Source organism: Neofelis nebulosa, chromosome 5, assembly GCF_028018385.1.
Source record: "Neofelis nebulosa isolate mNeoNeb1 chromosome 5, mNeoNeb1.pri, whole genome shotgun sequence".
Lineage (NCBI taxonomy): Eukaryota > Metazoa > Chordata > Mammalia > Carnivora > Felidae > Neofelis > Neofelis nebulosa.
In genome coordinates this window covers 34,940,303-35,078,610 of record NC_080786.1, presented here as the reverse complement: position 1 = coordinate 35,078,610, position 138,308 = coordinate 34,940,303, and the positions used below count along the sequence as shown (strand labels likewise).

General features: G+C 41.4%; 2 protein-coding genes across 3 annotated transcripts; one reads left to right on the top strand and one right to left on the bottom strand.

The window, feature by feature from the left end:
* Positions 1 to 52,762: 52,762 nt before the first annotated feature.
* On the top strand, positions 52,763 to 83,906 carry COPB2 (COPI coat complex subunit beta 2). The gene is made up of 22 exons (XM_058730032.1): positions 52,763 to 52,898; positions 59,312 to 59,449; positions 62,910 to 62,996; positions 63,195 to 63,321; positions 64,164 to 64,312; positions 66,644 to 66,790; positions 67,649 to 67,748; positions 68,366 to 68,508; positions 69,009 to 69,208; positions 71,098 to 71,208; positions 72,919 to 73,007; positions 73,092 to 73,198; positions 74,352 to 74,495; positions 75,120 to 75,250; positions 75,554 to 75,761; positions 79,593 to 79,703; positions 80,883 to 81,097; positions 82,503 to 82,595; positions 82,689 to 82,869; positions 83,017 to 83,085; positions 83,237 to 83,308; positions 83,532 to 83,906. Exons 1-22 carry the CDS (start codon positions 52,896 to 52,898, stop codon positions 83,625 to 83,627), a joined length of 2,721 nt encoding a protein of 906 aa, XP_058586015.1. The 5' UTR covers positions 52,763 to 52,895; the 3' UTR covers positions 83,628 to 83,906.
* Positions 83,907 to 84,322: 416 nt separating this feature from the next.
* MRPS22 (mitochondrial ribosomal protein S22) lies at positions 84,323 to 105,639 on the bottom strand. Of its 2 annotated transcripts, none has more exons than XM_058730033.1 (8): positions 105,438 to 105,639; positions 94,768 to 94,931; positions 93,535 to 93,699; positions 91,548 to 91,691; positions 90,543 to 90,626; positions 89,143 to 89,288; positions 85,510 to 85,618; positions 84,323 to 84,551 (listed from the first exon to the last, which is right to left on the bottom strand). In XM_058730033.1, the coding sequence occupies exons 1-8, from the start codon at positions 105,607 to 105,609 to the stop codon at positions 84,456 to 84,458; spliced, it is 1,080 nt and encodes a 359-aa protein (XP_058586016.1). In that variant the 5' UTR covers positions 105,610 to 105,639; the 3' UTR covers positions 84,323 to 84,455. The 2 variants fall into 2 exon arrangements, with proteins under 2 accessions (XP_058586016.1, XP_058586017.1); XM_058730034.1 differs by lacking the exon at positions 105,438 to 105,639 and adding an exon at positions 95,036 to 95,057.
* Between the last annotated feature and the right edge of the window lie 32,669 nt (positions 105,640 to 138,308).

Genomic DNA, 138,308 nt, shown 5'->3' with positions numbered 1-138,308 from the left:
AGGCATTATAACAGTACCCCCATTCGGAAAGGAGCCCATGAGATGGTTAGTCCGATTGCCAGTGAGACCTTTCTAGAATACTTAGGGTCATTTACTTGAGGGGTTTTTTTAATTTCATTTTTTGGTTTTGGAAGTTTTCTACAGAATATCTGCTCGTTACCTCAGTCTAGTGTTGCCAGATTGAAATAATAATAACACTAACAACAATAATAATAATAATACAAAGACTCCCAGTTAAATTTGAATTCCAGATAAACAACAAATAATTTTTAGTATAGGTATGTCCTCCATACTGCATGGGGCATACACTAAAGAATTATTCACTGTTATCTGAAATTCACACTTAACTATGTATCCTGTAGTTAATCTGAGAGCCCTGCTTTAGTCCCTCTTGCTCCAATTTGGGGCATAGTTGTGTGAATTCTCAGAATTTTTTTCGCTCACCTTTTTCCATCTGAGTGGCTTACAGGGAAAGTTTACAAGTCATGGCAAGTCAAGCCAGACTGCTCTCCTTCCCTGACAGTACGTCGTGGACAGTGTGGGATGAAGTTGTACCCCTTTCCTTGACTGGCTGCCGCTGTGGATGTCTGATTGCTTGCTTTTTGCTTTTGTTTTGGTGGGGGAAGCTAGTTTTAATCTTATGATTCTTTCACTAAGTATTGCAGGAAGGTGAGTTTGCGATCCGACTTTATTTTCTGTCTACAGCCCAGGAATTACATTCTTCACTAGAAGTTTTCGAAAAACACAAAGGTGGTGAGGCTCTTGGGTGGCTTAGTCTGTTAGGCGCCTGACTCTTGATTTCAGCTCAGGTCACGATCTCACGGTTCATGGGTTCAAGCCCTGCGTAGGCTCTACACTGGCAGCATGGAGCCTGCTGTGGATTCTCTCTCTTCCTCTCTCTCTGCCCCTCCCCTGCTCTCTCTCTCAAAATAAACAAACAAACAAATAAACATTAAAAAAAGAAAAAATGAAAAGAAAAACATAAAGGTGGATCCAATCTATACCCCTAGCAAATCTCCTTGGAAATCTCTTTCCTGATTCCCTTGCACTGTACTTGCTCTGAAGCCCCTCACTAGCCAAACGACCCTCAAAATTACGTCTCTCTGCCTCTAGCCTTCTCAAATTTTCTTTTTCTCATCTTCTCTCTTCTTTCTTTCACTGCTTTGTTCTGCAGAGGGCCAAGTTCTCCCTCTCTACCTTCTCTCCCCTCTACTGTCTTGTCTTGTCCTTCTCCACCCAGTTAGTTCTGCAGAAACAACCTCAAACTCTCCTGGAGTGGAGGTGGGGTGGAGGAGGATTGAGGTAAGGACAGAATGGAACCAGGTAGAAAATTAAGGGGTGGGGTCTCCTCTTTGGTGGACTGGGAAAGGGGAATGTCTTCGAGAATATCCGTGCCAACAGTGGATATCCCATCTCACCAATCAGTGGTGGGCTTTAGAGTTTAGTGGTTCGGAGAGCTCAGGTGGTTTGCCAAGGTCACATAGCTAGTCAGAGATACAGTTTAAACCCAGATTTTTGTATCCCAAAGCCTGGGCACTTTCTATCTCATGATACTGCTCATCTCACACTTTAGGTGTATGGTGTAGGAGATATATTAGTATAACGATAACAGGTGTAGTGGTCATGGCAATTGACTCCCCAACATCTGGTCCACCTATATGTTTGCTAGGGCTACCATGACAAAGCACCACAAAGTGGGTGGCTTAAACAAAAGAAATTTATCCTCTCACAGTTCTGGAGGGTAAGAGTCCCAAATCAAGGTGTTTGCCGGGTTAGCCCTTCTAAGGAAGAATCTGTTCCCTGCCATCCCCCTAAATTCTGGTTGTTTGCTGGTGGTTTTTTGGCATCCTTTGGCTTCTACTGCATCACTCCAATCTCTGCTTTCAGCTTCACATGGCATTCACCCTGTGTACAGGTCTATGTCCAAGCTTCCCCTTTTTGTAAGGACACCAGTCACGTTGGACTAGGGGCCCACCCTACTCCATTATGACCTCATCTTAACTGATAACATCTGTGGTGACCCTATTTCCAAGTAAAGTCACATTCTGAGGTACTGGAGATTAGGACTTCAACAAGTAAACTTAGTGGGAGGGGAATAGGGACACAACTCAACCCATAACAACACTCAAAGACTGCTATAAACTAACTTGTTCTTCCCATCTTGTGGGCATAGGTTTAGAGGTGGATATACAGTTTATGAACAGCCAATGGGATGAGGGGAAGCTTTCCAGGATCTTGTAGGAAAGGCTTCATGGTTCCATAAGAAAGGTCACAAAAATAGGCTTCTTCCTTGCAGTGTTGACAAGTCTGGATGTGACATCTAGGATTCCTGCCTCCATTACATCCCAATCTTGGAGGTAAGCCAACACACAAAAGCATGCAGAACAGAATCACAGAGGAGCCAAGTGCCCCTGATGAACTGTTCCCAGGTGTACCCACCTGTGGAATTCTTGTCACGTGAGCTAAGACATTTTCCTATCTCTTAAATCCATTTTAGTCTGAATTTTCTGTTATCTGCTGCTGAGGGCAACTCAACTGATACCAACTAAAAAGGCACCACCAAGTCTATATAGTGTAAATGCTGTTCATAACTCATTCACTTTCCAGCTTTGAAATGATGCAAATCGTGATGTTATATTTTGGGGGGAGATTTGTATTATTTCCAATTCAGCGCATGAAGTGAGACCAATTAATATATTACATGACACCATTTTAAATTCTCTCCTCTCGAATTTGCAAAAGAAAAAAAAAAGTACAATTGTTCTCAAACTTGAACATGCATCAGAATCACCTAGAGGGCTTATTACAACAGCTGAGCCTTATTCAGGAACTTAAACAGAGTTACTGATTCAGACGAGCTGAGGTGAAGACTGGGAATTTGCATTTCTAACCAGGATCTTGGATCTTGCTGGTCTGAGAGTTAGGGGTCTAGTGAAATAAACCTTGTTGCATCCAAAACAGTCTGGGGTATGTGCCCCTTTCCTGTGCAGGAGGTCCTAAAACCAACTGTAAAAATAAGCCTCACTTATGGAGTCTCCACCACATACGGAGCACGGCACTGGACGTTTTGCATTCATTTTTATTCCTTCTCCCCATGACTGTTCAAGGTAGGTTTGCCAATCTCATTATATAGATAAGAAAGTAAGACACACAGAAGCTAAGTCACTTTTCTGAACCCAGGCCTGTGTGACTACATGGTTCTTGTTTTTTTAACAAAGTATGTGCCCATCAGAGACAAAATACTGCCCTACCTAGAGCTCAGGGCTGGTGCAGCAGGCCAGTTGGGAAGTTACTGTGCAGCATGGATTGAAGACAAGGAACTTGTCTGGGTGGGATCCATCACCCTCACCCCAGGGAGGTTAATGGGTCTTGTCTGGCCCTTTTATCTGAGGCTGCTCAGCATCCTAGTTGGAAAATCCTCTCGGAGGCCAAGGCCACAAGTTCGATGATGGTGTTCTGCCATTTCCTCTCCATGCAGTGGATGCTGCTGAACATCAGTGGGGGGGGGGGGGGGCTGGGCACAACAGTGGCACCCCCAAGTATTCTAAGCTTGCCTCGCCCCTCATTGCCATGGGAGTAAGGGCAGTGACCAGGCACCATGTCCTGGGGCCCAGCAGAGGGGGCCGGAGGACACCAGGGAAGGCAGACCCTGTCTGTGTCCGGTGAGTCCCAGGATCTGAGCACACCGTGAATGACAGTTTATTTCTGTATGAGGAAAAAAGATGAAGAAGGAACCAGGTCCACTCTGGATTCCCTGCTCAGCAAAAACCTACCAAAATGTGCAGTCCCCTTCTCCAAAAGTAGACAGCTGAGAAGTTAGATTTTTTCCCCCACTGTTTTGATAGCTAAGCCTGATGGAAAACTAGAAATTCGAGAAGATGGGATGCTGCCAAGTACCCCTGTTCGCTGGAAGCTCCTGATGAGTCTGCTGTGCTGGGAAAGCGATCAGGCCAGCATTTCTGATGTAGGACATGCAGGGACCCCGTCCTGAGAAATGGTTTCCTTCCACGAAAGAACAGGTGCCTCCACCCACCTCACAACACTTTTCTGGGCCGGGCGCCGTGCAGGAGTTAAAATAGGAACCTCTCTGAACTTACTATCCTTCTCCTCTAGACTCTAGACTGACTCTTCCCAAAGGTCCCCTTTCGACTCACGACTAGACCACAGGCCCAGGCCCAGCGCCCAGAGGCTGTAGCTCTCCTTAGACTTTCATAAGCAACTGCTCCTTGAGCTTGGCCATTTCTTCATTCCTGGACTGGAATCCTAGAGCGAAAGATCTGGAATTGGAGCCCAGAGCGATCATCTGGCCCAAGCCCTTCATTCTGGAGAATATGTCCAGAGAAGGAAGGTGACTTGTGGGCCCAGGTCACATAGGATGTCACTGGCCAAGTTATGCTGAAGAAAGACCCAACTAAGGGTGATACTGGGGTGAAACTGGCCAGGAAACACATTTTGACCTAGCTTAGACACATTTGTGGCTTATGTTTCTTACATAAAAGAAGCAGAGAGAATGGGCAAGATACATATCAATGAGGGGCAAAGTGGAAGAAACCAACAGGGAAGGAAAATAATCTTCAGAGAGATATACTTCTGTCGGGGTGTGAGACACTTTACCTATAGCTCTAACTAACCTCTAACTTTCCTTGGGGGCAGATTTTCAATCCCTGTTTTACTGATGAGAAAGCTGAGGCCCCAGAGCAGTTAAATGACTTGCCCAGGGGCACACAGTTCATCCCTAGCAGAGCCTAGATGAGAAGCTAAGTCTCTATATTATGCCTCTGATGTTCATACTTTCTAATCTCCCTAGCCCAGGCTCCCACAAGGTCAGGTCAAGGTTATAGCACCCACCTTCTAGCAATGTACAGCCCCCTGGGAACCTCTGCAAGTCAAATCACCTCCACATCACCACTAGGTTATTCTTCCCAGAACACCTCTGTTTAAGGTTGCCCGAATGCCATATAAGCAAAATTATACAATTATGTGTCCCACCTTCTTTCACCTAATATGCTTTTGAGATTCATTCATGTTGTACACATTCATTCCTTTTTCAATTGCTGCAGAGCATTGCATTATGTGGTCATACCATAGTTTTTCATCCATTACCAGCTGATGGGCATCTGGATAGCTACCAGTTTGGGGTTATTATGAATAAGGCTCTGTGTACAGTCACATACAAGCCTCTGTGTAAACATATGCTTTCATTTCTCTCGGGTAAATACTAAGGAGTAGAATTTCCAGGAATTCTATTAAGTGTGCATTTAACTTTATAGGAAACCGCCCAATCGTTTTCCAAAGTGACCTTACTGTTTTGCATTTACACCAGCAGTGTATGAACGCTTTCATTGCGCCTTATCCTCACCAACCAGTCCTTGGCACCTATCTTTTTCATTTTGGTCATCTAGCGGCATCTCACTGTGTTTTTGACTAATGATATTGAGCATCTTTTCATGTGCTTATTTACTGCCTTCATATGTTCTTTTCTTTGTTTTAATGTTTATTTTTGTCACAGAGAGAGAGAGAGAGAGAGAGAACACGCACGCGCGTGCGCGCGCGCGCGCGCAGGTGGGGGAGGGGTAGAGAGAGGTAGACACAGAATCCGAAGCAGGCTCCAGGCTCCGAGCTGTCAGCACAGAGACTGAGGCAGGGCTCGAACTCGTGAATGGTGAGATCACGACCTGAGCTGAAGTCAGACGCTTAAATGACTGAGCCACCCTGGCGCCCCCATCTGCATACGTTCTTTAGTGAAGTCTCCATTCAAGTCTTCTGCCCACTTTTTAATTGAGTTGTTTATCCTCTCACTGAGTTGTAAGAAATCTGTCATGTATTCCAGACACAAGTCTTTTGTTAGATACATGTTTTGTGAACATTTTCTACCAGTGAAGGGCTTGCTATTTCACTTCCTTACTGGTGGCTTTTGATGACACTGTCTTTTGATGAAGTCCAATTTAATCCTTTTTCTTTTATGACTCATGCTTTTTGTGTCCTTTTTAAGAAATCTTTGCCTAAGCCAAGATCACTAAGGTTTTATTCTGCATTTCTTCTGGAAGTTTTTGAGTTGGCGATTACATTTAAGTCTCTGATGTACTCCATGTTAATTTTTTTCACGTAGTGTCACATAACAGCCAAGGATCATGTTTTTGCATAAAGATATCCAATTGTCGACCCTCCTATTATTGAGGCTTCTGTATTTAAAACAAACAAAAAAAGAAGTAAGGGCGCCTGGGTGGCTTAGTCAGTTAAGCGTCTGACTTTGGCTCAGGTCATGATCCCGATTTGTGGGTTTGAGCCCCGCATCCGGCTCTATGCTAACAGCCCGCAACCTGGAGCCTGCTTGGGATTCTGTGTCTCCCTCTCTCTGTGCCCCTCCCCTGCTCACACTCTCTCTTTCAAAAATAAATAAACATTAAAAATTAAATACATAAATATGAAGAAGATGCAGCCATGCCAAACCAGAACTTTAAAATATTGTCGGGTATTTCAAATGTTCACATTTAATAAGCTAATGATCCTGACCCAAAAGCTTTGAAGGCACAGTGAAATCTCATTTGTGCAAATGATCTCGAGGTCCCTGAGGACAGACCCCATCCCCATTCCGCCTCACTCCTGCTTGTCAGCCAACTTCTAGCTCCTGGGGCCTGGGATTTCATCTTCGCATTCCCTGCACACCCCAGAAGGACTGGATGGCCCTTATACCTAACATAACAGCTACTGTTTTTGGTGGGTCTGTCACTGTCTACTATTGGTGATGATTCTCATATCCAAACTAGACGGCATGTCCAGATAGAACCCTTGATGTTCGAAACAAATAACATGTTACCATCCTCATTTTACAGTTGTGGAAACTGAGGCACAGAAGTGCCATGTTGCATAGCCAAGGTCACTGATCGAACAGCAGAGTCGCTGGGATTTAACACTAGATATGCAGAGACCAGAGTTCTCCTCATCCCAACCATTTCTCTTCTCCACAGATCTGGGCTTGATTCTTAATGCTGTCACTGTGAGTTCCCGAGCCCCCGGTCATACGATTGCTTCAGTAGGATGGAACTGATTTTTTTGTCATTTTAATGAGAATAAAAGTAAGGGGGTGTTTTCTTAATAAGTAGAAGATATAAAACAAGATTGTAAGAGTAATTTTTCTTCAGACTTTATTTTGAAAAATTTCAAGCATACAGAATACTGAGAGGAACACTGTTCTATTATACACCTACGTTTAACAACTGTTAACTTTTCGCCACATTTGCTTCACTCTATGGACTTTGGTTTTTTTTCAGAAATATCTGAAGGTAGGTTATAGACATCAAAAGACTTCACCCCTAATACTTCAACATATATATCCCAAGAATAAGAATGTTCTCCTACAGAATGATAATACCATTATCACATCAGAGAAAGTTAATAATTTCCTAGTGTGTAATATCCAGTCCAAATTCAAATTTCAAATGTCTCCAAATGACTTTCACAACCTTTTAAAAATCAGGCTCCCATCCCAGATTGACACATTGTATATGATTGTTATGTCTCGTTAACTTCTTTCAATTTACAAAACCCCTACCACTTTTGTGTTATGGCACTGACTTTGTAAAGAGTCCAGGCCAATTTTCTTGTAGAGCTCACCACATTCTAGATATGTTTTGATGTTTCCTAGTGATATCCTTTCATTTATTCCTCTCTCTCTGTAGAGGAAACAGTTTTCTACTTAACTGTCCTGGCTCCTTTAACAAGCTTCATTTGCATTCAGTCACTACTGCGGGAATGAGAAATAAGTTGTACCTACACTTTTTTTTTTAAAGTTCTGGGTGACCACACTAGCTGAAAAGTGAGATGCTCTACGTTTACAGTAGTATAACAACAACAGTAATGATAACCTAACGATTTACCTTCCCAAAATAATCCTGACTGTCTCTGAGGGTGTTGGCGACAAAGAGGTGACAAAGAGGGCCAGCCCTCCATGACACATGACAGAAGTGGAGAGAGAGCCTGGCCTCCTGCTCTTCCAGCCTCTCAGTGACCGGCTGAACCCTAGTTACTGGGGGTAGGGGGGTGGGGGATGTGTGCAGTTATGTGGATTTCATGGTAAACAAAGACTATGAAGTATGGAGAGTGTTGGCAGAGCAGGACAGACATCCAGGAGACCTGGCTTCTAAGTCCCACCACCCTTAACAGCAGTGTGCCTCCTTGGACCTGATCCCCCAGTGTATAATGGGGGATATGCCCAGGTGCTGTCTATCATAACCAAATGTGACTTCACAGAAGGGCTCAAACAAGGATGGGGCACATGACAAGACACAAGGCCAAAACAAGTGCCACACTGGCCGAAGCCAATGTTAAGCCAACAAACTGATAAACAAATATTGGATTATTATACAAAAAATAAAATAAATATCCATGATTCCATACTGATATACATTTTTTAAAAATTTTTTTAACGTTTATTTATTTTTGAGACAGAGAGAGACAGAGCATGAACGGGGGAGGGGCAGAGAGAGAGGGAGACACAGAATTGGAAACAGGCTCCAGGCTCTGAGCCATCAGCGCAGAGCCCGACGCGGGGCTCGAACTCACGGACCTCGAGATCGTGACCTGAGCTGAAGTCGGACGCTTAACCGACTGAGCCACCCAGGCATCCCCTGATATACATTTTAAATTGCATAAATAAATAAACAAACAGGGAAGAAGGGACAGCTTTTCCTTACAGAAGGATTTCAATAATTAAGTGCAAAAAAGAGAGAGAGAGAGAGAGAGAGAGAGAGAGAGAGAGAAATAAAAAAATCACCAGTAGGCAAACACTACAGGGATAATTGTTACGGGCATAATCTACCGATAGGTGCTCAAATTACTATGGGAAAGTTTGAGGACACACAGAATAGTTGCATAGTCTCAGAGTATCTTCTTCAAGACATTTATTAATTTTAAAGGGAGAAATAGCAATTTTACAGTGGAGAAACTCAGCAGACACCACCTCAACCAAGTGATCAAGGTTAATTATCACCAGTAATAAGACATATTGACATCGTGTACCCCCTGATATATATGCCAAGAAGGTCACATCACTCTGTGGTGTTCCTGCCGAAAATCCATAACCTCAATCTAATAGTGAAAAACATCCAACAAACCCCAACTGACAGATATCCTACAATATAACTGACTGGTACTTTTTTAAAGTGGCAAGGTCTCCAAAGACAAGGAAAGACTGAGGAACTGTCACAGATTGGAGGAGACTAAGGAGACATAACAACGAATGCAGTGTGAGAGCCATATGAGAGGGAAGAACTGGTGAAATTCAAATTAGGCCTATAGTTTAATTAATGATGATTAATAGCACAAATAGTAACATTAATAGTACTGATGTTAATTTCATGGTTTTGGTCACTGCACTATGTAAGATGTTAACACTGACATTCAGGGAAGCTGAGAGATGGGTACTCTTTTTGCAGCTTCTCTTTAAGTCAAAACTCATTTCAGAATAAAAAAATAAAACAAAAAAAGATATAGCTGTATTTGTAAGTGAAGTAGAAGGTCTTCCAGCCACTGTGGCTTCAGGGACACAGGTCGGAGTCCCTGCCTTCAACATTTTCCTCTTCAGTTGTCGAGATGTCTGAAATCCCACCATTCAAGATGCATTACTTTCAACGAAGGTTTATCTTCCCACAGGTCCAAATAGTCATGCACCAGATATTTATAGAGTACTTCCTATGTTCAGGCACCTCTTAGGTGCTAGGGATAAGTACTGGATAAAACAGACAAGACTTCTGTCCCCCTGGAGCTTATATTCAGCCATTAGCATCTTAGTATGAATTAATTGGGTTGCTCCATTTCCTGCAGCAGCCACAAATTAGGGTACTAAGGAGGGGTGAATTTGAATGAGGAAAAGAGGGGATATATCTAGACTTAGAGCATGGAGCAGGTGCCACTTGGAGAAGGCCAGCCTGCAGAGGGGCTTCTAGAAGGTCCAGTATGGCACTGAGACAAACAGGATAGGACACTGGGAGGCGGTACAGCCCCTACTCTGGGTGTGAAGGTCAGCTGTGATCTAGACACAGGTGAGGTCTCGACTGAGCCAGAAATGATAATAACAGCCGACACCTGAAAGGCACTAACTATGCGGCAAGTTCTGTTCTCGTAACTTTCTCTGTGGTGACTCATTCGACCCTCACAACAACCCTATCAGGTAAGGTACTGTTATTATCTCCTTTTACAGATGAAGAAACGGAGGCACTGAGAGTTTAAGAAACTTGCACAGCTGGTATGGGTAGAGCTGGGCCATGGACCAGGGCAGTTTGGCTCCCGAGTCTGGACGCCTAACACCCACGCTCTCAAGCTTCTCCCAGAGCTAAGGGAGAGCACCCTGGCACAGAGAAGGAAGAACAGTGTCACAGAGCCGGGACCAAGGCCATCTCTGGGTCTAAGGAAGCAAAAACAAACTCTAAATCTTGCTTTATATGCATGCCTACTATGTGTTAGGCACAATTCCTAGGGCTTTCATGTATTAACCACATAAAATTTATACTTCTGAGGCACGATAATTCCCTTTTAAAGATGAGTAAGACTGGGGTGTTTGGATGGCTCAGTCAGTTAAGCGTACAACTCTTGGTTTTGGTTCAGGTCACAATTTCTCACTTTGTGAGCTCAAGCCCCATGTCGGGAATCTGTGCTAACAGTGTAGAGCCTGCTTGGGATTCTCTCTTTCTCTTTCTCCATAAATAAACATTAAAAAAATAAAGATGAGGAAGCTGAGACTTCGAGGTATTTTGCCCAAGGTCACATAATTATAGTAATAGCAGAGCCAGGATTGAGTTGATTTGTGGAAAGCTTTAGACTTGGCTGCTGTCAGTGTCACCCCTGGCCTAGCACTAAATAAGGTCTCTCCCTCTCTTCCTGTCTCCCTTTCTCTCACACACTAAAGTTAATTATTTAATGCCCATAATATATATCTTGAGCATGGCATTTTGCAGCACTGAGCTTTAAACAGTGCATGTTTAAATACATTTAATCCAATGAATATTTCAAGGTAATTAATCTCCACAGGGTGAGAGAATGCTCAGGTTTCCCAGCACATCATAATACATCTGAATCAGCTGAGGAAATGATTTGCACACGCTGCAGTAGGTTGAAAAGAAAGATTCACTTAAAGACTTAGAGCCGACTCCCTGGTGATAATTAGCCAACATGCTGCACGGGGAAGAGTTAAGGCACCGCCTAGTGGCTGAAAGTATTTATGCAAGCAGAGAATATGGCTAACAACGCAAGACACCTGTTGGTTTTGGGTTTTTTGGAAGGGGTGTCCTGCAAATGTCTTGTGTATTCACAACATACATATACATATATACACATATATGATTCTGTGTATAAAACATACATCACTACTTTAATGGGGATGAGAGTAGGGTAGGGATAAGAATGGGTGACAATTATGGGAACATACCCACATGCCCCTGCATGGATCCTGTAACCCTTCTGTGAGGTGTTGAAATGACTGTTGAAGGATTAAGTTAAGGCCATAGAACTCCATGAAGTTAATAGCCCTTCAGTGATTTCCAACCCGTGACATGACATTAGTCATAGTAATAGCCGCCATCAACTGAAGGTTTATGGTTGTGACCATGTATCTATATAAGTATGTTATATGCCAGAGAGAGAGAGAGAGAGAGATTGATTTAATCCTCTTGTTGGTCCTATGAGAATTAGTATCATTATTCCATGTTGCAGATAAAAAAAAGAAAACTGAAGCAACTTGCCCAAGTTCACACAACTGGCCAAAGCCAGGCCTACTGACTCTTGAATCCATAATTAGCCTTATATCACACTCCTTTGAGTCTCAGAGCCCACTGCATTGAGCTTGTGCTAGCAGCATCAGATCAACCAATGCTTATTATGTATCCACTTGCTGCACGCTGCTGCGCTGGGACCGTTGCAGGAACACCTACACACAAAATACAAAGCCTATGCTCAAGCATAAAATAGTTTTATCACACAAGCTAATGCAAAAAGGCTTAAAAAGTTAAGTAACAGCAAAAAAACTCAACCCATATATTTAAGCTGACAGAACAACCTTAGAAGATAAAGCATTAAGATAATGCTTGTTTAATTGCCAACTACTAATATTGATAAGACTTATCAGGTCAGTTCATGGCATATAAGAGGTGGGTTTTGAAAGCTAGATAGGGTTTAGGTGGGCTGGAGGGGCAGGTAGTGCTTTCCTGGGAGGAGGCTACCCCAGGGTGTCATGAAACATTGTAAATTAACCACAAAACACTGGGCTGGGCGCCTGGAGCACAAAGGTTCAGCCACTGTGTTGCTGGACATGCTTATACAAGCTACACTTCCCTCTTTGTACCTCAGTCTCTTCGTTTGCAAATTGAGGGTGCTGAACCCCTAAGAATCTCATTGGTCTAAATTCCTGTAATTCCGTAAGTCTGGAAATGTGAACTGAGTTAGTCCCTAAGGGACTACAGAATGTTGGGGGATTTAGTTGGTGGTGAAGAGACTGAGCTGTCCACTTCACCTGCTCGTCACCTGGAAGAAGAGGCAAGCCTCTCACCCACACTCATAAACATGCCAAGGGCTCCCCTTCATGGTCAATGGTAGCACACCCTCTGTGGTGGTCTGGAGAACCAAAGACCTGCAGCACCATTACCTACATGGTGGTTATGGCATTTCATAAAAAGATATTTTTCTGGCATCACAACTTGGTGCCATACATACATCACTGTGTAATAGGAGGAATACAACACAGTATGGATGGGAGCCCCCCACCCTGACAAGTAGAGCTAATTGGTTATTTTTCCATGAATGATCTGAAGTTCCCAAAGCACACATGCCAACTTCTATTTCCACACCTTTGAACATGCTGCTCTTTCTGCTAGGAACAAACACACTCATACTCATCCACACACGTCTGTGCATATATATCTTTATTTACAAAATTCACTGTCATTTATTCAGTTCTTTTTAAAATTGAAATTCAAGTTAGTTAACATACAGTGTAGTATTGGTTTCTGGAGTAGAATTTAGTGATTCATCACTTACGTATAACACCTAGTGCATATCCCAACAAGTGCTCTCCTTAATATCCATCACCCATTTAGCCCATTCCTCCACTCACCTTCCCTTCAGCAACCCTCAGTTTGCTTTCTGTATTTAAGAGTCTTTTATGGTTTGCCTCCCTCTCTGTTTTTATATTAAGACATGAAACCATTAAAATCCTAGAGGAGAACACAGGCAGCAATGTTTTTGACATCAGCCACAACAACTTCTTACTAGACATGTCTCCAGAGGTAAGGGAAACAAAAGCAAAAATGAACCATTGGGACCTCATCAAGATTAAAAACTTCTGAACAGCAAAGGAAACAATCAACAAAACTAAAAGGCAACTGATGGAATGGGAGAAGATATTTGCAAATAACATATCAGATAAAGGGTTAGTATCCAAGATCTATAGAGAACTTATCAAATTCAACACCCAAAACACAAATAATTCAGTGGGAAATGGAGAGACATGAATAGACACTTCTCCAAAGAAGACATCCAGATGGCTAACAGACACATGAAAAGATGCTCAACATCAATCATCATCAGAGAAATACAAATCAAAACCACACTGAGATACCACCTCACACCTGTCAGAATGGCTAACATTAACAACTCAGGAAACAACAGATGTTGGTGAGGATGCAGAGAAAGAGGATCTCTTTTGCACTGCTGGTGGGAATGCAAACTGGTGCAGCCACTCTGGAAAACAGTATGGAGGTTCCTCAAAAAGTTAAAAATAGAACTACCCTACGACCGAGCAATTACACTACTAGTTATTTTTTCAATACAAAAATGCTGATTCAAAAGGGGCACATGCACCCAGTGTTTATAGCAGCACTATCAACAATAGCCAAATTATGGAAAGAGCCCAAACGTATGTGTGTGTATATATCTATATCTATATCTATATCTATATCTATATCTATATCTATATCTATATATATATCTCCATATAACCATAAGAGACTATTCAGTTCTTACCAATGGGCGGGCACACACACACACACACACACACACACACACACAATGGAATACTACTCAGCAATCAAAAATAATGAAATCTTACCATTTGCAATAATGTGGATGGAACTAGAGTGTATTATGCTAAGCGAAATAAGTCAGTCAGAGAAAGACATATGTGGAATTTACGGAACAAAACAGATGAACATAGGGGAAGGGAAGGAAAAATAAAATAAGATAAAAACAGAGAGGGAGGCAGACCATAAGAGACTATTCAGTTCTTACCAATGGGTAAAAATCCCAGACCACAGCTCAGAAGCATAAGAAATGTAACATTGATTTTTCCAAAATTCAAAACAGATTCTAGTCTGAGCCCCTATTCTGCTAAGTGAATAGCCACTTTGGAGGGTCTGTCCAACCTACTGATTACATTTAGATATGGTGGCAGAATGAGAGGGACTGATGTAATACCTTTGACATTTCCTGTCCATGCTGGCTTGAGAAGTCTCCAAACCCATCTGTCCAGCAAGGCGACATGGCAATTGAGTTGCACAAGTCTACTTGGCAATTCTGTGATCTTTCTCTCAGGGATACATCCAAAAGTTCAGAAGAGGAGTACCTTTTTCTATAGGACCCAGGAGTAGCTGTGAATTACCGCCCTGCCTGCCCCTTCCCCTGAATCCTTCCTAATTTTAAAAGCTAGAAGCCTTCAGATGGCTTCATAGCATAAGAACTTAGTCCAGTCACAAGAAGACACCAGACAGGTTGGTAATGAGAAACATTAAGCAAAACAGCGGATCTTTGGCAATATCAAGGTCATGAAAGACAAGGAAGGACTGAGGAACAATTGGGGCTGGTCACAGAGCAGGGAGAAATGACAACTAAATGCAATGTAGGATCCTGAATGGGACCCTGGAACAACAAAAAAACAATGTTACTGGCAAAACTAGCAAAACGTGAATGGAGTCTTGAATTTGGTTAATAGTATTGTACCACTGTGAATTTCCTAGTTCTGATATTTTACTATGTTTACACATGATTTTAACATTTGGGAGTGTATATGTGAAGAATATATGGGAACTACTTTTTTTGCAGTTTTTCTATAAGTCTAAAGTAGTTCAAAATAAAAAGCTCAATAAAAAACTACTTGTTTAGGGCGCCTGGGTGGCGCAGTCGGTTAAGCGTCCGACTTCAGCCAGGTCACGATCTCGCGGTCCGTGAGTTCGAGCCCCGCGTCAGGCTCTGGGCTGATGGCTCAGAGCCTGGAGCCTGTTTCCAATTCTGTGTCTCCCTCTCTCTCTGTCCCTCCCCCGTTCATGCTCTGTCTCTCTCTGTCCCAAAAAAATAAAATACACGTTGAAAAAAAAAATTAAAAAAAAAAAAAAAACTACTTGTTTAAAGTTCTAGGCCAGTAGTTCACAATTAATATAAGTTGTTTTATAAATGATGAAATACATGGTTTGAACAATACTTTTCATTTTTGAGCAATACTTTTAAAAAGTATTACTTTTAAAAATTGAATTTTTAATTATGAGATCATTGTAAATTCACATGCAGCTGTAAGAAAGAATGCAGAGATCTCATGTACAGTTTTCCAGTTTTCCTAATGGTAACATCTTTTCAAAAAAATTTTTTTAATATTTATTTATTTTTGAGAGAGACAGAGCGTGAGCAGAGGAGGGGCAGAGAGAGGGAGACACAGAATCCGAAGCAGGCTCCAGGCTCCGAGCTGTCAGCACAGAGCCCGACACGGGGCTCGAAGTCATGAACCGTGAGATCATGAGCTGAAGTCGGATGCTTAACTGACTGAGCCACCCAGGCGTGCCCTTAATGGTAACATCTTATAAAACTATGGTGTAATATCACAATTAGGATATTAGCACTGATACAGTCAAGATACAGAACTTTACTGTACCCAAGCATTCCTAATGCTGTCCTTTTAGCCACACCTACTTCCCTCTTACCCTTGGGATCCTTAACCCCTACTAGTCTGTTCTCCATTTCTATAATCTTGTCATTTCATCCATACATGCTGTATGAAATCATACAGTATGTAACCTTTTGGAGTTGGCTTTTTTCACTCAGCATTATTCTCTAGAGATTCATTCAGGTTGTCACATGTATCAGTTGTTCATTCTTTTGCACTGCTGAATAATGTTCTATGGTGTAGGTGTGCTACAGATTGTTTAGGCATTCACTTGTTGAGGGACAGCTGGATTGTTTCCAGTTTGGGCTGTTACAAATAAAGCCGCTATAAACATTTGTGTGCAGGTTGTTGTCCGAACATAAGTTTCATTCTCTTATAGAAGCTGAATACAATGGCTAAGCTGTAGAGTAGATGCTTGTTTAGCTTTTTTTTTTTTAATGTTTATTTTTATTTTTGAGAGAGAGAGATGAAGAGAGAAAAGGGGAACAGAGGATCTGAAGCAGGCTCTGCACTGACAACAGAGAGCCCAATGCAGGGATCTAATGCACAAACCACAAGAGCTGATGTTGGATGCCTACCTGAGCCACCCAGGTGCCCCTGTTTAGTTTTTTTTTTTAAGAAACTGCCATGGGGTGCCTGGATGGCTCAGACCATTAAGCATCCGACTTCAGTTCAGGTCATGATCTTGCCATCTGTGAGTTCAAGCCCCGCATCAGGCTCTGTGCTGACAGTTTAGAGCTTGGAGCCTGTTTCAGATTCTGTCTCCCTCTTTCTGCCCCTCCCCCACTCCCACTGTGTCTCAAAAATGAATAAACGTTAAAAAATCTTTTTAAAAAAAAAGAAACTGCCAAACTGTTTTCCTGAGTGCTCTTTCTATTTTACATTCCACCAGCAACGTATGAGTGGTCCATTTGCTCTGCATCCTAATCAGCGTTTTAGCCATGCTGATTAGTGTGTAGTGATCTCATGTTTTAATTTGCATTTTCCTAATGGATAATGATGAACATCTTTTCATGTGTTTATTGCCTTCTGCATATACTTTTTGGTGAAATCTCTCTTCTTGTGGTTTGCCATCTTATAATTGGATTATTTGTTTGTTTTACAGTTAACTTTTGAGCATTCTTTATATATTCTAGATACTAGTCCTTTGTCAGATACGTGGTATATACATATTTCTCCCAGTCTGTACCTTGTCTTTTTTATTCTCTTACAAGGTCTTTCACAGAGCAAAAGTTTTCAGTTTTGATGAAGTCAAATTTGTCAATTTTTTTCTTTTATGGATTGAGTTTTTGGTGTCAAATCTAAGAACTCTTTGCATAGTTCTAGATTTAAAGATTTTCTCCTATTTTTCCTTTTCTGTAAAAGCTCTACAGTTTTATGTTTTACATTTAAGTCTGTGATCCACTTGAAATTTATTTTTATAGAAAGAATGAGACTTAGACTGAGTTCCTCTTTTTTTTTCTCCCATAAATATCCAACTGCTCTAGTACCATTTGTTGAAAGAGCTGAAGTTCTACAAATTGAATTGTTTTTGCACTTTTGTTAAAATCAGTCAGGCATATTTGTGTGCATCTATTTCTGGGTTCTCTATTCTGTCCCACTGATCTATGTGGATATCCCTCCTCCAATACCATGTAACCTTGATTACTGTAGATATATAACAAGGCTTCATGGTCTTATATATGACTGAATTATATATGCCATAATATATCATTGTAATGAGGTTTTTTTGTGTCTTTAAGTTCATGAGTGATATTAGTCTGTAAGGTGGGATTTTTTGTATTGTTTTCGCCTAGTTTTGGTATTAGGGTAATACTAGCTTTATAAAGTGAAGTAGAAAGTCATCTTGTTTCCTTTTCCTAGAAAAGATTGTGCAGAATTAGTGTTAATTCTTTAAACATTTGGTAGGAGGGCACCTGGGTGGCTCAGTCAGTTGAGCATCTGACTCTTGATTTTGGCTCAGGTCATGATCCTAGGGTCATGAGATGGAGACCTGTGTTCTCTGTGCTGAGTGTAGACCTTGCTTAAGACTCTCTCCCTCTCTCTCTCTCTCTCTCTCTCTCTCCCTCCCTCTCTCCCACCCCCCTCCCTCTGCCCCTCTCCCCTGCTTGCATGTGCTTTCTCTCAAATAATAATAATAATAATAATAATAATAATAATAATAAACATTTGGTAGAATTCTCCAGTGAAACTATTTGGGCCAGAAGCTTTTATTTTGGGGAGTTTTATGTTATTTTTAATTTTTAAAAAATTTTTTAATGTTCATTTATTTTTGATAGAGAGAGAGAGCGTGAAGGGGGAGGGGCAGAGAGAGAGGGAGACACAGAATCCAAAGCAGGCTCCAGGCTCTGATCTGTCAGCACAGAGCCTGACGTGGGGCTCGAACTCATGGACTGTGAGATCATGACCTGAGCCGAAGTCAGACACTCAACCGACTGAGCCACCCAGGCACCCCTGTGTTTTTTAAATTTTTTAATGTTTATTTATTTTTGAGAGAGAGAGAGAGAGAGAGAGAGAGAGAGTAGGGGAAGGGCAAAGAGAAAGGAAGACACAGACTCCAAAGCAGGCTCCAGGCTCTGAGCTGTCAGTGCAGAGCCCAACATGGGGCTCGAACTCATGAACTATGAGATCATGACCTGAGCCAAAGTTGGACACTTAACCAACTGAGCCACCCAGGCGCCCCATCTTTTTGGGAGTTATAAAATTATGACTCAATTTCTTTAGTAGTCACAAAGCTATTCAAATTGTCTGTTTTATATTAGTTACAAGTTGTGATCACTTCTGTTTCTTGTAGAAATTAGTCCATTTTGTGTAAGTGTTCATATTTATGTAGAGTTGTTTTTAGTATTCCTTTATTATCCTTTTGATGACTGAAAAGTCTGTAATGATAGCCCCTGGTCATTGCCAATATTGGTAATTTGTATCCCTTCTTTTTTTCTGTCAGTCTTGCTAGAGATTTATCTATTTTATTGATCTTTTCAAAGATTAGCTCTTTATTACATTGATTTTTCTCTATTATTTTCTGTTTCAATGTCATTGATTTCTATTCTTACAGAACAGAATTCTTTTTCCTTCTTGTCTTAGGTTTATTTTGCTCTTCTTTTTCTAGGTACTTGAGGTGAAAGCTTATATTACTGATTTGAGACTTTTCCCCTTTGCTAATGTAAGCATTTAGTGCTATAAATTTCCCTGTCAGCAATGCTTCCAAAATGTTGGTACATTTCATTTTTATTTTTATTTTAATTCCATTCATTGGATTTCTTTTCCCTTGACACTTCTGTGACTAATGATTATTTAGATGTGTATTGTTTAGTTTTCAAGTGTTTGGAGAGTTTCCTGTTATCTTTCAGTTATGATTTCTAGTTTGACTCAATTGTCAAAGCATACACTGTATCATTTCAAATTCTTTCAATTTTTTTTCAAAAAATTGTTCTATGGCTCAAGATATGGTCCATCTTGGTACATATCCTGTGGGTTTGGAAAGAATGTGTATTCTGGAATTGTTTGGTAGCCCGGTCTGTATATGTTGATTAGATCATATTTGTTGATGGTGGTGTTGAGTTCATAGCTCTTCTGTGTCCTTGATGACTTCCTGTCTATTGCTTCATCAGTTGTTGAGAAAGGAGTGTTGAAATCTCCAATTATAATTGTGGGTTTGTATCATTCTCTTTTTAGTTCTACCACTTTTTGGCTCACATACTTTGTGGCTCTAATGTTTGGTGTACACCTATTTAGGATTGCTGTGTCTTTTTAGTGGATTGATCCTGTTATCATTATATGTCTCTGTCTCTGGCAATTTTCTGTGCTCTGAAGTATATTTTACCTGAAATAATATAACTACTTCTGCTTTCTTTTGACTAATGTGTGTATGATATATCTTATTCCATCCTTTTACTTTCAATCTGCCTATGTCATATTTGAAATGAACTTCTTGCAGATAACATATAGCTGGGTCAGTTTTTAATCCTTGTCCTTTAATTAGTGTATTTAGAAAATTTATATTTAATGTAATTATTGATCTGTCAAAACTTAAGTTTTCATTTTATTTTTTGTTTCCTTTTTGCTCTGCTTTTCACTTTTCTGTTCCCTTTTTCCTGCCTTCCTGTGGGTTACTTGAACTTTTTTAAGAATTCCATTTTGGGAGAACCTGGCTGCCTCAGTCAGTAGAGCATGCAACACTTGATTTCAAGGTCATGAGTTTAAGTCCCCTATTGGGCATAGAGCTTACTTTAAAAAAAAATCCATTTGGGTTTTTCAAGATGGTGGAGCAGCATAGAAGTTCTCAGCTTGTCTCGTTTCTGAAAGACAGCTTGATCAACACCAAACCATTTTGCACATGTAGGGAATTGATCTGAGGATTAACACAACAATCTGAATGACTTGAGTCACAGAACTCAGCAGGTATACAGTACAGAGAGGTGATCTGAGGGAAAGAAAAGCTGTGGAGGGAGCTGTTTTTGCAGAGAGAGGACAGTGAGAAGGCAGGAAGAGTGCAGTGCACCTGAAGAGTACAGGAAAAGTACTCCCCCCAAAAGTAACTGTAGAGAAAGAGTGAAAATTCACAAGGGACCGAACAAGAAATATGTTCCCCAAAACCATTGACAGGGAGAACGGAGAGGGTTTCAATACCATAAGGCTTCTATAAAACAGAGTTGCAAATTCTGGAGCTCAATACCTGGCAGTGCTTTGGTGAGGAAGCAGGGTGAGTCCCCAGGAGTGGGTAGCAGTGTCTGAAGGGTCCATGGGCCACATGGGAGGAAGCAGTTCAACTCCCTGGAGGGTATTTGGTAGTGGCCATACAGCTTGTCCACAGGCAAATGTCCCAGAAGACCCCAGGGAGCAACCATGTTTGCTGGTATTGGGACAAAGACATCAGAATGTGGTGAAACCTGGCGCTGTGTGTTGTGGTTTGCTGTAATCTTTGAACCTCTGCTGCTAGGGGATTGCACAAACGTTTTCTGGAGCAAGCCGGCACCTGACCATTGCTCAGCGAGGCCCTCCCCTAGAGGGTTAGAGTGAATACAAGCCACAGGGTTCTCTGAAGTGAGGGGTTTGGAAACACAGCCACATCTGAGATAAAACTCTGGAGGGAGGTGCCACCTGGCAGGCTGACAGCTTGGACATGGACGGGGTAGAATTGAGGACATGGACAGGGTAGAATTGAGAATGAGAAAAAGGAGGAGTGCTTGATTGTGGGTTGGTGAAAGCACATAGTTCCAGCGTCAGAGACTAGGAACCTGGGTGAAGCCATTTCCACCTTCCTGCCCATGCACATACACACGAAACTGATGCACCCCAGTAAACTAAGCCAGGACACCTAGTGGAGAATGGAGCCATTACACCAAGCTCCACCCAGCTGCGCTCTGCAAGCACATGCCCTAGATCAGCACAACCCTCTCCAGCAGCTTACTGTATGGACTATAGAGTGCTTCATAGTTTGAGTTCTAGGGGAAACTGGATGTAACAATTTGGGTTTTGTTCTGTTTGTTGGCTCATCTGTTTGGTTTTGTCTGTTTGCTTGTTGCTTCTGTCTTTGTTTAAATTGTTTTTTTTTTCCCCTTTTTCTTGGATACAGAAAGAGAAAATTTTATTTTTTATTTTCTTTAAGATTTTTTCTTTCTTTTTACTATATTTTTAATTTTTTATAATTTTTTTATTATATTTTGCTTCATTCCATTTTATTCTATACATTTTTAAAATTTTTCTTACCTTTTATATTTTTTTCTTTTCTTTTCTTTTTTTCTTTCCCTTTTTTCTCCATTCTATCAAGCTTCTTTCAACAACCAGACCATAACACACATAGCATATAGCTTCCTTTATTTGATTTTTTGTGTTGTTTTTAATTCTTGATTTTATTCTTTTTCTTCCTCCAAAATGGTAAAATGAAGGAATTCACCCCAAAAGAAAGAACAGGAAGAAATGATAGCCAAGAGCTTAATCAACACAGATATAAGCAAGATGTCTGAACTAGAATTTAGAACCACAATAAGAATACTAGCTGGGATTGAAAAAAACATAGAATCCCTTTATGTGGAGATAAAAGAAGTAAAATATAGTCAGGATGAAATTTAAGATGCTTTAAGTGTGGGGCTCCTGGATGGCTCGATCGGTTGAGTGTCCAACTCCGGCTCAGATCATGATCTCTCAATCCATGAGTTTGGGCCCCAAGTCGGGCTCTGTGCTGACAACTCAGAGCCTGGAGCCTGCTTTGAATTCTGGGTCTCCCTCTCTCTCTGCCACCCCCCACTCATGCTTTCTCTCTCTCTCTCTCTCTCTCTCTCTCTCTGTCAAAAATAAATAAACATCAAAAAAATAGTAAAATAAAATGTTATAAGCAAAATGCAATCTCAAATGGATGCTACGGCAGCAAGCATGGATGAAGCATAGCAGCGAATGAGCAATACAAAAGACAAAATTATAGAGAATAATGAAGCAGAAAAAAAGTGGGAAACTAAGGCAAAAGAGCACAATACAAGAATTAGAGAACTCAGTGACTTGTTAAAAAGGAATAACATCTAAATCATAGGTGTCCCAGAAGATGAAGAGATAGAATAAATGGGCAGAAGGTTTATGTGAACAAATTATATCAGAAAACTTTCCTAATTTGAGGAAAGTCACAGACATCAAAATCCAAGAAGCACAGAGAACTCCCATTAGATTCAACAAAAACTGACCATCAACAAATCATGTCATAGTCAAATTCACAAAATATACAGACAAAGAAAGAATTATGAAAGCAGCAAGGGAAAAAAAGTCCTTAATCTATAAGGGAAGACAGATCAGGTTTGCAGCAAACTTATCCACAGAAACTTGGCAGAAAGGAGTGGCAGGATATATTCAATGTGCTGAATCAGAAAAATATGCAGCCAGGGATTCTTTATCTAGCAAGGCTGTCATTCAAAATAGAAGGAGAGAGGGGCGCCTGGGTGGCTCAGTTGGTTGGGTGTCCGACTTCAGCTCAGGTCATGATCTCACAGTCCATGAATTCAAGTCCCGCATCAGGCTCTGTGCTGACAGCTCAGAGCCTGGAGTCTGTTTCAGATTCTATGTCTCCCTCTCTCTCTCTGCCCCTCCCCTACTCATGCTCTGTCTCTCTCTGTCTCAAAAATAAATTTAAAAAAACATTTAAAAAATGGAGAGATAAAAAGTTTACCAGACAAACAAAAATTATAGGAGTTTGTGACCACTAAACCAGCCCTGCAAGAAATTTTAAGGAGGACTCTCTGAGTGGAGAAAAGATGGAATAAAACAAAAAATACCAAAAGCAACAAAGATTAGACAGGACCAGAGAACATCACCAAAAATTCCAACTCTACAGGCAACACAATGGCACTAAATTCATATCTTTCAGTAATCACTCTAAATGTCAATGGACTAAACACTCCAATCAAAATACATAGGGTATCAGAATGGATAAGAAAACAAGACCCATCTATATTCTGCTTCCAAGAGACACACTTTAGACCTAAAGACACCTTTAGATTGAAAGTAAGGGGATGGAAAACCATCTATCACACTGATGGTCACCAAAAGAAAGCTGGAGTAGCCATACTTATAACAGACAAACTACATTTTATTTATTTATTTTTAATGTTTATTTATTTTGAGGGAGAGAGAGACAGAGTGTGAGCAGGAGAGGGGCAGAGACAGAGGGAGACACAGCATCTGAAGAAACCTCCAGCCTCTGAGCTGCCAGCACAGAGCCAAATTCACAAACTGTGAGATCATGACCTAAGCCGAAGTAGGGCACTTAACCGACTGAGACACTCAGGCACCCCAAGACAAACTACATTTTAAAATAAAGACTGAAAAATGAACAGATCAAGAGACCATAGATGCTAGAGAGGATGTGGAGAAATGGGAACACTCTTGCACTGTTGGTGGGAATGCAAACTGGTATAGCCACTCTGGAAAACAGTGTGGAGGTTCCTCAAAAAATTAAAAATAGATCTACCTATGACCCAGCAATAGCACTGCTAGGAATTTACTCAAGGGATACAGGAGTACTGATGCATAGGGGCACTTTGTACCCCAATGTCTATAGCAGCACTCTCAACAATAGCCAAATTATGGAAAGAGCCTAAATGTCCATCAACTGATGAATGGATAAAGAAGTTGTGGTTTATATATACAATGAAATACTACTTGGCAGTGAGAAAGAATGAAATATGGCCTTTTGTAGCAACATGGATGGAACTGGAGGGTATTATGCTAAGTGAAATAAGTCATACAGAGAAAGACAGATACCATATGTTTTCACTCTTATGTGGATCCTGAGGAACTTAACAGAAGACCATGGGGAAGGGGAAGGGAAGAAAAAAAAAAAGTTAGACAGGGAGGGAGCCAAACCATAAGAGACTCTTAAAAACTGAGAATAAACTGAGGGTTGATGGGGGGATGGGAGGGAGGGGAAAGTGGGTGATGGGCATTGAGGAGGGCATCTGTTCGGATGAGCACTGGGTGTTGTATGGAAACCAATTTGACAATAAATTTCATATTAAAAATAATAAAATAAAATAAAGACTGTAAAATAGGGGAATAAGGGCATTATATCATAAGTAAGGGCTCTATCCACCAAGAAGATCTAACGATTGTAAACATTTATGCCTCCAAAGTGAAAGCACACAAATATATAAATCAATTAGTCACAAACATAAAGACACTCATTGATAATAATATCATAATAGTAGGGGAATTCAACACCCCACTTACAGCAATGGACACATCATCTGAGCAGAAAATCAACAAGGAAACAATGGCTTTGAATGACACACTGGACCAGATAGACTTAACAGATATATTCAGAACATTTCATCCTAAAGCAGCAGAATACACTTCTTCTCGAGTGCACGTGGAACATACTCCAGAATAGATCACATACTTGGACATAAATCAGCCCTAAACAAGTACAAAAAGATAGAGATCATACCATGCATATTTTCAAACCACAATGCTATGAAACTTGAAATCAACCACAAGAAAAAGTTTGGAAAGACCATGAATACTTGGAGATTAAAGAACGTCATACAAAAAAAAAAAGAATGGGTGAACCAAGAAATTAAAGAGGACATTAAAAAGTACATGGAAGCCAATGAAAATGAAAATATGACAGCCCCAAACCTCTGGGATGCAGCAAAGGCTGTCATAAGAGGGAAATAATAGCAATTCAGTCCTTCCTAAAGAAGGAAGAAAGATTTCAGATACACAACCTAACCTTACACTTTAAAGAGCTAGAAAAAGAACAGCAACTAAAACCCATAACCAGTAGAAGACAGGAAATAATAAAGATTAGAGTAGAAATCAATGATACCAAAAACAAAACAAACCATTAGAACAGATCAATGAAATCAGGAACTGGTTCTTTGACAGAATTAACAAAATTGATAAATCTCTAGCCAGACTTCTCAAAAAGGAAAGAGGAACCAAATAAATAAAATCATGAATGAAAGAGGAGAGATCATAACCAACATTGCAGAAATAGAAACAATAAGAAGGGAATATTATGAGCAATTATATGCCAACAAATTGGGCAATCTGGAAGAAATGGGCAAACTCTTAGAAACATATAAACTACCAAAACTGAAACAGGAAGAAATAGAAAATTTGAACAGACCCATAACCAGTAAAGATATTGAATTAGTAATCAAAAATCTCCCAACAAACAAGAGTCCAGGGCCAGATGGATTTCCAGGGGAATTCTACCAAACATTTAGAGAAGAATTAACCCTATTCCTTTGAAGCTGTTCCAAAAAAAAAAAAAAAATAGAAATGGGAGGTAAACTTCCAAACTCATTCTATGAGGCCAGCATTACCTTGATTCCAAAACCAAAGACCCCACTAAAAAGGAGAACTACAGACCAATTTCCCTGATGACCATGGATGCAAAAATTCTCAACAAGATACTAGCCAACCAGATCCAACAATACATTAAAAGAATTATTCACCAAGTGGGATTTATCCCTAAGACGCAGGGCTGGTTCAATATCCACAAATCAATCAATTGCCAAAGGAATTCTGAAAAAGAAAACCAAAGCTGCAGGCAGCACAATTCCGGACTTCAAGCTGTATTACAAAGCTGTAATCATCAAGACAGTATGGTGCTGTCACAAAAACAGACACATAGACCAATGGAACAGGATAGAGAACCCAGAAACTTGTTTTCTGTTTGTTCCTTTGTTTTATTTTTTAGATTCTACATGTAAGTGAAATGATATGGTGTTTGTCTTTCTCTGTCTGACTTATTTCACTTAGCACAATACCCTCTAGGTCCATCCATGTTGTTGCAAATGGCAAAATCTCATTCTTTTCATGGCGGAGTAATATTTTGTTGTATATATGTCACATCTTCTTTATTCAATCATCTATTTGTAGACACTTGTGTTGCTTCCACATCTTGGCTATTATAAATATTACTGCAACAAACATAGGGGTGCATATATCTTTTCAAATTAGTGTTTTCGTGGGGTGCCTGGGTGGCTCAGTTGGTTAAACACCCAACTCTTGGTTTTGGCTCAGGTCATGATTTTCCAGTTCATGAGTTTGAGCTCCATGTCAGGCTCTGTGCTGACAGTGCAGAGCCTGCTTGGGATTCTCTCTCTCCTTCTCTCTCTGCCCCTCCCCCCCCAAATAAATAAATAAACTTAAAAAAAATAGTGTTTTTGTTTTCTTTGGGTAAATACCCTGTAGTGGAATTACTGGGTCATGTGGTATTTCCATTTTTAATTTTATAGGAAACTCCATACTGGTTTGTATAGTGGTTGCATCAATTTACATTCCTGTCAACAGTACATAAGTTGTCCTTTTTCACCACATCCTCACCAGCACTTGTTATTTTTTGTCCTTTTGATATGAGCCATTCTGACAGGTATGAGGTAATAGCTTACTGTAGTTTTGATTTGTATTTCCCTGATGACTGTAATGTTGAGTGTCTTTTCACATGTCTGTTGCTCATCTGTATGTCTTCAAAAAAAAGGTCTATTTAGGTCCTCTGCCAATTTTTTTTTTTAATTTTTTTTTCAACGTTTTTTATTTATTTTTGGGACAGAGAGAGACAGAGCATGAACGGGGGAGGGGCAGAGAGAGAGGGAGACACAGAATCGGAAACAGGCTCCAGGCTCTGAGCCATCAGCCCAGAGCCTGACGCGGGGCTTGAACTCACGGACCGCGAGATCGTGACCTGGCTGAAGTTGGACGCTTAACCGACTGCGCCACCCAGGCGCCCTGGTCCTCTGCCAATTTTTAATCAGACTATTTGTTTCCTTGGTGTTGAATTGTACAAGTTCTTTATGCATTTTTGATATTAACCTCTCATCAGATATATCATTTGCAAATATCTTCTCCCATTGAGTAGGTTGCTTTTTCACCTTGTTAATGGTTTTCTTCTCTGTAGAAAAGCTTTTTTTTTTTAATTTTGTTGTAGTCCCAATAGTTTCTTTTTACTTTTATTTCCCTTGTGTGAGGAGACATATCTAGAAAAATGTTGCTATGGTTGATGTCAAAGGCATTACTGCTTATGTTTTCTTCTAGGAGTTTTATGTTTTCACATTTAGGTCTTTAATCCATTTTGAGTTTATTTTTGTGTGTGGAATAAAAAGGGGTCCACTTTCATTCTTTTGTATGTGGCTGTCCAGTTTTCCCAGCACCATTCATTGAAGACACGATTTTCCCCTATTGTATATTCTCACCTTCTTTGTCATAGATTAATTGACAAAATAAGTATGGCTCTCTATTCTGTTCTACCACTCTATGTGTCTATTTTTGTGCAAGCATCATTACATAGTAATCAAAGTAGTATACCTTGAAATCTAGTGGTGTGACACCTCCAGCTTTGTTTTTCTTTCTCAAGATTGCTGTGGCTTCCATTATGGTTGGGGTTTTTTTGTTTGTTTGTTTGTTTTGTTTTTTGGGTTTTTTTTTTTTTACTATATCTCCTTGTATAGCTTTTTTAGTGGTTAGTCTAGGTGTTACACTACGTATGTATAACATCACAATCTACTGATATCTTTTATCACTTCAAGTGAAGTGTAGAAACTTTATCTCCCTTCACATATTTTTACCCTCTCCCACCTATGATATAATTGTCTTAAATAGCTCCTCCACATGCATTTAGAACAATAGAAGAAAGTGGTAAAAGTTTTGCTTTAATTATCAAACATAATATAGAAAAATGAAAAAAGAAAAGTCTATTGTGTTGACCCATATTTTTGTTTGCTGTGGGTTTTTTTTTCTTTCCTGATGTTTCACCGTTCTTTTGCTTATCATTTCATTTCTGTTGTGAGAAATTCCTTTGGCCATTCTTTTAGAGTAGGCCTGCTGGTGACAAATTTTCTTAATTTTCCTTCATCTGAGAATGTCTTGATTTTTCCCTTCAATCCTGAAGGCTATTTTTGCTGGATACAGGATTCTGGGTTTATAGTTTTTTCTTTTAGCATATGAAAAATGTGCTACTTTCTTTTTTTATATTAAATATAATTTAATGTCAAATTGGTTTCCATATAACACCCAGTGCTCATCCCAACAGTGCCGTCCTCAATGCCCATCACCCACTTTCCCCTCTCTCCTACCCCCCATCAACCCTCAGTTTGTTCTCAGTATTTAAGAGTCTCTTATAGTTTGCTTCCTTCTCTGTCTGTAATTTTTCCCCCCTTCCCCTCCCCTATGGTCTTCTGTTAAGTTTTTCAGGATCCACATAAGAGTGAAAACATATGGTATCTGTCTTTCTCTGTATGACTTATTTCACTTAGCATAAAACCCTCCAGTTTCATCCACATTGCTAAAAATGGCCAGACTTCATTCTTTCTCACTGCCAAGTAGTATTTCATTGTATATATAAACCACATCTCTTTTATACATTTGTCAGTTGATGGGCATTTAGGCTCTTTCCATAATTTGGCTCTTGTTGAAAGTGCTGCTATAAACATTGGGATACAAGTGCCCCTATGCATCAGCACTCCTGTATCCCTTGGGTAAATTCCTAGCAGTGCTATTGCTGGGTCATAGGGTAGATCTATTTTCATTGCCTCCATGGTTTCTGATGAGAAAACTGTCATTCAAATTGTCTTTTCCCTATAAGTGTCGTTTCTCTCTTACTGCTTTCAAGATTTTTTTTCTTTGTCTTTAATTTTCCAAAATTTGACTATGATGTACTCTTGATATGGATTTCTTTGGGTCTATCATGTTTGGAGTTCTCAGTATCTGGAATCTGTTGGTTTATGTCTTTTGGCAAATTGGTAAGTTTCCAGATATTATTTCTTTGAATACTTTATCAGCCTCATTCTGTTTTTCCTCTCCTTCCAGGATTCTAATGATACAAATATTCTTCTTTGTTTCTTTACTGAGACTTTGTCTCCTTTTCATTTGTTTCAAGCATGTTCATAATTGCTCATGAAGCATTTTTATCATGGCTGCTTTAAACTCTTTGTCACATAATTCTACCATTTCAGACATCTTGGTGTTGACATCTATTGATTGTCTTTTTCCATTCACTTTGAAATGTTCCTAGTTCATGTTATGGTGTATGATTTTCAGTTGAAATCTGGACATTTTGAGTATTATGTTTGACTCTTATTTTAACTTTCTATTATGTTTGACTCTTATTTTAACCTTCTATTTTAGCCGACATCCTCTGATACTACTCTAGTGGCTGGGGGTCAAAGGAAAGAAGGGGATCTCATTATTGCCAGTTACAGGTGGAAGTCCAGGGTCACCACTTAACCTCCATTGATATCTGAGAGTAGGGTAGGCGGGAGCTCCTTGTTACTGTTAGATGGAGGTAAGAGTTCTAGATTGCCACTAGGCCCTACTGATACCTATCTAGCTTGGAGGGGTAGGAACATCTCATTATTGTCCCACATGGCCTCCACTAATAACATGGGGATGGAGGAGAGGGTGGCCTCCTTATGGCTAACTCTCCACTAGGCCTCCTCTTTTACCACCCCACTGGGAAGGAAGAGTACCTCATTAATGACAGGTAGATGTGGAAGTCAATGCTCCTGTATGGTCTCTGCTGACCCTGTGGTGAGGTGGGCCTCCTTATCATCCAGTGAAGATAAACTTTCCAGCTCTCTTCTGATATCACTACAGCAAGAGGGTTGGGACATCTCATTGCAGCTTGGTGAAGGTGGAAGTCTAGGCTCACTACTTAGTCTTTACTGACATAGTAGTTTTTCTGTGGTGTTTGGCTAGAGTGAAGGAGTTATCATCAAAAAGCTTGCTTTCTTTCTAGGCCGTCCCTTTCCTGGTCCATTGGTTAGTGAGAACAAACTTTTATTAGGGCTTTTTTTGTTTGTGCCCATTGGTGTTTACAGGTTGCTGGCTTCTTCAGCTCCAAGTATGGGATATATAGTACAAAAAAAAAAAAAATGGAGGAACTCACCATTGTGTCATTATTTGGGTCCCGAGGTGCCTAGCTGGTCTGTTATACTTAGAAAGAGGCATAGGGAAAAGTACATCTACTTCATTTTCCTGGAAGTGGAAGTCAAGTACTAATATTTACAAATTTTAAAACATCTTGAATTGTTGAATTCTCTAGTCTATGTCCTGAGTCCTTTCTTTTCTCACCTCTACCTACTCAGTGACTAGAAGGGACTCCTTGTATATCTGTTTTCACCAGGACATCTCATCCCTAGGGTAGTAATCATAGAGTAGTTGACCATGAATAAGGGTATTGGGGGATGGGAAAGTTGTAGCACAAAGGGTAAAAGGAAACATGAGGTGCAAAAAATGGGTTAATGTTTTTTGAAAGTTATCCTCATTTATAATATGTTTGTAACTCTTGCAGAAATTTATGAATTAGGTGCTATTATCATTTTACGTTAAAAAGACGTTGCTAGAGGTGGCAAACTTCCCCAAGGTAAGGAGACATGAAGAGATGGAGTCAGCTGTGTCTGTCCCTTTGTTAGGAAAGCAAAACAGAAGAAGTCCACTTACCTGCCACTGCTGTGATAACATGTCATAGGGCTGTTTCTCCTTGAAGGGAAATCTGGAAAGGCTGCTTGGTATTTAAAGTGGATGGCAATGGGGGCGCCTGGGTGGTTCAGCTGATTGAGCGTCCCACTTCAGCTCAGGTCGTGATCTCACGGTTTGTGGGTTTGAGCCCCGCATTGGGCTCTGTGCTGATGGCTCAGAGCCTGGATTCTGCTTTGGATTTTGTGTCTCCCTCTCTCCCTGCCCCTACCCTGCTCACGCTCTTTCTCTCAAAAACAAAAAAAAATAAACATAAAAAATATTTAAAGTGGATGGCAATAAGAAAGTTGGGATGCTGTTGGGCTGACCCATTATGTTTTTCTTCATCCATGACTGCTAACCAGGGGCCTCCTCCCTATAGAGGCTGGCAGAAATCTCTAGGGAATCTACTTCATTTTTAAAAGACACGTTCAACATGCTTCCATATTTGGAGACTTTAAAAATGAATAAGTTTAATGAAAATTAAACTTAACACCTACTTGTGAAAAATGTAATGTTCAACATAGGGGGTGAAAGAATATTTTATATTTACCCAAAGGGGGTATGCATGAATTTAAACAGATTAAAAAGCATGGTATCAGGAAGGAGCACCATAGGCACTATTAAGAGACACTATCTGTATCAGACGGAGTTCTTCAGCGAAACAGAGCCAACAGAATATATATAAAAAGAGCTTTATTGTGGGGAATTGGCTCACTTGACTGTGGAGGCTGAGAAGTCCCATGATCTGCTGTCTGCAAGTGAGAGACCCAGGAAAGCCAGTGGTGTAATTTAATCCAAGTCCGAAGGCCTAAGAACCAAGGAAGTTGATGGTATAAGTCTCAGCCTGAGGGCAGGAGAAGATGGATGTCTCTGCTCAAGCAGTCAGGCAGGGAGCAAATTTTCTTTTCCTCCATTTTTCTGTTCTATTCAGACCCTCAACAGATTGGATGATGCCGGCCCATGTTGAGGAGGGAAATCTGCTTTACTCGGCCCAATCCAAATGCTAATCTTATCTGGAAACACCCTCACGGACTCTCCCAGAAATAATATTTAGCCAAAAGGCTGAGCACCCTGTGATCTCATCAAGTTGACAAAATTAATCATCACACTACCTAATACTCTGAAAGTTATGGGAATGCTAATGGCCACATACAGAGATGGGCTGACCATCCTTTTTGTCAGCTTCAGTTCCTCTGTGGATAAAGTCTGGTTTGTTCTCTGGATCTGTCTAGAGTCAGGTTGCAAGGGGTCAGAAATAGTTTGGTGACAGTGTTATCTTGTCCTAAAGTGCAAGGAAGAGCCATAGGGGTAGGGGAAAAGGGAGACAAATGCTGCCAACCACAGTCGGGGTGAGATGCCTTGTTTGGGCATGTTTTTCTTCAGGTCACTTGGCATACAGAGCAGTCAAGCTTAGGTAATTTGAGGAAAAGATCTTCCAGTCTACATGATTGCTAATTACCCAAGGAGCAAAGCAGGGTAGAAATAACAAGGAGATATGAAACTCCAAATGTTAGTGATAACTGCTTTTAACCTTTCCTAAAGGAACATTAAGGAGGCTTTAATACTTTGGTAGGGGGAACACCAATGTGTGAAAAACGAAATAGCAGTTGCTGACAGAGTCACTTTCCACCTGAAGGAACTGTGCCAGAATCAATTTCTAATAGGAGGGAAGGGTAATGAGAGTGCATTGTGGATTACAGTCACATTCTACATCACATTCTACATCTCTAAAAGCTTCTCTGGACAGATTGTAAATTACACTGACCTTAAAGAAAATGTTCACACTAAGGTTTCGGCTTTTATGAACATTCCACCCGGACAATCTGACCTGGCTTTGGATAAAATAAGGAATGAGCCAAGAAACCAACTGAACCACATAGAGCCAAGGGTCAGGCCTGGTTTTATGATTGACTCTGATTGTTTTCTTGCCACCCATATATCTAGGGAGAAAGAAGTATTATTTCCATAAATGGTAACCTAACCCAAGGCCAATTTGGAATGGTTACTAGCCATCCCAAACTCGCTTTGGCTATTGTTAAAATCAATGTGATATTTGGGGCTTTCCTTCAGGTTTCAAAATTACTGTCGAGACCATCAGACCATCTTTTGTTTGTGAGCAGGCTATTGGATACCACACTAAGCAGGACTCTTGATTAAAAACAACATAGACTGACTCTAGACATGTATCAGAAGCATAATGGCTGAGGAAGAAGGCCTAACCATTATCCCACCACAGGATCTGTTTGCTCAACACAGCACTGTGGCCTCTGCAGGCACCATGGGTATCGCTGCCTCTGTATCTTCTCCATGGGCACTGCTGTACTTCATGGCTTGGTCATGCCCTCCATGCTGCTGGACTCCCTCTGTAAATTACCACCAGCTGACCAGCCTCTCAAGGTTCAGCACAGATAGAAGCACCATATATAAGTTGTAATGAGGCTACATGGCCATGTTTGAGCTCAAGCTGCCAGGGAATGGGGATTTCCTCAAAAAGGAAGGGTATACAGGCAGCTAAAACAACAATGCTCACTGTATATGAGTTAGAAAAAGATAAAATAGAAATAACTACTCCCATGTAATATCCAATTTAAATATATATATATATATATACTCATTAATATACACTATATCATGTATATACCACGTGTGTGTATAAGTGTTTTTTAGAAATCAATCAACAAGTATATATATAGTAGGTTTGGATGTCCCAGTGAAGGCCTTATTTTCAACTCTTCAGTAATAGTAATAGAAGACCAGCTGGAAATCTTTTTTTCAAGTTTTCATTCCTTTTTATTGAGATATAATCGACATACAACATTATATTAGTTTCAGGTGTACAATATAATGATTCAATATTTGTATATATTGTGAAGTGATCACCACGGTAAATCTAGTTAACATCCATCACCATACGTGGCTATAGAATTTTTTTTCTTGTGATGAGAACTTTTAAGATCTACTTTCTTAGCAACTTTCAAATATGCAGTACAGTGTTATTAACTATAGTCACCATGATGCACATTACATCCCTATGAGTCAATGATTTTATAACTATGAGTTTGTACTTTTGACCCCTTTTACCCACACTCCTCATCCCCTGCCTCTGGCCACTACAGACACTTCTCTGTATCTATGAGGTTGAGCTTTTTTTTTTTTTTTTTTTAAGATTCCATATAAGTGAGATCACATGATATTTGTCTTTCTCTGACTTATTTCACTTAAGCAAAATGCTTTCAAGGTGCATCCACGCATCCATGTTATCACAAATGGCAAGACTTCATTCTTTTTTATGGCTGAATAATATTCCACTGCGCACATGCGTGCACACACACACACACACCACAATCTCTTTATCTATTAATTCGTTTTTGAACAATTGGGTTGATTCCATATCTTGGCTATTGTAAATAATGCTGCAATGAACATGGGGGTGCAGATATCCTTTTGAATTAGTGTTTTCATTTTCTTTGGATAAATACTCAACAGTGGTGCTGGATCATATGGTAATTCTATTTTTAATTTTTTGAGAAACCTTCACGCTGTTTTCTATAGTGGTTGCAACAAATCACATTCCCACCAACAGTTCACAAAGATTTCTTTTTCTCTACATCCTCACCAACATGTGATAATAGTTTAATAAGAGCCATTCTAACAAGTATGAGGTGGTATCTCATAGTTTTGATTTATGATGATTAGTGATGCTGAGCATCTTTTCATGTTGGTCATTTGCATGTCATCTTTGGAAAAATGGCTATTCAGGTCTTCTGTCCATTTTTTAATTGGATTGGTTTTATGTTTGTTTGGTTTTTGTTTTGCTATTAAGTTGTACGGCTCCTTTATATATTTTGGATATTAACCTCTTAGCAGATACCTGATTTGCAAATGTTTTCTCCCATTTTGTAGGTTGCCTTTTAGTGTGTTGTGGTGTCCTTTGCTGTGCAGAAGCTTTTTAGAATGATAGTCCCACTTGTTTACTTTTGCTTTTGTTGCCTTTGCTTTGAGGCTCAAATCCAAAAAATTATCACCAAGATCAATGTCATAGAGCTTACAGCCTACGTTTTCTTGTAGGAGTTTCACGGTTTCAGATCTTAGATTCAAGTCTTGAACCCATATTAAGTCATTTTTTGTGTGTAGTGTAAGATAGTGGTCCAGTTTCATTCTTTTGTATTTGGCCTTCCAGTTTGCCTAACGCCATTTATTAGAGGACATTGTATGTTCTTGGCTTCTTTTCATAAATTAATTGACCGTATATGTGTGGGTTTATTTCTGGGCTCTCTGATCTGCTCCATTGATCTACGTGTCTGTTTTTATGCCAGTACCACACTATTTTGATTACTACAGCTTTGTAATATAGTTTGAAATTAAGAAATGTGATGTCTCAGCTTCATCCTTCTTTCTCAGTATTGCTTTGGCTACTCGGAGTCTTTTGTGGTTCCATACAAATTTTAGGATTGTTTGTTCTATTTCTGTGAAAAACGCCGCTGGAATTTTGGCCAGGATTGCAGTGAACCTGCAGACTGTTATGGATAGTATGGACATTTGACAATATTAATTCTTCCAAACCATGGGTACAGAATATCTTTCCATTTATTTGTGTTATCTTCAATTTCTTTTGACAATGTCTTATAGTTTTCAGTGTATAGGTCTTCCACCTTCTCGATTAAATTTATTAAATTTATTAAATAATTAAATTTATTCCTAGGTATTTGTTATTTTTGATGCAATTGTAAATGGGATTTTTTCTTAATTTTCCTTTTGATAATTAGTTGTTAGTGTTCAGAAATGCAATAGATTTCTATATATTGATTTTATGTCCTGAGAAATCTTTACATGGGATCTGCACTGAGGCCACTGGCAAGCCCCACTGATTTGTACCACTTTCCTGCCCTATACAATTCAACCCATCCTCCACTCCACTTTCTCTTGACCTTTATATTGAACATATGCTTCTGACCTAGGTGCTGTAGAGGGATGACATAGGGGCAAAAGGGAAGATAATTAATATTTACTGAGTGCTCATTTATTATTAAGTGTTCTAAGAACCTAGTTAACTTAACATTATCCTTGTAAGAGGTAGGAATGTTACCTTACGGTATCCGCCTGGTTTGAAGCCCAGCTCTAGCACATATTGTGTGAACTTAGGCAAGTTACTTAATCTTTGTGACCATGAGATTTTTCATCTGTAAAATGCAGATGGTCTCGGAGTTGTTGGCTGAAAAGCACCAACCTCTGTGACACATGGTCAACTGTGAAATAATCTGGCCCATTCTAAAGCGTGTCCTCCTCCAAGAAGGTATTTTAATCTCCTCAGGCTGATGGATGCCAGCCTCCTTCTTTTGTCTTGGGTGCTCCTTTTGTCTTTGGTTTTCACCTTCTTCATGGAGCTCAATACAGGCAGTGAAGCCTACTGGATAGCAGGGATCTTCATTGTATCTGTAGTGGCACCTAATAATCTAACATAGCAGTTTTTCCCTTTGATGATTGTTTCCTTAGTTCTAGATAACAGGTGGATCACACTTAGAAGCATGTGATAAGAAAATCACCTAGACTCTCATTCATTGAGGAAACAGTTCTTATTGTGGAAGATACAGAAGAACTGAGGTGTTTTGAAAAAATAATAGATTCCCTTCTTCTAGTTTGTGTTCATTCCAGGAGAAAGAGAGAGGTACTGCTAATATTATTTAAGCTATCTTTATTTCTGAGCTCAAATAGCTGAATTTGCATAAATGTAAATGTATGATGCAATTCCACCATGTAGTTACAGGCTAAGGAACTTACCTCATCTTATCCCACTGGTGAATCTCACTCAGGGTGGAACTTTATACCCAACTTTTTTTTTTTAATTTTTTTTAACGTTTATTTATTTTTGAGACAGAGAGAGACAGAGAATGAACGGGGGAGGGTCAGAGAGAGGGAGACACAGAATCTGAAACAGGCTCCAGGCTCCCAGCTGTCAGCACAGGGCCCGACGCGGGGCTCGAACTCACGGACCGCGAGATCGTGACCTGAGCCAAAGTCGGCCGCTCAACCGACTGAGCCGCCCAGGCGCCCCATACCCAACTTTTCAGTGAATTGCAAAGGAGAGTGTTGGGGGATGAGACAAGGAGAACATATCTGATCTGTGGGAAATGTTCTTAAGACATTAAGAGCCCTATTCACAGTAATCTTGACTGTTGGAAGATGTGGCTAAATTTCTGGTGTTTCTGCCTACTCCGCTAATGCTGAAAGCAAAATGTATGTTTCTTCTTATCCAGGCCGTGTGCCTGATGGCAACATACAGTTTGCATTTCTCTTTGGTTTCCCATGGATGCTTTCTTACCACTGCCATTGGTTCCAATTTCCTGTGGGAACGTGGCCTTCCCTGCCGAGAGTACAGAGGGAGGTGGCTCTGTGTAAGTGCTGCTGACACCTGCAGAGTGGTCATTATATTCTTCACTTGTTTGACCATGTGGATATAGGCCACTAAAATCTATAGCTAGGCCCTTGCTCTTTTCGCTGCAAATGGAATTGACAGTGCATCCAAACTTCCTGTTTTTTGTTTTTTTTTTAAGCATGGAAAATAATTTTACAAAGTCCCTTGAAGAGTAATCCCCCTGGATATATTTAGGAGGACAATGTTTTTATTATATTATCATAATAAGATCAGGAGCCTTTAGGATATGGATGGTGTCTTTTTTATCTCACTCTTCATGATTCCTAGCCTAAAATAGGTCATCAGGAAATGTTTGTTGAATTTAAATGCGATGTCTACATCATAGACTTGGTGTTTGGGTTTTTAACATGGATTCCACAAAGTGTTGAAATTGTTTGGAAAAGTATATGTGTGTGTATTTTTTGTGTGTGCTTGGGGGAAAACCCTACTCTACTCTGGGAATACTGGTGACCACTTCCCTCATATCTTGATCCAGATGAGGGAGGGAGCAGTGGTGGAGAGAATGGAGGGAGAGTTTGAGACAGATGATTCAACAGAGGCTGTGAGAGGGTCAAAGCTGAGAGATGCTGAGAGAAAATAGGCATATGAAGAAATGTGGGGAAAATTCTTGCCAAATATGTCAAAGTGTTACACTGCCACATCTCCCATAGATGAGGTCAATTTTCAGGGGCACTGGGAAGGTTTCTGTCTCATCTCCCTTTAAAATGTAGCTTTGGTGTTAACACCTCCTTGCCAGTTCAGCCTAGACATCTTTCCTTTATTCTAAATCAGAATAACTTATCATCATTGTCTTTTCTGCTCAAAATGCTTTTATTAAAACTAAATTATAAACTCTCTAGAGGTTTCTGGTTTCAGGTAATAGTGACCTAGGTTGTTCAGATCAACACTCTTGCTGAAAACACCAACAAAAAATACACTACTACCTTAAAATAACCAAAGTTCTGAAAACACAATAAAGAATTTTTAGGTCAGGGCACTTGGGTGGTTCAGTCAGTTGAACGACCCACTCTTGATTTTGGCTCAGGTCATGATCTCATGGTTCGTGAGTTCAAGCCCCATGTCAGGCTCCATGTTGACAGCTTAGAGCCTGCTTGGGATTCTCTCTCTCTCCCTTTCTCTTTGCCCCTCCCCTGTTCGTGCATGTGTGCGTGCACTCTCTCTCTCTCTCAAAATAAATAAATAGACTTGGGGAAAGAAAGAATTTTCAGGCCAATATCTGGATGCTACCAAAATGGTAAGAAGATTACTGATGATCAAAACCCTTAAGGGTGTCTGTCAACACTGCTATGGCCACTAGAGACTGGATGGATCCAGGTAAGACCAGGAGCCCAAAGAACCTGAAGAGTATTATAGGACAACTTCCCCCAGATTAGTACACATTGGATTAAGCATAAACCAGATCTCAATCTGCTGCCACTGCCTCTCAATCTCAGCGGGCTGCCAGAAAGCTCTCCTTGGCAATTAGCAAGGCAGGAGAATTGAAAAGGAACAAAAAAATCTTCAAGAAGTTGTGGCCACAGACCACCCTCTTGTGGGTTTGTACTGCGTATACACTTACCCTGGGTGAGTCAGAGACTTCTGAGCCATGAATTTGGTGTAAAGAGATCTCAGTTGTTATTGGTCCCAGATGCCTGGCAAAACCAAAATAAAGGCTCTAGGGGCATGGGGGGCACATCCAAACTAGACTTTGGTGTACCCCCATAAATAATTTAAGGACAGTGACCAGTTACTTCTCCAATCAAAGATAACCAAGCATCAAGGGAATAAGAACCAGCAAAACAAGACAGAAAAAATAGACCCATACAGACTTTAACTATAAGACCCAGGTTTAAAAACAATTATGCCTATGTTTTTGGAAATAAATCACAACCTTGAAATTAACTATAATATGGAGGCTATAAAAAGTTACATCCCATATCTGAAAAAGAACCAAACTAGAAATAAAAATGACAGTAACTGAAATTAAAAACTCGATGATCATATTTGCAACATTTTGACAATGTGAGGGAGAAATAATGAATGGGAAGGTGGGGCAGAAGACCTTATACAGAATGTAGTACTGAGAGAAGAGAATGGCAAAGAAACACACAAAAGTGTATAGGAGATGTGGAAAATACAGTACAAAGTTCTAACATTGCCATGCCAGGAAGAGACGAAAGAGAGACTAGCATAGTGATTGACAATTTATCAGAATTAAGAGACTCAGTGGATTCCAAGCAGAATAGAACAAAACCCATACCTAGAAAGGCAAAAGTACCAGCACTCATCAGTCAGAAAAGATTCCCAAGTCTCAGACCAGATGCTGGCTGTTGCATAAGACCAGCGGCCTGGGTGCCCCTTGTGGTATGAGTTGTTACCCTTTTAGTGGCTAGAATATGGAGAAGCCTGGGAGAGGGACCTGATCAACTAGGGATCAAAGTAGCAGCTCTCTAGCAACAGACATTTAAATTTTTTTTTTTACGTTTATTCATTTTTGAGAGAGACAGAGTATGAGCAGGGGAGGGGCAAAGAGAGAGAGGTAGACACAGAATCCGAAAGAGGCTTCAGGCTCCGAGCTGTCAGCACAGAGCCTGACGCAGGGCTCGAACTCACAAACCGTGAGATCATGACCTGAGCTGACATCAGGAGGCTCAACCAACTGTGCCACCCAGGCGCCCCTAGCAACTGACATGTTAAACACGTGTTGGCAATATTAATACATACCAGCTGACCACAAGCGCTACTTACAGCCCTTCCACTGGGCTCCTTAGCAGGACTCATCCTTCCTCCCTCCCGATCACTGCCTCACCTACCTTACCCCCTTGCACATTGTAATCTTCTGACACAGCTGCTTCTTTGTCTAGTTCTTCCAGGAATACACCTCAATGAAAAATCCATCCACTAACTTCCTTTTGCAAAACCCAGATCTTACTCCCCCTGGAACACTCAGCGATTGCATATTCTCTTTTGGCAAACTGTTCATTCTTGATATGACTATATCATTTTGTTGCACCTTAAATGGGCTTTATAAAATGAAAATCCAGATTTATTCAGAAAACAGGAGGTATTTCTTTGCTTTATGGTCAGATTCAAAATAGGCTTCCCTCAAATGACAAGCTCCTTTGCTATATATTTACAGAAAATTTTATTTTCTTTATTACACAATATGTTTGTAATAGAAAAGTTAGAAAATACAAATAAAACACCTGTAATCTCCTTTCACCTCCCTCAGATATTGACCCTGCCTATATATGTATGTATGTGTGTGTAAGTAGTACCCATATATGATCCAGTTAGCTAACACTTTATATATAAACCTTTGCAAGATAAAGTTATATCTGCATTCATTGTCAATGGAAGATACGCCAAGGTATAGCCATATTTAGCAAAAGAAATACTTTCTTCTTCCTAGCGACAGTACCTTTATTTGGATTTTAGTGATGGATCAAGCACTGTCAATGTGAAGTTGCTTTGACATCAAATGAAAAGTCCTGGAGTCGGGCGACTCAATATGATTTGGATTATCATCTTCAGGTACAAAAACCTATCAGGAGCTCAGAGCCCAAGGACTTCAGTTTTTAAAGCTTGGGGCTTGAACTACATTTGAATTCAAATTCAGTAATGCCCTTAGATCAACTTGAGCTGACAAATTCTTTAGAAGAAAGTGGAATAAGGCAATTTGATGGAAATTATACTGTGCACTGCCTTGTCACTCCAGATATTTCACTTTAACATTAAATTTTTTTTTCAATTAATTTAAAGGTAACTGCTACATGCCAGATATCCAGGCTATTTGTCATTATTATTCATTTATTTATATGCAGCACTGTCATTTACAAGGACATAATTCTTAAGGAAACATAATTGCTCTAAACCTATCAACTTGCTTATGTAAAACTTTGTAAAATCTTTTCTCAGGAAAGAAAGCTAAGCATTTGTTGCTACAAAATGTTCACCAAGGACCTCTGCATACCATGCACACTTGGGCCTCTGCTCCTGGTCCCCTCACATCCATCAGGCTCCTTGCTCTAAGCCCTAGGACTCTCGGGTTTATACAGTATTGTTCAAAGGATAATGAACCCTCACCAAAAATGTGCTGATTAAAGGTGGCTTCCAGAGAAAAAGAGCAATATGTGCTGTGAAATATGTGGGAAGAACTACTGCCTTGACACATGAAGTAAAAACAAATATCTATTAGCACATCCTGCAACCCTTTGCCCTCTTCATTTGACAAGAACACAGAATCACGCTCAAAAGTCTAAAGAGGCTTGGAGCAGGAAGGGATTTCAGAGTTCATTTTGTCCAACGTTATTTCACACGTAATGAAACTAAGACCAGGATAGTTCTCCGCACAAGACAACCCTAAGACAGAGGAAGTTTCCAGAGTCTGTTGCCCATGATTTAACATTGGTGGTCTTAGCCTTCCACAGGAGAAGAGTGGGGTATAGAATGTCCTCACATATGAAAACACTATGGAGGTCACCAGACAACAAATTCCTCCAATTCTGCTACCATACTTACAATGTCTGGCAACTCCAATCTGTGTAATCACTTCCTTCATTTCCTTCAAAGCTCATTTTGAACTGCCTCCTCTAAAATTTTTTTATTAAGGAAATATGAGGTTAATACAATCTTTTTTAAAAGGTAAAATTTATATCCACACCAAAAACGTTACTAAAAATTTAGATTTTTATGCTTTCAGGTAAACAAAAGTGAACATTCCCTCATCCCCCGTCCCACATCACATGGAGTAAATTTAACAACTTTTAAATGTTTAGAAGGTAATCAGATGAAATGCACAGCACGCTATAATCAATGCTTTTGCGATCAAAGCTTTTGCCTCTAGTGTAGGGCGTCCACAAGCTTCTTTCTTGGAAGACAGCTCAGTGGTTCTTCAACTCAATTTAGTCTGCTGATGGTTGGTATGTGATTATGTGGTCAAACTCTTCTTACTCACATCATGCAGAAATCCAGCTGATAACCTTAACATTTCCTTTAATAGGAAAAGTAACTGACACGCAATGATGAATCAGTAATGGAGCATGAAGATTATCCTACTTAACATTCTTCAATGGTTCCCTGGGGCCTTCCCAATAAAGTCCAGACTCCTTAAACTGGCAATCATGGACCTTCAAGATCTGAGCTTCATCTGTCTTTCCAGTCCCATTTCTCGATTCTTCCCCCTTCTTACTATCTGGCCCAGACATGCTAAACCACTTTTAGTTCTCTGGGAAAACCGAACTCTCACTTCCCTCCACTTAAAATGCTCTGCATATAACCTTCTTGACATTTTTCTGGCTAATTCCTACTCACACTGCAAAGGTTTGTTTAGTTGTGTACATCCCTTTGGAGTGTTATTATGAAGTAATGTCACCTACACCCTAAATACAGAAACAATCGATTCACTTTCAGTGAGACATCAATATTTGCCTTTTCATACCACTCTTTTGCTAAAATAGTGTGTACTCACTACTTCCATTTCCTTATCATCCAATCATTTCTTAATCCCTTGAAAACCTGCTTCCCTTAGCATTACTTAACTGAAAATGCTTTTTTGAAGGCAACTTGTATCCTCGCAATCATTTAATTCAATGGCAATAGTTTTTTTCTAAATATCAAACCTCCTTAAATTCTCTAAAGCCATCTAGACTGCTGGTCACCCTATTATGTTCTCCCTGTCTTTTCCTTTTGTGGCATAGTTTTCCTAGATGTATCTGGCATACAGTTTTCCTGTGTTTCTTACCTGCATCATTTACTGGCTTCACTTCTTACTCTAATTAAAGGTGTTCCTCCAGGTTCTTTAGGTTCAAAACATTAACATTAGGATCCCTCCCAACCCCAGATTGGAGGAGGGAAGATGGCGGCGTAGGAGGACGCTGGGCTCACCGTGTCCTGCTGATCACTTAGATTCCACCTACACCTGCCTAAATAACCCAGAAAACTGCCATAAGACTAGCAGAATGGATTCTCTGGAGCCAAGCGCAGACGAGAGGCCCACGGAAGAGGGTAGGAAGGGCAGAGAGGCGGTGCGCGCTACATGGACTGGTGGGAGGAAGCCGGAGTGGAGGGGCAGCCCGCCGGCAAAGCAGAGTCCCCGAGTCTGGCTGGCAAAAGCAGAGGGGCCGGACGGAGTGTGTTTCCACAGCAAGTGGGACTTGACATCTGGAAGGTTATAAGCTAACAGCTCTGCTCAGAGAGCAGGAAGGCTGGAGGACAACGGGAGGGAGAGTTGTTGAGCCCCGGACAACAGAGCACAGTTTGGCGGGGAACAAAGGCGCTCAGCAGCGCCATCTCCCTAGCCCATCCCCATCTCCCTCACCCATCCCCCAGCCAAAATCCCAAAGGGAACCAGTTCCTGCTAGGGAACTTGCTTGCACCACGCAAACACCCAACGCTGTGCTTCTGCGGATCTATCCCTCTGGCGGCGGGTCTGACTCCCTCCTGGTACCGCAGGGCCCCCCCGCCCCAGGCGGATCACCGAAGGATAAGTGAGCTGAGCCTCTCCCTCCCGCCCCTGTGCACCTTGCCGATCCACCCGAGCTAATACGCCAGATCCCAGCACCACAAGCCTGGCAGTGTGCAAATAGCCCAGACAGGCCACGCCACCCCACAGTGAATCCCGCCCCTAGGAGAGGGGAAGAGAAGGCACACACCAGTCTGATTGTTGCCCCAGCGGTGGGCTAGGGGCAGACATCAGGTCTGACTGCGGCCCCACCCACCAACACAAGTTATTCAAGACAGCACAGGGGAAGTGCCCTGCAGTTCCGCACCACTCCAGGGACTATCCAAAATGACCAAACAGAAGAATTCCCCTCAAAAGAATCTCTAGGAAATAACAACAGCTAACAAACTGATCAAAAAGGATTTAAACAATATAACAGAAAGTGAATTTAGAATAATAGTCATAAAATTAATCGCTGGGCTTGAAAGCCATATAGAGGACAGCAGAGAATCTATTGCTACAGAGATCAAGGGACTAAGGAACAGTCAGGAGGAGCTAAAAAATGCTATAAATGAGCTGCAAAATAAAATGGAAACAACCATTTGAAGAGGCAGAGGAGAGAATAGGTGAACTAGAAGATAAAATTATGGAAAAAGAGGAAGCTGAGAAAAAGAGAGAAAAAAATCCAGGAGTATGAGGGGAAAATTAGAGAACTAAGTAAGTGATGCACTAAAGAGAAATAATCTACGCATAATTGGTATTCCAGAGGAGGAAGAGAGAGGGAAAGGTGCTGAAGGTGTACTTGAAGAAATAATAGCTGAGAACTTCCCTGATTTGGGGAAGGAAAAAGGCATTGAAATCCAAGAGGCACAGAGAACTCCCTTCAGACGTAACTTGAATCGATCTTCTGTACGACATATCATAGTGAAACTGGAAAAATAAAAGGATAAAGAGAAAATTCTGAAAGCAGCTAGGGATAAACGTGCTCTAACATATAAAGGGAGACCTATAAGACTTGTGACCAATCTCTCTACTGAAACTTGGCAGGTCAGAAAGGAATGGCAGGAGATCTTCAATGTATTGAACAGAAAAAAATATGCAGCCGAGAATCCTTTATCCAGCAAGTCTGTCATTTAGAATAGAAGGAGAGATAAAGGTCTTACCAAACAAACAAAAACTGAAGGAATTCGTCACCACTCAACAGCCCTACAAGAGATCCTAAGGGGGATCCTGTGAGACAAAGTACCAGAGACATCGCTACAAGCATGAAACCTACAGACATCACAATGACTCTAAACCCATCTCTTTCTATAATAACACTGAACGTAAATGGACTAAATGTGCCAACCAAAAGACATAGGGTATCAGAATGGATAAAAAAACAAGACCCATCCATTTGCTGTCTACAAGAGACTCATTTTATTTTATTTATTTTTTTTAATATATGAAATTTATTGTCAAATTGGTTTCCATACAACACCCAGTGCTCATCCCAAAAGGTGCCTTCCTCAATACCCAACACCCACCCTCCCCTCCCTCCCACCCCCTCATCAACCCTCAGTTTGTTCTCAGTTTTTAACAGTCTCTTATGCTTTGGCTCTCTCCCACTCTAACCTCTTTTTTTTTTTTTCCTTCCCCTCCCCCATGGGTTTCTGTTAAGTTTAAGAGACTCATTTTAGACATGAGGACACCTTCAGATTGAAAGTGAGGGGATGGAGAACTATTTATCATGCTACTGGAAGTCAAAAGAAAGCTGGAGTAGCCATACTTATATCAGACAAACTAGACTTTAAATTAAAGGCTGTAACAAGAGATGAAGAAGGACATTATATAATAATCACAGGGTCTATCCATCAGGAAGAGCTAACAATTATAAATGTCTATGCACCAAATATGGGAGCCCCCAAATATATAAAACAATTGCTCATAAACATAAGCAACTTTATTGATAAGAATGTGGTCATTGCAGGGGACTTTAACACTCCACTTACAGAAATGGATAGATCATCTAGACACACGGTCAATAAAGAAACAAGGGCCCTGAATGATACATTGGATCAGATGGACTTGACAGATATATTTAGAACTCTGCATCCCAAAACAACAGAATATTCTTTCTTCTCGAGTGCACATGGAACATTCTCCAAGATAGATCACATACTGGGTCACAAAACAGCCCTTCATAAGTATACAAGAATTGAGATAATACCATGCATACTTTCAGACCACAATGCTATGAAGCTTGAAATCAAACACAGGAAAAAGTCTGGAAAACCTCCAAAAGCATGGAGGTTAAAGAACACCCTACTAAAGAATGAGTGGGTCAACCAGGCAATTAGAGAAGAAATTTAAAAATATATGTAAACAAATGAAAATGAAAATACAACAATCCAAACGCTTTGGGACGCAGCGAAGGCAGTCCTGAGAGGAAAACACATTGCAATCCAGGCCTATCTCAAGAAACAAGAAAAATCCCAAATACAAGATCTAACAACATACCTAAAGGAAATAGAAGCAGAACAGCAAAGACACCCCAAACCCAGCAGAAGAAGAGAAATAATAAAGATCAGAGCAGAAATAAACAATATAGAATCTAAAAAAACTGTAGAACAGATCAACGAAACCAAGAGTTGGTTTTTTGAAAAAGTAAACAAAATTGATAAACCTTTAGCCAGTCTTCTCAAAAAGAAAAGGGAGATGACCCAAATAGATAAAATCATTAATGAAAATGGAGTTATTACAACCAATCCCTCAGAAATACAAACAATTATCAGGGAATACTATGAAAAATTATATGCCAACAAATGGGACAACCTGGAAGAAATGGACAAATTCCTAAACACCCACACACTTCCAAAACTCAATCAGGAGGAAATAGGAAGCTTGAACAGACCCATAATCAGTGAATAAATTGAATCAGTTATCAAAAATCTCCCAACAAATAAGAGTCCAGGACCAGATGGCTTCCCAGGGGAGTTCTACCAGACGTTTAAAGCAGAGATAATACCTATCCTTCTCAAGCTATTCCAAAAAATAGAAAGGGAAGGAAAACTTCTAGACTCACAGTATAACTTTGATTCCTAAACCAGACAGAGACCCAGTAAAAAAAGAGAACTACAGGCCAATATCCCTGATGAATATGGATGCAAAAATTCTCAGTAAGATACTAGCAAATCGAATTCAACAGCATATAAAAAGAATTCTTCACCATGATCAAGTGGCATTCATTCCTGGGCAGCAGGGCTGGTTCAACATTCGCAAATGCATCAACATGATACATCACCTTAATAAAAAAAAAGATAAGAACCATATGATCCTGTCAATCGATGCAGAAAAGGCATTTGACAAAATTCAGCACCCTTTCTTAATAAAAACACTTGAGAAAGTCGGATAGAAGGAACATACTTGAACATCATAAAAGCCATTTATGAAAAGCCCACAGCTAACATCATTCTCAATGGGGAAAAACTGAGAGCTTTTTCCCTGAGATCAGGAACACGACAGGGATGTCCACTCTCACCGCTGTTGTTTAACATAGTGTTGGAAGTTCTAGCATCAGCAATCAGACAACAAAAGGAAATCAAAGGCATCAAAATCGACAAAGATGAAGTCAAGCTTTCACTTTTTGCAGATGACATGATATTATACATGGAAAATCCGATAGACTCCACCAAAAGCCTGCTAGAACTGATACATGAATTTAGCAAAGTCGCAGGATACAAAATCAATGTACACAAATCAGTTGCATTCTTATACACTAATAATGAAGCAACAGAAAGACAAATAAAGAAACTGATCCCATTCACAATTGCACCAAGAAGCATAAAATACCTACGGATAAATCTAACCAAAGATGTAAAAGATCTGTATGCTGAAAACTATAGAAAGCTTATGAAGGAAATTGAAGATGATATAAAGAAATGGAAAAACATTCCGTGCTCGTGGATTGGAAGAATAAATATTGTCAAAATGTCAATACTACCCAAAGCTATCTACACATTCAATGCAATCCCAATCAAAATTGCACCAGCATTCTTCTCGAAACTAGAACAAGCAATCCTAAAATTCATATGGAACCACAAAAGGCCCTGAATAGCCAACGTAATTTTGAAGAAGACCAAAGCAGGAGGCATCACAATCCCAGACTTTAGCCTCTACTACAAAGCTGTAATCATCAAGACAGCATGGTATTGGTACAAAAACAGACACATAGACCAATGGAATCGAATAGAAACCCCAGAACTAGACCCACAAACATATGGCCAACTAATCTTTGACAAAGCAGGAAAGAACATCCAATGGAAAAAAGACAGTCTCTTTAACAAATGGTGCTGGGAGAACTGGACAGCAACATGCAGAAGATTGAAACTAGACCACTTTCTCACACCATTCACAAAAATAAACTCAAAACTGATAAAGGACCTGAATGTGAGACAGGAAACCATCAAAACCCTAGAGGAGAAAGCAGGAAAAGACCTCTCTGACCTCAGTCATAGCAATTTCTTACTTGACACATCCCCAAAGGCAAGGGAATTAAAAGCAAAAATGAACTGCTGGGACCTTATGAAGATAAAAAGCTCCTGCACAGCAAAGGAAACAACCAACAAAACTAAAAGGCAACCAACGGAATGGGAAAAGATATTTGCAAATGACATATCGGACAAAGGGCTAGTATCCAAAATCTATAAAGAGCTCACCAAACTCCACACCTGAAAAACAAATAACCCAGTGAAGAAATGGGCAGAAAACATGAATAGACACTTCTTTAAAGAAGACATCAGGATGGCCAACAGGCACATGAAAAGATGCTCAACGTCACTACTCATCAGGGAAATACAAATCAAAACCACACTCAGATATTACCTCACGTCAGTCAGAGTGGCCAAAATGAACAAATCAGGAGACTATAGATGCTCGAGAGGATGTGGAGAAATGGGAACCCTCTTGCACTGTTGGTGGGAATGCAAATTGGTGCAGCCACTTTGGAAACAGTGTGGAGGTTCCTCAAAAAATTAAAAATAGACTTACCCTATGACCCAGGAGCAGCACTGCTAGGAATTTACCCAAGGGATACAGGAGTACTGATGCATAGGGGCACTTGTACCCCAATGTTTATAGCAGCACTCTCAACAATAGCCAAATTATGGAAAGAGCCTAAATGTCCATCAACTGATGAATGGATAAAGAAATTGTGGTTTATATACACAATGGAGTACTACGTGGCAATGAGAAAGAATGAAATATGGCCCTTTGTAGCAACATGGATGGAACTGGATAGTGTGATGCTAAGTGAAATAAGCCATATAGAGAAAGACAGATACCGTATGTTTTCACTCTTATGTGGATCCTGAGAAACTTAACAGAAACCCATGGGGGAGGGGAAGGAAAAAAAAAGAGGTTAGAGTGGGAGAGAGCCAAAGCATAAGAGACTCTTAAAAACTGAGAACAAACTGAGGGTTGATGAGGGGGTGAGAGGGAGGGGAGGGTGGGTGATGGGTATTGAGGAGGGCACCTTTTGGGATGAACACTGGGTGTTGTATGGAAACCAATATGACAATAAACTTCATATATTGAAAAAAAAAAAAAGGATACCTCCCAACCCCTTAATTCACAACAAACTCAAATCATTTGTGTATCTTGTTGATTTTAGCTTCTTAGTGAAAAAGGAAGAAATGTCAGTCTAGTAAAAACAGCATTTGTTGGGGCACCTAGGTGGCTCAGTCAGTTGGGCGTCCAACTCTTGATTTCAGCTCAGGTCATGATCTTGTGGTTCATGAGTTTGAGTCCCGCGTCAGACCCTGCACTGATGCGTAGGGCCTGGTTGGGATTCTCTCTCTCTTCCTCTCTCTCTGCCCCTCCCCTGCTCATGCTGTCGGTATCTTTCTCAAAATATATAAACTTTAAAAGATGCTATTGAAAAAAACAAACAGCACTTGTTTTGGAGATAAACTTGGATTCATATCTCAAGGCTGTCACTCATTCTTGAGCAGTGTGGCATGGAGCATATCACTGCACCAAGCAGATCTCAGTTTCTCATCTAGAAGTTGGAGAAAATAAAGTCTTTTAGTACTACTGTATGAATCCCAATATGCAAAGTGCATATTCTCATGCTGAGTACATAGTGGACACTCAATAAAATTCATTCATAACCATTATTTCCACACTTACTTCCCTTAAACTTGTGTAGTATTTCACTGTCCCAATCCATTTGTTCATACACATCAACAAATGGTAAATCTTACAGAGTGCAGGTATGAACAGGTTTCTTTTCTGGTTTAATGGTTCCAAATTGCTTACTGGATTAAAGTCCAATTCCTCCCTATTTAAGAATCTTCAGGCTCTAGCTCTGTCCTTCCTCTCCATGCTTTTCCCTCAGTGTCCTAAACAAATACCAGGCAAACTGGACTTTTGTGGTTCTCAAATATACCACGTTCTCTTTAACTCAAAGTCCTGCTCACATTATTCCTCCTTTATCAAACTGATATCCCTGGCTGGATATTTTATCCTTTGAGTACTTTATTGGTACTTCTCAGGGTACTCATATTTGGTATAGTATTTCATTATTTGTACATAACTCACCTCCCTTTGAAGAGAGAAACTAGGCTATTGTTCATGTACCTACTCACCACTTTGCTAAATGATCACACACACACACACACATTCATACACAGAGTTTTATTTTTTGAAAATGCCAACTAGACTTTTCCAGGAATTATTTTCACTTCCTCAACTTCTGATGAAGGGGTGGGAATAGAATGGGGAGAGCAAGGTGTATACAGAGTACTGATAGAGGCATTGCTGACTGAACTTCCATTTGGATTTCTCACAGCAGCGGAAAAAAGGAAGGGGTGAAACAGTCATCCTAGAAATTGACCAGGTAAGACTTTAAGATCTGTTGATCAATTGCAATCAACCTCTTGGGAAATCCTTTACCAATTTGCTAAGCTTGTCCATATTTATTTTCTTCCCCAGAGCTACTTTCCTAACCTTCCAGTCTCCTCTAAACCACAGAGTAAACAAAAGATTTTAAACCCACCATTGAAAACTTAGGAATATACACACATGTAGTTAGTTATTTTATCTATTAGTTCATATTTGAGAATCTTATTTAAAATGGAATTTCTTTTAACCAAATCCAAGACTAAATTTTTATAGGTCTAAAATTTTTATAGGCAGCACCTAGTATAGTGCTTTGGATATAGTACAAATTCAGTATGTAATGGTTGAAAGAAGAATGAATTTATAGTATACAACTGCAGAACTTAATGTTGGTTAACTGCAGTGGGAAAAATGAGAAAAGGTAGAGTCACAGTGAGTGTGACACGGGGGGCTCAGCTCTCATCAATACTAACTAAATAAATCCTTGGGTGCCTAGTGTATTTAAGGATTTAAGTATCCCCAACTGAGTGCCTTGAGGATAGAGATGATATGTTATTTTGTATTGCTTGGTAATGTGCCAAGTCTTAAGATACTTTCTCAAGTGCAAGAGTATCCAGGAATCAGAAATATTAGAAGCTCCACTATTCAAGCAAATTACATATAGTTTGAATTCATAAAATTTTCAACAAACTCTTCTCAATTTATATTTCATAAGATAAAACTGCTGGCATTAAAATCCAGTTCCAGACCCACTCTTCTATTAAATACTGCAAAAACACAGAATAGTAGAAATGGAAAGATCTTTAGAGATTATCCAGCCTATTTTTTTTAAATGTTTATTTTTCAGAGAGAGACAGAGAGAGAGCATGAGCAGGTGAAGGTCAGAGAGAGAGGGAGACACAGAATCAGAAGCAGGCTCCAGGCTCTGAGCCCTCAGCACAGATCCCTACCTGGGGCTCAAACCCACCAACAGGGAGATCGTGACCTGAGCCGAGGTCCTCTGGCTTAACCAACTGAGCCACCCAGGCGGCCACAACCTATTTTTAATATCAGGAAAACTGAGGCCCACAAAGAGATCACATTAGCAGCAAAGCTCTCATTAAAAGACACGCAGAGTCCATGTCTCTCTCTGAATGTTTCTACACACACACACACACACACACACACACTTTTTGCCTTTCTGAAAATACAGAGGTCTTAAAAAGCCAAGGCTTCTGTCAGGCCAGAGGTACTCATTTAAACGTAACAAGTTTTTATTTGGCCCACGGTGTTTAAAACAAAATAAAAGCAGGAATATAGGAAGATGGTGACAGGCAAATGCTCTCGCAGTTTTTGCAACCTGTGGCTCATGTCCTTTCTACAGTTACCTCTATGAAGAGATACTCTGATGTAGTAGAAAGATCACGGGACTCTGAGGACACATGAATCTGGGATGAAATCCCGACTCCACCACTTACTATGTGGCCTTGGTCAGGACACTTCTTTGAACTTTAGTTTCCTCATTAGTCAAATGGAGATAATTCAGTTTGATGGAAGGGTTTGAGAGGAAAGTATGTCTAGCACACAGCTGAAGATCGATAAATATTTGTTAAATAAATGAATAACACAGTCGATGCTCAGTAACAAATGATCATGCGTGATTGGAATCCCTATCTCCTGGGGGCTCCAGACTGAAGGCTCTTGGCCTCCCTGCAAGCTTACAGGCCTCAAGCCCGGCCCTGAGTCTGGCCATTTCTTCCCAGCTCACTCGGCGCTCGGTCCAGGGCTCGCAGAGAATTTCCTGGTCCTAGTTCTCTGGCCACCTTAGTACTGAGGCGTCGGACCCGTGCTCCGCCTCCTCTCCCGTTCCCTCCCATCAGAGCCAGAGTCGGAAGAGGCGGACGCGGCTCCTCAAACCACAACTCCACTACGGCGGTGCTCCCCCTGCCGTTAGCGTCCAAAGGGATTAAGCATTTCGTTTTTCTCATCTTTTTTTTCTCTCTCGGTTTCTAGTTCTCAGTCTCCCCTCACGGGATCGAGTCCATTTCGTTTGGTGGTTAAAGACCACACGCAGCCTTCTCAAACCCTTCGGCTCAGGACAGTTTAGAAGGCCGCGTTGCCTGGGAAACTGAGAAGGGCGTTGGAAAACGGCCACCCTGCGTCGCGTTTGCGCAGGCGCTAGCGGCCTGGCTTCCATTATCGCGAGAATCGCCTCCCGGAAGTTCCACGTCAGTCAGTCGGCCGGCAGCAGGTCGGTGGGTCTCTCAGGGTCTGCGTCGCCGGTGGCAAGTGCGGGCTCCCGGGCTCTGACCAACGGAGCGATGGTAGGTCCAGACCCTGCAGGAGGGAGCGGGGCCTTTTCGTCTGAGGTCAGCCTTGAGCTGCTGGAGTGCGGGCTGCGGATGCGGCCGCCGCCTCAGGCCTTGCGGGGTCCTGGTCCGGTTTGAGTTTTTTGAGGGAGGCGGCGGCGGTGGGGCCCAGGAATCTGAGGTGGTTTGGAGACGCAGTGCCTGGGCTTTGACAAAACTACCTCATTCTGCCCTTAACACGGCGGCAGCTGACCGTACTCTCATGTTGGGCTTGTTCTTGCTATAATAACGTGTGCTGACCGCACTGACGATCTTAAACAGAAAAGCATTCCCTCTGAAATAGGTAAATAAAGTGTATATGGAGTTCAAAGTGGAATTTCGAATGCTTTGGCATCCCACTTTAAGTTTCAAGGGGGCAAAGAAGGGTTAGGATGTTGCTTATAAAACTGGTGTGCTTTTCTGCATTTGCAAGGATAGTGCCTGGTAAGAATGGCAGTCAGGACAGGTAGCACTTTTTTATTGTCATTCTCACCCTCAAAAATACCCTAAAGTACTTTTGCCCAAGAGTGTTCTAATAAGAAGAAAAAAAGTACAATAGTGTGAGGATATGATTTCTGCAAAAAAGTAAGAAAGTCGGTATTCTGTATTTAAACATTATCCTGCACCCCCCCCCCCCCCCCCCCACTTTTTACTTGTTATGGAGCATAGGTTCAGAGATTTTGGAGCTTGAAGAACTTTGGGATTAATAAATCCAAAATCTGTATATTGCGGTAAAAAAAAAAAAAAGTTTGTAAAAAGCTAATTGAGGCAGAGTTGGGATTACAGCAGAGGTTGAGTCCTTAGGGAAACTGGTGAAAGTTATGGATAATGGGTAGAGAAGCACACAGCGTTGCAAAAAATTCAGTGGGTTCACTAGAGACCACCTCTCCCCTATCCTTATCCATGAACTTCGTTGGGTCCCCAGGTTAAGGGTCCCTGAACAAGATCTGAGGTCTCTTAATGATCCTACTTCATATTGCCAATGATCCGCTCTGGTCTGGGATCTGCTGCGCTTTCAGTAATGGACATTTTCTAACGAAATATCCTTCATTCTTTAATACATTTAAAATCTTTTTAATGAGATACAAATACGAATTTATTTTTTCACTTGTTTACCATAGAGTGTTTACTATGTGCCCATGCAATTTGCTAATCATTTGCCTCCTAAGTCTTTCAACAGCTGGGAGAATAAGTTATAAGAAGTGTTTATGGAGCAGTTATGATAGGCCAGGCACTATTCTAACTGCTTAACACTGAATTTAATTCTCATAACACTAAGACGTAGATAAAAGTATTATCCCCGTTTTACTTAATGTCGAACCTGAGAGAAGTTCTAAGTAAACTTGCCCATTACTGCATATTTGAAATGAGTGGCAGAACTGAAATTTGGGTGCAGCATAATTCCCTAGACCTGGATTATACCATCTGTCCTTAAACCCCATATCCAAATATAGAAGATGCTGTGGAGATAAAGACATGAGTAAAGCAATGACCCTGCCCTTAAGAAGAATCAACTCTATAAAGCAAAAAGAGATACGTATACAAATGTTAAAGGTTAAAATTAACTTCTATAAGATCCCTTAGGAAAGGATAGTTCTGGCTAAGGTAATCCAAAAGATTTTATTGGTGGCAGCAGCATTTAAGATGAGTCCTAAATGGGGACGCCTGGGTGGCTCAGTCAGTTAAGCGTCCAACTTGGGCTCAGGTCATTATCTCACGGTCCGTGAGTTCGAGCCCCGCGTCGGGCTCTGTGCTGACAGCTCAGAGCCTGGAGCCTGCTTCGGATTCTGTGTCTCCCCTTCTCATTACCTCTCCCCTGCTCACAGTCTGTCTGTCTCTCTCTCTCTCTCTCTCAAAAATAAATAAACATTAAAAAAAAAAAAGAGTCCCAAATGCATCCAGTTTTTGGAAAATGGAGGCATTTAGAACGAAGGGTACAGTGTGAATATCTTACTCGTGTTTGTATCCTAGAGTGTCTAATACAGTGTCTCATTCAAAGTAGTCACTTAAATGTTGGGAGAAATGTAACAAGAGATTTCATATGTGCTTTTTAAACTGGGATTTGTGAATTAGGGATACTTGGAAGTATTCTAGGGTTGCTTAGTCCCCCGGCCCAACTTTCCATAGCATCACTTTTACTCAGTAATCATTAAACATCCATATGGTAAAATATATACAGTTTGTAAGTGATGGATTTCCTCATTTGCTAGAGGAAAAGTGTGAGATGTGCTGGCTTACGTGAAAGCCCCCACTGTGGTTCCTGGCACACAATAGACATTTCATGTTTGTTCACTCTGAAGAGACCAGCAAAAGGAGTTGAAATTTGTCCTGCAAATTAATGAGGCAAAATTGAGAAAAGGATGAAGTAAAAAGTCCTGCTTCCCTGAATGACCAAGAAGTGTCAGGATGGTGATTTGAAAATGGAGAGTTTGAGATGGAGAGAAAGGCACAGCAGTGGAAACATTTTTTGGTGATTGTAGAGAAGAGCCAAAGAACTCTGATCTTTTAAAGTAAAGAGATCTAGGTTATTGCTAAAAGTGGGAGAGGCGTGTATAGAAGTGATAACAGGGTTGGAAGTAGTAGATGAATAAAAGCCTTGTGAGGCGTTTGCTTTGTTTCAGAAAATTATCTCTGCTGAAAATATCTAGTGATCTTCATTTTGTGTTGAAAAGTAACCTTAAATTTCTGTTCCATTCATGATCATTCTGGAAGATTACAGAAATAAAGATTCCGCAGTAACTCAACTTGCCAAATAAACTTTTCGGTTGTGTTTAAAACCTGTCGAAGGGGAAACATTTTAAATCAGTCTTCCCTAATCTGTGTCCAAGAGAGAATTAAGACTAAATCCAAAGGTATCACTGTTTATAATGAATTAACTTTTTTTCTAGAATGGTAAGTATTCTTGGGAGAATTGAGAAAATACTTTATTCACATCATTTTCTTGTCTGTGGTGTAGATGAATCCAGGTTGAAAAAAGCTGTTTTAAACTATTACCATTTTCTGACTCAAGAGTATTTTAATTTTTTTTTTAATTTTTTTTTTTAACGTTTATTTATTTTTGAGACAGAGAGAGACAGAGCATGAACGGGGGAGGGGCAGAGAGAGAGGGAGACACAGAATTGGAAGCAGGCTCCAGGCTCTGAGCCATCAGCCCAGAGCCCGAAGCGGGGCTCGAACTCACAGACCGCGAGATCATGACCTGAGCTGAAGTCGGATGCTTAACCGACTGAGCCACCCAGGGGCCCCAAGAGTATTTTAATTTTTGTTTAAAATTGTTCTAATTAGAATTAGGTTCTTGTATTAGATTACTAAGTAATGCATCAGTTAGGTTCCTAATTAAGTACGTTAGGTTCCTATAACTTTAAATCCATTAAAATGTTATAAATATTCCATTTGCCTCCAAAGGGCTTGGATATAACCCATATTGATCACACATCCCATTCATCTAGTATTTACTAATACTGTTGCCAAAATACTTTTCTCTGAAGAAATCAATTTTTTTATTGAGGTATAATGGAAATAATGTTATGTTAATTCCATGTGTACAATATAATGACTTAGCATATGTATATATTGTGAAATGGTCACAACAGTAAGTCTAGTTAACATCCATCGCTATATGTGGTTAGAGTAATTTTTTTTTGTGATAACTTTTAAGGTCTAAGCAACTTTGATATATACAACACAGTATTATTAACTAGTCACCGTGTTGTACATTATATCCCCAGGACTTAATTATTTTATTACTGGAAGTTTGTACCCTTTGACCTCCTCCATCCATTGTGCCCATCCCCACCCCTTGCTTCTGGCAACCACCGATCTGTTCTCTGAATGTATGAGCTTGAGCTGTTTAGTGTGTGTGTGTGTGTTTATTTTTTTTTTTTAAGATTCTACATACAAGTGAGGTCATATAGTGTTTGTCTTTTTCCAACTTATTTGACTTAGCATAATACTATCAAGGTCCATCCATGTTGTCACAAACGGCAAGGTTTCATTCTTTTTTATGGCTGAATAATATTCCTGTGTGTGTATACAATGGAATATTATATATAAATATATGTAATATGTATTATGTACATATATACAATGGAATATTATATGTATAGTATGCATATATTACATATGTTTTCTTCATTCATCCATCAATGGACACTTATACATTGTTTCGATGTCATGGCTATTGTAAATAATGCTACAGTGAACATGGGGGTGTATATATCTTTCCAAGTTGGTGCTTTCCTTGTTCTTTGGATAAATACCCAGAAGTGGAATTGCTAGGTCATACATATGGTAGTTCTGTTTTTAATTCTGGCAGAGGTGGGAGGTTGTGGGGGGAGCCTCCACACTGTTTTCCAATAGTGGCTTCACCAATTTACATTCTAGCCAACAGTGCACAAGGGTCTCTTTTCTTCACATCCTCACTGACACTTGTTATTTCTTCTCGTTTTGATAATAGCCCTTCTAATGGGTGTAAGGTGCTATCTCATTATGGTTTTGACTTGTGATGATTAGTGACATTGAACATTTTTCATGTACCTATTGGTCATCTGTAGTCTTCTTTGGAAAAATGTCCATTCAGAACCTCTGCCTATTTTTAACTAGATGATTATTTTTATTATTTTTTTTTTTTTGTTCTTGAGTTGTATGGGTTCTTTACATATTTTGAATATTGATCCCTTATCTAGATATATGATTTGCAGGTATTTTCTCCCATTCAGTAGGTTGTCTTTTCATTGATGAAATGAAATGAAATGAAATTCATTGCTGATGTTTCCTTTGCTGTGCAGCGTTTTATTTGATGTAGACCCACTTGTTAATTTTTGCTTTTGTTGCCTTTATTTTTGGTGTCAGATCCAAAAAAATCATCAACACCAGTGTCAAGGAGCTTGCTGCCTATGTTTTCTTCTAGTTTTATGGCTTCAGGTTTTACATTCAAGTCTTTAATCCATTTTGAGTCAATTTTTGTAAAATTAACTGTGGTGTAAGATAGTGGTCCAGTTTTATTCTTTTGCATATGGCTGTCCAGTTTGCCAAACATTTATTGAAGAGACCATCCTTTTCCCATTGTATATTCTTGGCTTCTTTTTGGCAGGCTAATTGACCATATATGCATGAATTTATTTCTGGGTTCTCTGTTCTGTTCCATTGATCTATGTGTTTTTATGCCAGTATCATACTGTTTTGATTGATATAGTTTAGGATTACTAAGACTTCATGAATAACACTTTAGAATATTTTCGAATAGGACACTCATGACATGGGCACAACATTGTGATTTAGTGGATATTTTATGTATGCTTACTTAGATATTCTGTAAACCAAGGGTTCTCAAAATGTGATCTGCAGTCTCCTAGGAGTCCCCCATTCTTTTTCAGGAGGTTCACAAATTAAAACTGTTTTCCTTATAGTAAGACACTATTGGCCTTTTTCACTATGTTGATAATTTGCACTGTTGGTGTAAAAGTAATAGAAGATAAAACTGAACTGGTATAGTGTCACCAAATTGTACTGTTAGTATATTCTTCATTACCACAGATTTTTTTTTTTTTTTTTGTAAGTTAAAAGTCAGTGTCCTTAATAAGGGGTGCCTGGGTGGCTCAGTTGGTTAAGTGTCTAACTCTTGATTTCAGCTCAGGCCTGATCTCATGGTTCATGAGATCGAGCCCCACATCAGGTTTCAGTTTTCATATTGCAACTAACCTTTAAGAAACTACCACTTGTCAAGTTTTAACGTGTATGAAAGAAGAATATTCATAGCTGTTTGAAAAAAGTTATTTAAATATTTCTCTTTTTCCATCTACATATCTTCATGAGACTATTTTATATACATCAACCAGAACAACATATTGAAGGCCAAAGCGAATATGAGAAACCAACTTTCTCCTATTAAGATAGAATGTAAAGAGTTTTGCAAAAATGTGAAACACTACCACTCTTCTCACTAAATTTATTTGGAATATATAGTTGTTTCTCATAAAAATATGTTAAGTTAACATGTAATGACTTTATTTTTGTTATTTGAAAGTGAATTAATAAGTATTTTTAAGTTGTTTCAATTTTAATATTTCACATGGTATCAATAGATATAAACTTCATAAACAAAAGCTTTTTAGTAAATTTTTTTAGAGTGTACAAGATTCCTGAAGCCAACAAGTTTGACAACAACTACTGTAAATTAAAAATAACTTAAGTACTCATATGTTTTTATGAGTGAAGAAGTAGGTGCTTTAGACTTGAAACTGTGCCTACAGTTTAGCAAAGTAAAAACTGAATTGTTTTATAGGCCTATTAATGCGTGTTAATGTAGTGTTTCAGTTGAGATCTCAAATATGTTTTATTTGGCATAGCAATTTAATGTTTTGTGGGTTTTTGATGTTGTTTCTCCTTAGCCTCTGCGACTTGATATAAAGAGAAAGCTAACTGCTCGATCAGATCGAGTTAAGAGTGTGGATTTGCATCCTACAGAGCCATGGATGTTGGCAAGTCTTTACAATGGCAGTGTGTGCGTGTGGAATCATGAAACACAGGTAGGAATTTTTAAGGACTTTTTAGAAATAGTGTGTTAGACAGTGATTATAATGAAAGAGAAGAAATAGAATCCACTAGCTATATGCAGACTGCTTTCTCAAATAGATTGGTACAAAGTATTTTCAGTAAAGCAGAACTAACATTTATGGGGTAATAGCTTGTGGGATAAAACGTTTGGGTCTTGTCATACACAATATTTAAATGTTAAATTCTGACATAGGTAGTATTAACTTTTCTTTGAAATTAAGGAAATTGCCACCAATATAAGGTCACTTGCTCTAGATAAAGTATTTAATAGTACTTAATTTTCTATTCAGTGAATATTCTAACGTTCCTAAGAATGGGATTTTTAATTTTATTTATTTTTCCCAAGTACTCGATATAATTATTTGCAGATGACTTTCAATCTGCCATATGAATTATAGAGTATGTCAGAGAAGTATTTATAGTCAGCTTTTGATTACACATATTAAAATATGCATTATATGGATTGTCTGCCTTACATGCTTGTTTTGCTCTTTTTCATCTGAGTAAATAATTAACCTTCAAATTGGTTTGTCTCATTTTCCTTTTTGTTGACCATTCTTGATCTTTTTCCTTCAAAATACAGAACATATAGTCAGCAATATTCCATACACTTCTGTGTCTACTTATACAATAATTACCTTCAACATCCACGTTTAAGTTAATACCCGACAAACCTCACATTGAATAATTTAAGATGGCAAAAATAGGCTTAGGAAATCAAGGCCAGGAATAAACATAAAAACACCGTTATAGTCTTATGTCACTAATGACACAGAATGACTGCACACTAAACCAAAACCCCATCAGTGACAATTTATAACCATTAACGCTTTGTTCTCTGCTTTATGCTACTGCTGATAACATTGTTTGACACGTAGGAAGCGCTCAATAATTACTTTTTGAGCTAATGAATAATGAACATTCCATTTATCCCTATTTCACTGCATCAGGAATTCTCACCTCTGCAATTTCACATCTTCATCTTGTGAATCCATTTGTATTAATGGAGATAATATGCATGCTAATTGCTTTTTTTTTGATATACTCCTGCATTCACACGTTTAAAATCTTTGTGATTTTATGCTAAACAGATATGTTGGTGCCTCCCCGAGCCCTCACTGCGCTTCCTAATTCTTCCTGGGGATCCCTTGTCTCCGCTCCATTTAGCCATTTCTCAGCTGTCATTTCACTGTAATATGTTCTAAATCCCAGGTGTACTTGCCTTACCCTTCTCTAGGTTTTCCTGTACTGTAACTCTGCTTTATCTTTACCCACTTTGCCTCATGTTTCTCTTTTGTGCCCTCCTGTGCCCTCTGGCAGGGCCGCTTGCTTCCACTTTCATAATTTACCTCATTGGTAACTTGTCTAATTTCCTTCTTTCCTTCAAGAATGGTGGTTCTGAGGTGGACCGGGATTATCCTAGTCTTATTTCCTACTGTTACTCCAAGTGCATATCTGACAGATTTATAGTAGATACTTAGTAAGTCTTTGTTGAATGGTTTGTCTCTTTTGGTTCTCCCTGCTTTTTCCCCTCTATCACCAACAGAAGCTACTTGGCACTCATGTATATTGAGAGCAAAATTCTTGAAAGAGGCAAAAAGTTTTTGGAAGTACATTCAAATGTACTTGAATTTCAAATACATCTTTGAGGTGGTGAGTCCAATGATTAAAAAAATCAGTATGTTGGAATTTGAAGCCATCCTGCCAATTAAGTGGTGTGGACAAGCCTTTTAACCATGTTAAGGCTCAGTTTAATTATCTAAAATGAAGATGATATTGTTGCCTTCCCTATATCACAGGAGTATCAAAAGGATTAAATCCAATTAGATAAAATTGTGTGTGAGACCTGTAAGGTACCATACAAGTATTAGTCATTATTTTCCTGACTTACATTGTTTGTTGAGTGTATAGCTTTCCTCCTGTTTAGACTGTTTAGGTTCTAGAATGTGGAGACCGTCTCTTGTGTTATTTGTATCAGTCATAGCACTTAACATGGACCTGAACCATGACTGTTGTGCAGCTGCTTTATGTGTACGGCTCAGCAGATCCCTGGATTTATTGACTACTCATAAGCTTTCGTGGATTTGTCCGTCATCTTAGAGACTGCATGTTCTTTCTGCTCTCAGTGTCTGTATTGTAATCAACTGACAGTGGTTGTACAGGTTGGAGCTTCCCCATTTAATGTCTTTGTGTGAAGAATCTTTGAGGTCTGTCTCTATTCTTTTTTTTTTTTTTTTTTTTTTTTGTAACTTAGTTTTTGTTTGTTTGCTTTAGTATAGTTGACATACAATGTTACATTAGTTTCAGGTTTACTAGCTTCTGTTCTTTTTATTTAGTGCACATGGTTCATCAGTTAGTAAGATTGTACTTTTTTCCATTACTCTCTGGTACAAAAAAAGATATTGCAAAATGATAGCTTGATTTTCAGAATTTTAAAAAATAAGGCATCAAAGTAGGAGGACAAAAAGATGCATTTATCCCTGTTCTTTCTAGGAGGAGTCTCCTAGTTATCTACTTTTATCCTGTGTATATTATTCCATTCTGAACAACTTGAAGAGATATCTAAATCACTGTGTAAAGCATAACTTCACTAAAGACAGGTAAACAGCATTTGTATGGAAACATATTGCTGAGATGTACAAAACAACTGCATCTTTTTTAGGAGTTTATTTTGTGAGTTGACGGGTTTAATTTTAAAAAGAAAACTAAGCAGGGGTGTTCGGTGCCTTAGTCAGTTAAGCGTCCGAATCTTGGTTTCTGCTCAGGTTATGATCTCACAGTTCGTGAGTTCAAGCCCTGCATCAGGCTCCATGCTGACAGTGCAGAACCTGCTTGGGATTCTCTCTCTCTGGCCCACCCCTGTTTGTGGTGTCTTTCTTTCTCTAAATAAATAATTAAGCTTTAATAAATAAACAAATTAAGCCAATTCATTTAACAAATAGTTGTTACACACTGGTTGTTTGCCAGCCACTGTTCTAAGCTCTGGAAATACAGTGGTGAAAAGATTCCTGCCCTCAGGGAGCTTAGTAGGAAAGATTGACATTAAACACATAATTATGAAGGTGCTGTGTTTTGAAAGGGGAGTGTAAGGATCTGTGAGTAGGTTTTCAGGAGGAGGAAAGGTAAGGCTGGGAGTAGCCAAAGGTGAGGCTAGAGAGAAAGGAAAGGGCAGGCTGGAGCACAGAGGATCTGGAATTTCATCTTGTGGACATTTGCTCTCTTTTATCCTTTGTAAGTATTTTAGTTTTGAAACTGTTAAAGAAGAGAAGATTGGTCTGTGTTTTTCATTTGATTGTTGAACTTTTGTATTTTAGCCTGAAAATATTTTTAAATTAGAAGTGATCTAAATAAATAGATGTTTTAAATAGAACAATAGATTCTTCAGTTATTTTCTCATAACTCAAAGTGTATGTGTTTTTATTAATTTTAAAGACACTGGTGAAAACATTTGAAGTATGTGATCTTCCTGTTCGAGCTGCAAAGTTTGTTGCAAGAAAGAATTGGGTTGTGACAGGAGCGGTAAGTAATTCTGTGAATCTCTAATCCCTTCGGTTCAATTTCTGAACTGGTCAGTGATAATGTGGATGATTTAATTCTTGATTTTCTAATTAGTGTAATGTTTTGAAGCTTGGACTTTAATCCTTGAGCCTATAATCCACTTTTCTTGTGCAGTTGACTTCGTAACAGTAGTAATGACTTCTAGATTTTCATTTCCAGGATGATATGCAGATCAGAGTGTTCAATTACAACACTCTGGAGAGGGTTCATATGTTTGAAGCACACTCGGACTACATTCGCTGTATTGCTGTTCATCCAACCCAGCCTTTCATTCTCACTAGCAGCGGTAAGAAGTGACTTCTTTTGGTTACGTGCATCTCTTTGAGTCATTCATTTTCATTCAGCGAGACGTGCAATTCTTTCACTGCCATTACAAGTAGAGTTCTAATTCCAAGCAGCCTTTAAACTATTTAAATCCATTAGCGTGCTATCAATGCTGCTTGCTTTTGTATTTAATGAAATATCAACTCTGCTTAGGATTTGTATAGCACTTGTTCCAGTTCCTGTCAGGGAAGGCCTACAGGTCTAGATGATTAAACATCTGAACAGAAAGCTAATTTACATGCTGGTAAGTGAGTTTTTGCTGGATTGCCATATACCCTACTCAGGTTATACTTGGGCTACTTTGCTCGCTGGTATTCCATCTAAAACAGTGGACTCTTTGGAGGGCAATTAAGACAAGTTGCATTGAATTGGTAATGGTTCTTTGAAACATTTTTAAGTTAAAATTGAGAGAAGTAATTCAAAGCTTTTTTTAGCCATTCATATAAGAGGAATGCTTATTCCCTAGTCACCGACCTCGTTATTCAGTCATACTTAGATTCTAATCAAACTTGTGTTACTCTTTTGTCATTCTGTAAAGCCCACTGAGGCTTTCTTAAATTTTCTCATGAAACTTTTGTATTTGCCATTAGTAATTTCTGTATCTTATCTCCGCTCTTGTGTAGAGTTAAGTTTATTCTTAGGATAAATAAGGATTTTGAAAAATGTATTCAGTTCTGATTCTTTAAGTCATGGAATGTATGATTTCTCTTAGATTTGCTGCCTTAAAAAGCACAAAGACTGCATCTTAGTTCTGACTGAAAGAAATATAAATTGCAACTAACTTGAGACTTTCTTTTGGTCTAGATGACATGCTTATTAAGCTCTGGGACTGGGATAAAAAATGGTCCTGCTCACAAGTGTTTGAAGGACACACCCATTATGTTATGCAGATTGTGATTAATCCCAAAGATAACAACCAGTTTGCCAGTGCATCTTTGGACAGGACCATCAAGGTAGGGTGTCCACTATTTGTATCAGTTATGCTGGTAAAATACAGTTGTTTAGGTATTTTACTCCTGGCTGCCCAGAAAGTTATTCCTGATTATAAGTTTCTCTCAAAAGCTTATATTGAAGTCAAAATAGGATCTCTCACTTTGATCCAGAAGGACATATTCTGTTTAGAAGAATATTGTAGCAACTTGGCGCTCTTTTTTTAATATGAAATTTATTGTCAAATTGGTTTCCATACAACACCCAGTGCTCATCCCAACAGGTGCCCTCCTCAATACCCATCACCCACCCACCTCCCATCAACCCTCAGTTTATTCTCAGTTTTTAAGTGTCTCTTATGGTTTGGCTCCCTCCCTCTCTAACTGCAACTTGGTGCTATTAATGGAAGGAGTGTTTTTCCATATCAAAGCAGTATACTGAAAGACTTTTAAACCACCTAAACCACTGCAAACCCAGAATAAGAAAAATGCCAGAATCTTCTGTTCCCTCTCCTTTTAGTGTATTTCCTCTATTTCCTGTTTCCTTTTAGTGTATTCATTGTTGACCTCTGCTGATTGTTAATCTATTTTACATTTAAATTTCATCTGCCTCCATTCTCTTTTTCTTATTCCACTTATCCATACTGCTGCCAATTATCTTTCTATAACATGGGTTTCATCTTTCAGTTCCCAGTCTGAGAGTAAAGTTCCAATACCTTAGTGTGGACTACAAGGGTTTCCAAGACTAGCCACAGCTAATATGATGAGATATCTCCTATAACCCTGGTCTATCCACCATTCTCTAGAGATGCCATGAATGTTCACATAACCATATTCAGCTATTACCTCTGCTTGTGACACTCTCTATTCTCCCTTTTGATTTTTTTTTCCCCTCTAGAGAACTACTTATCTTTCAAGGCTTAGCACAATTATTTACTCTGAGAAGCTCTTTTCAGACACCCATTTCATCTCCAGACAGAGGCAGTCCTGCTCAGTCCCTTCCTTCCATTCCTTTTGTCTCCATTATGGCCTTCATTTTGAATGATAACTGATGTGTGTATGGAAATCTGTATCCCCCCGAAATGTTGATGTTTGGGGCAGGAACTATGTGTCACCTCCACTCCCTCAAACAGATACTCAGTAGCAAGCAACACAGTACCTTGCTTGTACTAGATGCTTAATACAAGATGCAAGAGTGCAGCCATACTCCTTTTCCCATTATGATTTTTAAAATGCCTCTACATGCATAGATTTAAAATTATATATTGCATTAACTTTTGCTTACGTGTGTATACTTACGTCTGTATAACATTTTTGTTAGTTTTCCTTTAACTTATAGAAAATGGTTGGGGCGCCTGGGTGGCGCAGTCGGTTAAGCGTCCGACTTCAGCCAGGTCACGATCTCGCGGTCCGTGAGTTCGAGCCCCGCGTCAGGCTCTGGGCTGATGGCTCGGAGCCTGGAGCCTGCTTCCAATTCTGTGTCTCCCTCTCTCTCTGCCCCTCCCCCGTTCATGCTCTGTCTCTCTCTGTCCCAAAAATAAATAAAAAACGTTGAAAAAAAATTAAAAAAAAAAAAAAAAAAAGAAAATGGTACATGTTATTTGTGTGATAATTATTAAATGATACCTCTCTGAATATCTTAGCATTTTGGCCTTATTTTTTTTCCTTTTGCTGGGTTGTCCTTGCTTTTGACATAAGTTGGAAACTTTGAATTAGTTTCAGATTTGCGTCACTAAATTAGGTATATCATGAAAACATAAATTGTCTTATCTTTGGCTCTAGTAAAGTGTGTTTGATCCAGTCAATGGTAAACATTTGTTTATACATCTTTACCCTCCCCTCCCGTGTAGGAGGCACTCAGGAAATATTTGTAAAGGTAAAGCTCAATACTAGTGCTCTAGTAATGTTTGACTACTTTTACAACTTAAAATTTTTTAGTTAAGTGGTAATTTTCTCTTTTTAATAGACCTTCTTAAATTCACTTTCATGATCTTTATGTTAAAATTCTCATAAAATCATTTCTTACCCTTAAAGTATTACTCTTCACACTATAGCCTATGGACCATTGGGGTTTCTATTAAAAATCTAGATTTCTAGGGAATCTCTAGGGATAAAGAAAAATCTCTAGGGATGAAGCCTGGCAATTGGAATTTTCAGAGAATGCCATAGTTATTCTACCCCCTAGAAATTCAAGTAAAGTAAGAAACAACAGAAACAAATGGGTGAAAAAAATGTACATTCTTTAGTTTCCCTCCCCTGTGCTTTGGTGTTTTATATAATGTCAGAAGTGTGGTGGATCTGCCTTGTGAAAGGCGAGTCACCATATTGAATGTCAGATGCTGTTGTTCTCTAAAGGTGTGGCAGCTGGGGTCTTCCTCCCCAAACTTCACTCTGGAGGGACATGAGAAAGGCGTGAATTGCATTGATTACTACAGTGGTGGCGACAAACCATACCTCATTTCAGGCGCAGATGACCGTCTTGTTAAAATATGGGACTATCAGGTACAGTTTTTTCATAACCTTACTTTGCCATATGTTAGACATGGATTTCGTTGTTTCTTACAGGACAGTTAAAACTTGGGTTATTGAACTCCATTCATAGCACAAAATAACTTCAGGCTTCAGTATTTACACCTAAACAGTGATCCCAGAGTTCTCCATAAAAATGAAAACAAATGCCTGTCAAGGTTTTAAAAATAAAATGCCATCATGTTTATTTTTCATTTAAAAGTAGAAATTAGAAATTTAAACATTCGATGAAAATGAATTATTACATTTCTAATATCCTCACTGGTAAACTTTTGTTTATAATTGGAAACTAGCAGATTAATAATATCATGACACAGCCATGCTATAGCCATTTTGCCACATAGACTTTGCAAACCTAGTTATGATTTCTTGTTACTATGCTTTTTATCTCTAAGAGACAGATTCAGTTTCTGTTTTTTGTTTCTCACATCAAAATGTCCATAAACAGTTAATAAAATGAAGCCTAGAAAATCAGTGTTACTTAGAACCTTATTCAAATTTGTGCTTAAGTACAGAAATAAAAATATGAAAGACATTACCTTAGGAATTTGGCGAGAAAATATTCAAATGAAAACCAGATCTTTTGAGGTGTGTGTGTTTTCTTCTTTAAATAGGATGGTTGCAATTACATTTCCCTGTACTATCAAAGAGTTAGAGAAAGTATGCACATAACAAGATAATTGTGTTTCAAAACTTTCTGTGTCAAATACTATTTAGATTGTCATTACTACTATCATTTATAATGTATGTGCACTGGAAAAATTAAAGATAAGTTCCTTACTTTTCACACACAAAAAATGTTTTCTGTGTCTTGCTGTCTTTTGATTACAGAATAAAACTTGTGTACAGACACTGGAGGGACATGCCCAAAATGTATCTTGTGCCAGTTTTCATCCTGAGTTGCCAATCATCATCACAGGTTCAGAAGACGGTAAGTTAGAAATGTATGTTTATTCCTGTGCTTTTAATTACAAAGTAGATATTTAAGCCAGGTAGTGCCCGGCATTGTAATTAGGTTTGCTGTTTTTATTAGAATAGAATATTTGAGTTATAAAATGAAGGGACATTGTTATTGTCATCGTCGTCATCATCCTAATGTGTTTTGACTCTATTATTTAAATAAAAGGACACCCAGAAGTCCTAGCGAAAAACTGAAAAAGCCTGTCAATGCTTTGGAGTCTACAAACTTGGGGTCAGATTCAGGCACTGCCACTTCATGGATGTGTGGTTTGGGCAGATTATGAAATGGGAACAGACATATCCACCTCACAGGATTATAGTGAACATAAAAGATCATGTGTATCAAGCATCTGCAGGTACATAGTAGGCACTGTGCCCGGGAAATACATTATTTCACACGGAAAATCATATTTCTTACCTGTAATTTTCTGTTTATTTGTTACTTGATAAAATCACCTACAGACTGTAGATCAAAACTTTACGCTGCCAGGAAGCTAATAAAAAGGACTTCGCTGTGGCTGGTTCATCTGACCTAATCCATCGTTAGATGTTCAAATTAAAAGGGAGTATTCACATTGTTCTTTTTAGGAACCGTGCGTATTTGGCATTCAAGCACGTATCGCCTTGAGAGCACATTAAATTATGGAATGGAGAGGGTGTGGTGCGTGGCCAGTCTAAGAGGGTCCAACAATGTTGCTCTGGGCTATGACGAAGGGAGCATCATTGTTAAGGTAATCTCTAATTATACTGTCTCTGAATAAATGAACATAGTGGAAGCAGTTTTCCTTGTATTTTTGTACAGTCATCTTCCAAGTCACCAGTTTTATTAAACTGGCTCTTCTTTCATTAAGCAAGCACAAGAGATTAAACACTGGAGGTTTAAAGTGAAAGGATGGAGGGGTGCCTGGGCGTATCAGTTGGTTGGGTGTCTGACTTCGGCCCAGGTCAGGATCTCGCAGTTTGTGGGTTGGAGCCCCGCGTCGGGCTCTGTGCTGACAGCTCAGAGCCTGGAGCCTGTTTCGGATTCTGTGTCTCCCTCTTTCTCCGCCCTTCCACTTCTCATGCTCTGTCTCTCTCTCTCTCTCTCTCTCTCAAACATAAATAAACATTAAAAAAATTAAAAAAAAATAAAGTGAAAGGATGGAGCCCTCTGTTAAACAAAAATAGAAAGTGTTTATTTTGTGGTTTTGTTTTCTTTTTATTGCTACGAGCCATTTGTTAATTCTTCTAGCTTGGTCGGGAGGAACCTGCCATGTCCATGGATGCCAATGGAAAGATAATTTGGGCCAAGCATTCAGAAGTCCAGCAGGCCAACCTAAAAGCAATGGGAGATGCTGAAATTAAAGATGGAGAAAGACTGCCACTGGCAGTAAAGGATATGGGCAGTTGTGAAATATACCCTCAGACCATTCAGCACAATCCTAACGGGCGGTAAGTCAACCACTATCTCTCTCTGAGCTTCTGTGTTGTTAGATATGTGGGTTTGCAAATCCACAGTATATGCTGCTCTTCTTCTAGGGTGGGCATTCCTCATGAGCTTTTGCCCTGGCCTCACAATCCTCAGCATGGCCACAGGCAACCCTACCAGTTGATTTAAGTTGGCATGCAAGGGGAAAGCATATTTGCCTTCCTGGCTTTGTCCCACCATGCAATTTTGAACAGTTAAATAGTTTTGTATTTACTCATTTTATTTTTATTTATTTATTTTTTTAATTTTTTTTTTAATGTTTATTTATTTTTGAGACAGAGAGAGACAGAGCATGAACGGGGGAGGGTCACAGAGAGAGGGAGACACAGAATCTGAAACAGACTCCAGGCTCTGAGCTGTCAGCACAGAGCCCGACGCGGGGCTCGAACCCACGGACCATGAGATCATGACCTGAGTTGAAGTCGGACGCTTAACCGACCGAGCCACCCAGGCGCCCCTATATTTACTCATTTTAAATGTGTTGGGTTTGTGTCCTTGTGCTTCTCTGAGGGCAGGTAACATGTACTTAGGTGCTCTAAATACTTACTGACTTAAGAAGAAAAGCAGACTCTGAAGTTTGTGTCCGTTGAAACAATTTGGGTTGGGATGAGCACTGGGTGTTGTATGTAAGCCAATTTGACAATAAATTATATTAGAAAAAAAGAAACAATTTGGGGACTGGTAATAATTCTGCTTCTTAGCTATAATTTGAACCATCAGTTTCGTTTCTTAAGATTTAGAAAGCACCCAACGTCTTGTTAAGAGAGGAGTTTCAAGCATGAGTTTTAATTAAGCCTGTGGTTCTTTAAAAGTCACTTACAATAGATCTGGGCATCTTATAATTCTGTGCTAAGTATTGAAAAAGACAAATTATGTAAACCGGGTATGCTGCCTCATTCAGTAAATGGCATCCACAGTTATTTCTAATGTAATTTTCTTAGGAAGATTAAGAATGCATTATAAATATCACAAAGCTTTTTCTTCCTGTAAGTTTTGCATTTCAGCATTGGCAATCTGGTAGCAGCCAATACAGCCAATACAACTTTAAATAGAGTTGTTTTATATCTGTGGAGAAAATGTTACTCGACTGTGCAACATCCTGTTTTTACTGATTATTTAAATGTTAAAATACTCTATTTTGATAAACTTAACAGTCATTAAAAATGAGTATTTTTATTCATTTGAGTGATGTGCTTTAAAATTAAGATAGTCTTGCAACAAATAGTGCCTCCTAATGGTGTAAATGTAATGAGCAAAGTTCTAGACATCTTGGTGCTCAACAAGTATCCGTTGTATTATTAGAATCCTCCCCCTGTGCATCGGCAGCCATTCTTGTCTTCCTGCCTCAAGTCTCCTTTGCTTATAAGAGAAGGCCACTGCAGTAAGATTTTCAGCAAATGCCCATGTTCATGATATGTTTTGGGATTTGTTGATAAAATATTTATGTCTAGCTCTGTATTTGAAGAAATGTATAACTTCAGAAGATATTAGATTCAATTATAAAAGTCAACTGAAGGGGCGACTGGGTGGCTCAGTCGGTTAAGCGGCTGACTTCAGCTCAGGTCATGATCTCCCAGTCCATGAGTTCGAGCCCCGCGTCAGGCTCTGTGCTGACAGCTCAGAGCCTGGAGCCTGTTTCAGATTCTGTGTCTCCCTCTCTCTGGCCCTCCCCCATTCATGCTCTGTCTCTCTCTGTCTCAAAAATAAATAAACGTTAAAAAAAAAAATTTAAAAAAGTCAACCGAAGTAGCATTTGTCATCAGAAATATTTTATTACGCAGAGAAATCAGTGTTTCATAACTTCCACGTGTCATTGATCCTACTCTCTCTCTCTGGCTTCCATAATTTCCAGGTTTGTTGTGGTGTGTGGTGATGGCGAGTACATCATCTATACAGCAATGGCCCTGAGAAACAAGAGCTTTGGATCTGCCCAGGAGTTTGCATGGGCCCATGATTCTTCAGAGTAAGTTTTGGCTTGTGCTGTCCCGCTGGCCCTGACTGCAGATGGGTCATCTGTGTGCGGCTGTATGAATCATGTTCCCAGGGCTCGGTGTTGGCTGTGCTTCTCCCTTTCAAGAACAGTTCTCACCAGAGCTGTCTTTGCCCTTTCTGTGTTCAGTATGCAGCAGGTTCACTCAGACTGATCCACTAATCCCATTAAACTGGGGGCCCAGCACCCATTTCCTTGATGGAGCCTGCATTTGGGCCTGGTGCTTATGGGCTCAAGACGAGGTAGGCTTTCCCTATGAGCTGATGTCCTGAGCTGCTGCAGGATCCTGAACTAGTTGGGAGAGACTACAGTCTGATGTCATCTTGATGCTAACTTCATTGAATCTTTTTTAAAACGTATTTTCTGTGATGTTACCCACCCCCTATTTTTAAAACAAATTCTGTTTGAATTTAGAGTGTTCATAAAATATTCTTATTAAAAACAGGAAAAATCATTTAACTCTGAATTATCATATTAGATACTGGTTATTTATAATTTCTTATAATTATTCTAGATACTGGTTACTGAGTGGTTCTTTTTTGATTCCTTTTTGTGCTCATAATAAACACCAGGACTTCCCCCCAATCCCCCTACCTGACCACACAACTGACGTACATCTTCATAGTTATCTTAGTTTTGTTTCCTCCATATTTTTTTATTGCCCCTGCCCTCAACAGAGTAACCTGAGCCTCAGTGTTGCATATAAGATGCATGTTTTTAAATTTTTTAACAAAAGATACACTGAGAGTAGGAATTTGTTTTGATCTTTTCATAAATTTCCTAAATACACTCATATATACACAGTTCCATTTCTAAATGTATTTTGTTTTCATCCTAAACAAAATTGTAGTTCATGAATTCTTACCTCTCTCACCATACCTCTCTGTTTTGATAGTTCACTTTCTTTTTTTAGCTTTATCCAGCTAAGGTCCTATTCAGCATCTTTCCTATCTTGATAGGAACACTCATCAGATCACTTCCTTAAATACTCTTGAATGTCCAGCAACAGCCACAGTCCCCCTTTTTCAAGACGCCTGAATATACACAGTGTTGTAAGTTGTTGCCAAATGTGGCTAACTTCTTGAGCCACTTAACAAAAGTTTTTATTTTTTAAGTTGCCTTTATTGAAGTATAATTTATACAGAATTAAATGTACTATTTTAAGTGAACATTTCAGTGACTTTAGGCAAATGTATACAATCTATAACCGCCAGCACAAAGACAGAGAACATTTCTACCATCCCCAGAAAATCCTCATTTTCCCTTAATAGTTCCCTGGCCCCAGTCACTGATTTGCTTTTTCTCACCATGTGGATTAGATTTGTCTTTAGAGTTTCATATACATGAAACTCCAATATCCAGTCTATATGTCTGGGTTCTTCTGTTCAGCACAGTATTTTTGGGATTCGTCCATGTTGTTGCATGAGTCAGTAATTGGTCGCCTTTTTTGCAGAGCAGTGTTCCATTGCATGAATGTACCACAGTTGGTTTAATCACTCATCTACTGAGGGATGTTGGGTCTTTCTCAGTTTTTAAAATAGCTTGTAAACCCTAATAATTTGTGTAACAGACAGTGTGAAACTCATAAGTCATTACTCAAGTATACCTGAAGATATTTCTGACATTCGATGGAAGTATGGTTTGGTATATAACATGCTGTGTTTGCCTTCCTTTTCCCCCCAGATATGCAATAAGAGAGAGCAACAGTGTTGTAAAGATATTTAAGAACTTTAAGGAAAAAAAATCCTTTAAACCAGATTTTGGAGCAGAAAGTGAGTGCTATTTATAAATGATAGATTTTTAGAAGCTTTGCAATGGCTCAGAAACATCTACCCAAAAATCTTTTTTCTTTTCAGGTATCTATGGAGGCTTCTTATTGGGAGTCAGATCTGTAAACGGCTTAGCTTTCTATGACTGGGACAATACAGAACTCATACGCAGAATTGAAATTCAGCCCAAACATGTGAGTTTTCCCTTCACTGTCACTTTTAGAATGTGTAACTTTGTGAGAAGCTCTGAGTCCCTGAGGCAAAGAAATGTCCTTGTACCCAGCTGTCCTGGTTCCATTGTGTTGGACACAGTGTCATTTACTTCAAGATTACTTAGAAAATCAGACTTGCAGTATTTGAATGAGGTGGTAGATGTTGGGTATTTTGAAAAGCAGGAAAACTTATACAAATGCCAAGTGCTATTCATATTTTAAATGGCGTTTGACAGAGTATGAAAAGCCTGCTTTGAAGACAAGAAGTCAGAAAGGTCTTGACTTGGAAAGATCCAGGATCAGATCAGAAAGCCTTTTCATAGTTTCCCTGATGCTGTTTAAACTTTAGGTAAATGTCTCCAGTGACAAAGTTTTCTACCTTATGGAACTACCTGCTTCTTTGACAGCTTTCATTGTCACAAAATTCTTTGGAGACAAATCCACCTCTCTTGGGTCCTGGTTCTATCTTTTATAGCATGCATTCTGAGTGAGCACTAGTACCCCAACGGCAAAAATTGCTTCTTGAGGATGAAGAAAATTTTATCTATAAAGCATAGATATTCACATGTATTTATATGTTATGCAAGTATATATATTATATGTGTGTATATACAGTGTGCATATATATGTTATATAATTTTATATATAACATGTATTATATAATTGCATATGTATAATATATATATAGTTTCTATGGATTTAAAATTTTGTAGGTGAGGGTGATTAGGAGAAAAATGTCTAAAAACATTCCTGGGTGGGTGGATGTGGGTGATAATGGGAAAAAAAAAGGCTGAGAAACACTGTTCTAGAGCAATAGTGAATAGGCTGCTGCTCCTAAATTACATTATATCCACTGTTCACTGACAGTTTCCTTCCTGTCTCCCTTTAGTCTTTCCATTTCTAGACCAAATAGCCCAGCCCACCCTCTAAATGCATATACATACACATGTGTATGTATATATATGTGTGTTCGTGTATCTGTGTACGTATGTATATACCCACTATGCACTACATAAAATTGTTCAATGCGTACTTACTGTCCTAAGATGAATCTTGTAAGAAACAAAGCGTAAGCAGTTTGTCATACCACTCGGAAATCCGAAACCATTTGTCTGTTCTGTTTGTCATGTTGTAGATTTTCTGGTCTGACTCTGGAGAGCTGGTCTGTATTGCCACCGAGGAGTCATTTTTTATCCTTAAGTATCTGTCGGAGAAAGTCTTGGCTGCACAGGAAACACATGAAGGAGTTACAGAAGATGGCATTGAAGATGCCTTTGAGGTGACTGCATCAGCACAACTTTACCTTCATTCTTAAATGATTTATATGCGTGTAACCCAACTTCACTGATTTTAACATTCTGTTAAGTTAGGTTTGAGGAAAGTAAACATTTAAGGAAGTCTGGTGAAATGTGAAGATTAAAGCCTTGGCTCAAAGATCAGAGTTTGAAAGTATATATGTTTAAAAGATATTTATTTGCACTTTGATTTTAGGGAATCTTCAGATGACTTTGATATCTTTCAGTAAGGAAATTAGAAGGTGTTTTGGTCTTAAGACATTTTACCCAGTGATTTAAATGAGCTCTCAAGTGGTAAAGATAAATCACCTATCGTGGAGATGTTCCTGGAAGATTTTATGAAATACTTCCTATTCCAGTTTCATGTATATAAGAAATTTAGATCAACAGCTTTGATGCAGCAGTGAGATTTTATATTATAAATACTCATCCAGGAATCTGTTTGTAAATGAAAAAAGAAGATAGAAATTCCAGGGAAGTATTTTCTTTCTTGAAGTAGGATTTTACTTTGCATTTCTTAATCTCCCTTATCACCCCCAATCATATTCAGTTTTTGTAACAGGATTTCTAATGCTGAATAAGGTAATAATAGACTCTTCTCTCTGCAGGTTCTTGGTGAGATTCAGGAAATTGTGAAAACAGGGCTGTGGGTAGGCGATTGCTTCATTTACACGAGTTCTGTGAACAGATTAAATTATTATGTTGGAGGAGAAATAGTCACCATTGCCCACTTGGATAGGTAACTGAGAATTGCTTTGCTTGTGTCTTAAGCATCCTAAATTTAAAATTACACTTTTCTTTTCTTTTTTTTTTTTAAATGAAACTTATTGCTGGCCTGTAGCAGTGATGGGCCTGATTTTTCAGTGTTAGAGTTTTAATAGATGGGCTGTTGTTGATCAAAATTGCATCAAAGTGGAAAGATTTTGAGCAGGAGGTAGCGTGTGTGTGTGTGTGTGTGTGTGTGTGTGTGTGTGTGTGTGTGTGTGTGTGTTTACCTACTAATTTGGGCCTACTCCTAAATTAGTTTCTGTTTCTATTACAGAACAATGTATCTTCTGGGCTATATTCCTAAGGACAACAGGCTTTATCTGGGGGATAAAGAACTGAACATCGTTAGCTACTCTCTCTTGGTTTCAGTGCTGGAATACCAGACAGCTGTCATGCGAAGGGATTTTAGCATGGCTGATAAAGTTCTTCCTACCATTCCAAAAGAACAGAGGACCAGAGTTGCACACTTTCTGGAAAAGCAGGTAAAAGGATTTTGTTTTGTCTTTTTGCTTGTTTTCTTTTGTGGGTTTTTTTCTTTAAATCAGTAATTTAAAAGAATGTTAATGTGGATTTGAAAATACTATTTCTTTATTGCCACTGATTTCCTTATGGCAGTGGAATTTCTCCTATAAACTTAAGTCACTTATTATATGCTTCCTTGTCCTTTCTTAATGCCCTTAGTACCTTCTTTAATTGTTGGAAATGATTATCAGTCTTCTCTTTCTGTAGACTTCTTTTCCATTCTATCAATATTTTCATTTCTGCCCTGCATTTTCTCTCTCTATCCTAGCAGGGTTTTCTTTTTCTTTTCTTTCTTTTTTTAATTGTAAAATATACATAACATAAAATTTAGCATTGGTGGTAGGTTTTTTTCTTAATGGAGTGTTTTTAAGTCAAAGTTGTGCACAAAGTATAAAGTTCTTCAAGGCTCAAGGAAAAAAAGCAGCACTTCCTTCCCTCTATCATATCTGCTTCCTAAAGGAAGTGGAAGTTTAATTATTTTGGTTGATTCTCTTGGAATTTATTTCTACATCTCTAGATAATGTATGCTGTTACTGAGCTTTAGGCATTTCTTGTGACTTAACACTCTGTAGAAGATGAGGGTTTACCTTTCTCTCTCCTGCTACTTATACAACATACATGCCATTTTTCTGTCCTCCTCCCACTATAGTTGGATGATTTTGATTACATCAGTTTTCAGTGTTTACATTTTTAGAGCTATGTAAACACTGCTCACAGCTGAACCATTTAGTATAGTGTAGCTTTCCCTTCCTGCAATTGTTTTCCCTGGAGTTGTCTTTTTTCCTTTGCTTATTTTTCTGTGTACTTAGAGTTAATTCTCACTAGATTCTGGTGGTTCTCCAGATTTCCTTGAAATCTCCTATCATCATGGATATCCCCTCACCATCAGGTTGGGCCTTCCTTTTGCCTCTCAGTTGGATCCATTGTTTCCTGTATCCCCTATCTTCTTTGCTGGTTTACTCCCTTATCTGGCTGGAGCATGTCCTTCAGTAGTTTTCTGAGAGAAGGATTATTATTGGAAGTAAAGTTTTTTGTGACCTTGATTATCCGAAACTGCCATTGTTCTCCTCTAAAACCTATTTGACTATTTAACTAGATACAGAATTCTAGGCTGGAGGCAATTCTCTCTCAACATTTTGAAGGCATTTGTTCCATTGCCTTCTAGCTTCTAGTTATTATTGAAGTGTTACTGCTTTATATTACTGATCTTGGTACCTGATCTGTTTTTTCTTTCTGGAAGCTTTTTGGACCTTGTCCCTATTGTTCTGAAATATTATGATGGTGGGCCTTGGTAGAGGTCAATTATGAACAAATTCATTTTTTGGGGTATTAGACAAGCTTATTTAATTGGACACTCATTTCTGAGAGATTTTCTTGATTCATTTCTCTGATGATGTCCTTCCTTAGCTTTCTGTATTCTTTGTGGAACTGTTAGTGAAATGTTAGGCCACCTACACTAGTCTCATTTTGTTATTATTGTACTTTTAAAATCTTATTCTTGTGTATGGATAAAAGTTTATTTCTCTCAGGGTCTGAATGATAGGTTTTGTTGTTGTTTTGAGGTTTTCTTTTATTCCTTCATGGTATGCTTCCTTCAGGTTGCTGTTATTGGTTCATTTTGATCTGTGCCTTTCCTGTTAGAGATTTTCTTCACGCATCTGATGATCCTTAGGCCCTCATTTAAGAGGAGAGGTCTAAGAAGCAGATAAAAGGCCTGAATTTGTGAGAGGTCTTGTTCGATACGGACTTCACACTATGGATGTGGCTGGGCCATTTGATTAGGGATGCTCAAGGTCCATATGTTCATCTTATGAATTTAATGAACACTGAACATTGCACCAGGTACTGTTCTAGCTGACATATAGCTCGCAGGTTGTTGATATTTTAGTAAGTGTTACCCCTTAGGCTGGTTAGGGTTTACAGCCCAAGGGGTAAGATTGAGCTTAAATCACCATCATTCTGGATGCAAAGTAGAAAACAGGTTGGTGTCTCAGCATCTGGTATTTCATTTAGTCTCAATCTCTATTCTCATAATTTCCTATTTTCCTCTTGAAAGATGTATAAGATATCCCTCAGACTGGAAACCCTCTAGTTTATCCTCTTCGAGGAATAAACTTGCTGTCTTCTGTGTGTGTCCAGAGGTTGGGGGAGGAGAGGAGTGGGGACCTGGGGTATCTTGTTTCTTACCTGCTTGTTACAGAGACTTTCAGGCAGTTTTGTTTATTTTAGCATTGCCTTCCATGAGATGCCACTGGGGATCCTGATGTGTGAATGAAGTTGTTTCTATGCTGTCCTCACTCCTGATTTAGGATTAGTTTTCTTTAGTGTTTTAACTGTTTAAATTCCTCTGCCAGTTTTCTAGCTTCCAAAATTTTGTTACAGAGGTCTCCTCTGTCTTTCTGTATCCTAAGGAATTTATGCCCTAGGGGCACCTGGGTGGCTCAGTTGGGTTGTTTCCAATTCTTAATTTCAGCTCAGGTCATGATCTCATGGTTCCTCAGATCAAGCCCCATGTAGGGCTCTGCACTGACAGCGCTGAGCCTGTTTGGGATTCTGTCTCTGCCCCTCTCCCACTCTCTCTCTAAATAAATACTTTTTAAAAAAGAATTTGTTTCCTAAAAAAAGAATCCTTTTAGTGTCATTTCAGTGGGGATTTGGGGGAAAACAAAAGTTGATTTAGTCCACCTAATTTCATCTGCTTTGCTTATGTCTGATGAGTTCCATAGATCTTATATACTCTGTTCTTGGATTTTTATTATTTACACCAGTTGCTAGGAAAGAAAAGGAGTATGCAGATTATTCAGAATGCCTTGTTTACATTGTTCAGATGGATGAACGAGAGGAGGGACAGCTTGGATAGTCTGGGAAGTTAAAACATTTTAAACACAGTGATACAGCCATCTTGAAGATCCAGCCGGAACTTGGAAAGCTGCCCAGTTCCTCCCTCTTAACCCCCCTGTAACTGAGCATCGTTCCTCATTCCAGTGAAGTCTCTTGAAGTCTGAGCTTTGTCCAACACACCGCATTCATAGAGCTGAAAAACTTAACCATAGTGTAGACTCCCATCAGTACTCTTAGAGGAGAAGCTAATTTGGTAATTACAGTAGTTGGTTTTAAAGCCTGTTTTTATGACACAGTGGAAAATGGAAGACAGTTTTAGATTTCCTGCCCTCTGGAACGCTGGCTGATAAATAAAGTGGATGTAAGACCAATAGTAAAGTCCTAGGTAAGGATACCTGATTGGCATTAGGACCTGGAAACAAATGTTTGCCAAATGACCTAGATTACGAAAAACTGAAAGGAAGACTTTTACATTTGACTTGCTTTTCTTTGAGGGACTGGACTAGATGACTCTAAGCCTAGCTTAGTGAGTAGATTATGAACAGCTAGGTCTACACCACTGTGCCTTTCTTTTTTTGAAATGGTTCTTGTTCAGTCAAGTTTCCAAAATCTTGTTCTTGACAGCTGTTTACTTTTGAATTTCTGATTTTACCAGTTTTACAGGAGTTTATCTAGCTAACATCAGTCAACTTTCACTGCTTAGAAAACAGCGTTGTGGGACTGAAATCTCTCTGCTGGGTTGGTTCTTACCAATTAATTTAATGACTCCTTAATTTTTCTGTCTTATCATTAAAGGGTATTCTATTTCTTTTGTTTAGGCCGTGGGGTTTCTATGTCAGCAGGGTATTCTTAGTTCAAGAGGGAGTGGATCAATGATGATTTGCTGTGTGTGCACTGTAAATCTACACAGACAGACTGCCCACGCATTGTTACATCTATTCTCTGTTTAGGGCTTCAAGCAACAAGCTCTTACAGTATCCACAGATCCTGAGCATCGCTTTGAACTTGCTCTTCAGCTTGGAGAACTAAAAATTGCATACCAATTAGCAGTAGAAGCAGAGGTATGTACTAAGTCATCATTTTTCATAACTAATGCAAAAGTTAGTAGGTACTTACGTGTGTTTAGTGTAAGTTCTCTCCATTAAAGTTTTCCGAAATGCACATTAGGGACACTCTTTGGTGACGTTAGTGCCTCTCTTTGATCTTTTAAAAAATGCATTTTGTTAGTCTTTAAATTAAATGGATTTTACTGCAGATATTCTTAGCATTCTGATTTAAGAAGTGTTTTGGGGGCACCTGGGTGGCTTAGTTGGTTGAGCGTCTGACTTCAGCTCAGGTCATGATCTTGTGGTTCCTCAGTTTGAGCCCCATGTCAGCACAGAGCCTGCTTCCGATCCTATCTCCCCCCATCCCACCCCTTCTCTGCCCCCCCCCCACTTGTGCTCTCTCAAAAATAAACATTCAAAAAAAAAAAAGAGGAAAAAATGTTTTCATAGCTTATAGGAGATCTGTTTTGCAAAAGATGTAAGATACTAGATATTATAGTCTGGGAACTCTAGGAGTGCAGACAAAGCACTAATTTGCCAGTATCCCAAATTAGTGAGAAAGTTGTTGGTTTTAAAGAAAGATTTTAATATTTTGACACAATTTAATGACATTTTAATGAACTGTTACATATCGAGGGGCCCCCAACCATGGTTTACATGTAGTATTTATTGGTAAATTCATTTCAAATGTGCTAAATAAATTTCAGCTATGTTAAGATAATCTAAATGTGTAGTATTTTGATTTCTGAGAAGCTACAAATGACAGATAATATTACTGTTAAATATTTAAGGATGTATGAAATAATTTTATTCTTTCAAAAAATGGTATGAAATCATTCATTAAAATAATTACAATCTAATTACCTTAAAATTCCAATTAGATAGTATTACTTTTAGTCTTACTGGGTAATTACAAAATAAAAATAACATGGGTTTGATGATTATTCATGCATCATTAAAATTGATTTGTGTTTGAATTTTGTATATGCAAATAACTTGTTTTCTCATTACACATTTTGTCACTACATTCTTATTTTGATTGATAGAACCAATTTAACAAGCACAGCTCAGTATATGTGTAAAATATCTCCCATTATCAGCACAGTAATACTCAGGTTAACAGAAGAATATTGATGTTGAAAACTCAAATGTTTATTTCCATAGATGTGTTTACTTGGAAACTCTTTCTTACAGTCAGAGCAGAAGTGGAAACAACTTGCTGAACTTGCCATTAGTAAATGTCAGTTTGGCCTCGCCCAGGAGTGCCTGCACCATGCACAGGATTATGGGGGTCTGTTGCTCTTGGCCACTGCCTCTGGAAATGCTAGTATGGTGAATAAACTAGCAGAGGGTGCGGAGAGAGACGGCAAGAATAATGTGGCATTCATGAGCTACTTTTTACAGGGCAAGTAAGTATCAAATCAAGGTCTAAAAGGTGAGTGTAGTAATTTAAAGCACTGATTTCCGCACTCGCCAACTTTGAGGGTGGTTGAGAGAGGAACGAACCCTGGAAAGAGACAGATGGATGCCTGGCCTAGACCCTGGCTAGTAGGGGCAGTTGGAGCACAGTCCTACCTTGGTGGCACTGGCCTTCAGCAAGGGATGTTCTTACCAATTTGGTCGAAATGTCTGAGCAAAATGAGCTGTTCAAGGAGGTTTGGACTGAGAGAAACATGAAAGCCGTTTCTCAAAAGCCCTGCCTCTCCCTGCCTGAGCCATTTTATTTTCCCATGGCAGGAGGCTGTTGTGATGCTCCCATAGTACTCAAAAGGCAAATAATTTTGCCCAAATTGGGTAATTCTGACCTGTCCATGGCAAGAATAAAGGGGTTTAGGATGCCAGTTACTTCTAGATTTGAGTCCCAACTGTAAAGCATAAAAATGTCATATACTTCTGAAAGTTAGCAGTCAGTGCAGACCAGATCATCTCAACATTAGCTGACCATATTATGAAGTAAAACACGAAGTATTCATTAACCTTGCCCTGCATACATTTAAACCTCATGCTTCATTATAGAAACCTTGTGCACCCCAATGTGTATTTATAATGTGTTTGTAAATTTGCATATGTGTAGGAATAGGTCCATAATTCAAAAACCCAAAAATATCCTGAAAGTTTTTTATAACTTACTTGATAGCAAAACCTGACCTAAACTCCGAAATACTATTATTAGTTGCTCTTATGCCACTTGTTTTTATCATATTTAGTATTCATGTGTTCCTGCAAAATATTGTTTATGACTTTTATTTGATGCTGAGGGTGGTAGGTAATGTGTGTGGTGTATGTACTGCTACCTTTCTAATATCCAAAAACCTGTGTTTTGTTTTTTTGAAAAACATACAACTTCTAAAACACATTATCCACTTTATCAAACTTCGAAAAAGAAACCAAATAGATGCTAGGACATTGCCCTGCTGGACATCACTACATTGCTGCGCACAGCCCACACTCGAGACACCGCCCTCGATGTTCCCACTTGTGAAATCGAGTTTCTGCTCCCATATCCCCTGAAAGCTCTTAAAATGTGCTTGCTTATAAGCTGCCTTAGCTGGTCTTGAAAAGCCCCCTTAGGTTCTTCTTAGGAATTGTTAAAATAGGTTATTAGGAGATTGAAAATGGTCACCAACTGCCCTACCCCTCACACTCTTGGAGTCCATTGATTATGTAACACACTGGTGCTGACCAGTTAATGGCTCAGTGACAGAAATGAGGAGTATGTGTGGAAGCTGGGGAGGAAGTGCTGACTTTGCAACATTACATCTACACTTCGTTGTTTATTCTTGATAATTAGTGCCTCTCCTTTTTAATCTTTAGGCTTGATGCTTGCCTGGAACTCCTGATTAGAACTGGCCGACTGCCAGAAGCTGCCTTCCTGGCCCGGACTTACTTACCTAGTCAGGTTTCAAGGTACAGACTTTTAATTTTAGGAACAAATGGTTCAGATAAAAACTAGAGCACACTTAACTCACTTTCCCTTTGGTTTCATGATACCTACAACAGGGTGGTAAAACTCTGGAGAGAAAATCTTTCAAAAGTCAATCAGAAAGCAGCAGAATCCCTTGCTGATCCAACAGAGTACGAAAACCTTTTTCCTGGATTAAAAGAAGCCTTTGTTGTGGAAGAATGGGTGAAGGAAACACATGCTGATCTGTGGCCAGCCAAGCAGTACCCACTTGTCACGGTGAGTTGCCAGGGAGCCAGGCCTCATTTATAATTTATATACATTATTGGTGGATTGAGAGCTAATATCTGGGATTTAGGCCAAGTCCATAGATGAATTAGGACTTCAGATTACACTGCTTTATTCATCATTGCTTTATTCTGATAGCCAAATGAAGAAAGAAATGTTATGGAAGAGGCAAAAGGCTTTCAGCCCTCAAGATCTGCAGCTCAGCAGGTCAGTAGAATATCTTAATCAGATAATCTGGTTAAGATTTGTTCATTTTAAGTACCATGTCCCACTTCCTAATCCTGAACAGCCTTTCCTTGGGGGAAAATTACCTGAACAAATTCCTTCATCTTTCTATTCTCTCCACTTGGACTTTCAGGAACTTAATGGGAAACCTGCTTCTCCTACTCCAGTTATTGTGACCTCCCACACAGCCAACAAAGAAGAAAAGGTAGGACATTATACCCAAACTTCCCATGGGAACCCCAGGCTCACTCCTCCCTCCTCATGAATGGCCACAGGATGTGCAGGCCTCTGCATTTCAATGACATAATCACTTTCAGAGCAGGGGCTTTGAAATGAGAAAATGCCCCTCTTGACTATTGCTTTGGTTCTCTTTTGATCAGGAATCCGATAACTTTTCAAAAAGTTACCAATAACTCTTTTCTTTGCAGAGTTTACTCGAACTAGAAGTAGATCTGGATAATTTGGAATTAGAAGATATTGACACAACAGACATCAACCTGGATGAAGATATTTTGGATGACTAAGTGTAATGTTTCCCGTGAACCTTGCTACACAGGCCATTATTAAGGACAGGTGTTGACTGCCACCGTGACCACAGTTCTTTGGACTCTAAGAAACTCCTGAGATTTTTTTATATGGAAAGGCTGTGGCCCACTGGGAGCACAGTGCTCTCCTCATTCTAGGAGTTTATGTGCCGCATCTAAATCACTGCTTCCTGTTAAGTAAAACAGATGTGGGCTTTGATTTTTTTTTTCATACTGTCACTAGATCACATCTCATAAAATCTTTTGAATTAATGAAAATACTCAAAAGTTTCCTTTCTAAATAATGAAGATAAGCTTCTAGTTTTAGAAGGCTGAACCAAAACTACACCTCACCTAGGGATCAGCCCACATTCTCTTAACCCTTTTTTCTTGATCTCATCCTCCTAACCCTGCCCTAACTTTTTAATACTTGGATTATTATGTCCTGATTTTTGTCTAGTAGCTACCTGCTTCTAGAATCAGGATCTGAAACCCAGAAACCTCATTAAGCTGGGCTCTGTTTAAACTACCTAGTTGGTAATACAGAAAGAAGTACCTTTTTGTTGTTTTATACTGCACCATCCACTCTGGTGAGAGAAATTCATAACCAGGCACTCAGATATACTTCAGTTATCCCCCTGTGGCCTAGGAAAATGAGTGGAGTAACAAGATTTTCTTTGTATTTTTGTTAGAGGCACTGTTAAAAAACAATTTTGTTGGTAACTCCCATCTGTAGTTTTCATTTTGACATTTTTAAACATTCAGCTCAACATTAACAGAAAGCTAGTTATAATTTAAGTAAAATGAAATTTATTTAAAAAAATACTTTCAGGAAGCTGCAGAATGGCTAATGAATGCTTCTTGATAAGCTTGTAGTGTTAATTCTATATATGCTCCCTTCTGGGCTTCTGTTTTTGCAAAGACCTGTTTAAATTTAAAAAAAGAAACTCTTAAGCAATAGAACATGTACTATTTATAGTTTTCCATTTCTGCATTAGCAAAGTCCCAGTTTAAAAAGTCTTCCAAGTTTCACAATTTTTTTTTCTGTTTATAAAATAAGCATACTACATGGACCAAAAAATAACATCCAATACAGTTCAAGCCACAGTAATTCTAAATACCAGAAGAATTCTAACATGGTTGCCATGTCTCTTAGCCTGTTTTCAGAAAAAAATTAAAACCTGACATTGTACCCCCCTGCTAGGTCAAAATGAAAATCATTAAATTTCAAAAAAAATCACTTTATTTTCCCCAAAAGCATTTTGCTTTACCTGACCAATCACAGAAAACCAAAATTAGTACCATAGTTTCTCTCTACTCCTCCTAGGGGGTCCATCACTGGTCACTTTTATCCTTAGAACTGCTTTGCGGTGTGGGTAAAATAATACTGGGAGAGAAGCCAGATCCACAAAACCATGTCTATTCTGAGCATTAGAAGTGATGAAAATTATACAGTGACAGAGAACTCTGTGTAAGGCCATGGTTGGGAGAGGGAGGCAGCTCCAAAGTGCTAATGCAACTAAGACTTAGTAATAATACAGGCACCACCCTCTCCCCTTCTGGACAGGATTGTGACCGCCCTGAAGGATGGGAAGGTACACTGGGAACACGTGCTACCTGCTCCACACTGCCCTGCTCGTCACTTGATCCCCTCAAAGAACAAGGGGGCGGCTGCCCTACTATCTGAACTACTTGGGACTTGAGCGTGCAGCTCCTCCACTCCCACCCCATCTGTTTCTGTTATCCAGGCTGAAGAAATATGGGGCTCTGGTCACTGTTTCAAGATCACAAATGTTTAGTTACTATTAAATATGACCCACTTTAGAATTCTTCCCATCTCAATTAGCACCACACAACAGCCGGGTGAAAAAAGTCCCTTTACCTTAATTAAATGTACTCCCTCAGCAGCCTGCTCCTTGGCCTCCTGAGCCGATGGGCCATCTGGATGGAGCATGTGATACAGCTGGACCAAGCTGGTGGCATCATCCAGTCTAGGGTGAAAGGAATTACCGCTGTCAGTGCGTTTTCTTCATTTGCTTCACGGTTCTATAAAAATGTGTGCCAACTTAAAACTAAATTACACTTCAAACTTTCCTCGGGCCAGACATTTTTTAAGCCTTCAGGTTTTATACTTTCAAAGGCATTTTCAGAATACGGGCCAATTTAGGCTTTACTTCTACTCTGAGGTAGGCAGGCCGGGTATCAGTACAGGGAGTGCCCAATTTTTGAAAGTGAATATATTCTAAGTGTGACTATATTCCTTTTGGAAACGGAGCATTACTTCTCATAGAAACAGCATTCTTAATGGTAGATGGCTGCCAGGCCAGCCCACTTCACCAGCAGCTAATAATGTCCTGTTCCTCAAAGGGCAGGAATACTACCTTCCTCCCACATAAGCTGGAGGCTGGTGGTCAGGGGATGCTCAAAGCCACTTGCCTTTAAGTTCATTAGCAGTGAACTTATTGGCAGCTAACAAATTTTCATTAAGACTCTGAATTAGTGGGAAAATGCCTTTACAAGAAGCATCCTAGGAGTCCAAGGAAAGACTCCCAGGCTACCTTTCTATTCATAAGAACCCACTAGTTAAAAATTAGCATCCTAGTGAAGCCAATCTGAAATTGTGCACCTGAGTCAGAAGGAACGTCAGGTTCTGCTTTTGCAATCTAGAATTCAGTCTTCTGGTTTGTACTTACCTTTTTAGAAACCTATAGACAACTTCTATCAGCAAAAAAACCTCTTTAGCCTTCCCCAAACCAGTCACTGTCTTCTCACATAGTCAACACTTGCCCACCATTTGTCACCTCAAAGCTGAGGAGGTAACAACCTTTCTAAAATGCTTATGCTTTTGAGGTTATGCTGTGCACACTAGTGAGGTACTGCCTTCCAGTTGGGGGTAGAGGGATAAAGACAACCTAATTCAGTATTTCTCCCAGCCATCTCATTAATTTTCTCTGCTTTACATCTGAGCTGGTGGATAAAAAGTGGAGTGATCGTGAGAGTAAAGAATTTCTCAAGCCATGGTGACCTTAGAGAAATGCTCTAGGCTTATCCCAAGGCCCATCCACTCCAAGGCCATCCTCTGGGAGAAATGAGAAATCAGAGCTGTTCACATAGTAAAACTTTCCAGGGAAAAAAATTCAAACATGTTCATTACAAATGTACTGCTTGTTATAATCTAATAAAGTCCAATAAACATGGCAACAAAATTCCCCAAATAAAAAATAAAATTCCCTTTAGAGCTTAAGCATGTGGTCCTGTTAGGAGCTTAAATGGGTTTCTATATATATTTAGATTCCATTTAGGGCTTTATTACATTCATGCTAAAGTATAATGCCTGCATCTTACTAAACAAATTAGCTTAACACCTAGCCATATTTGAAAATAAGAGCAAATAAGTTTCCATGTTCAAACAGATTTTAAAAGAATCTCAACCACAAACCAACAGTGAGACTTAAGTCTGAAATAAATATGAGCCGAATCCCAGTTCTGCCTTGTGTTTCATTCAGTGAGGATGTGCACCCTCTACTGTCCGGTCTGAGATTTGCAGCACGTTGTCCAGGTCATAAACCACACAGGAATGGTTTTACTTAATGTGGAGCAGGAAAGATTACTCAAAACTCCCTCCCAGTATACAAATAAACTGCTTCAAATGTAAAGCTTAAATACGGTAATGAGTATTACTATAATATATATTACTACATTTTGATAAAGAACTTTGATTTTCAGTTACATGTTAATTTTTTACGAAAATGTTACATGTCTTTAAAATAAAAAAATTTCAGAATGATTCCATCTTAAAAACCTTATAAGAAAATTTGTTCACAGGAGATGTCACTGCCAACCAGCCCCCTGCTTATGTGGGATGAGGTTATATGTCTGCCCTCTGAACTGGGTTACAACACACTTGCTAGTAAAGTAGGCTGGCCTGAAGTCATCAACCATTAGGAATGCTGCTTCTATGAGAAATAGTGCTCTGGTTCCAAATATGGGCTGTATTTCTTAAAGAATGCCTGTGGCACCTTCTAGTTCCAAATGCTTTAGGAACTTTATGTGAAGGACTTAGATGAGATTACATGGAGGATACTCTGAGTCAAAGCTCCTCATAGTCTGAAGGTGGCAGTAATCCCTATAACCCTCTTGTAGCTCAGACTTTTGAGTCAGTCAAGGACTGCCTACTGACCTTACTACAACCATGCTGGTTTCTTTTCCTTGTCATCTTGGCATTTCTAATCCAACTGATAATCAAAAACAACAGTTTCATCACAAGCTGTAAAGTACAGTTTCAGCTAGAACCTGGGAGCACACCAGTTAAAATACATGCATGTTAAAATACAACAGATATTCCAGGGGCGCCTGGGTGGCTCAGTCGGTTAAGCATCTGACTTCAGCTCAGGTCACGATCTCACAGTTCGCAGGTTTGAGCCCTGCATCAGGCTCTGTGCTGACAGCTCAGAACCTGGAGCCTGCTTCAGAGTCTGTGTCTCCCTCTCTCTCTGTCCCTCCCCTGCTCGTGCTCTCAAAAACAAACATTAAAAAAAAAAATACAACAGATATTCCTTGTTTCATGCAACTTTGGAAAACTAATTTTTTCAACATCTTAAAAGTCTTGCAAAAGCAAGGGACATTAAAAACAGTATTTTCATAAATTAAATGATGACTTTTACTGAAAAGCTCCAGTCCCACCAGAAGACAAGCACCTATCAGAGTTTATGTCTTTACATTTCCTATTTAATCCCTTTTTGAGTCTCTGGAAAGTTCACTGATCCCCAGGAACTCTGGTGAGGCCCAAGATAAGTCAGTATCCAAGGTATATAATACAGATGCACTACCACGTATCTTTCAAAGAATCTAGCCTTGTTTAAACAACACAAAAGCAGGGGCGCCTAGGGGGCTCAGTTGGTTAAGCGTCCGACTTTGACTCAGGTCATGATCTCATAGTCTGTGAGTTTGAGCCCCGTGTCGGACTCTGTGCTGACAGCCTGGAGCCTAGTGCCTGCTTTGGATTCTGTGTCTCCCCCCCCCCCCGCCCCCCCGCCCTGTCTCTCCCACTCTTGTGCTCTGTCTTTCAAAAATAAACATTAAGGGGCGCCTGGGTGGCGCAGTCGGTTAAGCGTCCGACTTCAGCCAGGTCACAATCTCGCGGTCCGTGAGTTCGAGCCCCGCGTCAGGCTCTGGGCTGATGGCTCGGAGCCTGGAGCCTGTTTCCGATTCTGTGTCTCCCTCTCTCTGCCCCTCCCCCGTTCATGCTCTGTCTCTCTCTGTCCCAAAAATAAATAAAAAACGTTGGAAAAAAAAAAAAAAAAAAACATTAAAACAAAAACAAGAACAAAAACCACCAAAGCAAAGACTTGAGAAAACTGGGTTGTGCTGGAAGAACAAACCCATAAACAAATGAGGTAAATGAAAGGTATTTATTATTGGACAATACACTGTCATCAATGGGGAAAAATAGCTTAAATACATATTTACTATAATAGTTGTGAGAATTTCTTTTACTTACTAAGATTGTACTTACAAATCTCTCTGAATCTGGTCAATCAGTAAACCATCAATCTTTTTCTTATTTACGAAATACCAAGCCATTCCACCGAAGTGTCTTGTTGAGCGTAAAAGGTCGTACTTTCCATGTTTATCTATATCTTCGTAAGTCTGATGATGAATCTATCCACACAAAATGTAATTTTTCAGAAACATGAAAATAAAAAGTGAGGATTACTGGATGCACATTTACTAACATGAGCATTGCCCAAAAGGTATCAGTAAACCAGGTCTACTGATACCCGCCTCCACTATCATTAACCAATAGGTATGGTTTAGACTGGCCCTCCACTGTGGAAGTGTGTGGCAGCCGGGAACAAGTTTGCCACACATTTACAGTCAGATCAATTACTTTTCAGCAGCCAAGCACTACTCTCGAAGCACCTACTACATATACTGGAGACCACTAGAAATAATAGACCACCATTATCTTGGTCACTAGGGGAAAAGAAAAGAAATCAAGAATGTTTTTTCACTCCTCCCTTTTTCTCCTATCCCATCGACTGCTCCATTCTTACTAACTAATGTTCCTTCAGTTCTTCCAGATTCATCTTGCATATGATAAATAGGGCATTTCTGTGTTCAAAAGGCTTTCAAAGGCCTTCTGACTAAAGTCCAGATTCTTGAGTCTAGCCTCTGAGGTCAAGTACGGCCCCATTTACTTTTCTAGCTTCATCTTGAACACCTCCCATACCCAATGCATGTACAAGCAAACCAGATGACTAGCCATTTGCAAGCACACTGTTTCCTACCTGTTTTTCACACTGTTCCCCCTCCCTGCCTGAAACACCTCTTCTCACTCAACTTCACCATGTTCCCTGCCCTTCTAGAACCCTGGTCAAGACCCCTATGAAGTCTTTCCTGAGAGCACTTTGTAATCTTCTCTTAGCACCTAACATCTTAAACCCAAGGTGATAATTATCTGCATACTTATCTAGCACCCTTCTCCACAGTCAATGCCAGACTGCAGCTCTGACAGAGCACACCCGATCTTAGTTCATGTCCTCGCCTATATTACCCACCACACTATCTCACACATGGAAGGCACTACGTGATTACTTACTGAAATGTAAGACACGCGACATTTTGGCAAATTTTAGCAAATGACTCTGTTCCTGTATGATAAAATGAAAAGAGAACAGGCTTTGCCTATTCAAGTTTGGGTCCTAAACTACCACCTACTAACTGTGCAACTTCCAGCAAGGTACCCAACTCTCCAAACTTAAATTCTCTCATCTGTAAGGGCTGCTGTAAGGATAAAACATCTGGTATACTTCAGGTACTCCATAAATGTTCAGGTATTTCTCTTTCCCTTGAATAAATCTTACTCATAACCATACTTAAGTCCATACTTTAGAAACTATAAAATATACTCACTTTGATATATTCAGCAGAATCTGGCTCAAACTGGGCAACACAGAGATTGAGGACATCAACATGCCGGTCCTGGCTGTACATGGTCTAAAACCACACAGCACAGATGGAATTAGATGAGATAAACATGAAAGCTCAACACCCGTCCTGATGCCATGACAGATATACTCATCCACATCTGTGCCCAGTAAGAGGTAGGCAGAGATAATACAGGCTCCACAACTCACACCCACATTCAAATCCCAGCTAAGCCAACTGCAAGACTGGTAACGGTGGTGGAGTCATCATTAGAAACACGTATCTGTCAGGAGTGCTGATTCGAAGGGGCACATGCACCCCAATGTCTGTAACAACACTATCAACAATAGCCAAATTATGGAAGAGCCCGAATGTCCACCGACTGATGAATGGATAAAGAAAACGTGGTATATACACAATGGAATATTACTCAGTGATCAGAAAGAATGAAATCCTGCCATTTGCAACAATGTGGGTGGAACTCGAGTGCATTATGCTAAGTGAAATAAATCAGAGAAAGACAAGTACGTGATTTCAATTCACATGTGGAATTTAAGAAACAAAACAGATGAACATTAGGGAAGGGAAGCAAAAATAATATAAAAACAGAGAGGGAGACAAACCATAAGGGACCCTTACATACAGAGAACAAACTGAGGGTTGATGGAGGGATGATGGGTGGGAGGATACGCTAAAAAGGTGAGAGGCATTAGGAGAACACTTGCTGGGATGAGCACTGGGTGTTATATGTAAGCTGATGAATCACTAAATTCTATTCCTGAAACCAATACTACACTATATGTTAACGAACTTGGATTTAAATTAGAAAACACACACACACACACACACACACACACACACACACACACACACACACACACACAACCCTGCGTATCCGTGCTTATCAAAGCAGAATGCTCTACAGCAGCAGAGCCAATGTTCAACCAAGAAACCATCACCACTGACTCTACGAAAGCACAGTCACCTTACCTTAAGATTTTCTTCCTTGAAAATTACTGGTGTCAAAACCCTACGACCTTCTTTTGGGAAATAAACTTGTATCATCCTGTCCCGTTCTTCCCAAGAGGCTTTCCGTAGCGTGCCACTTGGTTCTCTGACAACAATAAAACGCTCCTGAAATAGAAAACATAATCAAGAATGAGTTTCTGAAGACTTATTTTTAGTTCCAGTGTTCCATTAAGCACCATTATATGAATAACTTGCAATCAAAATATAAAATGCAACTGGGAGACATAAAATGCAATGGTCTATGATTTCAATGATAATGTTAAACCTCGAAGACTTGGCAAGATTTGATACTTCCTTCACTAATCACTGCTCTGCCTCTGACAATCAGAAATCTAAAATGAACGTATTTACTAAGTGCCAACCATGGTCCTAAAGTGAGCTCAATACATAAAACGATTCAACTAAAAAAAACTGATCAGAGATTCATCTAAATCCATTTCAGAGGAAAGAAGTACTATGAGACCTTTCAAACTGTTTCATTTCCCCATTCCAAAGTCTCACTGAAACAGACTTTATTTACTTTGTGATCTACTTCTAAAGTCCCTGGGATAAAAGGAACAAACCCAAGAATGTGGAGTCTTAATTCCTCACCTGTGTAATTCCTTATAGTGACAGGAGACATAAATGTGTCAGAGAGACTGTCTCCCTGCTTCCGGCCTCTCCACTTTTCCAACTACCAAATCCCAGGCCATGAGATGGCTTCCCTCTGAATTCCACCCACTGTGTGTGCCACTCAGTGGGCAATTTATCATGTGCAAGATTCCTGACACTGCTCAGATACTGTTAGAAAACTTAAAATGGGCAGGAGCTATGGATTATAATTCTTCACAATACCCGGTGACTTACAAAGAACTTTGCAGTTCGCAGATACTTGATATACATCTGATTAATGTTTAAATTAACTGACTTTCACCTTTTCAGAGATGTGAGAGTCTCTGAATGTGTTTTGAGGATAATAAAAACTTTCATCAAGTACTGCAAACAGAAAAAAATAGCAGATGCCTAAATAACACAATTATTTCTCAAAAGGACTAAGGTAATTTGAATTCTAAGTTCCTCTCTCAAGTTATAAAATGGTCCCATGAACAGCCTTCAAAGCACTGCAAACGTATAATAAAGCAGCCCAAAGCAAAAATTTTAATTAAAATGAAACTCTGAGATCCTTGTTCATCAGGTCAGGCATACAGGCAGTTGATGTACACAGATATGGACACTGCTCGAATCATGTCTTCTAACCATAATCATATATGATAAAAAGAGTAACGTGGTGTGGCCCTTCCCCCAACCATAGCGTTACATAGTACTCTAGTGCATTTTTTGGGCTAAATTATAAATCGCTCTTGTTTCACTCTTAATTGAAAAGGCTCAAACACAGTTCCCTTTTGGAACTGGTCATCAAGGGAAGAGGAGCTAGAGAATAAAAACCACAATAGAAGAAGCAGTGGTATCTAAGAATTATCTGGGGAAGCCTGTCACTCTTGCTGCAAATTCTGAAGAGCGAATATCCTTTGGGCAGTCTGGGTTTTTCTGGCATCCTCAAGAATTTACAGGAAAGAAAAACGTTTCAGCTTAGGAAGTCAGTCTAACTTGGGCAGAAAGAATCCCCTTCTGCCACTGCTTGAAGATTTCTGCCTATTTGTGGCTTAGGGGTGGGTTTCTGTCTGTAAACCCCTCGTTCTGTCTCAGGACACCTTTCTCTGCAGTCAATCTGGAATATACTGTGTCCATAATCTGTAGGGAAATGGTAACATGATGATGTGGGACTGGTCTGCATTTCTCTTCTTCCTTATGCTGGGCTGGATCTTCCGGAAGGGTCTCACCCAGTCACAGGAGTTCTGGTTTGGAAGATTCAGAGACAGCTGGGTCACAGTGATGTCGACCCTCGTTCCTCAGGTCCAACCGCACATATTTCAAATAAAGATCATTTTGCAGTTAGATATATACTCACCCGGTGTGGTATGCTATATGATATATCAGTAAACACATATTTGGCTGTTTCCGTTCCTTCCAAAATTTTATCTTCAGCTAACACGTCATTTATTGGCGCTCGTTCTTCCAGAACCGGTGGCATTTTTAATCGTACTTTAGCTGCCTCAACTGCCTTTCTTGTAGCCTAATGAAATAACACATTTCTTAAGGAAAGCTACAACGTTACAGACAAGAAGGATCATCTGACAAAAGCAGATACTGATATAAAATGCCAAGGACTGCGAAGAGAAGAAGCTGTAGCCACGATTCAGTGAGTGAAAAGGCCCCTGCACCCTGGCTTTTGCCTCTCCGCTGTGGCTGAGAGCACCACCTACAGACTCAACCATTCTCGACACAGCAAAAGATGCTCGGAGACCGAGCTGGGCCACAAAAGCTGCTTAAAATTAAAGAAAGGATTTCATTTATTGTGTACATACTATGTACCATATATTGTTTACATACTCTGAAAATATTTGGCTCATTTAATGCCCACAACTACCTTATGAGCTAGCTGACACTGTTATTCCATGGAAGAGAAAATAAAGGCACACAAATGTTAAGTAAATTGCTAAGAAGTTGCAACACTGGGACTTGAACCCTGGCAACTCAACTCCAAATCCCACGCTCTTAACCAGTGACCACAGTGCTCCGTGCCACACAGTTAGCAATGATTACCTCTGAGAAGTTCAAAGGGGACCTTTTACTCATGTGATATACTATTGGATATCTGAATGTTTTGCTCTGACTGTAATGGGCAATAATGCTTCACATATTCACACATGAAAGCATTTTCCACAAAGCACTCAATACGCATGACTCCAGGAGGACCCTGGTAGCTTACAGTAGGATGTGCTTCAGCAGGATCTCATAATCCCACGAAAGCATCAGCTTCAAAGCAGCTCACAGCAGAGGCTTCTAAGGAAAGAAGCTGAAGCAGGCAGGACAAAGAAAAGACACTCGAGCAGGTTTGGGAGCAGAGGAGGAGCTCTGCTTGGACACGCAGGCCTGACCCATGTGCCCCCATCTGCCTAATTTCAGCCATGCTCCCTGCTCCTATCTGCCTGCCTGATCCCATTTCTCTTCTCAGTCTGTGCCTGGAACTCCCATCATGAGCATCTATGGAAGAGCAGCTCTCAGCATCCAGGGGGCCTCTGGAAATCTAATTTAACCCTTGAAAGAAAAGTATCCTGCCCATATGTCTGCATTCACGTACTTCTTCCAACTGTGCCTGGGTCATCAGCTTATAGGTTGGTGGCTTCAGTTCTTGTACAGCTGGTTTAAAAATCTTCTGCAGATTCAAGCCTGTCATCTTGATGAGTATGTTTTGGACTTCCTCATCCATAAATGTAGGTTTCTTGATCTCTGAGCTACCAGATTCTGTTAAAATGGATTGTAGTAAATAAGAAGATGGTAAAAATGACAAGCCAACGAGACCTCAAAACAGAAAAGTTAACAATAGAAATGATGAACAAAATGTCTACCTCAGTATGCATAATGTTAATCCCTATGAAATCCATTCATCCATTCCTTGATAAAATTTACTGACCACTTACAATGATTAAGAATACTGGAAAAAGACACTCAATCTAGTGGAAAAGCAACATAAAAAACTAATTAATCTGGGGCACCTGGCTGGCTCAGTCAGTAGAGCATGCAACTCTTGATCTTGGAGTTGGGAGTTCGATCCCCATGTTGCATGTGGAGATTACTTAAAAGTAAAATTTTTAAACTAAGTAATGTAATAATGTTAATCATAATAACTTACAGAGTTGTCTCCTATACGTCAGGCATTACACATATTTTCAGGAATGTTTACAACAACCCACAAAATAGGTATTGATATCTCAATTTTATAAATGAGGACACTGGAGCCTCCTTAAAGACAACTAGCTATTAAGTGACAGAGTCAGGATTTAAACCAAAGTTTGTTTCTAGAGCCTAGATCAGCTCTAGTCTCTCATGGTGGCCCCCAGTGCAAGCGCCATATACATACTCTTGGAGCAGAGATGGACACGGCAGGGTCAATGAAGGCTTCCCAAGGGCCTGAACAGCACAGAATAAAGGGAGAGAAATTCCAAGCTAAGGGGCCGCAACTAGGAAACACAGGCTTGGATTACAGCGTGGGACTGAAAAGGCCAAGCGGGTGTCATGGAAGAGGCTTGGACAGGAGAGGAGACCAGATATCATCTCTGCCTTATGCAGTTTGCCTATCCATTTGCCTAACTTCCCCTGTTCCATTTCCATTAGGAAAAAAAAAAGAAAGAGAGAAAAAAAAAAGAGAGGAAATAAGTACCATTCCTTCCCAGCCTCCTCTTCCTCTGCTAGTCCTGTACATGCTGATTCCCCTAAAAATCCTTCTCTTCTCCCTTCCTATATTCTCCCTGAATGATATCCTAGCAATATAACTTTAATTACTTCTTTTTTTTTCAAGTTTTTTATATTTATTTTTGAGAGAGAGAGAGAGCATGAGTTGGGGAGAGGCAGAGAGAGAGAGGGAGACACAGAATCTGAAGCAGGCCCCAGGCTCTGAGCTGTCAGCACAGAGCCCGATGCGAGGCTCAAACTCACAGACCGTGAGATCATGACCTGAGCTGAAGTTAGATGCTCAACCAACTGAGCCACCCAGGCGCTCCAACTTTAATTACTTCTATATGCTGGTGACTCTAAAATCTGAATCTTCAGTTAAGATCATCCTCCAACCACCTAACCCATGGACATCTCACTTGCACTCCAGTACTGCCAAAGCAGAACTCATCAACTTTCTCCCGTCTTAAACCTGCTTTTCCTATTGCTCCTTATCTTAGCAGCATCCATAGGTCATGTGGGCCTGAAATCTCACAGTCATTCCTGACTTCTTTACTCTCCACATCTAGCCAAAGAGCAGTAGTAACAGCAACAGCAATGATAACAAATAACATTTGTTAGGTGCTTACTATATACCAGTACTTACTGAGCTAAAAATGTTACGTATTCAGCACATTTAATCTTCACAACCCCAGCAATACCATAATTATCCCCATTTTACAAAAAAAGCACACTAACACAGAACATACTGCCTGTTATACCTCATAAATCTCTAATCCTCCGTTTCCCACTGCCACTACTCTGATCAAGGCCATCCTCATCTCTTGCCTTTGCTTCCTAACCAGTCTCCCTGACTCCAAGAATGACTCAGACTCCATTCTGACACCACTGTAGACCACTGTTCACAGAACAACCAGAGTAATCTCATAAAAACGCAGTCAAAACAACAGGAAAGATTAACGAAACTAAGAGCTGGTTATTTGAAAAAGTAGGAAAATTCACAAACCTTTAGCTACACTAAGCAAGGAAAAAAAAGAAAGGACCCAAATCAACAAAATTATAAATGAAAAAGGAGACACTACAACTCATACTACAGAAATACAAAGGATCCTAAAAGGCTAATGTGAACAATTACATGGCAAAAAACTGGACAACCTAGAAGAAATGGAAAAATTCTTAAAAACATATGCCCCACCAAGACTGAGGAAGAAAGAGAAAATCTGAACCCACCAATTACTACTAAGGAGGTTCAATCAGCAATAATAAATGTCCCAACAAAGAAAAGGCCAGTACCAGATGGCATCACAAGTGAATTTTACCAAACATTCAAAGAAGAATTACTGCCAATCCTTCTTAAACTCCTCCAAAAAACTGAATAGGAGGGAACACTCCCAAACTCATTTTACGAAGCCAGCACTATCCTGATACCAAAGCCAGACTCTACAGCCATTACCACCCTGAACACACCCAATCTGGTCTGATAACAAAGCTAGAAAAGGACTCTACCAAAAACTACAGGCCAATATTCCTGATAACTATTGATGTAAAATTTCTCAATAAAATACTTGCAAACCAAATTCAGCAGCACATTAAAAAGATCATTCACCATGATTAAGTGGAATTTATCCCTGGGATGCAAGGATGGTTTGACATACACAAATCAATGCGATACATCACGCTAACAGAATGACAGAAAAATCATATAGTCGTTTCAACAGATGCAGAAAAAGCATTTGACAAATTTCAACATTGGTTCATGATAAAAGCTCTTAACAAATTAGGTAGGGAAGGAACATACCTTAACATAATAAAGGCTATATATATGCTAAACCCACAGTTACCATGAAAGACTGAAAGCCTTTCCTCTAAGTTCAGGAATAAGACAAGGATGTCTCCTATTCAACATAATGCTTCAAGTCCTAGACAATCAATTAGGCAAGAAAAAGAAAAGGTTCTCAGAATTGGAAAAGAACAAGTAAAACTGTATCCAATTGCAGACAATAGGATTTTGTATGTAGAAAATCCTAAAAACTCCACCAAAAAAAAAAAAAAAACTATTAGATCTAGTCAGCAAATTCAGTAAAGTTGCAGGATACAAAATTAACATTTAAAAATCAGTAGCATTTCTATACTAACAGCAAGTTATGTGAAAAAGAAAGAAAGCAATCCCATCACAACAGCATCAAAAACAATAAAACACTTAGGAATAAATTTAGCCAAGGAGGCGAAAGATCTCTGTATTGAAAACTAAAACACAATGATGAAAGAAATCAAAGAGGAGGAATGCAGGGAAGATGGTGGAGTGGCAGGATCCTGAGCTCACCTCACCCCAAGGATGCACAGAGGCAACAACTACATGTATGGCAACTAACCCTGAAAATGACCTGAAGCCTGGCAGAACAGATCTCCCACAGCTGGTTGTAGAAATAAGGCCACATCAAAAAGGGTAGGATGGGTGGAAACACAGTCAGTAATCAAACCCCTGGGTCAACTAACCAAAAACAAGAAGGATATCACAAGCACAGAGGAGCAAGAAGATCAGACTCCCAGACTGGACTCCTTCCCAGACCCACACTGGGAAAAGGAGTCCCCACAAGGTCTGGCTTTGAAAATGAGTGGTGCTGATTTTAAACTCTGAGACAGCCAGAGGTTAAAAAACCTGAGACCCAGCATGCTAAGTAACTCACTGCAGACACAGCACAAAAGCAGCAGTTGGAAAAGCACCTGGGGCATATGTGAAAGATATGTATGGACGAAGCTGAGGACGTGTGCCAGAAAGACAGGAATCTTCAGGAAACTTCCCTGGGAACAAAGTGATGGTGGTGCCATTTTTCTTGCCCTCCCCAAGCCTAGACGGCCAGACTCTTGACAGAGCCTGTTCTAACACACTCTTCATCTACCTTGCTACCAGCATGTGCCTTGCCTCAGTGTTGCCCCGTGGACCTGTCCCACCCAACCCACCTGCCTTGGTAGGCACCCCTCCAAAGCAATTCCTGCCAAGGGGAGTGGGGGAGATAGTCCCACACACCAGCATGTGTTCAATTCCTGCCAGCCAGGCCTCTTACTGCCTGCATGGGGAACAAACCCTGCCCCCTTCAGCTGTCGCAACGACTAACTGGAAACAACCAGGCTACCTACCAGCAAGCCCATGGCAGCCACAGCCAGGCCTTTCAACAGGACAGTACACTGCCCACTGTGCCTGCAGCAAATGAAGCAGGACATGGAGCCCACTGAGCTAAGGGCCAGCCCAACCCATCAGGATGCCCACAGAAATTGTGGCCTAGCCACAAAATGAGGACACACACAGTCCACACAGGGGACACCCCTGGAGCATGTGGTCTGGTGACAAGAAGGGATTGTGCTACAGGGCACCACAGGACCTCTTCTACACAAGGACACTACTTTAGAGATCAGGAGACATATCTACCTGATATACAGAAACAGATACAGAGAGTGAGAAAAAAATGAGGAGACTGAAGAATATGTCCACAAGGAAAGAACAAGACAAAAATTACAGAAAAAGAACTAAACAAAATAGAGATAAGGAATATGCCTAATAAAAAGATCAAAGTAACAATTATAAAGATACTCAACTAGACTTGAGAGAGAGGAATAGATGAATTCACAACTTCAACAAAGAGAAAGAAAATATAAAAAATAATCAATGAGAGTTGAAGAATACAATAACTGAAAGAACAAATACACGAGAGGGAATCAACAGCAGATTACAGAATGCAGAAAAATGGATCAGTGATCTGGAAGACAGTGTAATGGAAAACAACCAACCTAAATAGCAAAAAGAAAAAAATAACAAAAAGTAAGAATAGGTTAAAGGACCTCTATAACATCATGAAGCACAGTAACATAGTACTATAGGGATCTCAGAAGAAAAAGAGAGAAAGGGGCAGAAAACTTATTTAAAGAAGTAATCACTGAAAATCCCCCTAATCTGGGAACACATTCAGGTTCAGAAAACACAAAAATTCCCAAACATGATGAACCGAAAAAAGTCCACACCATGACATATAATTAAAATGACAGAACTTGCAATAAAGAGAGAATATTAAAAGCAGCAAGAGCAAACAATTACACACAAGGGAACTCCCATAATGCTATCACCTAATTTTTCAGCAAATAATCTGAAGGTCAGAAAGGAATGGCAGGACATATTCAAAGTGCTGAAAGGAAAAAATTTACAACCAAGAATGCTCTACCCAGCAAAATTATCTATCACTCAGAATTGGAGAGATCAAGAGTTACCCAGATGAACAAAAATTAAAGTTCATCACCACTAAATCATCTTTACAAGAAGTGTTAAAGAGAATCCTTTAAGTGGTTAAAAAAAAAAGACAATAACTACAATTCAGAAAATTGTGAAAGGAAAAAATTTCACTGGTAAGAGCAAACATAAAGTAAAGTAGGACATTAATCACTTATAAAGCCACTATGGAAGTTAAAACACAAAAGCAGTAAAATCACCTATATCTACAAAAATTAAAAGAAATATTAGGGATATACAAAATAAAAAGATGTAAAATATGACATCATACATATATAAAACATGGAGGAAAAATGTAAAACATGGTACTTTCAGAATGTGTTCAAACTTAAGCAACCATCACCTTAATAATAGGGACTGCTATACATATATGATGTTATATATACACCCCTGGTAACCACAAATCAAGAACCTGTAATACACACACACAAAAAAAAAGGGGGAAAAAGCTAAACATGACAGTAAAGAAAGCCACAAAACAACAAGAAAGCAAAAGAAGAAGGGAACAGAGAAGAGCTAAAAAAAAAAAACCACCAGAAAACAATTACTAAAATGGCAATAAGTACAATACCTATCAATAATTACTTTACATGTAAATGGAGGTAAATGCTCCAAACAAAAGATACAGGGTGCAGATGGATTAAAAAAAAAAAAAAAGAAAAAAGACCCATCTATGCGCTGCCTACAAGAGACTCACTGCAGAACTCAAGATACACAGAGACTGAAAGTGAAATGATGGGAAAAGATATTCCATGCAAATGGAAGAAAAAAAAATAGTAATATTTACATCAGACAAAATAGACTTCAAAACTAAGACTGTAGCAAGAAACAAGGAATTACATAATGATAAAGGGATCACTCAAATAAGAAGATATAATAATTGTAAATATCTATGCACCCAACATTGAGGCACTTAAATACATAAAGTAAATATTAATAGACATACAGAGAGAAACTAACAATAATAAAATAATAGCAAGGCACTTTAACACCACTTTTACATCAATGGATGGAACACCCAGTAAGAAAATCAGTAAGAAAACAATGTTCTTGAATGACACTTTAGACCAGATGAACTTAGCACATGTATACATAATATTCTATCCAAAAACAACAGAATACACATTATTTTCAAGCGCACATGGTACATTCTCCAGGTTAGATCACATGTTAAGACTACAAAACAAGTCTCAATAAATTTAAGACTGAATCATATCGTGCACCTTTCCCAACCATAACAGTATAAAACTAGAAATCAACTAAAAGAAAAAAAATGAAAAAAAAAACAAAACAAAAAAACACGAACACATGGAGGCTAAGCAACATGCTCCTGAACAACCAATGGGTCAACAAAGAAATCAAAAAGAAAGATATGGAGACAAATGAAAATGGTAACACAACAGCTGCAAATCTTTGGAGCACAACAAAAGCAGTCCTAAGACAGGAATTTATAGGAATACAGTCCTACCAAAGAAACAAGAAAATATCAAATAAACAATCTAACCTTCTACCTGAAGGAAACTAGAAAAAGAACAAGGCCAACATTAGATGGAATAAAATAAAAAAATTTAGAGCAGAAATAAATGAAACAGAATAAAAAATAGAAAAGACCACTGAAACCAAGAGCTGGTTCACTGAAAAGATAAGCAAAATTGATAAACTTATAGCTAGACTCATCAAGAAAAATAAAAAGGACCCAAATCAGAATTAAAAGAGAAGTAACAACCAGCACCACAATACAAAGGATTATAAGAGACTACTACGAAAAATTATATGACAACCTAGTAGAAATGGGTAAGTTTCCAGAAGTATAACAATCTTCCAAAACTGAAGCAGGAAAAAATAGAAAATGTGAACAGACCCCTTACAAGTGATAAAGTTAAGCCACAATTTAAAAACAACAAAGTCCAGACCAGACGGATTCACAGGTGAATTCCACCCAACTTGTAAAGAAGAGTTAGTACCCATTCTCCTCAAACTATTCCAAAATAATAGGGGCACCTGGGTGGCTCAGTGGGTTAAGCATCCGACTTGATCTCAGCTCAGATCTTGATTTTAGGGTCATGAGTTCAAGCCCTACATTAGGCTCTACACTACATATATAACCTACTTTAAGAAAAAAAAAAGTAGAAGAGGAAAGAAAGCTTCCAAATACATTCTGTGAGGTCAGCACTACCCTAATACCAAAACCAGAAAGAAAAGAAATACAACCACAGGCCAATATCCCTGGTGAACCCACATTTATGTCATCAATTAATCTACCACAAAGGAGGCAAGAATATACAATTGAGAAAAAAACAGTCTCTTCCATAAATGATACTGGGAAAACTGGGTATCTACATGCAAAAGAATGAAAGTTGAGTCACTTTCTTACACCATACACAAAAATAAACTAAAAATGGATTAAAGGCATAACTCCTACAAAAAAAAAAAAAAAAAAAGAAAGAGGGGCGCCTGGGTGGCTCAGTCGGTTGAGCGTCCGACTTCAGCTCAGGTCATGATCTCGTGGTTTGTGCGTTCCAGCCCCGCATCAGGCTCCGTGCTGACAGTTCAGAGCCTGGAGCCTGCTTTGGATTCTGTGTCTACCTCCCTCTCTCTCTGCCCCTCCCCCTGCTCATACTCTGTCTCTCTCTCTCTCTCTCTCTCAAAAATGAATAAACTTAAAAAAAATTAAAAAAAAAAAAAAAAAAGAAAGGCAGTAATTCCTCTGACATCAGCCATGGCAACATTTGTCTAGATAGAACTCTTCAGGAAAGGGAAACAAAAGCAAACAAACTACTGGAATTTCATCAAAATAAAAAGCTTTTGCACAGCAAAGAAAACCACCAACAAATGAAAAGGCAACCTACTAAATGGGAGAATGCAAATGATAAATCAGATAAGGGATTAATATCCAAAATATATAAAGAAGGTAATACAACTCAACACCAAAAAAGCAAATAATCTGATTAAAAATGGGCCAAAGACCTGAACAGACATCTTTCCAAAGAAGACATACAGATAGCCAACAGACACTTGAGAAGATGCTCAATATCCCTAATCATCAAGGAAATGCCAATCAAAACCACATTGAGATAATACCTTACACCTGTCATAATGACTAGACTCAAAAAGACAAGCAACAAATGTTGGCAAGGATGTGAAGGAAAAGGAACTCTAGCGCAATGCTGATGGGAATGTAAACTGGTGCAGCCACTGTGAAAACAAGTATGGAGGTTCCTGAAAAAACTAAAAATAGAAATACCATATGACCCAGTTAATTCCTCTATACTGGTTATTTATCAAAAAAAGCCAAAACACTAATTTGAAAAGATATATGTGCCCCTATGTTCAAAGCAGCATTATTTACAACAGCCACAATATGGAGACAACTAAGTATCCATCAATGGATAATAAAGTTGTGGGGTGTGTGTGTATGTGTGTGTGTATGTGTGTGTGTGTGCATGCACACGCGTGTAAAAGAATATTATTTGACCACAAAAAAGGAGGAAATCATGCCATTGGGGACAACATGGATGGGTTGTGAAGGCATTATGCCAAGTGAAATAAGTCGAGCAGAGAAAGACAAATACTGTATGATCTCAACTACATGTGGAATCTTAAAACAAACAAAAACTCACAGAAAAAGAGATCGGGGGTGCCTGGGTGGCTAGGTCAGTTAAGCGTCTGACCCTTGATTTCAGCTCAGGTCATGATCTCATGATTTGTGGGACCAAGACCCACATCTGGCTCTGCGCTGACAGCACAGAGCCTGCTTGAGATTCTCTCCCACTCATGAGTTGTCTCTCTCTCTCTCTCTCTCTCTCCAAATAAATATTTAAAAGGAAAAAAGAAAATGAGATCAGACTTGTGGTCTTATGGTTACCAGATGAAGGGGTAGGAGGAGGGGGAATTGGAAGAAGGTGGTCAAAGGAAACAAACTTCTAGCCAAAAGATAAATAAGAACTAGGGATGCAATGTACAACATGATAAAAACTGTTAACACTGCTGAAAAGCATATATGAAGGTTGTTAAGAAAGTAAATCCTAAGAGTTCTTACCACAGGGGAAAAAATGTTTTTTGCTTTTCTTTGTATCTACAGGGGAGAAAATATGTAAACTAATCTTGCTGTAGTAATAATTCATGACATATGAATTTCACAACATATTATCACTGTGTTGTACACCTTAAACTTATACAATGCTGTATGTTAATTGTATCTCAATAAAACAAAAAAAATTTTAAATATGATCAAGATCATGCATGCTTGAAACTCACCAATGACTTCCAATATCATTTAGAAAAAAAAAACTAAGGCAGTCTGCTTTCTCACTGCATCCCCCACTAAACAACGTGCTCCCCCAAAGGCCAGAACCCTGTCTTATACTCATCTCTAACACCCAGGTCACTTAAAGCACCTGGCAGACAATATGTGCTCAGCACTATTCTCTCAGACCGTCTCACCCATTCCCCCAGCTTGAGTTACCACTTTCACCAGATGTTTCTCACTTCAGATATGACTGCGTATTAGATACCTACACTAGAATTTCAAAAGCACCTCAAATTTAACGTGTGCAAACAGACGTTTAGTTCTGCCTTCCTTCCAAGCTCATCTCATCTACTCCTGCCTCTTCTTCCCTCACCTCCCTACCTGTTCCTACAATTTCTCTGTCTTGGTATAAATGGGGTTATTCTCCACTCAACTGTGCAAGCCAGAAACCTGAGAAGCAACACTGATTTCTCCTTTTAAACTTACAGCCAAAGCCATAACCAACCCTTATCAATCCTACCTAAAACATGGGTTTCCAAACTACCTGTATTTCAGTCTCATTTCTGGACTTTTGCTTATGCTGTTTCCTCTGCCTGAAATGCTTCCTGTTTTCTCCCTATAGCGTGGTTAGCCAGGTCTCAGTGTTCGTCATCATCTCCAGGAACTCTTCCCTGCCCCTTCCAACCTAGTTTGAGCGCTACTCTTACGTGCAATCCCCTATCCACAGCCTGGGTCACACTACACTGCCACCTCCCCCTTGGGCCACGAGTTCCCTCAAAGTTTAGTTGGCCGTTTCCCCAAACGTAGCTGTGCTTTGCAAGGAACCGAACTCAGGCACTGTTAGTTAAGCGAGTGAAGAATTACAAAGGTGGGCGATAACAGACCCTTCAGGTACAAGGTACAGAAGGAAGCCGGCTGGGTCTAAGGGAGCACTGCTAGAGGAGCCGGGGACTGGGATGAGGGGGTGGGGCCCGCGTGGTTCTCGCCAGCCAGAAGGACGCTCTGGATCTCCCAGGAAAACGCGCCAGCGGACATCTGACAGGTCACTTACCCGCCTCAGAGGCAAGCCGACGGCATGGCAACCCCGCCCCGCAGGGCCTGGGCAGCGGCTGGAGCAGGGTGCCGAGATGGAGCCGAGTTCGGGCCGGGAAAGAGACCCGCTCGGTGTTCCGAGAACCTGTCAGCAGGCCCCACAGCGACACAGACGATCTGAGGGTCGCCATGATTATCCGGGGCCATCTGCGCCGGAAGTGGCTGTGAGACATTTCGGGTCTCGCGCGCTTCGCGCGGCATTCTGGGAAATGTAGTCTGGTTGCGGGAGGTGGGAGGCAAAGCTGCGCAGCTTTACGATTTTCTTGTAACCCGCTTCTTACCACGTAGAAAATGTTCGTGTCCTGTGTATGCATACAGCCAAAGGTAAAACGTACAACATCTGCCTTATATATTTTTTCCTGGACCTTTCCTTCGGTTTCCATGGCTCTAACCGATTTCCATTGTCTGCCCAAACCTTTTCTCCCTGCCCCAGGTTTAAATCCAACTGCCTATTCGACTTATCCATTCCAGCTTATCACAGACCCTCCCACATGCCAAATATAACCGATTGCCACCACCAACTTCATCCATACCAACTCATACACTTCATTCTGTCTCAGAACCTTACCTCTTTACTTCATAGCCCTTTTCTCAATTTGTGATTATTTTGCTCATTTATTTGCTTATTTTTCTCATCCCATGAAGACAATCACTCTACGTATGTCACCTAACCTGGTATGTCTATGCCCAGCAAACATGTGTTGAATAAATGACTGAATGAATGATTAAGTGATCCTGTTATTTTCTTACCAGCTGTCCAGGATGTGTAGGTCTCTCTCTTCCCTGTAGTTTGGCACTTGTGCTAAGAACTCATCCCAAGGCCTGGCCAAAGGAGGATGTTAACACTTGTTTGAGTTAGTTGGACAGGTAGACTCATCTTCTAACCTTAACCCCTTTTCCACCATGGCGCATTTAGATCTGTTTCTGAACAGATTCCCTGATTGGGTGGGGGAGGATAGAGCTCTAGGCCGCATTCAGGGATGGCTGCTGCCCTATGCTTCCCAACACTTCTGCTCACACCTACATCATAGCAGGTAGCAAGTGTCAGGGAGTGGTAGTGAAATGCATGCAAGTGTCTCCCAGCCCGTGCCCTTTCTCTAAGAATCGACCACCTACTTCATTCCCATAGGCATTGCTGAGAGGATATCACTCCTCTGAATAATACTGTTTTTTTGTATATCACTCCCCTGAATAATACTGTTTGGACAATGAGTGGACACCTAATGCAGGAGGAATGAATCCATTGGCTGCTGTATTAGTTTCTTGTAGAGATGGCTATGTGGTTTGAGAAAAAGAGAGATGAGGAAAGGTGCTGTCTTGGCCAGAGACCCTCCCATGTTCTTTTCATTAATCTCCTTTATTCGGGCCACACTAAGTTTTACTGACAAGTATTAACCAAGTTTCCTAGTTCTAGCTGTAACCGTGGACAGTCGCCCACGTCATTCAGAGTCTCAGTTCCTCACCTACCAAATGGCTATAATGAGAGCACTTACCTTGCAGACTTTGAGGATAAAGGACTTTCAGGATTTGACGTCTGGCATTTCATAAATGGGGTGGGTGCAAGACAGCTGGGTGGCAGCAAGTTGGGGCCTGTCTGAAGATCTTCAGAGGGAACACTTATCAGTGAAGGCTATCTGGTTATAAGAAACAAATATTTCCTGTCTAAAACAGAGATGGAAGTGTTGGGAAAGATGTTGACTATCTCACAGAGTGAAAGGGAAAGGTGAATAGAAAAGCCGCAGGAAGGCCTTGAAGGATGGAAGCTCCAGGGTTTCCAGAGGCAGGAACTCAACAGAAATCTCTCCAGGAGGCTGCTGTCACAATGCCTTGGTTCCAACTACTTGCTTTCCATCAAAGCTGAGTTCCTGGTGAAAGAAACTGACTGGCCTAGGTGAGGTCCTATTCACCCCCTGGGAAATGGGGAGGGCTGGCCCTCTGACAGTCCTAAGACACCCTAGAAGCATCCAGTGGTAGGATTCATCAGGTCAAATCTGGGATCACCAGCTCTGTGAAGCAAGAGTGGGTATTATTTGTAAAACAAAAGTATAGTGACATTTCAATTACTCAACTGCCAGTGATTTTACAGGGTCTGAATTTTCATTATTTTCTTAAAGGGACTGGGATTTTGCCCTGGGATTTTAGAATTCTTCAAGATGATGATCTGGGGGCAGAATACTGGAAGAGGGATGTAGAGAGATGGAAAGAGGAAGGACAGGGCCTGAGAAGGAAAAATGACAGTGTGGAAAATCCAAGAGCCCTTGCAATCTCCAGCAAACCCTTGAAACCTCCACAGGCCTTCAAAACACCATCTTCCTGAAGGACCACATCTTCCCCATTCGGGTCTTCACCCAGAGTGTATTTTCCCTGCCCCTGTTCAGGTCCCAACTCCCAACATGTTCCCACAGACACACATTCCATGGTCAAAGCCCCTTTGTGCACTGAGAAGAGATGGGTAATAAGGCAAGAAGTGAAATGAGGAGGGACAAGTAATGATGGGAGGCTCCCAAGGAAGCTGCAGAGAATGAGGCCCTAAATGGGGAAACTGGCCACTGATGGGAAGCAATCTTTGTACCAGGAGGCAAGAAGTTTAAGGTGAGTCGAGTGTGGACAGGTCTTGAGGAAGGAATCAGAGGGCCTTCCTGCCTCTCTGCCTCTGTTCTCCAGGCAACAGAAAGCAAAGCCATTGGTTGAGAAAAAATGGGGTTGTGTTGGTAGCTGCAGGAGCAAGAAGTTTGATGGTGCTCCTTGGGGCTGTACATCTGGCTGTGATGCCAGAACCTGAAGGAACAGCAGTCCACCAAGTGGTGGAGCAGTCACAGCAGTGCAAGAGAAGAGGAACCAGGATCTGGAAGCCTGGAAGTTATTCCTGATTGTTCTAAAGGAATATGGAAATAATGTGTGCCTGGAAGCCTGTGAAAATCTGTACCTGAGCAGAAACATCCTGAGCAATGGTGAGGATGTTGAAAGATGTGACAAAGCAGAGCCATCATCCCTTCATTCGGAGGACACTGTTTTCTCATCAGTCCTGCTGGTATTCCTGGCAAACTGGTGAGGCAGACAGGACAGGCACCAATATGACCATCTTCTATACATATAAGCTGAGGCTCCAAAGTTGGGCTTGCCCAAGGCCTTCCAATTTATTCAAAGCAAACACAAGGTACACTCTAGGGTCCCTGGCAGCTATTATGGTGGAAAAGTTGTTTCACATGTGTTTCCTGGGGTAAGGAAAAACACTGAGACTTCCAGGGATGATACAGACTCTCTTCTGAGTCCAGAAGGTGGCCCAAAAGAGAGCAAGCAGGAAGACCGTCTTCCACCCTGAAATAGTGGGAGTGAATGAGTCACTTCCTCCAACCCTGGAGTTATCAGTTTATCTCCAAATTTCCACACGGCACTCTGTCTCCTTGCTTCTGACAGCACCCGCTCAACTATAATTCTACCCAAAAGTGAATTCTACCCAAGACAGAAAATGATCGCCAGAGGCCAAGGCTACATCTGTCTGTGATAACAGGCAGACCCTCTGTCCTACAGCACAGTGACATAAATGTCAAAGGCACTTAGGCTGGCTCCTTCCTGCCATCCCAGATGCCCTCACAATGACGGAGGCCCAGAGTAATCACCCCATGTCATGGCCATCATGGATATGATCTATAATAGCTGACACTTGGCTCCCTTGCTTCCCAGAGCTGGCTGCTGTCAGGTTTGGTATGTGGAACATTTTGTCAGAGGGACATGCTGGCCTGGGTTGAAAGTAATTCCCATCAGCTCAGAACTGGGTGGTCTGTCACAAGATTATTTTTCAGTTCGATCTGGACTCCGGAAGTCCTTTGGACAGAGAGCTGGTATTTTCAAAGGTTAATAAGCCTGTCAGAAATTTCTTTCATGAGAAAATGTGATGCATCTGATTTCCCTGACTTGCATGCAGTTCCCAGATCAGGGGTCTGAGCATAATTTCACTTTGGGCTCAGAACTTCAGTGTCCTGAAGATTCCTGGGGCCTGGACTGGGAGAAGCTGGCAGTGGGTTGCAGTGGTTGGAAGCCAGAGCCAAAAGAGCAGAATATAGATTCTTAGGGTGCCCTAAGTGTGTGTGCCTATGTGTATGTGTATGTGCAAATGTGTGTGTTTGGCTGTGTCATGCAAACGTGTATATGTGTGTCTTCTGGGGACATAGATGCATGCATACGTGTGTGCACATGCATGGGTGATCATTTTGTGTGCACGTTCAAATACACATGAATATGCATGTATGTCCATGTGTGCAAGTACATACGTATATATGCAAAGTGAGTGTATGTGTGTGTTTATGTGGTCTCTTCTGTGTACAGGTGAACATGCATGTGTTCACATGTGTCTACTGGCCTGGGAATGGGAGCAGATTCATGGTAAGAGCTTTGGGGCCAGACAGATGTAGGTTAAAATTCGAGCTCCACAACTTATTAGCTGTATGAGCCCTTGTTACTCATCATCTTCATTTCCTGCTAAGATGACGTGACAGCAGCTTCCACATAGGACAAGAGCAAAAGTTAACAGGCATGAAGCACACAGTCAGTGCCCATCAGATGACAGACAGCATCATTACTATTACTATTACCACCAGCATCTTTCTGGTCTCATCTCATCTTGTTCCATGGCTACGCAGCATTCCTTCTGTCTCCAAAATTTCCCTATGCCCCTCAGGAATCCCTTTATTCCACTCAGCCTGCACAACTTCCTTCCCCCAGGCCACCACTGCTTTCCTCCCTCACAGAATAGCTTGCATTTTCTGGAGTTTTATAAAAAAAAGCATCCTAAGTATGTGCTCTTTTTCCATCTGGCTTCTTTAATTCAGCATGATGATTTTAAGGTTCACCCATGTTTCCTGTGTATCAATAATTGTTCCTTTTCATTAATGAATAATATTCCATTATGTGGGTGTACCACAATTTGTTAGCCATTCACCTGCTGAGGGGCTTTTGGGTTGTTTCCATTCTTTGGCCCTATTAGAAATAAAACTGTTAATATTTGTGTACAAGTCTTTGGACATGTGTTTTCATTAATCTTAGGAAAATATCTAGGAGTGGGATGGCTGAATCATGTGATTAGGTGCATCAAATTTTTCAAGAAACTCCCAAACTATCTTCTAAAGTCATTGTACCATTTTGCATCTCCTCCAGAGGTGTGTATGAGAATTTGGTTTCCTCAACATCCTCACCAACACTTGATGTGGTTAGTTTCTTTGCCATTCTAATACATGTGGAATCTCATTTTGGATTTTTTTTTTAGGTTTATTTATTTTGAGAGGGAACATATGCACGCACATGAGCAGGAGAGGGGCAGAGAGAGGAAGAGAGAGAATACCAATCAGGCTCCATGCTGTCAGCACAGAGCCCAATGTGGGGTTTGATCACACAAACTGTGAGATCATGACCTGAACTTAGAGCAAGAGTCAGACATTTAACCGACTGAGCCACCCAGAAACCCCAAGTTTTTAGTTTTCATTGACCTAATGACTAATGATGTTGAGCATCTTTTCATGTCATGTTTGCCATTCATGGATCTTCTTTGGAGAGCTGTCTATTCAACTCTTTTGCCTGTTTTTAAAGTGGGCTGTTTGTTTTCTTATTGAATTTCAGGAGTTCTTATATGTCCTGGATACAAGACCTATATTAAAAATACATTTGCAAACATTTTCTCCCTGTTTGTGACTTGCCTTTGTATTCTTTTAACAACATATTTAAGAGAGAAGTTTTTAATTTTGATGAGGGTCAGTTTATCAACATGTTCTTTCATGGGTCAGGCTTTGTCTACCCTAGGTAACAAAAATTTTTCTTATGTTCTTTTCTGGGAGGTTCATAGTTTTACATTTTGCACTTAGGTGAATGGTACATTTTGAATTAATTTTTTGATATCATGTGAGGTATGGATTTAAGCATTGTTTCAGAATCATCTGCTGAAAAGACTGTCTTTTCTGCACTGAATTGCCTTTGCACCTTTTAAAAACATCAGTTGTCCATATATGTGTGGATGTACTTTTGAGGTCTCTATTCTATTCCACTGACCTATTTTTATATGTTTATGCAATACTACACTGGTTTATTACTGTGGTTTTTTTTTTATAATAAATCTTGAAATTAGATAGTGTTAGCTCTCAATTTTGTTCTCCTTTCCTTTTTTTCAAAGTTGTTTTGGCTATTTTATGTCCTTTACATTTCCATATAAATTTTAGAATCTAGTTTTCTGTTTCTACAAAAATTCTGCAGGAATTTTGACTGAGATTATATCAAATCTCAGGTCAAATCTAAGGTCTCAGATCAAATCAAATCTATTCTCTCCATATAAATTGATTTCTAAAGAATTGACATCGTAACAATACTGAATCTTCTGACCCATAAATGACACTTATCTCTTCATTTATTTAGGTCCTCTTTAGTTTCTCTAAGCAATGTGTGGTAGCTTTCAGGGTAAAGATGTATCTTTTGTCAGATTTATTCCTGAGTGTTTCATATTTTTGATGCTACTGTAAATGTTACTTTAATTTCAATTTATGATTGTTGCTAATTTAGAGGTACAATTGGTTTTTGTTTATTGATCTTGTATCCTCAAACTTGCAAAACCTACTTTCTAGTTCTTGTTTGTAGATTTTATATTTTACATAAACAATAACATCTGTGAATAAAGAGAGTTTTAAATTCTTCAGTCTGGATGACTTCTTTTTTTTCTTTTTCTTGCCTAATCACACTTACCAGAACCTCCAGTACAATGTTGGAGATCAGTGACTCAAACAGATATCTTTGTCTTGTTCCTGATCTTAGAGGAGAAGCATTCAGTCTTTCACATTAAGTGTAGTGCTGATTGTAAGTTTTTCACAGATGTCCTTTGTAAGGTTGCAGAAATTAATTTTATTCCTAGTTTGCTGAGAGCTTCTCTCAGGAATGGATGTTTGATTTTCATCAAATGCTTTTTTAGAACCTCTTGAGATAATCACAGGGTTTTACTTTTATAGTTTGTTAATATACAATATATATTATATAGAATAAATATATAATTACATAATTATATATATTAATTATAATTATATATGATATAATATATAATTACACTGATTGCTTTTCATACATTAAACCAACCCCACATTCCTGGAATAAACCCTATTTGATACGGATGTATCTTTTTTTAATATAGACTGTTGGACTGATTTAATAACATTTTTAGAATTTTTTCTCTATTTTCATGAAGGATTTGGTCTGTAGTTACTTGTTCTTGTAGTCTTTGTCTGATTTTGGTATCAGGGTATTGCTGACTGCATAGAATGAGTTGGGGAATTTTTCATCCTCTTCAATTTCCCAAAAGAGTTTGTGTAGAACTGGTATTGTTTCTTCTGTAAATGTTTGGAAGAATTCACCTGTCAAGCCACCTGTGCCTTCAGTTTTCACTGTGGGAAGCTTTTTAACTGACGTTCAATTTCCTTAGTAGATACAGGGCTACTCAGATTACCTTTTTTATTTTTTTAAGTGAGCTTTCATAGCTTGTATCTTTCAAGGAATTTGTCCATTTCATCTAAGTTGTCAAGTTTATTGGCATAACATTGTTTATAGTATGAACTAACTAGGCTTTTTTTTTTTTTTTTTTAAATTTTTTTCAACGTTTTTTATTTATTTTTGGGACAGAGAGAGACAGAGCATGAACGGGGGAGGGGCAGAGAGAGAGGGAGACACAGAATCGGAAACAGGCTCCAGGCTCCGAGCCATCAGCCCAGAGCCTGACGCGGGGCTCGAACTCACGGACCGCGAGATCGTGACCTGGCTGAAGTCGGACGCTTAACCGACTGCGCCACCCAGGCGCCCCCTAACTAGGCTTTTAAATCTGTTGATTCTGTAAATATATCATGTCTCTTTTTCCTGATATTAATAATTTGTTATTCTCCTCTTTCTAATGAGTCTAGCTAGAGGCTTATCAATTTTATTGATCATCTCAAAGAATGTTTTTTTTAATATTTTTCTGTTCTTTTATTTTCTATTGATTTCTGTTTATTTGATCCTTATTATTTATTCCCCTTATTCTACTTATTTTTCTAGTTTCTTAAGGTGGAAGCTGAGATTATTGTTTGGAGATTTTCTCCATTATAGGTGTTTCATGCTACAAATTTCCCCTTAAGAATTGATTTAGCAACATTCCACAAATTTTTGTGTGTGTTTTCATTTTCATTCAGATCAAGATACTTTAAAATTTTCTTTGTTATTCCTTCCTTTAACCTGTGGGTTAGTTTCTCCACATTTGATGATTTTCCAGTTATCTTTCTGTTATTCATCTCTAATCTAATTCCACTGTAGTCAGAGAATATATTTTTGTATGAATTGAAGCTTCTTAAATTTATTGAGACTTGTATTGTGGCCCAAAGTATGCTCTACCGTGGTAAATTCTCAGTGTGCACTTGGCTATCTTCCTGTTTTTGATTTCTAGTTTAATTCCACTGTGATCTGAGGACACCGTATGATTTCTGTTCTTTTAAATTTGCTAAGGTGTGTTTTATGACCCAAAACAGGGCCGACCTTGGTCAGTGTTCCATGTGAGCTTGAGGAAAATGTATATCCTGCTGTTGTTAAAGGATAAAGTCGTTGACAGATGTCAATGATATCCAGTTGACTGATGGTGCTATTGAATTCAACTATGTCCTTACTGATTTTCTGCCTGATAAATCTGTCCATTTCTGGTAGAGGGCTGCTGAATTCTTCAACTATAATAGTGGATTCCTCTGGTCCTCCTTGGAGTTCCATGAGTTTTTGCCTCACATATTTACAGTCTCATGTTAGATACACACACATAAGGATTGTTATGTCTTCCTGGAGAATCAACACCTTTGTAATTGTGTAATGCCCTCTTTATCCCTGGTAACAGCCCCTGCTCTGTCTGAATGTAGCTACTCGCTTTGCTTCAATTAGTGATAGCATGGTATATTTTTTTCCATCCATTTACTTTCAGAATATATGTGTCTTCCTATGCCCAGAGATTCAGCCATGTATAGACTACTAATGAGCCTACCCATCAAAGGCATTTGTCATTTCTGCTGATATCAAATTTTTACATCTTTTGTTTATCTGAAAAAAATCTTTATTTCACCTTCATTTTTGGAAAGATATTTTTTGCTAGGTATAAAACCCTAAACTGTCAATTTTTTCTTTTAGCACTTTGAAGACTGGCTCCAGTGTATTCTTGATTACATTTATGATGGGAAATCTGCTATACTCATTTTTTTTTGTTCTTCTGCATATAATGTCTTTTTTCCTGTGGCAGCTAAGATTTTTCTCATTATCTTAGGTTCTGAATATTTTGATTATGATGTGCCTTGATGTAGTTTTATTCACATTTCTTGAGCTTTCGATCTGTTGAGACTCTTGGATCAGTAGGTGTATAGTTTTCAGTGAATGTGGAAAATTTTTGTCCATTACTTCTACAAAAGTTTTTATGTGTATTCCCTTCCCCACCCTCCACTCTCCTTCACAGACTCCAATTATGTATATGAAGCCACTTAAAGTTGTCCCTCAGTTTACTGATCCTCTATCCTTTTTCAAAAAAAAAAAAACACCTGTTTTCTATGTCTGTTTCATTCTGAATAATTTCTATTGCTATGGCTTCAAGTTCACTAATCTTTTCTTCTGCTGAGTCTAATCTGCTATTAATCTAGTCTGGTATACTTCTAATCTTAGACATTGTAATCTTCATCTACAGAAGTTTGACTTAGACGTTTTCTTGTATTTTCTATGTCTCTACTTAGCTTTTTTAATAGATAAAATACAGTCATAATCACTGTTAACGTCCTTTTCTGCTAATTCTAATATTTGTGTCAGTTCTGGGTCAGTTCAGATTGACTATTCTTGTTCTTAACAATATTTTCATGCTTCTTTTTATGCCTGTTAATATTTGATTACCACAGTTTGTGAATTTTACTCTGCTGGGGGGCTGAATATTTTAGTATTCCTATACATATTCTTGTACCTTGGTCTGGGATTCAGTTAGGTGAACTGAAAACACCAATCTTTTTACATATTCTTTAAAAAAAATTTTTTTAGAGAGAGAGGGCATAAGTGGGGAAGAAGGGCAGAGGGAGAGAGAGAAAGAATCCTAAACAAGCTCCATGCTCAGCACAGAGCCCAACATGGGGCTTAATCCTACGACCCTGGGATCATGACCTGAGCCAAAATCAAAAGTCAAACACTCAACTGACTGAGCCACCCAGGGGCCCCTGGATGTTCTTTTGTGATTTGTTAGGTAGGTCTAGGGCAGTGCTCCACATAGGGCTAATAATTTCACACTACTCAGATAACACCTTTCAAATATTCTACCCAATTCCCCATAATTTATGAATTTTTCTTGCTGGTGGGAACAGTCACTATTTCCAGCCTTTGGGGTATGCTGTCCACTGCTCTCTATTCCTTTTAGATGTTCCCCCACTTCAGCTTCAGTTAGTATCTTCATACTCATGCCCTGACCAACACTCTGCTGAGTGCTTGAAGGGAACCCTTTGTGGATCTTCAGAGTTCCATGTGCAGCTCTCTGCTTCTTTGGTATATATTTGGCAAACTCTAGCCACCGTGGTCTCCCTGGGCTCTTAGCTCCGTCTCCTGAACTCAGGGAGTTTTCTGAGCTCTGGCTGGGTTCTCCTTCTCTGTGCTATAGCCTAGAAAACTTCTCAAGTCATTAAGATGTGAAAATTGTAGGACTCGCCTCATTTGTTTCCCATGACAGGGACACTGCCCTTCATTGCCTGGTGTCTGGTATTTTGAAAATGAAAATTTTTGAAAATGAAAACCATCATTTTGTATATTTTCTTGCTTTTTTGTTTCAAGTACATCTAGTCCTTGTTCCGCTCTCTTGGAAGGAAGTGGAGATCCTCCTCAATGGAGTCCGAAAGGCACAAACACCTATATGATACCACTAGGGAGTAATTCAAGACTGTAGAACATGAATTTTCTGAACCCAGACTATAAAGGGGCATTTTTCTTCTGATTTAAAAACTAAAATTCATGAAGACTCACAAAGGAACACAAATTATGAGGCAACTTAAAGCAAGCAACAAAATCCCAGGAAACTGGAAATGTCACTGAGGACCTAGGACAGAGGGCCCCATGGCTGGAGGATTTCCTACAGTGCATATCCAGTATGGGCTGGAGGTTGTGAGGCATGCTGCAGAGAGGGGAGCCCCCAGACTAATGCTGTCGTAGTATTCCAGTCCTGCCTTCAGAGTGCTTATGAAGATTGTGGTCAAATACTTGTAAATTTACTTGGTTATTATCTATTTTACCTTCCAGACTACGGGCTCTGTGAGGGCAGAGCCTTTCACCACTATATCTTCAGTACTCATCAGAGTGTCTGACACACAATAGGAGCTCAATAAATATCCATTAAATATATGAATGAATAAGCACATGAACAACAAGCAGAACTAGAAGAGAAGGGTCCAGGCCTCCAGGTGAAGATGAGAAGAGCCCACCCTAACTGGAGTCAGAGAATGGCAGTGACAGTGACCTTGATGGCAGATAGGGGCCAGGATTCATGTTGGACTCCTGCAATGACAGTGACAGGGTTCATTATATGTTTGTGGAATACATGATGCTGATGATGGTGACAATAATGATGCCCATTTTTATTTAAGCCATGAAGAGAAAATGAACCTGAATTTGGTAGAAAACTTATTAATGTTTTATGGGAGATTTTTCTGGTTGCAAAATTTTTTCTTCCACCAAAGCAGAGGCTGTTTTAAGACAATGATGATAAAAGGAAGAGTTCCTCCAAGGGGGGTGGGGGGGGGGGCACCTGGGTGGCTCAGTCGGTTAAGCAGCCAACTCCAGCTCAGGTCATGACTTCACGGTTTGTGAGTTTGAGCCCCACATCCGGCTCTGTGCTGACAGCTCAGAGCCTGGGGTCTGCTTCAGATTGTGTCTCCCTCTCTCTGCCCCTCTCTAGCTCATGCTCTGTCTCTCTCTCTCTCAAAAATAAATAAACATTAAAAAAAATAGGGGCGCCTGGGTGGTTCAGTCGGTTGAGCGCCTGACTTCAGCTCAGGTCATACTCTCATGGTCTGTGAGTTCAAGCCCCGCGTCGGGTTCTGTGCTGACAGCTCAGAGCCTGGAGCCTGCTTCGGATTCTGTGTCTCCTTCTCTCTCTGCCCATCCCACACTTGTGCTGTCTCTATCTCTCAAAAATAAATAAATGTAAAAAAATAAAATTAAAAAAATTAATAGTTCCCCCAGGGAAGCAGGTACCTAAGGGCTTTAGGTTGTGAATCCCAGTTCTGTTTTGTACAGCAGGGTGAATTTGTATGCATTACTCTACTTCTCCAAGAATCAGTCCCTCTTCTGTAAAATGGGATTGATAATCCCTGCCTTTCAGTGTTGTTGTGGGGTTTAGTGAGAATACTCAAAAATTAATAAGCAGCCTCAGGCACAGAGCAGGTACTCAGTAAGTTAAACCACTTTTCTCAGGCATTTTATATTTGCCCGCAAAATGACTTGATGGGAGAAGACAAAGAGGATCACCCAGGAGGCAAGGGGGACACAGGTGGTCGTGGGTTAAGGGCACTGGAGAGGGACAGGAGGAGCCACTGCTGGAAGCAGCTCTGACTTGTCCCAGCAAGGAATCAAGTTCTTCTAGGGCCGCTCACTCTGAGCCCCATCCCTCTCTCCTGCCAGGCAGAATTGGTGGGAGGATTAACAAGGTGATCTGGCCGCATAATGGGCAAAAGCACCTGGCTCAGGTTCTGGCTTAGGAGGTGCTCTAGGTCCCTGTCCTGGGCCCCACTCCACATGAGGGCACATGTATTCTCCCTGAATGCCACTGGGTGGCGCTGTGGGACCGCCGTCAGGACCCAGACCGTGGTGTATCTCGTCCTCTGAGGCGGCTCAGCCCTGGGGGTGCCTTTTCATGCTACCGCAGTCCCCTCTACATTCGCATCTTTGGAAGGACACAGAGTGTCCTCCCCTTTCACACAGCCTTTTGGCTACTTCTCCACCCGTCCTGAGGACAGAGAAAACCTCAACACTCCCTCCGCCAGCCAAAGAGGCAGGGGATCTCCCAGAATACAGGGGTGGTAGGGAGCAGACAGCAGACAATAGAAGTCAAGAAACTGACCTTGCTGCCAAGACCTCGCTTGCTTTTCTAAAAGGGTCTGACAGCCAGAGAGCCAAGTCCCCCTCCCATCTGGCACTTAAGAACCCCACTTGTGTCCAGGGGCCTTTGCTGTGGAATTTTCAATGTGGGTAGAAGAGAGCGTGAGTCAGGAAACGTCAGACCCAGAAAACAAGTTCAGCTTCCATGAACAGGGTGATTTAGAATCAGAGTCGGCATGTACCTTCTCTGAGGCTTATCTGCAAAGGGGAGCGAGTGATCCCTGCTTTGTAGGGTTGCCATGAGGAATACATGAGTGTATCCTGTGAAAGTGCTTTGTCTGTTGGAAAGTTCTAGGCACCTGTGAGATGTGATTATCACAAGAAGATAACAAACTTGGACAGCCTTGAGACACGTACAAAATGGCTGGTGTGGGCAGGGCCAGGGACGCTAGAGGAGGGTGGAAGGGAGAAATGGACCTTGAGCCAGGCCAACAGGATTAAGGGTGGAGGGGGAGTGGGTTTACAGAAGTACAGGGACTGGAAAATGTGGATTGTGTGGGGCCTGGGGCACAGGCTGGAAGGAGAGGACAGGGGCAGAGGTGGAGACTTAAGTGCCTGACTACTGAATCTGAACCCAGTACCCCAGCTATCAGGGAATTTTTACCTACAAGGGGCAGCGCTTGGAGAGATCCCTCTGGTAGCAGTGAAAATGGAACACTGGGAAGCCAGCCTGGAGGCTGTTGTAATTAGTGTGCATTTCACCCTGTGTTTTTTAAGATGTTTAAACAGCAACTATTTTATTAGTTCTCACAATTTTTTGTAGGGCTCAGTTGGGTGATCCTTCTATATGGCAGCAACTGAGAGTCCATGTGGAATTCAGCTGGTGCGTAAGCTGGGTCTGACGGATCCAAGATGACTTTACTTACATGCTGGCAACTTGGAGAGGATGGCCAGGCAGCTGGGCTTAGCTGTTGATCAATACACCTACATGTAGCCTTGTCATTGTGGTGGTTCCCCCTATTCTTAACTGTGACCCTGGAAGTGCTCTTCTTTTTCTAACTTTTCTGACACCTGAAATGGCCCTGAGAGTGGAGGTTCACTCATCCTGTCTCAGGAAGGTAGCGTCCAGGGCATTGCGCGCACACACATGTGCGCGTGTGCACACACACACAGATATGTCTTCATCTGCACCAATACCACAAATTATGTCTCTGCAGCTTCACCTCGTGCTTTTCAGCAAGGCAGGAAGCCCAGCCGAGGCCCATGTGAGCTGTCTCAAGGAGAGAAGCTGGTTATGGCACCCATGACAACACCACTCCCAACACACACACACACACACACACACACACACACACACACACACACACAGATACACTTAGGGAATGAAACGTATGGAGGCCAGGGCCACCTCTGCTCTGAGGGGAAGCCATACAAACCACATGGCCGTGTGGTCTGCTGACAGGTTATCCCCTCTGCCACACACAAGAGAAGGTGCTGCAGCTGTGAGGCCCCTCCCATGCAGTGTGGCATCTCTCTCTACAGTAACCTTATCACCAAGCTTTGGGACCTTGGCTAGCCAGAGGCCTGGAGCAGGGAGCTCTTCCATCAAGAGTAAAGTGGCACCCCAAACCGCTTTCCTTTCTCTGCCTGTGGCGGATGATCTTTCTGAAATGCCAATGTACACAATTCCCATCGTTGTTGGTGGTTTGGAATGTTAACCCTGAACCCCAGCAACAGAAAGACTACAGAAGGAGGAGAAGAGGAGGACATCACAAAGGGTTGGCCTGTCCTGAAGACATATGTGGGGATCACCTCTTTGGAGGAGGGTTCAAATCTCAGATTATCTCCATGCCTCCTGAACCTGTCTCCTTCAGGGAAAAGGCAAAGGAAGAAGGCAGAATCTGGGATGACTTGGTTTGTTGGGTTCTGGCTCAGTGAGATTTATGTTCTGAGATCCAGGGGCAACTCCCCATGTCACATAATTTTCCCCTACCCGTGGTGGACTGGCAAGACCTTTGAACCAGAGCCAGCCCCGTTCTATGTGCCCTGCACAGCCCCCAGAGGCGTTCATGTTCAATTATTCCATCTGTAATATGGGGACAACAGTACATGAAGACATGTCATGGGGGTGATGGGAGGATTAACAAGTAAAAGAATTTGGAAAATGGCCACGCACCATTTAGTAAAGGTGGTACTTTCCCCCAAGTGGAAAAAAGCAGCAGTATCTTCTCCCTACATACAAGTAAAACCTCAGTCCCCAGAGCCAAGCGAGTCCAAGAAATGAAGCCAAAAGCAAACCTGGAAGGCTGTGGCTGGAATTCTCAGCGACACGGCCTTTGAAGTTACAGCTCTCCCTCCCTCCAAGGGCCCCGGCAGCTCCCCCGGCCCGGCCTGATGAAAGGCAAGACGGGCTCTGTTGTGGTCTGACACATGCCCCAGATGTCAGGTTGCAACTCCGTTCAGCAATTAGCTCTCAGAGGTGGCAGCTGTGTGCAGTGGAAAGGGCTGGGATCACGGCACATGGTGCCAGTGCCAGCCATGCCCCACACAGCTTATCTGTGCCGCCATTCCCTTCTGGGTAAAATGGGGATACCAGTCCAGGCCTCCTCCTTCCGGTTGCCAAATTTAGCAAAATGAAAATATAGGATGCTCAGATGGACTTGAATTTCAGATAATCAACAAATAATCTTTTCCTACAAGTATATTCCAGGCAATACTTGGGACATACTAAATGTTTTATACTAAAACATTTGATGTTTATCTGAAATTCCAATTTAACCGGGAACCTTGTATTTTATCTGGCAACTCTATTCCCTCAGACTTTCCAGACGGTCATCTGGGTGAAAGGGCTTCAAAACTGTCCACACTTTGAAAATGCAGACTGGGAGGTATTCTGGGGAGGTCGTGGACAGTAACCTTAGCAACCAAAATGGTCTTTCATTCTGAACCCCCCAAAGCCCCTCCCCCCCCCACTCCAGTGGAATCTCTTCATCTCTAAACGGCTCCCTTGCTCTTCTTCAAACCGCACTGCCCTGCCCCCTCTCACACCTGCCCCCTGCCCCCCGCCCACCTCAAGGGCTCTGGAGAGGTTTGCTTGGTTCTTAGAGGCTGCTGAAATCATTCTCTGCCCACCGTGGTTCATGTGACTTGGGCTTGTTGTGGCTTTGCCTTCAAGGAGCATTGCTGCAGTGGGAGGGTCCCAGGTCTGTTCAAGATCCCTGGATGGAGTGTGTGCCTGCTGCAGAAGCACAGTCCGCAGACAGGCTGCTCCCCGTCTCTAAGCCTCAGAGTCCTCATCTGTGTAATGGACATGATGCCAACCCTAGTTTAAGACAGGAAAAGAGGATGATGCCAGTAAAGTACCTAACAGGGTGCCAAGCATACAGTAGGCACTGAGTAAGTGCACCTGCTAGTTACCACCACCACCTGTTGGTCCCACCTTGCACCATACCAGGCTGGCCCACTCGCCATCACCCATGCGCTCTGTCCGCAGGGAAGGCTCTCCCACACTTGCTGCCCCTCCCCTTGTCCTCACACTCTCAGGATTCTGGGGTATTGACCTTGATAGCCTCTGTCTCCCCAGTGCCCATCTCTCTGCCCCTCCCCAAGCCTCCATGGATGGGAAATGACAGTCACTGTCACTGTTCCCAAATGCAGCAGAGAAACAAACAGCTTGCACTGCAGCTGTGCCTTAGTCACCCCACCGGCACATGCCTGCCCTCCCTCCCTCCCTCCCCAAGACCTTCCAGAAATCCAGCCACCTCAGGGAAGCAAGGCAGGTTCCTCCCACCTGCCCACTGCCTCCCTGTTGGGACCCCAAGTGGCATCCAGAACAAAGTGTATTTGGGAATGGGGGTGGGTAGGGAACAATAAGAAGGAGGAAGACTCTGGGGTCATTTTGTTCTTTCAGCCCAAGTAGCAGTTGGGGGTGGGGGAGGGCTGGGGCCTGTGTCCCACTGGGAAAGACAGGGTTAAGAGTCTGGAGCCTCTGTCTGCCTCCTCCCAGAGCTCTGGCCCCAGGGCTTACCCCACTGGGCTGGGCTGCAGTTTCCCTTCTTGTCAGAAGGAGAGGCTATCACACACATGGATTCTGGCCCTTCCCCCCACCACCCAGAAGTATTCATTCATTCATCCAACACAAAGTCTGCTGGTGGGACTGGGAACACAGTCACATCCCTGCTTTTGTGGGGCTCCCAGGCAAGAGAAAAGGGGGACAGAAATGAGGCAGATACAATGCAGGCAGGGAGAGCGCAGTCAGAGGAAGGCTCTGGCTCTGATCACTTGGGATAGTATGGGGGCCAGGCGCCCAACAGTGTGCAGATGACAAATGGGGTGTGAAGAATAACATAAAGTATACGCACGCATCCGTTGATAAATGTTTAAAAACTGGTCATCTCAAATGATGGCAAAGATGGGAAAACAATAGGACTGTTCACACCCTCCCTGTGGGAGGCTAATTTAGCACAACTACTCAAAAAAAAAAGTCCACTTGCTATGACCCCTCGGAGAAATCCCACCCCAGGAGAATGGCGGCATGCTCACCACAGCCCTGGACTAACACCGCCCAAGGGCCGTCCGTACTAGAAGGTACACGAGCCAAGTGTGGCATGTTCACACGACAAAATGCTGCACGGTGATGAAAACGCACACAAGGCAACTGCATGCAGCGGTCCGCGTCTCATCCAGACTCGAAAGGGTGTACCGTGTGATCCTGTTTCTACCAAGTCTTAGAACAAGCAAAACAAAACCATGTTGCTTTAGGGATGTGCGCATGAGTGTTACAGCTCTAAAAATCAAAGTCCTGACTGTCACCAAGTCACAGTGGTGGCTTCCTCCACGGGAGAGCTTCCCCACTGGGGTGATTCTGCCCCCACCAAGAGATATTTGACAATGTCTGGAGAAACACTGATTGTCACAAACGTGGGAGGTAGCAGTGTGCTACTGGCCATGGGTGCTGCTAAATATCCTACAATGCACAAGCCAGCCACACACACACTCCCCAGAGAATTATCCTGCCCTGAATGTCATAGTGCTGCTCTTAGGGACCGTAGTCTAAGGGACAAGGGGGATGCTCACATAGAGTTTCTAAGATCCTGCCGAGGTACAAGGGTGGTCATTTTATATATAGCCTGTAAACCCTACATAAATGTTTTATACACTCCAAAAACAATTACCGAGCGTGTGGCTAGGTGTTTGGAAAATCAGCAGGGAGTCCCATGAGATGAGATTAGCCTTGGCCACCAGCTGCAGCAGAGCCCAGGGACCAGTGCTATTGCCTGACAATAAGCTTACAAGGCATTGCAGAGACCTGGGCAGCCCAACACATACCATCAATGCCCCTCCATAACAGTGGGACAGGAAGGAGCTCCCCATGCCAAGGACAAGTGCCCTGTGCAGCGAGGTGAGTCCTCTGGACTCTGTTACATTGTAGATTATGCGGGGGTCCCGGGGGGACCAGGTGGAGAGATGGCTGGCTAACTCCTCTCTGCTCAGCAAGACCTGGGGCTCCGAGGCTTCGCCGAGGCATTTTGGAGGGTCCCAGAAAATTGATCACTTTGGTCCTTGGGTTTTACAGGTGGGGGTATGACCAGACAAGCCGTGAGCTTTTATACCCCAGGATTAGTAAGGAAGGGCAGCAGCAAGCTGTATTAGGAGACAGACCAAGGAGTCAGACCCGGGTTCGAAGTTGGCTTGACAGCTGTAAGCAGTATGACCTCGGACAGGTTACCTAATTTTGTCAAACCTCAGTTTCATCACGTGTAAAAAATGGAAACCACAGTGTCTCAGCCATAGTGTTGAAATGAGGAAAAGATGAAATCATGTGGGAAAGATGGCCATACTAACATCGAGGGCACAGTAGCAGCTGTTATGTGGAAGTCACCAGGGCAGCTCAAACCACGGCCGCTGGACTCCTCAGCAGTGTAGGAGGAAGCAGGCAGGGGCTCCTGTGGGCTCTCCAACCTGCTCTGTGCCACCTGCCTGATTCAGGCCTCTTGGGTCTGTCCTCTCTGTTTTCCTGCTATGTCCCTTGGTATTGACTAATTTAAAAAATTATTAGCTCTTTTAGGGAACCAAGAGAAGGAATATGTCCAGGCCTGGGGGCCAAGGCTTTGGAAGAGGACTGTGCTCTCTGGGGCCAGTTCCACAGGCGATGGCATGAACACTCGCACATTAATGGAAAATACAGGGTACTGTGGCCCCCCTTCCACCACCTCCACCTGCACCCCAGGTTCTCTTGCAAAACAGAGCCTCTGGTTTGTTTCACCAAAAAGCGTGTGTGCTCTGTCAGTCGGGATCCCCACAAGCAAGAGGTGGCACATTTGAATTAGGATAATTTGAAGGGGGGTTAACCAAAGGACTACTCAAACAGCGTGGGTGAGTGTAGGGCACCTTGGGACAGTGCAGACTTGGAAAGGGTGGGAGGATTACCAGACCCCAGAAGGGAGATGATCCAGACAGGCTGCCTTGAGGGGCTGTGACCTTCAGTCCAGGGGCACAGTTGGCCTGCAGCAACCCCACAGGATCTGCCAGGGGAATAAATGCTCCTACCCACCTTCCTCCACCCTCAGATCTGGTGCCCGCTGTTGGCAGATCTAACAGGAAGACCATGGGCAAGGGGCCATCCACGCAGTCCATTCCAGCCAGCCTCCTGGACACAGAGCAGGATGGAGGGGTGGGGGAGCAAACAGAGATACCCAGCACAGGGGTATGTGAAGGGGGGGCTAGTCAGAAGGGGGCACCATGTGTGTGTGTGGGGGTCTCTCTCATGATGGGTCCCTGCCTCACCCATTAGTCTCGACAAGGCTCTCTACTTCATGTTTGACTGATATCCTTGAAGTCAACTTTATTAAGTCCTGACAATTTATATACCATCGCTGCAATCAACATATAGAACATTCTCCTCTCCCTAAAGGACTCCGGGCCCCTTCTCAGTCAATACTCCCTTCCACCTCTGGCTCTAAGCAGCCACCAGTCTGTCTTCTGTCATTACATATTCCATTAGGCTTTTCTAGAGATTCATATACATGGAAAAATATAGTATGTACTCTTTTGCATCTGCTTTTTCCGTCTGCAGGATTTTGACATTTCTCCACTTTACTGTGTGCCATGGTTGTTCACAGATTTCACTGCTGAGTTAGGATTCCGTTGCACTAATATGTCACAGTGTATCCATTCCTTCACTTGCGTATGGGCATTTAGATTGTTTTTAGGCTTTTGCTATTATGAAGAAAGTTTCTGACTATTTGCATACAAGACTTTGTAGATATAATCTGTTTTCATTTCTCTCAGGTAAATACATGTGGGTGGGGTTGCTAAATCATTTTGCAAGTGTTGTTTAACTTGATAAGAAACTGACCAACTGTTTTCTAAAGCGGCTACATCTTTTTCCAACCCACCAGCGAAGTAGCAGGGTTCTGGCTGCTATCCTCACTACCACTTGGTATTGTCAGTCTGTTTACCTTCAGCCCTCCTAGTGGGGGTGTAGTGATACCTCATCACGGTTTAATTTGAATTTCTCTATGACACTCAGCATTTTTCACATGGCCATTCAGTTATCTTTTTTGTGTGTGTGAAGTACCTATTTAAATCTTTTGCCCTTTCTTAGTTGTTTGCATACTTATTGGATTAGTATCTGCCAGTCTGTGGCTTGGCTTTCTGCCTCTTAACAGTGCATTTGGGATGTCAGAAGTTTCTGATTTCTCATTAAGGCCCTTCTTTAAAAAGCATTTTTAATGTTTATTTATTTTTGAGAGAGAGAGACAGAATGTGAGTAGGGGAGGGGCAGGGAGAGAGGGAAACACGGAATCCGAAGCAGGCTCAGATGTGGGGCTCGAACCCACGAACCACGAGATCATGACCTGAGCCGAAGTTGGATGCTAAACCGACTGAGCACCTCCCCCCAGGTGCCCCTCTCATTCAGGCCCTTCTTAAACTCAACTACTATGTTGTGTAGGGAGGGACGTCTCCCCTCCGCCTGGCCTACTCCAAGGTGGAGAGACATGCAGGCTCAGGTCTTTCCTTCATTACATCAGTTCTCACAGGAGAGCTTGGCTGGAAAAACTGCCTCCAGGCCAGCTGAGAGGAGCCCATGAGAGCACTTTGCTCCTCCCCTCAGCTTAAAACAGACACAAGGGGCTGCACTGGGGGCCCCTGGCTGGGGCTACCCTGACCGAGCCCTCTCTGGGTGCAGCCTGGGACCACGATGCTCTTCATGGGAATCTCTTCACTGAGTCCTCACTGGACATGGAGTCACTGTGCCCACTGGACAGGCGAGGAGTCTGGTATGAACCGGTGTCTCCCTCAGGAGAGGGGAAATGTCTTATTTCATATAAGCCCTGTTAACCAGGAATTAAAGAACCGAAAAGGCAAAAGGGAACGCTGAGCTCTCACAGAGGTAGTGACAGCAGGAATATGTAAATAATTCTTACAACTCAATAAATAATAAGAAAGCGATCCAGTTAAAACAAACAAACAAAGGGCTTCAACAGACACTTCCAAGAAAATATAGGAACCGCAAGTAAGCACATGAGAAGATGCTCGGCTGCTAGGGCTGGGGGAACAAAGGGCTGGTTGGTGAACATATCTTCATTAAGAGTTTTTGGAGGGGCGCCTGGGTGGCGCAGTCGGTTAAGCGTCCGACTTCAGCCAGGTCACGATCTCGCGGTCCGTGAGTTCGAGCCCCGCGTCAGGCTCTGGGCTGATGGCTCGGAGCCTGGAGCCTGTTTCCGATTCTGTGTCTCCCTCTCTCTCTGCCCCTCCCCCGTTCATGCTCTGTCTCTCTCTGTCCCAAAAATAAATAAAAAACGTTGAAAAAAAAAATTTAAAAAAAAAAAAAAAGAGTTTTTGGAAAACTCATCAAACTCAGTAAGTTTTCTTCATAACCCATTTGGAATTCTTCCTAATAAAATGATAAAAATAAAAAAAAGAGACTTCGGGGTTATAAAGACCAGGCTCCTGGAGGGGCCCGTGCAGCTGGGACGGCTGGGACACAGAGCCCTGAGGACCGATGTCTCTGAGGGGACGCGATGGGCTGGCCCTGGGCACATGGAGGAAACAGACAAATGGAACCAGCAGCTGCTGCTGACTGCAGGGCCACCGCTGGAGCATCGCTGATGGGAGCAGGAGCAGACGCAAAGGAGCAGTCCCTTCTCCCTCCTCCAGCCACGCAGGCTCCACCTGGTGTCTCCTTTTGGCAGAGTCTAATGGGGAGCCCCTGGCAAGGCTAACCTGGTTTTCAGACTCCCACAGCACCAAAGAACAATACAGGAGGGCAGCTTTAGAACTTGGAGACAATAGCCTCATAACCAGCATCACAAATCAAGTCACTTACCCAGGTGACCCAGCTAGCAAGTGATGGAGTTTTGATCCAGGAGCTTCTGGCTCTGAGGCCAGTGCCCAGCTGCGGGTTGAGAGGAAATTCTTGGCAGGTGCCAGCCTCCGAGTCCAGACCAGAACCTGAAAAGTCCGGTATGTTGGGCACTGGGGCAGGGGCAGAAGGCTGGGCAGGCAGCACCAAAGAGCTCCCCATGGGTACCAGGAACCCACCACGGGTCCTGAAGTACAGCACCAAGGCTGCTGACGTAACCAGGCTGGGAGCACATTAGGGGGCTGGGGTATGTGGGGCAACAGTTCATGTTCCTGAGCTGGGGCCCCAGCCCAGCCCGGACGAGGTAACAGCACCGATGTGCTGAGACATCTGGGCCATCTAAGCCAGGGAACTGGAAAACAGCATCTCTTCTTTAGCTGAAGTCTTCCCAAGGCAAGGTCATTAGGATCCCAGATGGATCGTCTCCCAAACCGGTATGCAGCTTTCTTCTAAAACTAGCCTCTCGGTTGTAATGACCATAAGTCATCCACCATGCACTTCACCTGAGTCCCCTTTTCTCAGAAGTTTGCAGAGAATGGGGCCACACCCCAGACTCGAGGGTGTCAGGAAGAGCTATGAGATGGAGAGTGTGGGTGGCTCTTCCCTGGCCCTGCCAAACCTCCTGGCCATCCCCAGGAGGATCCAGGCTGGCTGGTCACCAGCAGGAGATGCCCCCTTGCCCACCCCATTCCCTCTAATTCTCTTTCAATCTTCCCCTGGATGTGCCAACTGCTGAGCTGGGGTTCTCCATACGTGGATTTCTTCTGTGCCAGCCTCTCACTGGGAAGCCCTGTACCGCAAGCCCTCAGCCCCCCTGACCATCACCTTTCCCGTGTGATAAGGCTATAACCAATCTGATCTCTGGGCAGTAACACAGTCAGGGATTAGGGGCCCGGACTGTGGGCTCACGCTGCCGTGGGTTCAAATCCTAATTCTGCCACAAGCTAGCTGGGTGAAGCTGGACCCAGCACGCAGTCTCTCTGTGCTTCACTGTGTTATCTGTCAAATCGGGAGATGCTAGTATGCCCCCCGACCCCCGCCCAAGGCTGGTAGGAAGACTGCACGAGGCTTAGCATGACAGTTCTGGCATGAAGCCAGGTGTATGGCGGGTGCTCAGGCAAGGTGGCTGTTGTAGAGTTAGCTTCAAATTTGGGGCTTCCACGATCTCCTCCAGTCCTCCACCCACATCCAGGGAATAAGCACCATCTGTGCTTTCTAATTTTCCACCTTGCTCCTGCAGGCATGGCCCCTCTCCACCCAGCCCTACCAGCCTGATTCCCTGGCCTAGCCCAAGCTGTCTGACTTTGGACATGAGTCGTCACCGATTCATCTCGGATACCTTGGGCACAGGGCCCGTCTGGTGTCTAACTGGTCAGCAGCTCATGGACAGCAGCCCCCCACCCCCACGGCTAACAGGGCTGGCAGCCTGCAGTCCCAGCTGGCTCTCCCCATGTTGTGCTGCAGCATACACGGGCAGCGGGACGTCTGCCTTTTCTGCTTTGATCAGGACAGGGGGGGTGCTCAGCGGTTGGTTTGGGATCATCTCTGTGATGCATTTTGACAGCCTTGGCCAAGCATATGCTTTAAATCCTCATGAGAAAGGGTCTTTTTAAGTGGAGAGGGAGCCCACAGCAGCCTTCAAAGGACTCTCTGGACAAAGTAGGGTGTATGAAGAAGACCCTGGCTCTGGATCACCCTGCTGCCCCATGTGCAAGTTCAATGTGGCTCAAAGGAGAAGACTCCTGGTCTGTCCCCTCAATCCAAACAGTGACAGCGGAGTCGAGTCACAGCCTAGCTCAGTGTCTCCTCCACAGAGTTCAACATCCTGAACCATTTTCCCAGGTTTCCCGTGCCTGGCCTCCCGACAATCCCTCTGCACTGGCCCCCTTGGCTCTCTATTGTAAACTGCCTCGAGCAGAACCTGCATTCCTTCTAATGGCTTCAGGAGTTAGATAATTTGTACCTGACGCACCTGGAAAAACTTAATGAGACTTCAACTCAGTGCTTCTGAAAGATCAATGATATCCAGCTACGAGGACTTAGAGAGTAGACAGAACATTCCAAACAAGAGGATTTTTCCCCTTTACTTGTCTTTTGTTACTAGTCTCCCTGTTTCAGTTAACAGGGACACATCATCTAGATGCAACTGCCACCATGGGGTCCCAGCTCTCTAGCTGACAGCAGGGTCAGCCTTTCCCCCTGAAGGTGCTCAGAGTCAGGCTGAGCCTCCAGGAAGGCAGGGACGGAAACTTCCCTGGAGCTGGCATGTCCTTCTGTGTTTAATTTTCCCATAAGTCAGCTCTGATTAAGGGGGATGGCCTCATGTTTCGTGCATTCAGAGCCAAGTTCTGAGAGCACCTTGCGAGGGTGGGGGAAGCCCCCTGGGCTGGCGGGGGGGGGGGCGGAGGGGTAGCTGCTCACCAGGTCGCCCCCAGCACACATGTCTGCTACCTATCAGATCTCATTGTGGGAATGATCTGCCGGACGCTGAGATCATCTGACAGTCTCCTCCTAATGAGACCCAGGGCTGCTCCCAAGCTTGTGTGGGAGACTGGATGGAGCAGAACCCCCAACACCCTGGAGAAACACCTCCCAGGGAAGAAAGATGTTCCTTTTCCACGCCTGCTCTGCTCTGTGACATGGTGGACCCCAGTACTTCAGAGAAGCAGATGCCTTCATGCTCACTCTCCACCTGGGACAGCCGCAGTCAGGTCCCTGCAGGTGAAGACAGGAACTTCCCATATTTACTCATGACATTGGCTTCTCTGCCACTGGTTCATTGCTGATGGCTTCATGCAGGCGCAAGAGGAGGCACCTTCCAGTTGGCGCCTACAGGAACTTGCAATCCTCCTGGGGAGACGCCCACAGAATGAGGGTCAGTGTGCCCCACAGGAAAGGGAGGGCTCTGTGAGCAGGAGTACGTGTCCAAAAGCATAACTCAGATTAGGCATTCCCCCTGCTGATGGTGCTCTACTGTGTCTCCTATCACTTGGAAAAAAATCCAGACTCCTCACCAAAACATGCTCGTTCGTCCCTGCCCAGCCATGCTCCAACCAGGATGGTTTTCTTTCGTGCTTCAAATGCTACCCTTGCTGTTGCTTTGCCTAGAATTCCCTTCCCCCAGATCATCATGCGGCTGTACCTTCTCACACTGAAGTTTCAACCCAACCACCCTGTCCTCAGAGAGCCCTCCTCAAACCACCCAGTATAAACAGGGCTCTCTCTCCAAGCACTCCTGGTGACACCAACTTGTCACAAGTCCTTACCATGGCATCTTTCCTGTTGACAGATCAAATGACAATCTCTCATGCTTCCCACCAGAATGTAGCTCCACGAGGGCAGGGACCTCATGAGTCTTGTTCTCCAGTGTATTCTAGAATGTGAGGACCTTTAATGAGTCTAACAGAGGACTCATTAAGTATTTTTAAATATGTGATGGAAGAGGGAAGAAGGAATCTATGCATAGCAGCTGCTTTGAAATGCTACCAGCATCCCACATTAGCAGCCAAAGTGTGCAGTAATGATCTCAGCTCCACAACCTGCTAGCACACAGTGTTAGCCTGTGCTAAGGGCCTCAGTTCCCCTGTAAGTAAAACAGGATTGTTGTGAGGATTAAGTGTGGACTGTTTAATGCTTAGCAAGTGTGACATACGGTAAGTGCTCCAGCACTTGTAGGTTCATCCCTACCACCATCATCATCCTCCTCATCATCATCTACCTGGCAGCTCAGCAATGACCCGCTTTAAATCCTTTTTTGTCTCCTCTCAGCTTTTGCCTCATGAGGCTTCCTGCCCTGGCTCCCCTCCTTTCCTGGCTTTACTTGAACCACTGGCAAACACTGTTGGCTTTCTGGCCCAAAGACATCCCAACCTAGCTCTCTGCTAAGAGAACCTTGATTATCTGATAATAGATGTCTTGATCTAGGGCAGATGGGTATAGAACCTGGTCTGGGGAGTTGGCACGTGAGCTCCCCTCCCGTCAAGCTTCTGAAAGAAGTTCTTCTGCCAGAAAAGAGATGCATAGGAGCTGAATCTGAACATACTTGTATGAGAATGTGATGTCTGGAGTTACTGCAGGTATATTGTGACTGAGGCAACATGCATGGGGTCAAAAATGCTGATGTTCTAAGGACAGGAAAATAGCTGGAAAGAGCCTTGGCCCTTGATGACATCCTCAAGCCACTGAACTAGAGTTCAGAAAGCCACCCTTCTTCAGTCTTCCTGTTAAGTATCTTTATTTTCTAAGTCACCCTTAGTTGAGTTGGTACTTGCAGCCAAAAGCTAAGATAGCAAATGTGGTTTCAAGCTACAAAGCTTAGGTCTGTCACTCCTTCTAGCAATCTGGACTCAAGCTGGCTACGTATCCTCCCTATGGGATACCAGCTAAGCTGGGCCACTGGAAAACCCATCCCTGCCCTCGCTCTTCTCCCCCACGGAAGGGAAGCACGTTGGAAGTATACAGGGATTGGGATGGAAGAACAAGGGGGTACAGCAAGAACATTTACACTTAAAGGGAATGAGGAGTGGGGTATAATGGTCTTTAAAGGCCTCTGGTTCTGGGTATTTCAAATTATAAATGATAAAATAATTTAAAATGATAAACGGTAAGTTATCTGAGAGAAAAGGTCTCTCACATGTGAGATACTGTGCCTTCAGCATAAATTTATGGCCAAACCTAAGATTAATCTTGTTTCATGGTCAAAAATTTGACACATTACTGGGGCACCTGGATGGCTCAGTCAGTAAAGCATCCAACTTCAGCTCAGGTCATGATCTCGTGGTTCGTGGGCTTAAGATTCATGTTGGGCTCTGTGCTGGTAGCTCAGAGCCTGGAGCCTGTTTTGGATTCTGTGTCTCCCTCTCTCTCTGCCCCTCCCCCACCTGCACTCTGTCAGTCTCTGTCTCTCTCTGTCTCTCTCTGTCTCTCTCTCTCTCTCTCAAAAATAAACAAATATGTTTTTTTAAGTGAAAAAGGAAGTAAAAACTTGACACATTACCACATGCTGGACTAAGCCCCAAACTGAAGCTTCCTTTTATTTTCTGTATATGTGTCTCCTCTATCAGGAGAGCAGAGGGAAGCAGGTGGTCACTGAGTTTAACAACAAATGGAATCTCAGTCCCTTTCACGTAAATATTCTATCTCCCTCTTTCCTCTTTTTCTTCAAAGAGTAGGACGACGTTTGTGTGGCCTTTTTTAGGTGGGGGAGGGGTCTCAGGAAAGTGAGTGACAAGCCTTGGAATTGTTCTCTCAATCCACACGTGACCTCCTCTGATGGAGCTCAGGGCTGAGAACCCATGCACAGTCTCTCCTTCAACATGGTCCATGCCCACTGGGCTCCCCAACCTTAGCACCCAGCCCGCTCCTCAATGATACTGCACACACTGTGTCTCAGCCTCCTCTGTCCTGGTCTCTATTCTGGGCCCCCTTGACCTTCGCCACGGCAGTCCCTTAGCTGTTCTGCTACCTTCTTCCAACATCTCCCAGTGGGAGCTTGCAGACAACTCCAGACTCCTCTAGAGGAAGACCAAAAAGACTGTCCACCACTTGCATTGTTCCCTGTCCAGCCATCACTGACTCTGTCCTCTGGGCAGTGCACCACGTTAGATACAGGACTTTAAGAGGGATAAAAATGTTCTATCTACCTCCATGGAAACCATAAATCAGCCCTGAAATCAGAAATACCCTCAGACTTATTTGTATCTTCTTACACCACATCTGTCTTGGATTCCATGGGGGAAGGGCTTGTGGGGCAAACTAGGAGACACAGTCAGACCACTTCCCCTGCCTTCTTCCTCTTTCTTTCTCCCTTCCAAGACTAAAAGAGGTTTTCCTCTCCCTTGCAGCCTGACAGAGACTTCTCAGCATTTCTTCCTTCCCTGCCCTAGGGAGCTCCATCTTCTAGGCCATATACCTGCTCTTTCCTCCCCTGGAGCACAGACCCCCTGGCTTTGCCTCAGCGGGTAGGTGGGATTTCGGAGAAAAAGCCAGCTTACCCATTTTAGAAAGTATGTTGAGAGGCATTTTAAAAATAGTATCCTGGTTCTATTCACACCTGCACACTCTTTAAGTACTTGCTCAGTTGCAGCTCTTTGACTAGAATTTATTTCCAAATGAGAAGGCCATTGATAGCTCCCCACTGCCAAGTTTGTTCAGCAGATGACAATGGCTCATTGCCTCCCTTCCCTCTCCATTTCGGCCAACTGGCTTTCTCCTGGGCCTCCAAGCTGTGGTGTTTCCACCAAGTGGAACACCCAGGTGGGGTCACGGTCATCTTGCACACAGGTCAGGGCTGCGCTGCCATGCAGGTATGATCAGCATGTGTGGACTAGACAAGCTAGGCTTCCTGGAGGAGGTGGGCCTGGAACTCAGCCCTGAGAAGTGGGTAAGAACCAGACAGGAGCGGAAGACCACCTTGATGACTCAGAAGCAGGTTGAGCTTGGTGAGAACACGCACTTTCCCTGGGGTCTCCCTGGTGAATCCCAATTTGATTTTCCAGACTCAGATACAAAGATCTCCAAAGTTCCGTCAACACTGCTGACACATACTCTGTGCCAAAAGTGGGAAACACATGGGTCCTCCTTGATCAGAGGCACCAGGCGCCCCTACAGGTTCACACCTGACAGCCCCCAAAAGGGCTCTCAGCTTCAGTCACTAGAAGTCAGTCCCATCCTTGTCCTGATTCATACTCCCATATTCATCAGTCTGCTGTGTGGACTTGACAAGCCTCTTAACCTCTCTGGGCCAGTTTCGTCATTCATAATGTACCCCTTGCAAGGCTTTAAGGATTCCTTAGATTCGTGCGCATAACACACTTAACACATAGGACATGCTCAGCTAATGGCAGTGATTACTACATTTCTTCACACCTCTTCAGTAAGGCAGGTTCTGCTTTCGTAGGAAGCTTGTCTTTTTTTCCCTCTGGGTCTACACAAGTCTGTGCCAGGCTGCCCAGAAACCATGGCCAAGTATATCACAGAGGAATGTGTCTACCTCACAGAGGCTTTGCTCATCCCTAGGCCTCTAGTTGCTGCAGCCCCGCTGGGGCTCTGCTCTTGTCCCTTGTGGGGTGCAGCAGAGAGCCGTGGGAACACTAGGCCCCTCTCATGTCCTAGAGACCTGTTTTGTCCTAAGTTCCCTCCCGCTCCTCTCCCTGTTCTTGTCTCCCATCTCTGCCCACCAACACACTCCCATGCACACATATGCTCATACACACAATCACATTCACACGTGGTCTTATACATATGCACAGATGCACATGACCACAGGCTCGCCACCTTCTAGAAACCACATGCTGAGGTCTAATGATGCTAAAATGCCTTAAACACATACTGAAAAGCTGGGCTTAAATGGCACTAGGAGATGAAGGGGCCAGTCCCCTTAAACTTGGGAAGCCAGGGTTAACTAGATGGTCCCGAGTTGGTGGCAGCACAGGGGAGGACAGTGAACCTCTGTGAGGCAGCCTGCACACAGAAGGGCACAGGTGCTGGAGACACTAGCTTTCCAGTCATACAGATGAGACATTAAAATTGCTACCACCACTTCCTGGCTGTGTGACTTCTGGCTGGTTACTTAACCTCCCGGAGTTTCCACTGCCTCATCTAAGAAACGGAGACAAGGGGACCCACCTCCTACCAGGGTTGGGGAGTTAATCCAGAAAACATATGTATAACACTGATCACAGAGCAGGCCCGTGTGAGCACTGAGTGAACAGAGCAGCTTTTTATTGTCATGGTCAGGCTCTTGGGGAGCCAGGAAATGAATGGAGGTCAGAGAAACCCAAGAGGGCTGTGTGCAGTGTGCAGGGGTGGACAGTGCACCGGCCTCGCAGAGGGTTGGAGGAAACGTGGGCACAGGGAATGGCATTTATGCATGTGCAGTCCTGGTTGGCAGAGGGTTTGTCCTGCAGGTTGGAGGGCATTCAGAGGACACCCTTAGCCTGGGGTGAATCCTATTTAAAATCCTCTTAGCCTGAACTCCTTTCGAACTAGTTTGAGGGCCTCAGTATCAGTGAATGTCCTTGAGCATGTTTCAGTGAGCAGCAATCTGCATAGTGAGGGAGTTCAGGCCCCGGTCCCAGGTCCCAACACTGAAAGACCCAATACTGCCCAAATCACAGTGGAATATGCAACAACTAGGTTCTTTGGAACCAACAAACCCAGCTCTGACCCCAGATCCCCACTTACTGGCCACAAGACCTCAGACAGGACAATTCACTTCCTCTGTGGGAGGGGCAAACAGCAGGTGCTCAATGATGGTTGTCAGCGACCACAATTTGGGTCCTAGCCTGCCTCCCAGTTCAGTTTCCTGCCTCAGCTCATACCCCCTCACTAAGGATCCAGACCCACGTGGTCACTGTCCACGATGTTCCTCCCCTCCATGTGAATGCTAACGTTCCTCTCCTCTCCGGAAGAATTCAAAGGGCCCTGGAAACTTGTTTATTAGGAAAAGCTGTGGGAGTCTGTCCTGCTTGGTGGAGGCGCTGACCTCTCCCATCCTTCCTGCATATTTCTCCTCAGCGACATCTTTTCATGTTCCCTGGCTCACTTGGGTGAGTCACAGATCTGTAAATCCCGACCACAGAAAGCTTGGCAAAGTATGTTAGGTGTTTATTGGAAAGGGAAGGAGGCAAATGATCAAAACACTGGCTGTGGCTCTGGTCTCTGAAATTTGCAAGAGCGAGTTTTAAAATCTATGTTTGAAGCATCTAAATAGATTCATGGAGCATTCTTTTTTTTTTTTTTTTTTTTTTTTAACCACAATGAGAATAAGATTGTATATACTCCTCAGTTGCAGCTGAGTCTTTGGGCTAGCTTTGTTTTTGTTTTTGTTTTAAGTTTATTTATTTAGAGACAGAGAAAGTGAGAGTGGGGGAGGGGCAGAGAGAGGGGGAGAATCTCAAGCAGGCTCTGTGCTATCAGCACAGAGCCCAACGTGGGGCTCCAACATACAAAATTGTGAGATCATGACCTGAGCTGAAATCAAGAGTCAGATGCTCAACTGACTGAGACACCCAGGTGCCCCTGTAGGGTACCAGACATCCAAATGAAAACTGAGAAATTCAATTCAGTTTTCAGCTTCCCTATGGATACAGAACACTGTTTGGACACAGCCCCACTGATATAAACATAGGCTGCAGTTTTCTTACTCTTACACTTTAAAGCTGATTCCTGCCTGCCTCCATGCCTTTGTACACTGTTCCCATTATCTGCAACTCTGTTCCTCTCACTTCAGGAAGCATTTGTTGTACTCTAACCCAAGCCCTGGGCTGGGCAGTAGGACACGGAGATGAATGAGACCTAGTTTCTGACCTCAAAAATTAGTGAGGAAAAGAGCCTAACGGGAGGAGACCCAGGCTGGGTCCTGAAGGATGAGTAGTTCTCCAACTGACAAAGGGAAGCCCTTCCCATGTGAGCACATCTACCCATCCTTGAAGACACAGCTATGTTTCCTCCTCCAGGAAGCGTCCCCACCTTGCTGAGTTGTTGATCCCCTTTGCATCCACACTGTAGCAGATACACTCCCTCCCTTCCCCACCCCCATGCCAAGACTCATTTCCTGGATTATGTATCTGCCTGGTGGTCTAGGCTGGGTGTTTTGGAGAGTAGACATTACTTCCTGTCTGTGCCTCCAGTGCCAACTCTGGACGTGCTGCACAGTGGGCTCACTGGGTGTGTCTGATGGTGTTTTTAAGCTGAGCTTCACCATCAGCAGCAGCAGCAGCAGGCAGGAACCAAAACGGCCACAGGGCCCTGGGAGAATGCTGACTGCTGTTCTGTCAGAGAATCTACACCTGAACCCCACCTGCCAGCCCCTGTTGCTTTAAGCATCTGAGCCCTGAAGGGGTCTGGGTGGGATTAACCCCTGGATCCCAGCCTCATTCCAGCATCCCGGTTTGGTGGTGGTAGTGGGGGGGGGGGGCTATTCAATCAAGGAAGAAATATGCTTTGAAATGAAAACGCTTCTCTTTCTGATCTGCCTGGCTCTGGGTTCTCCTGCCTTCTTAGTATGCATGAATTCAGCCCCCATTTCAAGACTTACCCTCAGCATCTTCTCCACAGGGTTGGAGCGGGCTCCCTCCCCTCACCGCCCCCACCCCTCCAGTCCTCTCCAAAGACAAATTGCTTACATCTGTCAAGGCTTTTCTGATTAATAGAGGAATACGCCATGGGATGTCATCAGGGGTTCAGAGGCTTTTGATCAAAGGGGGAGGGGGGCCAGGCCACACATCCCTGTTGGTTCATTTATCAGGTCAGTTCGGCACCTTTCCTCCTGAGTGCCCCTGGCAAAGACGCACCCAACAGCCCACCATCAGCTCCCACCCTCCCAGGCCCCAGGGAGGGGGAGCAGGGAGGAAATGCTGCTCCAGGAAGGGGGCAGTG

What these genes read in the sequence shown, in the direction of transcription:
- MRPS22 (XM_058730033.1), bottom strand. Translation starts at nt 105,609, where the DNA reads ATGGCGACCCTCAGATCGTCTGTGTCGCTGTGGGGCCTGCTGACAGGT. An exon ending in CCCAGGCACAGTTGGAAGAA is followed by an intron (nt 93,700 to 94,767) that starts GTACGTGAATGC and finishes TTATTTCATTAG; the next exon opens with GCTACAAGAAAGGCAGTTGA. An exon ending in ATTCTGCTGAATATATCAAA is followed by an intron (nt 89,289 to 90,542) that starts GTGAGTATATTT and finishes TTGTGTGGATAG; the next exon opens with ATTCATCATCAGACTTACGA.
- COPB2 (XM_058730032.1), top strand. An exon ending in ACCATTGCCCACTTGGATAG is followed by an intron (nt 75,251 to 75,553) that starts GTAACTGAGAAT and finishes TTTCTATTACAG; the next exon opens with AACAATGTATCTTCTGGGCT. An exon ending in AATTAGCAGTAGAAGCAGAG is followed by an intron (nt 79,704 to 80,882) that starts GTATGTACTAAG and finishes TCTTTCTTACAG; the next exon opens with TCAGAGCAGAAGTGGAAACA.